Source organism: Dama dama, chromosome 21 (assembly GCF_033118175.1).
Source record: "Dama dama isolate Ldn47 chromosome 21, ASM3311817v1, whole genome shotgun sequence".
Classification (NCBI taxonomy): domain Eukaryota; kingdom Metazoa; phylum Chordata; class Mammalia; order Artiodactyla; family Cervidae; genus Dama; species Dama dama.
Window position 1 is genome coordinate 34,140,581 of NC_083701.1, and position 144,179 is coordinate 34,284,759.

Here is a 144,179-nt window from a genome sequence, read left to right on the forward strand (position 1 = left end):
TTCATTCTGTGAACACTGAATAGTGAAATACACAATGTCCTCAATAGCATTAAAAAAAAAAAAAAAAAAACAGGTAGGGATTTTATATGTGTGGATCTTACACTGACTTTGAGAAATAAAACCCCACAACATAAAACTAAATTCTGTTCATGTGAGTAAAGAATCATATGGGTCAATGGGAAAAATTATATTCCTTGGTCCTTTTCAGGAATTCTGGTTCAATAAATCTGGTTAGGGACCACAAATTTGCTTATTTGTAATAAGTTGTTGTTGTTCAGTCCCTAAGTTGTGTCTAACTCTTTGTGACCCCATGGACTGCAGCACACCAGGCTTCCCTGTGCTTCACTATCTCCTGGAGTTTGCTCAAACTCATGTCCATTGAGTCGATGATGCCATCCAACCATCTCATCCTCTGTTGCCCCTTTCTCCTCCTGTAGTACCCCAGCTGATAGTGATGAAAGTGGTTCAAGACCATTTTTTTGCATCAAGAGAATGGATGGTTAAAAATATTCCTTAAAGTTTTGGGTTTACATATAAAATCTTGAGATACGCCATTTGTGATTGACACGTTCACCATTTTTGAAAACTGAAGCAGGAGAAAGAAGCAGGATTAATCCACTTCCACAAAGTAGGCTGGGAATAATTCTGTGGTATAAAACCAGAGAGCTTCTTTCAGTGAAAAATTTTCTTCAACCCTTGGGAAAATTGTAAAAGCATGGGCTGCATCATATGCCATTAGAATAGATGTCAGTCTCACTGAAAGGAAGAAATGGATAATAGGATTGACATTCTATTATCACAGGTGATGATTTAGCAGTCTCGACCTCCCATTTCCTCCCCTCCATTATCCTATAAGGCAATTTTAATCAATGTTTACATTATTGCCTATGTAAAATTGAAGAGTCAGATAGTGTTTCATACTTATTTCCTTCCTAGCATCACTTTTGTTTTCTGGAATCAATAATTGTCTCATTTCCATTCTGCCCCACCCCCCCCAGTATAGTTTTCTAATAACTGATTGTTGCTTCAGTTGCTCAACTAGACCTGTCGTCTGATCACCAGCAGTTCTTTTTTCCCCAAAGCCCCAAGCATCCCAGGTAACATTTCATTTCCCATACCCCTCCCTGCTCCCATCTCTCTGAAGCCTTCATTTCCTCTTGCTTCAATCTACAGGCTTTGGGGACACTTTTGTCTTAGAATTTACTTTTTTTTTTTTTTGTGGGGGGAGGGGCACAGCACTGCTTGTGGGATCTTAGTTCCTAGACCAGGGATTGAATCCAGAGCTCTTGGCAGTGAGAGAGCATAGTCTTAACCACTGGACCTCCAGGGAATTCCCTTAGAACTCACTTTTGACATTTTTCTGTGTGGGATTTGCTATTTCAACTGTGGGCTTTCCTTTTCCTTGTTTTCCTGAAATGCATTATCCAGCAACTCCCCGAAGAGAGGTTCATGGCAGACATACTTCTTGAGTCCTTACCTGTGCACATAGTTGATGGTTGGTTAAAACTTCTAGGACACAAAAAATTTCTCCCTCGGGTATTCGAAGGCATCATGTCCTAAAATCCATTGTTACATTGAAGAAGCCTGTGCCATTTAGATTCATGCTTCCTTCTAAGTGAGTCTGACCCCCTAATCCTACCAACATACCCCATAGCCTAAAGATTTGAAAGGCTTCTCCTTGATTTCATTCCTATACCCAGACCCTCAACTACCTGTAAGTTCTCTTGGAAGGTAACCACTGTTACTGTTTTTTTTTTTTTTTTTTAAATTTGGGGGTATTTTCCAAGAGACACTGTCTGCGTACACAAGTAAATACACTTATATAGGCCCCTCCTTCACTTTCCACTTCAATTTTATTTTTAAATTTTTTTGGAGAATAGTCGTTTTACCATGTTGTGTTGGTTTCTGCCAAACAGCAAAGTGAATCGGCCACAGGTGTACATATATCCCCTCTTTTTTGGATAGCCTTCTCATTTAGGTCACCACAGAGCATTGAGTAGAGGTCCCTGTGCTACCTAGGAGTTCCTCATTAGTTATCTATTTTAAACACATATCAGTAGTATATAAATATCAATCCCAATTTCCCAATCCCTCCCTCCTTGCCCCCTGGCTACCTATACCTTTGATCTCTAGAACTGTGTCTTGTCTTCTGCTTTGTAAATAAGATCAAGTATACTATTTTCCTAGATTGCACATACGTGCATTACAGTGAACAGGTACAATGTTTTTCTGACTTACTTCACTCCGTGACAATCTTTAGGTTTATCCACGAGTATGGTACTGGCATCGCATTCTCTGCTTTAATTTCCAGATGTTTCAAAAGGCCCAGCATCAATGTGGGCTGGAACTAAGACTTTCACAATCAATATTTCAAACATTGAACTTTTTTCCTCCTACCAAACCCAAGTATTTTAAGCTCCCTGCAAAATGGGAAAGATGAATGAATTTTCCTGCACCAATAATGGCCAGGAACTGGTAGCAAGATCCAAGGAGATGCACTGTGCTGGTGGGTGAGAGAGACTGGCAGGGAATGGGGTGCAGAAGTCCAGCACTTGTAGAGTTAAGAAAAATCCACACTTAAATGTTTTCTCATTTTCTCCAGGATTCTAGCCTCTCTGCTACTAGTCAGCTTTACTTTTATATTTTTACATTGGGGTATAGTTGATATACAATGTTGTGTTAGTTTCCAGTGTACAACAACGTGATTCAGTCATATATATATCCTTTTTCAAATGAGTTTTCCATATAGGTTATTAAGTTTACTTTTTTTTGAAGTGACAACCTGGATATATGAAGATACTCACAAATAACTTAAAAATACTCAAAAGATCCCCCAGAAGCACTCAGGAATGATTCAGGTTTCAGAGAATTAGCCCAGTCATTCCATCAGCTACTGCAGAGCTATAATTTATTTATTATCTATTGATATTTTACACACACTGGACAGAAGGAAAAGCTATTCAGGAAGGAATTGATACTGGTCAAGAATCCTTTTCACCCTTTTCTCCATCTGAGGACAGCCCTCGTCCTCTCTGGCCACAGGGGTGGCATGTGACCAGAGCTGGGCCAAATACAGAACTTCTTGCTTCCTTGACCATGGGGACTGGCTTAACAAATGGGCAATGAGCCAGTGTAAGTCATTGAGTCCTTCCCCTAGGAGCTTCCAAACTAAAGCTGGAAGAACCAGCTTTCCTGGCTGGTGAAGAGCTCACAGCTGCCCATAACCATGTCCTGCACCACGTGAAGAAGCCAGTCTGTTGTGCAGGCTTGGACTCAAAACAACAAGAAAAGGTCAGAGAGGTGTCTGGGGTTGAGTTGATAGGATCCAATTCTTCACAAGCCTGTTCACAAGCCTGACTTCACCTTCATCCATCTCAGGTTGGTTACATTTGCCAACCAACTTCCTTTTTTGCTTTCACTAGTCTTGTCACCTGCAATAGAATATATTTATCTATTTAGCCCCAGCTCTATATACCTAAGTGCTTACGAGGAGTCTCCCTCTGGATGTCCCCTGGTACTTTAGACTCACACCTGCAGTACAATGCATCGTTCCTCCCATCCTCCCTATATCTACCCCATTTCCTGTATTCTATCTTCCTGGTTATCAACTCAGCCACTGGCCAGCTGCCCAAGTCAGAAACCTGCAGCTCCACTGGGTTTCTTCCTTTCCACCTGATCCCCATCCCTCAGGACCTAACAGGTCTCTAAGTTCTTTTACTCTTCACAAATATTTCTCCTATCTGTTCCTCTGTCTTCTACTACATTTGAGACTCCTTTGGTCTATTTCTCCTTTCCCCGTGGTGCTGAAAAGGCCATCTCAGAATGCTTACTCTGTGTATTGTCTCTGATGAATGGGGTATGCTTCTAATAAAATTTCCTGGGACCTGTCTAGTCCCAGGTGATTGGTCTCGAGAATTTTACCCTAAGGTCTGGTCAATAACATGTAAAGATGGCAGGAGAGTTTTCAAGAAGAGATATGGAAGATTAATTACATCAATCAGGTCGTCTTCTACGAGGCGATCCGAATCTGAGACACCTAGAGGGCTCCTCAGTGGTTCCAAACAAAAGTTGAACATTTACAGAGAAAGGAGAGAAGTGATGAGAAGAATGTAGAAACTCTTTAAGAAACTATACTGAATAGAAGGTAAAGTAATTGACTGGAGTGATAGAAACAAGAAGAGCAAAATTACCATCATGTTTTGGGGCAAACTCTCTGGTGGGGAAGCAACAAAATATGTCCTGGCCCCGACCACCACCTGCTTTTCAATTGCTAAGTTGTGTATACTCTAGCCTGTGTGGCTGAAGGACAGCACACTGGTTCCTATGAGTTTGTGTTCCCATGAGATGCTTTGTATCCTTATGACCTCAACCCATGAACACTATACAGTGTAGTGTAGTCATATAAATTAATTCCCCAACCATGTGATGTTTTGCTCTCTGTTAATGTGCTTACATTATTTCTTCCAACTAGAACAATCTTCTCATGTCCCAAAGTGTTAGTTGCTCAGTCGTGTCTGACTCTATGGGACCACATGGACTGTAGCGCACCAGGCTCCTCTGTCCATGGGATTCTCCAGGCAAGAACACTGGAGTGGGTTGCCATTTCCTTCTCCAATGCATGAAAGTGAAAGTGAAAGTGAAGTCGCTCAGTCGTGTCCAACTCTTTGCGACCCCATGGACTGCAGCCCACCAGGCTCCTCTGTCCATGGGATTTTCCAGGCAAGAGTACTGGGACATATATACACTACCATGTGTAAAACAGCTCCTGGGAAACTGCTATAGCACAGGAGGCTCAGCTCTGTGTTGACCTGGGGGGGGTGGGGGAGGCTCCAGGGGAGGGAATATATGCTTAGTTATAGCTGATCCACTTGTACAGCAGAAACTTAACACACCATTGTAAAGCAATTATACTCCAATTAAACAAAAAAACTCCAAGGGGATAAAAAGAAAGAAGAAAAAAAAAAAAACTTGTTTATAGACTGGGTCAGTAACCAAGTTTAATAACCTTCCATTATCAGTCCTCTTTCACTAGATTCACTTGCAGCCTCAAGTGTGCTCTGGTACCTTAGAGAAAGACAATGGTTCCATGGCTTCGTGTATGTGATCCTTTCAATTTGGAAAGCCCTTCTCATCCCTGCCCCCTAACTCATTGTGGTTTTAATTTGCATCTTCCTCATGATTAGTGATGTTGAATCTTTTCATGTGCTTATTGGCCATTTGTATATCTTCTCGGGATAAATGTCTTATTAAGTCCTTTGCTCATTTTGGGTTGTTAGTCGTTGAATTCCCAGTTATTTTGTAATATGGAATGGTTTCAGGAACACAACAGATCTCCAGAGTTTAGAATGATATGAAAATGCTAGAGGCTTTGGGAAAAAGGTGCTTCCCTGGTGGCTCAGCTGGTAAAGAATCTGCCAGCAATGCGGGAGACCTGGGTTTGACACTTGGGTTGGGAAGATCCCCTGGAGAAGGGAACGGCTACCCACTTTAGTATTCTAGCCTGGAGAAACCCATGGGTGGACACAACTGAGCGACTTTCACTTTCACTTTGGGAAAAGGGGCAGGAAGAGATGAGATTGTCAAAAAAAAAAAAAAGGTTTTAAAGAATTTTTTAAAAGTTTTAGAAAAGAGAAAAGGAAGTAGACTTTTAGGATTCTGAGCTCATTTTTGTACTGTTATTTAACAACCTTATGGGTTAAATAAGTGGTGGTGGTTGACCTTAGAACCTAACCACTATTTAAAAACACTACTTATATAAATGCTCTTATAATATTCTAATCTTAAAAAACTTTGGTATGTAATTCATATATATTTTGATGATGGTCGTGGTTTAGTCACTAAGTTGTGTCTTGCAACCCCATGGACTGTAGCCATCTAGGCTCCTCTGTCCATGGGGTTTCCCAGGCAAGGATACCTCAGTAAGTTGCCATTTCCTTCTTCAGGGGATCTTCCCAACCCAGGGATCGAACCTGGGTCTCCTGAACTGCAGGTGGATTCTTTACCAACTGAGCCACTATATACTAAAACCTAAATTAGTAAAGCATATTGGTTGTACTAATGGATTACAGAAATAATTATTTACATACAATGACTTTAATTGGGAATTTAATGCTTTTCTATTACCAAACATTGATTTACATGAATCACTTGTAGGATGCCATTATAAGAAAATATATATGATACAGAAGAACAGAGCTGATATTTAATCATGATATGATTGACAGAAACATGAAAACAAGCCTCTAATCTACAGAAATAGACAAAGGTTGTAGAAAAGGAAGGATGACACAGACATCTGTGCTGTTAACTGAAGCAGCTGGGAAAAAAAATGTATTACTGACCACTGGCCATAGATAAATAATCTCCAAGAATAATATCCAGTTTAAATGACATAAAATTTATTATTTTAAAAGAAACCGTTACTTTGTTTATTGAAAATGGATAAACTATTGGATTTCTGCATTTTTGGTAAAATGTTATAAGAGCTTGGTTAGATAAATAGCTAATATTGTAGGTGCAAATTGTGGTTTACACATTTTAGAATAGGTATAATGTTATTTAAAAGTATATCTAGGGTTATTTTCAGTGTTCCACAGGCTATTCTCTGTAAATTATTCATAGTTAACAGAACATCTCATTCTCCAAAATCAAAACAACACAATCTTTCATTAAGCTGAAACTAAAGATGAGCTTTCCATTTCTTCTCAGGATCTGTGTTGCTAACTGTGGAAAGAAAATTACAGAGTAAACATTTAACAACAGACAAGCAAAATCACTGGATTTTAAGTTCTCTTGTAACTAGAAAGAGCATTAATTCCTCAAAAAATTTTGTTGCTCAATATAAAGTTGGGGTTTCTCTTGCGGCAGGGGTGGGGGATTACAAATAAAAACGTTGCTAAAACTTCTACACAGGAGACAACATTGCACCTCTTGTTTTTTAAGCAGTAAACTTCTAAGATTATTAAGTTGACAAGTCAACACCAGTGAACAATTACAGAATTACTGCTTTAGTATCTTCACGTTTACTACCTTTACTACCACAAAACCTTTGGCTATTCCCAAATCTACATGTAAAGTTCTTTGTGGTCACTCTGGCAAAGGCGAAGTTCTCTTCCCGCTATATTCGGGTGGGTGAGGACCGGAGCTCCCACGCAAGGCCCTCACTCCTGTGGGAGCTTTTGTTCTAATTTGTCGTTCCCTGGCTTTTCGCTACTGACCCTTCCTAATGACTGTCTCCCCCACTCACAGTGACATTCAAGGGAGAACTCTGGTGGGTGGTGTTTTTCCTCAAAGGAAACTAGTTCATTTGTTAACGAATATTTTCAGTGCCCAAAATAAAAAAAATTTGGAAGAATACTTACATATTTTTCCTTCTTTTTCTAATTTTTTCAAATGCAGCAAGACGTTATGTTGGGCCATTTTATGTAAATGCTCGGGAGTATCCTAAAGGAAAGATGAGAGTACAGTATTTTTTAATTTTTAATTAATTTATTTCTGGCCACACCACCCAGTGTGCAGGACCTCAGTTCCGAACTCTCGCCCTCTGCAGTAGAAGCAGAGTCCTTACCTCCCAGGGAAGTCCCTACAACATCTCTTTTTCAAAAAATAACAGTGTTAATCTTTTTGAAACTTTTAAAGAAAAAAGACAAAAGAAGACAGTCTTTTTTGTTGTTGAGAGGTACTTTTCGAAAAAAATTTTTAACTGTAGGATAGCTTTACAAAATTTTGTGGTTTTTTGTCATATGTCAAGAATCAGCCATAGGTACACCCATGTCCCCTCCCTCCCAGACCACGCTCTCATCTCCCTTTCCACTCCACCCTTCAGCCTGTCACAGAGTCCCTGAGTCAGATAGTAAATTCCCACTGGCTATCTGTTTTACACATGGTATTGTAAATTTCTGTATTACTCTCTCCCTACATCTCCCCTTCTTCCTCCTCTCCTCCCACTTTGTCCATAGGTCTGTTCTCTATGTCTCATTCTCCACTGCTGCCCTGAAAATAAATTCACCAGTGCTGTCTCTTCAGATTCCATATATATGTCAGCATATGATATTTATATTTCTCTTTTTGACTTACTTCACTCTGTATAATGGGCTCTAGTTTTGTCCACCTCATTAGAACAGATTCAAATGCATCCCTTTTTATGGCTGAGTAGTATTCCATTGTATATATGTACCACAGCTTCTTTATCCATTCATCTGTCGATGGACATCTAGGTTGCTCCCATGTTCTAGCTACTGTAAATAGTGCTGCCATAAACATTGGGGTACATGTGTCCTTTTCAATTTTGACTTCCTCGGGGTATATGTATAGGAGTGAGATTGCTGGGTCATATAGTGATTTTATTCCTAGCTTTTTAAGGAGTCTCCATACCGTCAGGAAGACAGTTTTAACTCTACGTTTTTATATAGTAATAACCAAAACTATTGCATCCTATATATGTCTCACTTTGGGTCACTATTAGAAGTATATTTTACAGATAAACTAGACCGTAAGCTCCATTAACGCAGTAGTATAATTTATTCACTACTACCCAGTGCTTAGCAAAATGGCATACAGTGGGAACTGAGTATAAGTGAATGAATAAACATAAAAATTATTTAGATAGTTTTGATGATGCTACAGACAGTTGGTCCTATGGTTTACTTATTAGGTGACATGGTAATATCTTTACATATTTTTATTAAAAGTATATATGTTTTGACCTTAAAACTTACAATTTTTCCTTTACTTTTGCTAAGCTAGTAATGTAATATTGACAACTGTTACCTGAATGGTAAACAAAATAAATATTCCTTTTATTCCTTTTCCATATGTATTTTTATTTTATTGAGGCATACTTGATATACAGTATTCAGTTCAGTCGCTCAGTTGTGTCTGACTCTTTGTGATCCCATGGACTGCTGCATGCCAGGCCTCCTCTGTCCAATATTATGTAATTACAATATGGTGATTCATAATTTTTAAAGGATGTACTCCATTTATGTGTGCATGTGTGTTCAGGTGCTCAGTTGTGTCGGACTCTTTGTGACCCCATGGACTGTAGCCAACCAGGCTCCTCTGTCCATGGGATTTTCCAGGCAAGAATATTGGAGTGGGTTGCCATTTCCTCCTCCAGGGAATCTTCCCAACCCAGGGATCAAACCCATGTCTCCTGCATTGCAGGTGGATTCTTTTACCACTGAGCCACCAGGATATACCATTTAGAGTTATTATAAAATACTGGCTTTATTTCCCTGTGTTATATCACATACCAGTTTACACCTCTTAATCCCTGCCCTTTTATTGCCCCTCCCCCTTCCTGCTTCCCATTGGTAACTACTAATTTGTTCTCTATAGCTGTGAGCCTGTTTCCATTTTGTTATAACTCACTAGCTTGTTGCATTGTTTAGATTCCACATTACAAGAGATAACATACACTTACTTGTCACATACACTATTTGTCTCTTTTATTCTTTAAATAAGAATTTTTTCAAAGTCAAGCTTCTTGACTTAATTGACTATCTCCATTTCTCAGGTCCCTGAAAATGTTTTGTTAAGGTCATCATATTACATTTTAATGATTCTTTTAAGTCCTCATTTTACCGGAAATCAGCAGGCGAGTCTCTCCTTTTGGAAGAGCTCTTTTCTTTTCCCTTCCCTAGGTTATCCTACCTCTCATCATTTTGTCTTCATTCTGGATATTCTTCCCGGGATTTCTCTTTAACACTGATGTCTACAATGAATTGTATCACTGACTCTCTTTTTACTCAATCAACTTGCCATTGCATTAAAGAGTCCCAAGTAAAAACCTCCAAATCCAACTCTTCTTGAAGCTCCAGCACCATGTATTATTATATCCACCAGCATGATTTCTAAGTCTAATTATGCAATCCCCCTGGACTGAGATCTGTGGTGGTCATTCTCAGTTTATAGGCTGAAGCCCACATTTTTTGGCATGGCAACCAAGGACTTCCTCTGACCCACCATGCCTGTCTTTCCTGCCTCATATCCTGGGACCCCCTCCCTACCCACCTGCAATATGCATTCTGTGCTCCAATAATACACATTCTTTTTGGGGGTTTTTGAACACATAAAAGGCTTTTATGACCCCCAGTGTTTGAACACATCTTTCCTTCTATCTAGAATGACTTCCCTTCTCCTGTGTCTGGCCTGGGAAATGCTTACTCCTTCCTCAAGATCCGATTCAATGATTAAGTTTCCGAAGCCGTTCCAAACAAGTCTTATCTTCACCAGGTAGGACTGACTTCTCTTTCCTTTGTGCCTCCAATGTGCTGTGTATGGGCCTTCGAGGGAAGCTTGGTGTTACAGAAAAACACAAGGTTTGAGCATCTGACTTCTGACATTTGAGTATGTGACATCGGCGAGTTTTGTGCCTTTGGAAAAGTTACTTAGCTCACACTTATAAAGTCAGTTTTTAAATCTATTAAGTTGGAATAATAGTATCTTTATGTAGTGAAAACTTGGGGTACTGGAAATTAAGTACCCCAAAATACAAGTGTAATGTGAAGCATGTAGTACTGTGTCTAACTCATAACATGCTCAAAAAAATGGGAGCTATTATGAACATGTCTGTCTGCTAAACCGCAAGTTCTTTGAGGGCAGAGATCTGGAGTTATCTTACTATCTCTGCAGTCATCTTAGTATCTCTGCACCTAGTCCAGGGGCACACAAAAACTTCAGTAAATGTTCGTAGAAAGAATAAATGTCTCCACAATATTTAATGCTGTTCTATATGTGACAGGTGCTGTACACATATGCACAGTGAACACATCCCTGAACACACCTCTGAATGCAGAACCGGCATTTCTGAGGCAGGCACACTCACTGGCTGCCTCACCTGTGAGGGTTATCAGAGAGTTCTGCAGTCTGTACTTGGGTTAGAAAATACTACCCATGTTTCAGTGCATAATCTGGAATGGCTAAACTCTAGGAAGTGAACTCTTTCACAGAATTTAAATATTTACATTTCCCCTTTGCTCCTGGCACTTTTTATCTTCAGTCCTTTGAATTATTCATCCCTCCCTTTAAACACAAGGCACATTGAGTGTGATTTGACTGGTTTTTGATAATTTAGACCTATGGGACATTGGGACATTGTTGTCATTCAATCGCTAAGTTGGATCCGACTCTTTCTGACCCCATAGACCGCAGCACGCCAGGCTTCTGTCCTTCACTATCTCCTGGAGCTTGCTCAAACTCATGTCAAACTCAGTGATGCCACCCAACCATCTCATCCTCTGCCGCCACCTTCTCCTTCTGCCCTCAGTCCTTCCCAGCATCAGGGTCTTTTCCAATGAGTCAGCTCTTCACATCAGGTGGCTGAAGTATTGGAGCTTCAGCCTCACTGTCAGTCCTTCCAATGAATATTCAGGGACTGACTGGTTTGATGGGACATTAAAGACCTTTACTAAATGAAACTCACTCAGGTTCCTTTTCAAGCTCATCTTTAGTTACACTCTCATGTATCTTATGGCTGTATAAGTTATGGTAGTGGGAGTCTTAAAACCCAGATAATCTTATTACATTCTTAACTCCTAAGCTACACTGCCTACATCAGTTATCTAACACACGTTTGCTGAGAAACTGAATCCTATGGATGGATTGCCACACGCTGCTGTCAAACAAGGATGTGCTCAGAGGCCACTGTGTGAGGGGCTCTTTCTCTACTAAATGACTCTTCTCACGCTCTTCTCTGAGGCCTTTCTCCTTTTAATCCATTGGGCTTCCCTTGTGGCTCAGCTGGTAAAGAATTTGCCTGCAATGTGGGAGACCTGGGTTCGATCCCTGGGTTGGGAAGATCCCCTGGAGAAGGGAAAGGCTACTCACTCCAGTATTCTGGCCTGTATTCCATGGACTATAGTCCATGGGGTTGCAAAGAGTCAGACATGACTGAGCGACTTTCACCTTCATAGGCACTGCTACTAATTCTCACTGCTATTAGCCAGGATCTGTCTCCAGTAGATCACCCCTTCTCACTCACTGCCAAGTAGGACACTAGACAATCAAGATGGTCAGAGTAATACATTATTGTTGTTAGCTGCTCAGTAGTGTCCGACTCCCTGCGATTCCATGGACTGTAGCCTGATCATGGAATTTTCCAGGCAAGAATACTGGAGTTGGTTGCCATTCCCTTCTCCAAGTAAAACATAAATCATAACAAAGCCTCATCACCAGGCTATTGGCAATGATATCCTACAGAATGAAGTATAAAAGGCTTAATAATGGCTCAAAAGGGTTATTCTGTGGGCCAGTGTTTATTAAACTTCTATGTTCTAGAAACTAGAGATCTGATGATCTCAAATCTGTACAAGTGACTAATATTACTTAAAAAATTAACAGACTCATTCTGCTCTAAGATGCGATGAGTTTACCACATAAATAGTCTAATGAATAGATTCTTCTATTAAAATTGTGTCTATGTACAAATAAGATAAATAAAAATTACCTTGTAAATACTTTTTACAAGTTCCATTGCTGTGAATGACTTTTCAAAGTTCTCATGAAATACTGTAAGAATCTGCTGTTCTCGGATGTTTCTGTGAGAAATGTATTGTAGAATTTTAGCTTCAGCATTATGGATGACTGGGCCATGTCCTGAATCAGAATAATTATAAAAATTATTTCAACCAAATAAAAAATTTTAAGTACAACTGAAGTTAATTCACTCTACTTAAAAAATATTTCATACAGTGTACTGGAAAGGCATACTAAATATGCAAGTGAGAATTATTTGGAAAATTATTTGGAAAATTATACAGGAAAAATTACCTGTATAGGTAATAAAGAGATTTAAAAATTACATACCAAGCTAAAAACTATTAGAGAATTATGTCAAAATCTATATAAAACATTACAGTGTTTATTAGAAAAAAGAAAAGTAACAATTAACAGATAACAATAAAATTAAGAATAAAAATAGTAACCACAACAGTAACAATAGGTAATATTAACAGTGTTCATCATTTGCCAGTTGTTGTTCAGTCGCTGTGTCCGACTCTTTGCAATCTCATGGACTGTAGCATGTCAGGATCCTCTGACCTCCACTATCTCCCAGAGTTTGCTCACATTCTGCTTCAATCAGTGATGCCACCCAACCATCTCATCCTGTGCTGCTCCCTTCTACTTTTACCCTCAATCTTTCCCAGCATCAGGGTCTTTTCTAATGAGTCAGCTCTTTCCAACAGGTGGCCAAAGTGTTGGAACTTCAGCTTGAGCAACAGTCCTTCAATGAATATTCAGGGTTGATTTCCTTTAGGATTGACTGGTTTGATCTCCTTGCTGTCCAAGGGACTCTCAAGAGTTGTCTCCAACACCACAGTTCAAAAGCATCAGTTCTTCATAGCGCTCAGCGTTCTTTATGGTCCAACTCTCACATCTTTACATGACTACTGGAAAAACCATAGCTTTAACTATACAGACCTTGGTTGGTGAAATGAAGTCTCTGCTTTTTAATATGCTGTCTAGATTTGTCATAGCTTTCTTTCAAGGAGCAAGTGTTTTTCAATTTCATGGCTGCAGTCACTGTCCACAGTGATTTTGGAGCCCAAGAATATAAAAAGTCTGTCACTGCTTCCATTGTTTCCCCAATATTTGCCATGAAGTGATGCGACCGGATACCGTGATCTTAGTCTTTTTTCTTAATGTTGAGTTTATTTGCCAGATACTGCTCTAAATGCTTGATACACTTTATTCTTACATAAATCCCATGAAGTACATATGCTTATTCTCCCCTTTGAACAGCAGAAACTGAGGCATGGGAAGGGTAAATAACCTGCCTGCAGTTACATAGCTAAGTGGAGCTGGGATTCTGACTCAGGTGCTTTTAACCACTCTGTGTTCTTAACCGCTATGCTTATCAAAGATTGAAAAGATACTGACTACCATTTGCTAGCTGTATGGCTGTGAAAGTCCCTGAATCTCGGAGCTTATTTCTTCAGTTGCCTGCTTCACTGGGTTTTTGTGAAGACAACTCTGTGCAGGTCCCTACACTGTACCTGGCAGGTTGGGCGGCAGGCTTTAACACGTGGTAGCTACGGCTATGGAATACCATTGACACATGGGCTCCTGCTGCACCGATAAGCCAGTTCACTGAATTCACTGAAGCCAACACTCCAAGAACCTGTACCAGGCACCCTCTCATTAGCTTCGCTCCAGTGTGACTGATTCAAATGTCTTCTCTCTTCTCTTTCGAAACAGTTGTCAGCCTCTGCTTCTTTGATGTCTTAACATTAATCCAAATGCCTAGTCCCACCAAACGTATGTTTCCCACCCCTCGGCAGTGGGAACTCATGAGAGAATATGAAGGTATTGAAGACATTGAATTTACAGATCTTTTCATGGCTCTCTGGCTAGGAACAAGTTAAAGGACTTAAGAGAGTCAGTAATTGAGTCTCTTTTCCCTCCTGGGGCCTTCTGTTGGGTTCTGTATCTTTCTTAGGTTTTAGGAGGGAGGGGAGATTCATACTGTAGAGCAGGGCAGTGATAGCTGATATACTACTAACAGTTGTTTTTTTTTTTTTTCCTGAGGAACTGAAATAAATGTACAGTTTCACAGTTAATATGGAAAATTTTGATTTCCATGCATGCATGCTTGTTACTTCAGTTGTGTCCTTCTCTTTGCAACCCTATGGACTATAGCCTGCCAGGTTCCCCTGTCCATGGGATTTTCCAGACAAGAACACTGGAGAGGGTTGCCATTTCCTTTTCCAGGGGATCTTCCTGACCCAGGGACCAAACCCACATCTCTTAGTCTCCTGTATTGGCAGGCGGGTTCTTTACCACAAGTGCCATCTGGGAAGCCCCATTGATTTCCATAGTGTGAGTTAAAAAAACTAAAGCTCAGAGGTCAAATGTTACTTGGTTACATGGTTAAAATGCAGTCCACAATAGAAATCAAGTTAACAAAACTAAAGATAGCTCATGAAATGAAAACATTTTCTGGTCCCAATAAGTTTATTTCCTTTGTTTAAGAGCTCTATTAACAGCTCGGTAGATGTTAAGAAATAACCCTATCTTTAAAAAAATTATTAATAGAACTCTCAGTCTTCTTTTTAATTGCATTGCTAGACCAGACTTAGGGGTGTAATTTAGAAAGAAGCAGTTTATATGTATCTCTTCAAGGCTGAAGACACACACAGACAAACCAAAAGAAAATCTTTCTCATCATTTGAAACAAATGGTTTGCTAGGTTAAAAGAATGACCCACCTGGATATATAACTTCAGCTTTGATTTTTAATAACTCTTTCAGGGAGTTCATATAATCATAGAGGTCTTCAAATATGGTTGTTCCTTCCCCTAAGATGCAATCTCCAGAAAACAGAGCATTTTCTTCTTCTAAGACTAGAGCCATATGATCATCAGTGTGGCCAGGTGTGTATATAACTCTAGTTCAAAGAAGAAATAGTAACAGTTGGAACTCGTATGCTTAGAAGAAATTTTGAGACATAAATTATTCTCTCCTTCTTTATGGACAAGACACAAATAAATGATGTCAACACATTTTCCAGAAAGAGTGGAGTCTTAACCACTGGACTGCCAGGAAATCCTCTACATGAAGGTTTATGTCCATACCAATAGTAAACCAGTTAAAGAACGAAGTCTAAATAATTTGTTCTGCAGAGTACTTGATTGCTCAGCCACACACAGGCAACCCTCTCTAGTAGTCATTTGTTTCTGTTATCACTCCTGTACTCTGAATTACTGCAGATTTCACATTGTTTTCTTGTTTACCGTTCTACCTCACAAGGTTATGAACTCTGAAAGGCAGGACTCCTGTCTTATTCTCATCTTTATATTCCCAGTGCTTAGCACTAGTAGCTAATATCAATATATTGCTTTCCATGTGCCAGGCACTGACTTCAGGAATTTACAAGCATTATACTTAATCCTTCCTACTAGTAACGGGGTGGGTATTATTAACCACTCTGTTTTCTATTTTAGATAATGAAATCACAGGAGATAGCAAAAAATGTCTGGTGGAATAAGATTTAAATTATCTTTTACTTAGCTTGAGAGGTTAATTAGCCTTACCTCTTTTTAAAATATAACTTTATTTTTTGGCTGAGAAAACAGAGCTCTGTTTTGGTTTTATTTTAAAAAAATGAATTTATTTTTTCAGCCACTCAGTGCAGCATGAGGGAACTTAGTTCCCTGACCAGGGATCAAACCCATGCCCTCTGCAGTGGAAGCATGGAGTCTTAACTACTGGACTGCCAAGGAAGTCCTTCTCTTTGCCTATTCTAAATAGTATTGCATTTTATGTGCCTGGAACACTTTAAATAATTTTTCTCAATAATGGATTTTTTGGGGGGGAAGATAGGGCAGATATAATTGCATATTTGTATTTACTGTATAGGAATTGAGAGTGTGTTTCTGTTTAAGACTGGATTGAACACCTGTATCTCTTATTTTCCTCCTAAAACATCAATAAAATTACCATAAAGGGATATGTGAAAAATGGCATAAACCCACAGGAGTGAGGAGAATGGCCCATATCATTAGAATTCTAGAAGCTAAAAGAAGACACAGAGTGAGAAATGACTTATTAGATGAAAGAAAAAATGACATTTATGCTGGCAGAGGTGAAAGCTGAGACCCAACCAGATTCACACTGCTGAAGTCACCAGTCTCTGGACGTGGGACGCCAGGATCTAGAAGTGGAGGGTGAAGCGGGGAGCAGAGGCTAAAGGAAGAAGACGTTGGTAAACATCAGATCACCAGACATCTGAAGAAAGCCTTTCAAACTGAGGAGAGTGAATAAAAACAAGCAAACTAATTTGCAGGCCACAAATTAGAGGAAGAAAACTTCCAACAAAAACGAAAACACACACAAACCTCCCCTCCACAGCCATAAAGAAAAACAGCCCCGCTAATGTCCTAGGAGAAATAAGAAGTTGCAACGATGAAGCAAGAAAGAATAGTACGAACAGAGCATTTAGGGGGCAAAAAGATATCCTGAAAGCTAAAAATGTGAGAAGAGAAAGGGAAAAATAGGAGTAGGAGATAAAGCTGATAAAAACCTCCCAGAAAGTACAGCAAAAAGGCAAAAAAGATAGAAAATAGGAGAAAAAAAATAAAGTTAGTGGATGAGTCTAAGCGTTCTAACAAAATAGGAGGGATTTTAATAAATGAAACAGGACAAAACATATTAGAGAAAACATCAGTGAACAACTTCAGGAAAATTATGAGAACTGAAGGACACATGTTTCCAGACTGAAAAGGCCTCTCAAGGATCCAGCATTATAAACTTCCTCCAAGGTATACCACTGGGAATTTCCAGAACATAGTGAAGAAGGGAAAAAACAAACAAACAAACAAACAAACAGGTGGTCAAAAAAGTTCAGCAATCTGAAAGGTTTCAGATTTCTCAATCTCAATGCTGTATTAACTAGAAGGCAATGAAAACTTGCATATGAAACCAAGAAGGAAAAAAGGTTTTCGACCTGGAATTTACAAACAGTGCACTTTAAATCAAGTTGGATTAAACAAAGACATTTTTAGATATGAAAGGTCTTAAAAATGCACTTTCTCAGAAAGCTATTGGAGATGGGCTCCACCAAAACAGGAGTATCAAGAAAATTATGGGGTATAGGGGACAGGTGATCCAAGCCTGGAGGGAGGCAAGGGGAAGCCCCGGGTGAGCACGAAGGGATTTCTGGGAGGATCACAGAGTCAGCCTGGAAGAGACCCGTCCAGGACAGCAAGTTAGGAGGCTCTGAGGGAGGTTCATCCAGAACACGGAAGCGTGAGAACCCCAGATACATTTAAACACTGAGAGAACATTTATGTAACTGGAGTTGAATTAATGATATGTATATAGAAAATTATTCAAGTAACAAAACAATTATTAACTGCAGGAAAGCAGGAAAGGAAAATGAAACACAGTTTACTACATGGTTCAGCTGTAAATAGTATCTATAGTCCTAGTAAGGTTAACACTGAATACTGAGCTAACCAAAATTATGACCCCAGAAGACTGGGAGACAGGAATGGAGCCCATAAATAAGAGAAGTGGGAAAACCAACTCTGATTTTTTGCAGAGTGGGAAATTAAGTAAAAAAAACACAACTAAATGGGAAAGTCAAGATGCAGCAAAGGATCAAACAGTCCTTCAAGATTTGTTACTGTTACCTACAAGATTTGTTATTTGTTACTGCTCCACCCTCTTTCATTTTTTCTCCCTAGAGGTATCCATTTTCACCCCTTTTGCTAATTATGTATGTCATGTGCCTGAATTTTTTTTTGTGTGTGTGTCTGTCTGGCCCCTAAAAGCTGTACTACCGAAGGTAATTCTGCATTCCTCTCTGCTTCAAGACCTTCAAAAGCCTACCTAATGATCTAATAAACATATTTCCAAGTTTGGTTTTTAGATTCTAGCAAGTTATGATGAGTAAACCTTCTTCTGGGTTTCCTAGATGGTGCTAGTGGTAAAGAATCTGCCTGTCAATGCAGGAGACATGAGACTTGGGTTCGATCCCTGAGTCAGGAAGATCCCCTAAAGGAGGGCAAGGCAACCCACTTCAGTATTCTTGCCTGGAGAATCCCATGGACAGAGGAGCCTGGTGGGCTACGGTCCATAGGTTTGCAAAGAGTTGGACATGACTGAAGTGACTGAGCATGCACAGGCAGGTAAACCTTCTTTTAATAAAACAAATTAGATTACATTACTTTTTAAAGTCTGAAGTGAAATGAAGTGAAGTCGCTCAGTCGTGTCCGATTCTTTGCAACCCCATGGACTCTAGCCTACCAGGATCCTTCATCCATAGGATTTTCCAGGCTAATCTCGAATTAAAAAGAGAATCTATAAAAAGCAGACAAATAAGCTTAAATTATATGTCTTATTTAAGCTTAACTCACAGGACCATATGACTAGTAAGCAACAATGAAGCTTCACTAACAAGATGTCTAACTGTTAGCAACTAAAGGCTCGGTATTTTTATGGACTAACTCTAATAAACATTTAAAAGTCAGATAGTTTCACTATAATCTACACCAGAGCATAGGTAAAGAAGGAAAACTTACAACTGTCAAACCTGATAAGGCTGCACAAAAAGAAAACTAACTACCCAATCTCATTAATGAATATATTATAAAAATCTTAACCAAAATATTAGGTTGACCAAAAAGTTCGTTTGGGTTTTCCCCATAAGCTGCTATGGAAAAACTTGAATGACGTTTTTGGTCAACCCAATATTAACAAATAGAATGCAAAACCAAAATTTAAAAATAACATAGTGATCAAATAAAGTTTATCAAAAATGCAAGGGTGTTTCAATATTATATGATCCCTGAAAACAATAATAAAAAATCTATGGAGAAAACTAGTAAGACCACTGCCCTAGACATTGCAAAGATGACAAAATTCAAATTGTAACTGTATTTAAGAAAACTGACACAACTCTAATGGCATTAATGATAATTAATAATAATTAGATGTCAACAAAGGAGTCCAAAATGCAGTACTTGGATGCAATCTCAAAAATGACAAAATGATCTCTGTTGTTTCCAAGGCAAACCATTCAATATCACAGTAATCCAAGTCTATACCCCGACTAGTAATGCTGAAGAAGCTGAAGCTGAAAGGTTCTATGAAGACCTACGAGACCTTCTAAGACTAACACCCAAAAAAGATGTCTCTTAATTATAGGAGACTGGAATGCAAAAGAGGAAGTCAAGAGATACCTGTAGTAACAGGCAAGTTTGGCCTTAGAGTACAAAATGAAGCAGGTCAAAGGCTAACAGAGTTCTGCCAAGAGAACAGTGAACTGGTCATAGCAAACACCCTCCTCCAACAACACAAGAGACAGCTCTACACATGGAAATCACCAGATGGTCAATGCCGAAATCAGACTGATTATATTCTTTGCAGCCAAAAGACAGAGAAGCTCTATACAGTCAGCAAAAATAAGACCAGGAGCTGATTGTGGCTCAGATCATGAACTCCTTATTGCCAAATTCAGACTTAAATTGAAGAAAGTAGGGAAAACCATAGAACATTCATGTATGACCTAAGTGAAATCCCTTTTGATTATACAGTGGAAGTGACAAATAGATTGAAGGGATTAGATCTGATAAAAGTGCCTGAAGAACTATGGATGGAGGTTCCTGACATTGTACAGGAGGCAGTCATCAAGACCATCCCCAAAGAAAAAAAATGCAAAAAGCAAAAACAGTTGTCTGAGGAGGCCTTACAAACAGCTGAGAAAAGAAGAGAAGCTAAAAGCAAAGGAGAAAAGGAGAGATATACCCATTTAAATGCAGAGTTCCAAAGAATAGCAAGGAGATAAGAAAGCCTTCCTCAGTGATCAATGCAAAGAAATAAAGGAAAACAACAGAATGGGAAAGACTAGAGATCTCTTCAAGAAAATGAGAGATACCAAGGGAACATTTCATGCAAAGATGGGCACAATAAAGAACAGAAATGGTATGGACCTAACAGAAGCAGAATATATTAAGAAGAGGTGGCAAGAATACACAGAAGAACTATACAAACAAATTGTCATGACCCAGATAATCATGATGGTGTGATCACTCACCTAGAGCCAGACATCCTGGAATGTGAAATCAAGTGGGCCTTGGGAAGCATCACTGAGTACAAAGCTAGCAGAGGTGATGGAATTCCAGTTGAGCTATTTATTTCAAATCCTAAAAGATGATGCTGTTAAAATGCTGCACTCAATATGCCAGCAAATCTAGAAAACTCAGCAGTGGCCACAAGACTGGAAAAGGTCAGTTTTCATTCCAAACCGAAAGAAAGGCAATGCCAAAGAATGTTCAAAATATTGCACAATTGCACTCATCTCACACGCTAGCAAAGTAATGCTCAAAATTCTCTAAGCCAGGCTTCAACAGTATGTGAACCCCGAACTTCCAGATGGTCAAGCTGGATTTAGAAAAAAGCAGAGGAACCAGAAATCAAATTGCCAACATCTGCTGGATCATCAAAAAAGCAAGAGAGTTCCAGAAAAACATCTACTTTTGCTTTATTGACTACGCCAAAGCCTTTAACTGTGTGGATCACAACAAACTGTGGAAAATTCTTAAAGAGATGAGAATACCAGACCACCTGACCAGCCTCCTGAGAAACCTATATGCAGGTCAGGAAGCAACAGTTAGAACTGGACATGAAACAACAGACTGGCTTCAAATAGGGAAATGAGTATGTCAAGGCTGTATATTGTCACCCTGCTTATTTAACTTACATGCAGAATACATCATGAGAAATGCCGGGCTGGATGAAGCACAAGCTGGAATCAAGACTGCTGGGAGAAATATCAATTACCTCAGATATGCAGATGACACCACCCTTACGGCAGAAAAGTGAAGAGGAACTAAAGAGCCTCTTGATAAAAGTGAAAGAGGAGAGTGAAAAAGTTGGCTTAAAACTCAACATTCAGAAAACTAAGATCATGGCATCTGGTCCCATCACTTCATGGGAAATAGATGGGGAGACAGTGGAAACAGTGAGAGACTTTTTTGGGCTCTGAAATCACTCTGAAATCCAGATGGTGACTGCAGCCATGAAATTAAAAGATAATTGCTCCTTGGAGGAAAAGCTATGACCAACCTAGACAGCATATTAAAAAGCAGACACATTACTTTACCAAAAAGGTCCATCTAGTCAAAGCCATGGTTTTTCCAGTAGTCATGTATGGATGTGAGAGTTGGACTGTAAAGAAAGTTGAGCGTGGAAGAATTGATGCTTTTGAACTGTGGTGTTGGAGAAGACTCTTGAGAGTCCTTTGGACTGCTAAGAGATCCAACCAGTCCATCCCAAAGGAAATCAGTCCTGAATATTCATTGGAAGGGCTGATGCTGAAGCTGAAACTCCAATACTCTGGCCACCTGATGTGAAGAACCGACTCACTGGAAAAGACCCTGATGCTGGGAAAGATTGAGGGCCGGAGGAGAAGGGGACAACAGAGGATGAGATGGTTGAATGGCATCACTGACTCGATGGACATGAGTTTGAGTAAGCTCTGGGAGTTGGTGATGGACACGGGAGTCTGATGTGTTGCAGTCCATGGGGTTGCAAAGAGTTGGACACAACTGAGCGACTGGACTGAGATGATATCACTCTAATGGCTGAAAATGAGGAGGAACAAAGAGTCTTGATGAGAGTGAAAGAGGAGAGTGAAAAAGCTGGCTTAAAACTCAACATTCAAAAAACTAAGATTATGGCATCCAGTCCCATCACTTCATGGCTAATGATGGGGAAAAGTGGAAATAGTGGCAGATTTTATTTCCTTGGGCTCCAAAATCACTGTGGACAGTGACCACAGCTATGAAATTGAAAGACACTTGCTCCCTGGAAGAAAAGCCATGACAAATCCAGACAGTGTATTAAAAAGAAGAGACAGCACTTTGCCAACAAAGGTCCATACAGTCAAAGCTATAGTTTTTCCGGTAGTCCTGTACGGATATGAGAGTTGAACCATAAAGAAGGCTCACTGCTGTGAAGAATTGATAGTTTTGAACTGTGGTGCTGGGGAAGACTCTTGAGAGTCCCTTAGACAGTAAGGAGATCAAATCAGTCAATCCTAAAGGAAATCAATCCTGAATATTCATTAGAAGGACTGATGCTGAAGCTGAAAGCTCCAATATTTTGGCAACTTGACGTGCAGAGTCAACTCATCGGAAAAGACCTTGAGACTGAGAAAGATTGAAGGTAGAAGGAGAAGGGGGAGACAGAGGGTGAGATGGTTGGGTGGCATCACTGACTCAATGCACATGAGTTGAGCAAACTGTAGGAGATAGTGAAAGACAAGGAAGCCTGGCGTGCTACAGTCCATGGGGCTGCAAAGAGTCAGACATGCCTTAGCCACTGAACAACAAGAAAACATAAATGAGTATAACTTAGAAGGATTTCTCCCTTATGAAAAAAAAAACAAAAAACAAATCCTTATAAAAATTCTGCTAAAAGTGTAATAGATAAAAGGTACAAGAACATAAGCTACTAGTGTAATGGGAGCAATTACTTTTGAGAGGCATTAAGAACTGACATTAAGAACTATTATGCTTTTATGGTTTCTAAGTGTATGCTTTATATATTGCAAACAATTACAATTTTATAGTTGCACCAATGTCAAGTTATTAAAGAGATGTTAGAAATCATATCTGGTCTGATTAAACCTGCTGCAACCTGTTAGTGAAAGTATTCATGTTATATGAAAATGATTTTAGTAGGTATATTTCTAGCAACTATAAAAATATGTGAAGACAGTCTACAGAATGGGAAAACATTTGCAAACCATATATCTGATAAGGAGTTAATATCCAAAATACATAAGGAACCCATACAACTCAGCAGCAAAAAAATCCAATTAAAAAAATGACCCAGCTCTTTTGTCTAGGCTGCCAACATGCCATCTAGACTAAGGAAGACCTGGAAACTTAGGGGTCATGTGAGCCACGGCCACGGCCGCATCGGCAAACACCGGAAGTACCTGGGAGGCCGAGGTAATGCTGGTGGCATGCATCATCACAGGATCAACTTCCACAAATATCACCCAGGATACTTTGGGAAAGTTGGTATGAGGCATTACCACTTAAAAAGGGACCAGAGTTTCTGCCCGACTGTCAACCTTGATAAATTGTGGACCTTAGTTAGTGAGCAGACACGAGTAAACGCTGCCAAGAACAAGACAGGGGCTGCTCCTATCATTGATGTGGTGCGATCAGGTTACCACAAAGTTCTGGGGAAAGGAAAGCTCCCAAAGCAGCCTGTCATCGTGAAGGCCAAATTCTTCAGCAGAAGAGCTGAGGAGAAGATTAAGGGTGTAGGTGGGGCTTGTGTCCTGGTGGCTTGAAGCCACATGCTGGGAAATTCATTAAATGTTAAGTGCTTTTCAAAAAAAAAAAAAAAAAAAATGACCCAAAACTTGAATAGACATTTTTCCAAAGAAGATAGATGAAAGATCAACAGGGACATGAAAAAGTGTTCAACATTATTAGTCATTGGGGAAATCCAGATTAAAACCAAAATAAGATGTTACCTCATGCCTGTCAGAATGGCCATCATCAACATATAAGAGATACGAAGTGCTGCTATGTGTGTGGAGAAAAGGAAACGCTTGTGCATTATTGGCAGGACTGTAAATTGATACAGCCACTACAGGAAACAATATGGAGAACTCTCAAAAAATTAAAAATAGAACTACATATCACCAGCAATTCCACTCCCAGGAACAGATCCTCAGGAAATGAAAACACTAACTTCAAAAAATATCTGTAGCCCAATGTTCACAGCAGTGTTATTTACAATAGCCAAAACATGGAAACAATCTAAGTGGCCACTGATGTATGAATGGATAAAAAAGTTGTGAGACACACACACGCATACACACACAATGCAGTATTATTCAGCCATAACAAATTAGGAAATCCTACCATTTGGGACAACATAGATGGACCTTGAAGGCATTATGCTAAGTAAAATAAGTCAGACAGAGAAAGACAAATACTACATGATCTCACTTATAAGTGGAATCTTAAAAAACAAAACAAAAAACAAAACCCCACCAAACTCATAGGAAAAGAGATCAGGCGTGCAGTTACCAGAGGTGGAGGGTAAGGGGAGGGAGAAATGGAGGAAAGGTAGTTAAAGGTACAAATTTCCAATTATAAGATAAGTACAAGTCATACAATGTACAACAAGATGACTAACCACTGCTGTATGATCTGTAAAAAAGCTGTTAGGAGAATAAATCCTGAGTTCTCATCACAAGGAGAAAACTGTTCTTTTTTTCTTTTTATTCTTTTTTCATTTCTTTTTATCTATGTGAGATGATGGATGTTAGCTGAACCATAATACATGTAAATCAAACCACTATGGAAAAAATACTGTCGGTGTGTATCATATCTTATGGACAATCCTATGAACAATCACAATAAAATGAATTTATGAACAGACCCACTGTTTTTTTTTTTTTAAATTGAGAAAGATTCATTTGGAAAACCATTCTTTTCAGAGTCTGCAAATTGCCTTTTCTGTCAAAGTGCTTGCAATTCCTCCTCCACCTGCTGGGTTGAGGGAGGTGAGCATGGTGACCTTGAAAGCAAGGACTGAGGGTAATGGAATCACAAGATGGAAGGAGCTTGAAACCTCACTTGCAGGAGGGCCCCTCACTAATCACTACCCCCTTTTGAACTTTCTGTGACTGAGAAGTAAACTTCTTCTATGTTTTAGCCATTACTCATTTCTGGGTTGGTTGACCACAGCAACTAGAATTAACTAATATTAATTAGTGAAGGTAAGGAGTTGATACCTGAGGTACTTCCATACAAAAAAACTTAAAATTTAATATGTGCTATGACAAAACAATAAAGGTTATAGGAAAGTTAGTGGAAGGAGCAATGAATTTTGCCCAGAAAGGGTTCTTAAACTAAGTAATGGGTGGATTAGGTTTGAAGAATGAACAGATACGAATCTGTCAGGGAGACAAGTTGAAGGGAAGGGGCGATGCCTGATACAGGGGATGGAGGAGCCAAGGCACGGATGCACAGAATGTCCTTGTAACTGTGCCTATGAGGGCAGTGATGAGAGCAAAGACCAGGAACCTGCGGGGCCAGACTGTGACACACAGGGGAACAAACATTATCTTGTGTGCAGGGAGCGCTATTCTATGTTCCAGGTGACACAGGGTACGAAGCGTAGATTAGAAAGCAGGGAGTCTGCAGACAGGAAGACTGAGTAAGAGGTAGTGGTTGTGCACATGGAGAAAAAGAGGCTGCACTGCCAAATATTTCTGAGGTTAAAAACTAACCTGATTAAATGTAGCAGGCGAGGGTGGGGAGGGGAGAAGGGGGAACGATAAGAGTGAAGAGGAGTCAGCTTCTATCTTAGGAGAAAAAAAAATCTATAAAGTACTATGAAAAGTAACTTCTGAAGTTGGAAAGCAAGTACAGTTTGTGGGGGAGAGAAAACCAGAATTAGTTTGGCTTTAAAGCTGAGTCTGAAATACCCTTTTGAATCCCTCAGACAGGTCTCAGGAGAGATGAGTCTGGCTTGAAATGTGTTTACTTTAGGGATGGGTCAGCCTTTGGAAGTGAGAGCATGAAAGAGCCCTGAATTTACCTAATGGGAAGATCCCTAAATCACTCTAGCAGGAAGCTACTCCATTTTTAAAAATTTAAATTTGATTTATTAAAAAAGGTCCTCAATTAATTCAAATAAACAATTTTAGAAAGGTATATACAGTGAAAAGTCTTTTCCTCTGCTTATCAAGCAACCTGTTTTCTCTTCCTAGAGCACATCTGTATCCTTCCTGAAATATCTTCACTCAGACAAGCAATGTGACGAAATCTCCCTTCTACTGCTATTATAACACATAGATGTAGATCCCCATCTTGCCTTCCCCAGCTCAAGGACATTGACTTACCTTAGCGTGGCACCTTCAGTCTTAATTATATCTCCATCTTTCACATAAACATACTGTTGCTCTCCATTGCCTATAATTTCTTTTCTCTCAGGATTCCGTGGGAGTTTTTTAATGCAATAGGTAGTGTCTAGTCACAAAACATGTAAAATATATGAAGTCACATTTTAAGTGCTAATTCAGCCTTTTACAAGAGCAGAGCCACAAACACTTGAGAGTGGCTGCAAAGTATATTAACAGTAACAGGCAACAGAAATTGGGATGAATTACAGCAGCATACCTCTGAGATGGTAACTATTTTTTCCCACCTTAACAAAGAGATTGTTATTCTATCATGCCCTTCCAGGTCTACATAAAAGCCTCTGTGTTTTTCTAGTCACTCTTATTTTTATACAAAATTTGGAAATAGCACTTCACAGTCTCAGCTTTGAGATCAAGATGGGTATTGAATACTGTATAGCACAAGGAACTCTACTCAAAGCTCTGTAATAACCTATATGGGAAAAGAATCTGAAAAAGAATACATATATGTATATATATATTTATGTCTGTCTGTCAGTCTATAAGATCCCCTATCTATCTATCTATCAGATCCCCTGGAGAAGGAAATGGCAACCCACTCCAGTATTCTTGCCTGAAGAATCCCATGGACAGAGGAGCCTGGAGCGGGAGGCTACAGTCCATTGGGTTACAAAGTGTGGGACACTGCATAACTGAATTACTCTGTTGTACACCTGAAACTAGCACAACACTAAATCAACTATACTCTGATATATAAAAAAAAAAGTGGGTGTTTAAGGAGCAGCAGTACAGAACCCAGGAACTTTCTTCTATCTAAGTGCCTGCTGCTGCTGCTGCTAAGTCGCTTCAGTTGTGTCTGACTCTGTGCGACCTTATAGACGGCAGCCCACCAGGCTCCTCTGTCCACAGGATTCTCTAGGCAAGAATACTGGAGTGGGTTGCCGTTTCCTTCTCCAATCTAAGGGCCTAACATAAGTAGAAGAAATATGGCATCATGGCAGAACTTAATAATAAAAGGATGAGAGCATAAGGTTCCTTCTGTGAATGCTGAAAGGAAGCCCCAAACCCAGGGCTGAGATATGAAAACATTAAAATCAATGTAAACCATAGTACCCTCCCTGACACAAAGACAATCAATTACTTAACCAATCAACAGCTGAGTGGGCAATCATATAATCAGTATATCAAGTATAGTGAATACAAGCACCATGATCCCAAAGTGCTTAAAAACTGTCATAGTTGGGGAAATAAAAACACAAACAGGCAATAATTAGAGGACTATACTCAGGCCTATTTCATGGATATACTAAATGAACAATGCAGCTAACAAAAGCAACAAGTATTTAGAGAAAGAAGTGACAGTTAGGAAGGGGTTAACAGACACGATAGAACTTGATGTGTGACTTACAGGTGAGCAGGATGGGAAAAGGTTCAGAGAAAGACTTGTGGGGAACAGTGTTAGTAAAGGCATAGAAACAAGGATGAACTCTGTGCATGTGCCAAACGTGACGCTGCCTACTTGTCTAAAGCAAAACACTGGCTGGGAAATGTGGAGGGAAAGTGGGGTAACCAAGATGAGCTCAGATCATGGCGGGCCCTAAAGTGCCCTTCACAGAACAGAAGGATTCAAGCTTCACTGTATGTGGCTACTGTACACTCGTTAGTAATAAAACGAAATAGTGTTAAAGGTAGTGAGTATGATGGCTGGAGGTGGGGAGACTGCAGGGGGAGAGATCAGAAAGACTGGGGGCGGGGTGACTGCAACAAACCAGCTGAAAGATAGTGAGCATCAGGGTTAGGGTGGTGGAAATATGGAAGGAGAAAAAAACATTCTGAGGAAAACTGACAAAGGATAGAAATCTGGCTGGTAGGGAGGAGACAGAAATATCCTGAATATAATAAAAAGAAAATAAAACAACAGCAACTAGACCTTCTCTCTTCTCAGCTCCAAACTATATTACTTTGTATCTTAAGAGGCAGAAGCAAAAAATACTATGTTATGCTGGGAACTGACATTATACAATAAGGCTGTCCTCATTCTAGAGTGAGATAATGAGGGTTTTTTGTTTTTATTTTGTAATCTACACAATTTTGCCTTTCAGTGAAGCAGTGGAGATATTATATATCTAGTTATGAGATCTTTGGCAGACGACCCTTCCAAAAACCTCACAACTGTCTCAAAATTATAAAACAAACGTCATATGACAAAATAAGTCTGTATCATAAAATTATGTGCAAATTTGAAAACACATATCCTATTCACAACAGCAATCTATACAGTCAAGATGAAGAAGGGCATGCTTAAAGCAATCATATTATTATTGAGATGGAATTCACATACTATAAACTCGACCCTTCTGAAATGTGCAACTCACTATTGTTGTTAGGTTTGTTTGTTTTTTTTAAAAGTATATTCAAAGAACTATACACCATAAGCACTATAAAATTTTAGAACATTTTCAAATCCTCATACTCAATGGTATTTACTCCTTATTCTTTCCTTTTTCCTGCTCTTGGCAACAACTTATCTACTTTCTGTCTCCATCATATAATTATTTAAACAGGAAGAAACCCTCAGTCATTTGTTAAGGTTTATGGATTATAACAACATTGTTGATGCTAATTATTTAAGCTGATACAAACGTGATATTGCTCATGTATAATACTTTCTAATAAAAACATTCTAATTGAAAAGCAGGAAGCAACTGTTTGACTCCTAGGACTTGGATGTTAAACACATGGCAAAGGCCCAACTTCAGCTGCAAAATAATAATTATCAGATAACAAAATATATTTTATAAGATATACCCCAAACCAAACCAAACCAAACCACTCAAGACGGCCCGAGGCCATCTAGTTCTCATGTCTGGTAAAATTCTGGTTCTCTGTAAGCCACTGCTGCTGCTGCTAAGTTGCTTCAGTCATGTCCGACTCTGTGCGACCCCACAGACGGCAGCCCACCAGGCTCCCCCATCCCTGGGATTCTCTAGGCAAGAATACTGGAGTGGGTTGCCATTTCCTTCTCCAAGGCATGAAAGTGAAAACTGAAAGTGAAGTTGCTCAGTCATGTCCGACTCTTAGCGACCCCATGGACTGCAGCATACCAGGCTCCTCCGTCCATGGGATTTTCTAGACAAGAGTACTGGAGTGGGGTGCCATTGCCTTCTCCCTGTAAGCCACTAGAAGTTCCCAAATCACATACTGATTGCATTTTAAATTTTGTGAGCAGGTTGCTTAAGAGGCAGTCTTCCCTGGTGGCTGAGATGGTAAAGAATCTGCCAAGAATGTGAGAGACCCAGGTTCAATCCCTGGGGTGGGAAGATCTCCTGGGGTAGGGCATGGCAACCCATTCCAATATTCTTGCCTGGAGAATCCCCATGGACAGAGGAGCCTGGTGGGCTGCAGTCCATGGGGTCGTAGAGTCGGACATGACTGAGCGATTAACTTACCTTACCACAAAAATCTTGTAAAAGGCATTCATAATTTTGGTGTGTCCTGTTAGAAACATAGGTTGCTAGCACTGTAAAGTAGTTGAAAATATTCTGCCATACTAACAGCTAAACAAAATTATAAAAAAATTTAAACTAATAATTAAAATATGGAACAAAAAAAGTGAAATGGAACAAAAATGATAGTGATTAACGATTGAGAGAATGAAGAAATATATGGAACTTTGGGGAGGGGACCCTGAAAGTTACTTCTGAACAATTTTAGTGCTGAGCAACTCAAGGTCTGCATGTAGCTGGTCTAGTTTCCACAGAGTTCAGAAAGAAACACAAGCCACGTCTCAAATAAGCACTAAAGGTTTGTGGCTATAAAGCTGTGTCAAATTTCTCCTTTTAAATCAACATAATAGTTAATTTATTAAATAAATATTCTGTAGGGAACTCAAACCTGTTTTCATGTTTAATTTGAAGAAAGTGGGTCAGATGGCCATTAATAGGTGAATGGATACACACAGATGGTGGTATATTCCTACCATGAGTTACTATTTGGCAATAAGAGAGGGACAAACTACTGATGCATGAAACACAGGTGAATCTCAGAAACAAGATGTGGTGTGAGAGAAGCCAAAGAGTGGTTCTGTATTCTTCCATTATAGGAAACTTCAGAACACAGACAAAACTAACCTATGGTGAAATGAAGCAGATGTGTGGCTGTTGAGGGTGGAGGGGACGTCACCACAAAGGGCCATTGGCAGATTTCTTTTTGGGGTGGTGGGAGAATTATCTTGATTAGAGTGGTCACATCAGTGTTTGCCACTTCAAATGGGTACATTTTATGTACGTGAATTCAAGCTCAATAAAGCTGATTCATGAAGGAGGAAAAGGGGGCCATAAGTATTTTTAATTCACCACCCTGACTGTCACATTAAAAGAACTGACCAGAGCTAATTAAGGGTCCTCAGTATAGTTTTTTAATTTGCAAAATTTAATGATGGACAAGAGAAAGAAAGGCAAAGACAGGTCAGACTGAGAAAGAATAATTTCCTGCGGTGGACAGTCCCCTTGGATTGGAAGAAAGGAAGTGAGAAGGTAAAATGGTCAGGTTAGACAGGTTTTCACAACCAGCAGCCTGGTGATATTGGTGCTGGGCCTGAGAATATCTTGGTGTCCCAATTAGTCTCAAGGCCTAAAAAGATAGTAATACAAATAATACTAGTTGAATGCTACATGCATCCCTTGTGGGAATGAACTTTCTCAGCTTCCTTCTTTCTAGTGCCTTGGACAGGCCAAGCACAGTCCTGTTCCAGTATCTCTGGCCCTGCAATGCCCTTAGCCAGTAAGCCCTGCTCTCAGATACTGTATGGCTCACTGCCTCTCCCTCCACCCTGGATATCTCTGCCACCGCCCTCCTCTGCTTTACCCTTTCTCCCCTTGCTTTCATGTCATCGCTTTACTTTTCTTTGTAGTACCTGTCACCAACTGATCTATGATTCATTTACCATTTACCTTCCTTGTGAGAATAAAGCTCCATGTTTCGTTCACTGCTAGGTTCCTTGTGTCAAGAACAGTACCTGCATATAGCAGTGTTTGGTAAAGGAATGGATGGATGGATGAAACTGTGTGATGGTGGGATGAGGGAATGAGAAAGATGGTGAAGCGTCAGTACTTAAGAGGTTTCAAGGACAGAGAATTACCAATATGACACCCCTTTCCCAGTAGTTCAGTTTATCGTGGTGATTGCCTTATGCTCTGGAAGACATATGGATAAGAACACACCCACCTCACAGTACTCAGGCCACGTGATCGGCACAGTGCCGGGCACACAGTGAACATTCAACAGTAGCTGCTTAGTATTTAATCTGAAATAGTAAGTGTCACATAAACTAAAACTGACCTTTGTTACTGGGCAATGGGAAAAAATACCAGGAAAAAAGAGATCAGAGGTGGAAAATAGGACTTTTCTTTCCTCCTTTGTTAAAACGGGCTAGTTTTCAAGTTATAGTAGTTTCTGAAAGTACCATTTAATTATGGGATATTCAGGAAATGGTTTACTAGCTTACTTAGTTCTGTTAACTGAATTAAATGATCCTGAAAACACAGTTTTCTTCAATGAGCTTAACGAATATTTTCTGTTTACCATTATTGATGCTTTTACAAATATCTCCTATGCCTCCAGTATGATCACGGTGCCAATGGGTCACTATGATTTCCTGGATGGCTGTGTTAAATTCTGTCAGAGCCTGCTTTAAACAGCTGATATATTCTGGGATTGATGGTTCTCCAGTGTCGATGAGGATCCTCCTGAAAATTAAATGGAAGATAATCACACAATGAGAACACATAGTATCAATATATTTCTCACACAGATAATTTACAGTACTTGTAAGAAACTGCACAAATTGTCTTGCTTCCAAAGTGCTTGAAAACCAGATGCACATAAGCTTAACTATAATCATCTCACCTTAAGAAGATTCTTTGAAAAAACTTAAAGCTAAATGTTGAGTCTCAACAAGGAATAGCAATGATATTGAACACTTACACAGCATATAAAAGAAATAAAAATAAGGCATAGTTTCAAGGATCTTACATGTTTTTACAACTGTATGCCTTGTAACAAACTCTGAAGGTAAGCTTTTCATTATTATATCCAGAAATTAAGTGACTGGCCCAAGGTTACTTTGCAAAGAAATGGCAGAACCAACATTCAAGCCCAGGTATTCTGGTGCCAGAATATGCATTTTTATTCACTCTGCTCTCGAGATTTTTTACAGCATCCTCAAATGTTGAGCAATAGGGAAGAAGCTGATTCAGTGGTTTCCCTAAGGAAATCTAGTCTTCACTATATACAAAATCAAGTACTGGGGTTTCCGTATGTGAAAGTGAGGGCAGCAGGGGAGCAAGGGGTGGGGGTAGGGGTACGTTTGAGCTGTTTCCCTCCTTCACTCAGACAACCTACTTTTTCTGCTCGTGGCTCTGAATCCTCCTCCTGCTGTTTGCTCTTCCTCCCTGTTTTATCAACCTGAATATTCACTGGAAGGACTGATGCTGAAGCTCCAGTACTTTGGCACCTGATGCAAAGAGCGGACTCACTAGAAAAGACCCTGAAGCTGGGAAAGATTGAGGGCAGAAGGGGGCCACAGATGATATGGTTGGATGGCATCATCAACTCAAGGGACATGAGTGTGAGCAAACTCTGGGAAGGTGGTGAAGGAGAGGGAAGCCTGGCGTGCTGTAGTCCACAAGGTCGCAAACAGTCAGACACGACTGAGCGACGGAACACCACTGTTTCATGGGGGCAACAGTCTTTCTCTCTCAAGTTCTTTTGAAGAAATAATAGTGACATTTTCCTCCTCCAGAACCAATTCACCAACTTCTCATGCTGTTTCACAGGAATCCATCCCAAGTTGAGACTGGGGGAGAGAGGATTCGTCTTGATGAAAAGTCTCAGTTATTCATTTGTGCATTAATTCCTCAATAACTGTTTACAAACCATCTACTATGTGCTATGCTTTTCTGTTTTTTACTTTTTTTTAACATAAAAAATGTGCTATGCTTGTCTTGCAAGGCAAAAACCCATCTTGCCCTGGAAAAACAACCTGTTTATATGTTAATGACATCTCTTCTGTGACTTCTCATGTTGACTGAATTGCCACACTGGAAACTTCCCTTGACAGTGATGACTGGATTAAAACCTTTAATTATACTATCCTAGACTTACTCTTTGGAGAAGGCAATGGCAACCCATTCCAGTACTCTTGCCTGGAAAATCCCATGGACAGAGGAGTCTGGTAGGCTGCGGTTCATGGGGTCGCAAGGAGTCGGACACTGAGTGACGTCACTTTCACTTTTCACTTTCACACAGTGGAGAAGGAAATGGCAACCCACTCCAGTGTTCCTCCCTGGAGAATCTCAGGGATGGGGGAGCCTGGTGGGCTACCGTCTATGGGATCACACAGAGTCGGACACGACTGAAGTGACTTAGCAGCAGCAGCAGACTTACTCTTTGGAGAAGGCAATGGCAACCCACTCCAGTACTCTTGCCTGGAAAATCCCATGGACGGAGGAGCCTGGTAGGCTGCAGTCCATGGGGTTGCAAGGAGTCTGACATGACTGAGCGACGTCACTTTCACTTTTCACTTTTATGCATTGGAGAAGGAAATGGCAACCCACTCCAGTGTTCCTCCCTGGGGAATCTCAGGGATGGGGGAGCCTGGTGGGCTGCCGTCTATGGGGTCGCACAGAGTTGGACATGACTGAAGCAACTTAGCAGCAGCAGCAGCAGCAGCAGCAGACTTACTCTTCACTGGTCGCATCAAATATTATATATTCATTTTGGGAGCTATCTGATGATTTATGGTATCTACAAGTCTCTAAGCCAACTATTGTTACGGGTGTTTTTTTTTGCCAAGTTCATAGGACTCCCTTAATATACTACCTGAAACACTGCAGGCACTTAGGCACTTTTCTACTACGAATGAATGAAAGTTTTCTTTTTTCTCTTTTAATCAAATCCCATTTAAAACAGTAAGAAATACTATGTCTCCAAAAATTAAAAAAAAATACCAGAAGTGTTGTATTAAAGCACAAATGAATCAAGACTAAGTTGTATTAACACTTTACAAACAGGATCTCATTTTATTAAGCATACTGCAAGGAAAAAAGGAAGTTTCACTTTTCACCTACATATAACAATGTCTCTTGAAACGTCACTCTGAAGTTCCTCCCACCAAGGACTAGCGCCTGTTTCCTTATCCTTTGAGTAGGGATGTACACTGGGTTTTCCTATGGCCAATGGACTGACATGAAAGTGATGTCTTGCCATTTATAAGCCCTCGCCTCTAGGTCTTTACATACTTCCTCTCATTCCACTGGAACCCTGCAATCAGCCAGTGAATACGATAGACTAGCCTGCTGCAGGGTAAGTTACCAAAACACAAAAATAAAAACCATACACTACTACTTTGGCTACATGGGCAAGAATGGATTGAACAGGGACCCAAAGTAGATGCAGAGAGGCCAGTGAGAGACTATTTTAAAAGCCAAAGCAAGAGTTGTACTGGCCTGGATAGGTTAACAGCAGTGGAAATGTTGAGATCTTTATAATGGCTTGGATATCTGTGTGCAGGAAGCAAAGAAAAGTGGTCAAGGAGGGTACTTAAGTACTTACCTTGATTATATATGGGGATGGTTCTGTTTACTAAGACTCAGACTACTGGAAGAAGACAGGAAGTTTCGAGTGGCTTTGAGGTATCCAATTAGAGATATAAAAAAGCAGTTGGCTACCCTTGTCTGAAGATGAAACCTGGATTTGTCTACACTGGAGCTATAAATTCAGGAGTTATTAATGAATACAAGTGAAGCCCAGGAAGTAGTCAAAATCCCCTGGGTAGAGAATACAACAATGAGAACAGAAGAAAGAGTAGGACTGTCTCCTGAGGAACTCAAAAGCTTAAAATATCTGGTAAAGAGGATGATTCTATAAAGGAGATTGCTAGAGTAGAGTAGCTAGAGAGGTGAGAGCAAGCCAGAAGGCCGTGTCAGTCAATCAGGGAGTGGGCCACAGCTTCAGAAGATACTGAAGTTCAAATAAGATGGGAATGGTAAAATGCCACTGGGTTTAGTGATATAGGAGCCACCAGTGATCTCAGTGGAATAGATGGATATCACGTATCAGAATCACCTGGACCCAATTACTATTCATTTCTAGCCACCTAATATTTACTTTATATAGCAAAGCAGCAACACCTGCACATTAACTTATCACGGCTCAGCTGCATGGGCTCAACATCATCTCTCTCGCTCGCATCTGTGAGTGATTCCACTGGCCATTCATAGTCTAAGCAGTTCGACATCAAAGACGGTGAATCTGTTCTTCCCTCAATCAGCTTCAGGTTCTTCACGTCTTTTAGCACCAGCACTTTGCCATGCTGAGTGTGATTCTAGTGTTTAAAGATACAGTATAGATTTTTTATACAACATTGTCCCCAACCCCTGCCAACTTCTTCATCTCATTTTTAAACAGAGCCAGCCATCTGTTTCATCGCTGGAGGAAAAACAGGCTGTGTTGAACTTATTGAGAGATAGTACACTGATCTCCTATGTTGTGTTCTCCTGAGAGATTTCCCAGGATAATTTTGACTATAGGCAATTTTCATCTTATATACTGACTTTAGAACTCATTTAAGATGATACACTGAAAAGCGAAGAGCATACCTATGGACTTCCTGGGGTGAGTGAGTCTAAGCCAACCCTGACTCTATGCTACATATGAGGTATTTTTTTTTCCTGCTTAATTTTCTGTTCGCCAAGACCCTGGAGGCAGCTTAAAGCTCTGACTCTGCGTCATTTGTCTCAGACTCAACTTTTCACTTTCTGCTAGATGGTCAATACTTCCATATTCTCCAAGTTGCTGCTTCTAAAATTGTGATTTACCAGAAAAAGGCAAATACAGTGGATACTTCAAATGAAAACCTAATAAACTATACTTATTAAACTGTTTAGTAATCAACTATATTTTACTAATTGTAACACGTCTAGTTCATGGCAAATAGATGGGGAAACAATGAAAACAGTGAGAGACTTTATTATTTTGGGCTCCAACATCACTGCAGACGCTGGCTGCAGCCATGAAGTTAAAAGATACTTGCTCCTTGGAGGAAATGCTATGACCAAAGGAGACAGCACGTTAAAAACCAGAAACATTACTTTGCCAACAAAGGTCAGTCTAGTCAAAGCTATGGTTCTTCCAGTAGTCATGTAAGGATGTGAGAGTTGGACCACAAAGAAAGCTAGGCACCAAAGAATTTATTTCAACTGTGGTGTTGGAGAACGCTCTTGAGAGTCCCTGAGACAGCAAGGCGATCAAACCAGTCAATCCTAAAGGAAACCAACCTTGAATACTCATTGGAAGGACTGATGCTGAAACTCCAATACTTTGGCTACCTGATTCAAAGAACCGACTCATTGGAAAAGACCCTGATGTTGGGAAAGATTGAAGGCGGGAGGAGAAGGGGATGACAGAGGATGAGATGGTTGGATGGGATCACTGGCACGATGGACATGAGTTTGAGCACGCTTCCAGAGTTGGTGGTGGACAGGGAAGCCTGGCGTGCTGCAGTCCACGGGTCACAAAGAGTCGGCCAGGACTGAGTGACTAAATTTAACTGATGAACACGTTCAGACTGAATAATTAAATTCTGGGCTCAAGGTAAACTGTATCTTATTTTCAATTTATCTAGAGTAAGGACTACACAAAGATTGCTCAATGCACTTGTGTGTGTGTGTGTGTGTGTGTGTGTGTGTGTGGTGACTCAGTCTTGTCCGACTCTTTGTGACCCCATGGAGTGCAGCTTACCAGGCTCCTCCGTCCATGGGATTTTCCAGGCAAGAGTACTGGAGTGGGTTGCCATTTCCTTCTCCAGGGGATCGTCCCGACCCAGGGATCGAACCCAGGTCTTCTGCATTGCAAGCAAATGACATGTCCCTGTTTCTGCATGATAACACTAAAACAGAATGCGTTGAACAAGATAAAAATCTTGGAAATACAGACAGGTTATTCCATTCGCAGAATAATTTAAAAGTTAAAAATATTTAAAATAAGGCCACACAACAGTAACAAGAAACAAAGTTAGTTAGCTCTTCTTTCCCCAAGCTAGCTAGCGTTTTCCCATACTCGAGCAATTTGAAGCAAGGAAATCCCGCTCTCTGCTATCGAGTTAAGAAAAAGGCCTCAATACAACCACTCGCTTTTGTGAACGGAAGTCAAGCTCAGAGCCAAAAACCAGTGAAACTCAGGTGAGGAAAGTAAACGCGTTCCCGGATTCTTAACTCCAGGCGATCCTAGAGTCTCAACAGCTTAAACACTCTGACTTTCAAAATCAAAGTAAATTGGGTTTCGAAAACAGGAAACGTGTCCATTTTTCCTTAGCCATTTCTAAGTTAAGACAGTTGACTACCCCGGGAGGAAGTTATTTAGGGGCGGGGGTGTCCGAATCGGGGTGGGCTGGGGCAGGACCCTACGGTGCAGGCTGCGGGCGCACAGCCTCTCCGCCCGCCGCGAGCAGTCCCCGCAGCCCCAGCTCCGTGCGTCCCGCGGGCCGGTGTGTATGATGGCGAGCGTGGAGAAACGTTTACCTGGGGCCGGTCCCCACCAGGTAGGTGTTGGTGCCCTGCAGGGTCATGGGACCCGGGTTACAGCCCAGGACGCGAATCACCCGACTGGACAGCCGTTCTATGCGCTGCAAGGTGGCAGCCATCTCCTCTACCGCTCGCCGCCGCAGAGAAGGCAGGACCGCCCAATCCTGGAACCAGCAACAAGGCCGGGGGCGGCGCCGGCGGTCACCTGACGCCGCGCGAGTGGAGTGGGGCGTGGATCCGTAGCGGTGCCGGGGGCGGGGACAGAGGTCACGTGGTGCAGCACGAGCGAAGTGGGCGGGTCGGGGAAATCAGCCCTGGTACCGTGGGCGGGGCCGGAGATCTCGTGTTGACGCGCGAGCCCAGCGGGTGGGGGAGTCGCTGATGTGAGGTGAGGCGGGGCCAGCGGCACGTGACTCTGGCCGAGTTTCGTGAGCTGCAGCGCGAGGTTGTTCGCTGGCGCGAGGCGCGGGGCGGCCTGAGGCGAGACTGGACTCCGGCCCTTGCGTGCTGCCGCGTGTCACAGAGTGTGGTGGTTTCGCAGGAGTTTGATTTCAGGCAGGCGAGTTTGTTCGACTGCAAGACACATTTTAACCAGGGAAGTCTTGTGATGGAGCAAGGGGCAGGCAGGTTTCGGGTTAGTTACAGAGCACGGAATCCCGGGAAGGGTAGCTAGCCGGGTTTTCAGGCGAGGGTTGGGGTGAGTGTGTGAGGAGGAACTGGTTTATCGTTTATATATAAATATATAAATAGCAGTAAGGGAGGTTTATTTAGCACTTAACTGCTGTGCCGAGTGCGTTTTACAAACACTACTATCTCATTTAATCTTCACAATGGGAAGAGGAAGGCAATATTTTTATGACCATTTTAACAGGCGCAAAACGGAGGTTTGGAGACTTGCCCCGACCTTGTACCGACACACGACGCCACTCCTGCAGCGGGTTCGAGGAGCCCCGCTTCCTTTTATGCCACTTGCGGTACCCCACCCACCCCAAGACTAGGGGGGCCGCGAGCGCATTTGTTGGGGTTGTGCTTGTGGTGGGAGGTTGTGTCCAAGACATAGAGGACTTCTTTTTCTTTGTAAGGAGTCCTTTTCTAATCTGCTGAGCAGTTAACTACCCCAGTGTTAACTAACCCTCCCCATATTAAAAAAATAAAAATAAAAAAATTCCAGTTACTGTTTTCCTAAAAGGAAATGCACAGATCCCATGATCAGTTTCATTCCCTTACGGGTATGTAACCACCCTAAAAGATGTGGAACACATGTGATATCCTAGCCCATGCCTTTTTCAAAAGAAATGATAAATTGACACATTAGGTGGCTAGTGGTTCTAAAATTTAGGCATTTTTAAAGATAATTATTTTTAATTGGAGGATAGTTGTTTTATAATATTATGTTGGTTTCTGCCATACATTAACATGAATGCCTCATAGGTACATACGTGCCCCCTCCCTCTCGAATGCCCCTCCTACCCCGTCCCACCCGTCTAGGTTGTAGGGCATGCATTTTTAACATCCTTTTTGGCAGGTATTTCTGGAGAAAGGACTGTTGCTTTGTATGCAGTATTTATATTACAAATCGGGAGTTTAATATTTCAGATCTCTTGAAAACACACCTGGATTATGTGTGGCAAATTCTTTCCCTGTGTCTTCAAGATGTACTTTTAATAGCAAAATGTTTCAAAAACCTTCATTGAAACAACCATGTGAATTATCCCCTTTGCAATGGGAAGGCAAGCGACAGGTCCTTTAAACACTGCTTGGAGTAATCATCAAATTCCCTGTATCAAGTATTTTCAACTCGACAATATTTATTTGTCTGCTATCAGTTCTTCCAGCAAGAAGCTGGCTTCCCATTTTAAAACCTCTCTACTGGAAAGTCAGCAAACCTTTGAGAAGAGAGTGGAACTATTTTCGTGGTCTCCACTTACTTATTCCTTTTTTTTCTTTCCCTCATTAATTAGAATTTTCCTTGTACCTTCCATCTCAATTTCATTTAGTTCCTTGCCAGGGTCTTCATTTGGTAGATAAAGAAATGGGCCCAACAAATAATGTAAAAGTTAAGTGACTTGAGTCGAGTCATGGAAGGAGACGTTAGACACTAGCAGAAGAGCAGAACAGAGTGTAGGTGATGAACTTGGTTTAGAGGCGTTTAAGTTGAGGTCATTGTGAGATATCCCCATAAAGAAATCCACAAATAGTTAGATGTATGGCTTGAGCTAGGAAGAAAGAGGCTGCAGATTCAAAACTGAGTCTTTGTGAATATCAATGTAACTTGAAGTTTTAAGTTCCCAAGAAAGATGACCAATGATTTTTACGTTCTGTTCAGTTATATTTACAATAATTGATCAACTACCTCTAACATGTATTGTTGTTGATGTGTGGAAATGTGCGTAAAAATAAATAGGATAGCTTTATAGAGGCTTATAACTAAAAAGGAGATGTACATGATATTTTAGAGCGTATTCAGGTGAATCCTATAGAAGTATAGTGAAAGTGATGAGATTGCAAGAAGGAAGGAGAGAAATAAGGATGATCTGAGAAAACTTAACAGTAGTGGATGTAAGCTGATTCTTAAAGGATTGATATAACTTTTATCAGGTAGCTGGAGGAAGAAGGGCTTTCTGGACAGTAAATAACCTTGAGCAAAGGCTTGGAAATAAGAACTGTAATGTTTATTTTGGTAACAGAAACTAGCGATCATATGTTCTTGGAGCATAGGGTTTGAGAAGGTATAAAGTTTGAAAAATTAGGTAGGTAGGACTCCATTAATAATACGTTGTAAATTCTTTATTAGAGTATTTCAAATTCAGGAATCTCTCCCTTTCAAACATGAATTGTCCACTTAGATATGCTGTGAGGCAAATTGTATTTTTAAAAAATTAATAATATAGTAAAAGCTTGTAAACTCATCAGTCTGTAAAAGGAGCCATGTAATTCCTTCCCCCAAGGTGATAGTTAAAAAAAAAAAAAAGGATGTACTATGGTCACAATGATATAGACTCTTATCACTGGATTAGAATATCGCACACATGACTAACAGGTGATTTCAGTTTCATTTTGGGTTGGATCTTAAAGGTTTACACACTCCTTAATAATGCTTATTTTCCGTGAGGAAGAAAAAAAAAATTCCCAGGATGAAGGTTTTCCAGAAGGAACTTTGAATTAAAGAAGGCTTTTTATATATGACAAGTAAGTCTATATATTATGTGTATTAAATTTGATTGACAGGTGAACATTTGCTAGTTTGTACTTCTTCAGCTATCTTCTTTATTGCAAAGAAAGGAAGAGAGCTGTACAGTGGGCAAAGTTTATATATTTTGGCTGGCAGCCAGATAGTCACACAGGTGGGTTGACCTCTGAATGAGAAACTGGATTGAAACACCTATTAAGTCAGTCAGTGTTCCGAATTCTCTAAGTGAAGTGAAATTTTGTAGATTGGCATTATTCCTGATAAGGTGGTATTGGAACAGTGATCAGTTGTAGGGGTAAAGATGAATATCCTTCATACAAGTTATCCGACCAAGTGGTTATTGAAGGAAGTGCAGGCCCTTTTTTATGAGAGCTGCTATATTTATTAAGTACTTTGCTGTGTAGTTTTCTTTCCAGTTGGCGTTATGTTCTGCTTCACTAAATTGGGAATTTAAAAGTTGCCAGATCAGATTAGTTTATTGAGTCTAATGTTCTGCCAATAATGCAATTTCTAAGTTTCTTAGAAATTATTTTTTCCCATCTTGTAAATCTTCGTTCAAAATGGCTAGAGTTTTCCTTTTCCATGCCAGGTAAAGAAAGCTATATTTGTGGGGAGAGTGATTAAGAATTGTGCACAAGGAGGTCTACCTCATTTTCTTGCACTTCACTTTATTGTACTTCTCAGATGTTGTGGTTTTTACAAATTGAACGTTTTGGCAACCTGCATGGAGCAAGTCTACCAGTGCCATTTTCCCAAAAGCATTTGATCTCTTTGTGTTACTGTGTTCGATTTTGGTAATTCTCACAGTGCTTCAAACTTTTTTTTTTATTATTGTTATGTTTGTTATGGTGATCAGTGATCTTTTACGACTGCAAAAGGATTTTGTCTCGCTGAAGGCTGAGATCATGGTTAGAAGTTTTTTAGCAATGAAGAATTTTAAAATTTAAGTATATGCAGTTTTTAGACATATTTGCACACTTAATAGACTACAGTATAGCTTAAACATAACTTTTATATGCACAGGGAAACCAAAAACTGTGTGACTCACTTCATTGTGATATTTGCTATGTTGTGGTGGTCTGGAACTGAACTCATAGTGTCTCCAAGGCATGCCTGTACGTTAAAATCAGTTTACTCATTAGAGATAACACACGCAAATACCAACATCTCTAAGCCTCAGTTTATGATCTATAAAATGGGGCCAATGATAATCTTCTTACAGGAATTTGTGAGAATTAAAGTTTGTAAAACATTTCACACATAGTAAATACTCAGCAGTGGTGGCTACTATTCTTACTATCTATTCTTTATGTGGAAATATTTTTTTTTCCTCAATAGAAAGCTTAGGAAATTGCAGTTTTTTTAGATGCTGTTAAACAGGACTTGGATACACATTAAACACATCCAATATAATCTTGTTAAGAAATCCGACAACATTTTGGGGAATTTTGTTCCACATACTCAAAATCTAGTACATTAGACTTCTGAACTTGCTGTTCCTTCCACCTGGCAAGCTTTTTCATATGATAGCAGTATGGCTAATTTCTTTACTCAGATGCTATCTTCTCAGTGAGGCCTGCTCTGACCATTCTAATTAAAATTACAACCTGTGATGCACCTGCCTCTACTCCAACTCCTGATTTCCCTTAACATGCTCTGTTCTTTCTGTATCACTTACCACCTTCTAATATGATGTCTAATTTTACTTATTTTTATTGTTATTTGATTATCTTTCTGTGCTAGGATGTAAGTTCCACAATGGCAGGGATTTTTGTTTCTTTTACACATGATATATCTCAAGAGCTTAAAATAGCACATTGTAGGTTTAATTAAATATTTAATTAAGCAGAACTTTTTGATGAAATCTCATCCTGCTAAACTCCATGCTTAAACTGATGTGACGTCTTTCATTTAAGATAAGAAACCCACTGCAGGGAAATTCATGCCCTATTAGGTTGGAAATACTCAGACTTAAAAAAAATTTTTTTCCATCCTGTTGGCCACAACATTCTTGGTAGGAAAAGTAGCAATAATGAGCATTTTTTTTAACTGAAAGAAGAGTGAATTATCTTTTAATATTATTCCAAAAACTTTTAAAGAAAATACTTACAAGTGCTGAAATGAAAGGAACACTGCTAAGTATTAGATTTTTTTTAAGTAACATATTCCCCTCCTAATTTTTAAAGTAATAAATATTCTTTATAGAATACATAGGATGTTAGTCTACTCAGGCTGCCTTAACAGAATCCCACAGATTGGTGGATTAAACAATAGAAAATAATTTTTCCCACAGTCTGGAGACTGGAAGTCCAACACTGAGGTGCCAGCAGGGTTGGTTTCTGTTGAGGCCTCTTTCTTTGGCTTGCAGATGGCTCTTCTTGCTGTGTCCTTTCTCATAAGGACACCACTCCTATTGGGTTAGGGACCTGTCCTTGTGACTTCTTTTAACCTTATTATCTCCATAAAGGCCTGTCTCTAGGAACAGTCACTTTGAGGGTTAGTATGTCAACGTATGAATTTTGAGGTTCCTACTCATAAATATAGAAAAGGATGAAGGAAAAAAATCATCTATAATACCATTAATTCCCCAGATAAAACTACTGTTAATGTTTTTTGCTATTTCTCCAGTCCTATTTCCTTTACATTTTCAAAGCTTTGAGATTATAACAGTATTTTTTCCACTTAACATTCTTTAAAGTGAAGTCAAAGACTGCAAACTCAGATGCTTATAGGTATCAGGCAGACAGGCAAAGTAATAATGGTAACTAACAGTTTTTAAGCCCTTACTGTACCATGTAGTTTTCTAGAGGCTTGTATGTATTATATATATTACCTTTCTTAACCTTAACAACAACCCTCTGAAATATATACCATTATTATCTCCATATTTCAGATGAAGAAAATAAGGGATAGGGAGGTAAAAAGAACATATTTAAGGATACACAGCTATTAGATAGCTGCATGGGCACTGAGACCTCACTGTTGAAATGACTGAAGTGGGGTGACTGGCTGCTGTGGTGAACCTGAGAGAGCCTTTGGCATCTAGGGTGGGTACCCACTGCTTATGAAGAAATGACAGTCTACTGTAGCAGATCTTTGAGTTCTTTGATAGCAGTGAAAACTCTGGATTTTTATATGAAATCTTGGCAATTCATTAGTACAATTAAAGAAATCCCTGTTGAGTTGAACAGATGTCATCTTCAGATTGCATTCATGTTTATAAAATAGGCTTCATAATAGTAATATCTACTTTTTAAGTTTGATGTAAGAATTATATGAGGACATTTTATTTGCAACATATAGGTCGATGCCTGGCATGTAATAACTTATTAATAAAGTATTTTCCCCAGTCATCAAAATTCTTTATAAGTATCATTTACTACTGTTTTTAAGAAATTATAAAACACATTAGTGCATATCTGTTGTAAAAAACTCAAACAATATGAAAAAATATTTAAAAGATTGAAATTGCGTCTGCTTCCCACTCAACTCCTTTTCCCTCTCCATGTATAATAAAAAAGCATATACTGCAACATGTTATATTTATCCTTCTGGTACTTGCTTTTTTCATTTAATATATCTTGGAGACTTTCTGAAATCAGTTTATACGAAGCTACTTCATTCTTTTTAAAGGTTGCATGGTATATTCTTTAGTGTGAATGTACCATAATTTATTGAATTAGACTTCTCAATTGTCATTTGGGTTGTTTTCAGTTTTTGCTGTTTTAAAAATGTTTCTTGCAAAGAGCATATACCTTTGTGCATGTTTGTAGATATTTCCCTAGGCTTGATTCTTAGATGTAATTGCTGTATCAAAGCACATTAAGAATTTTCACAACTGCTGGACCTTTGTTAAATATATTTTTAGTAGCTTTGTAATATTCCACTTTATGAATCTATAATTATTTAATTCTTTTTGTTGACACATTAAATTATTTCCAATTTTTTGCCACTATATATAGTCCTTTAGTAAATATATTTGTGAGTAGGTTATGTTTTTTAAAAAGCAAATAGTCTGAGAGGAAGTTGTCAACTATTAAGTATATTTCTAACACTTTACTTTCCCAAAGCTATATATTGTAATAAATGTATTTAGTGGTAATATATTATTTTTAGAAAAAGTAGTGCTTTGATAAAGTCATGGCCTAGGATTTAGGCCATGTTAGAATGGTTCTAGGATGTTAGAACCAAGATTTTTGGAATTTTTTATGTTTTATTTTAGGTGTTATCATCTGTAATGAAGATCACTGTGAAACAAGATTGAATAAAGCCTAGTAACAACTGGACTAGAGGTTGAGAAAAGAAAGTTAAAATTAGTCACTTTGGTTTTAGTGTTCCAATTTCATAATGTTTAATTTTTTAAATATTTAGGGAGTGGAAATTAAAATTCAGTGCTACACCACAGAATGCACTAATATTTGTTTTTTTCTTTTTGTATGAGAGGAGGAGGTAAATAACCAAGAGATATAGTGATTCATAATGAAATATACTAAGTTGAATTTTATGATGTCAGTCCTTGGCATTATGATCTATGTAACTGATTTAATTATGGACATCTGGGTGTCTGTCAGATTTTTTCATGAAAGACAGTATGTTTTTGGTGTTTTAACAGTAAGCTTTATGCTCTTTGGAACACTTGTGGTCCAGTGTTTTAGTTATTCTTGGTTCAAGGCTGATTTCAAGGAAGCAGGCCAAGAAAGTCATCATTGTTTGCTTCTACTTCATTGCTTGCAAGGAGGAGTTTTTACAAGGTGAGCATATACTTTTGATCTTTAATACTGTTATTCTCTGATTCAGACAGAAGCTACTTTCTGTATCTGGTTAGTGAAAGGTACAAAGTTTCTCTGTTTGCATGTAGGACAAAGGTTACTTGCTTCTCACTAGCAATGCTTGCATGAGTCATTGTACTGTCAGAATTTTCCAGGTTCATTAATAGAATGTTTTAATTTACCTAATTAAGTTGCTTTTTCTAATATCACATTTTTATGAGAAAGAAAAGGACTCACTTCTATGTCTTACGAATCTTTTCTCCTCTATATTTTAAAACTGATTATATAAATACAGCCTATCACTTGCAACTCTGATAGAGCACTTACTTTTTAAGTAACTTGTACTATTGATTTAATGAGATGAAATTTTTACTGCAATAGTGCAGTAGTCATGTGGTTAGCTAGGTACAGAATCACTCAGAACTAAAGACAAACTTAAAAAATCATGTTGTTTAAAACCTATTTTATGGTTAAAGAAAGTAGAATCTAAATGAGCCCCGAGAATTCTATGATTATCCATATATCTAATTTCACATGACCTTTTCTTTCATTATCTTCGATTTAATTCTGTTCAAAACAATATATATATTAAAGGTAAGGAGTAGAATTAAAGACAAATATTAAGAGGATAATGTACTATTTTGTTACAGTTAGGTTTTGAATTTGAACTATTTTAATAGTCATCTTTCCTGAGAAAGATTTTAGTGGTAGTAGAATTCTAGGTAAATAGTTATTTTCTCTCTGTATGTTATATTCTCTCATCTTTTTGTTTCCATTGTCATTATTGAGTAGTTAGATGTCAGTCTTGCTATTGTTCTTTAAAAGGGTTTTTCTTTCCCTCTGGTTGCTCTTATGATTTTTCTCCTTATATTTGGGTTTCTACAGTTTATGATATATCCATATGAAGAATTTATTTTTATTTCTTTCACTTGGGATTTGCTTGCTGTCTTGATTCTGTGAATTATTAGCTTCCATGAGTTCTGTACAATTCTCAGCCATTATCTTTTCTAACATTTTCTTTACTGTATTTCTGTCTCTTTTCCTTCTGTACTCCAAACAAACTTAAGATAGATTTTCTTGCTATATCCAACATGATTGTTACTGTTAGATTGTTTATTTGAGATCTTTCTTGTTTGCTAAGATAAGTCTGTATTACTATAAACTTCCCTCATAGAACAGCTTTTGCTGTGTCCCATAGATTTAGTGTCATTGTGTTTTCATATTCATTTGTCTTCATGTGTTTTTTTATTTCCTCTTTGATTTTGTTAGTGACCCATTGATTGTCTAGTAGCATATTATTTTTGTTTTTTATGCGTTCTTGTAATTGATTTCTAGTCTTATGCCATTGTGATCAGAACAGATGCTTGATATGATTTCAAATTCTTAAATTCATTGAGACTTGTTTTGTGGCTTGTAATGTGATCTATCCTGGAGACTGTTCCATGTGCACTTGAAAAGAGTGTGTATCTTGCTGCTTTTGGATGGAATGGTCAGTATATAATCTATTAAGTCCATCTGGTTCAGTGTCATTTAAGACCAGTGTTTTCTTACTGATTTTCTATCTGGATCTTACATCTCTCCCCTGATCTCAAGGTCTCCTACTATGTCAGTTTCTCTCTTTATGTCTGTCAATATTTGCTTTATGTATTTAGATGCTCCTATGTTGTGTTTTTATATATTTACAATTGTTATATCTTCTTCTTTGATTGATCCCCTTATCATTATGTAAGTCCTTTTTTGTCTCTTGTTACAGTCTTTGTTTTAAAGTCTGTCTTGCCTGATATAAGTATTACTACCCCAGCTTTCTTGTGATTTCCACTTGTGTGTAATACTTTTCCCCATACTTTGTCTTTCAGTCTATATGTCTTTAGCTCTGAAGTGAGTCTTGGTAGGTAGCATATACAGGTCTTGTTTTTGTGTCCATTCAGCTACTCTGTGTCTTTTGACTGGAGCTTTCAGTCGATTTACATTGAAAGTAATTATTGTTAGATATGTCTTATTGCGATTTTGTTAACTGTTTTGCAGTTCTTTGTTTTCTTCTTCTTTTGCACTCTTCCTTTGTAATTTGACAACTGTCTTTAGTGTTATGTTTGGGTTTCTTTCCCTTCTTTTGTGTATCTGTTATAGATATTTGTTTTATTATTACCATCTGAAAGTGTAGTTGCTCAGTCGTGTCTGACTCTTCGTGACCCCATAGACTGTAGCCCACCAGGCTCCACCATCCATGGTATTTTTCCAGGCAAGAGTACTGGAGTGGGTTGCCATTTCCTTCTCCAGGGGATCTTCCCGACCCAGGATCGAACCCCAGTCTGCTGCATTGCAGGCAGACGCTTTTACTGCCTGAGCCACCAGGGAAGTCAACAATCTGATTATCATACTGATATGTGATTATTTTTAGTTGATGATGTTTTAAGTTCTAACAGTTTGTAACAACCATGCACTTTTGCTTCCCACCACCCATATTTACTGTTTTTGATTTCATATTTTATATCTTTTTGTTTTGTGTGTTCCTTGGATACTTACTATGGATATAGGTGATTTTACTCCTTTTGTCTTTTAACCTTCCTGTTAGCTTTATGAGTGGATGATTTACTACCTCTACTGTATATTTGCCTTTACCAGTGAGATTCTTCTTTCATAATTTTCATATTTCTAGTGGTGGTCTCTTTTCCACTTAGAGAAGCTTCCTTAACATTTTTTTATAAAGCTGGTTCTAAACTCTTTTAGCTTTTGCTTGTCTGTAAAATTTTATCTCTCTCCTTCAAATATGAATGATATCCTTGCTGAGTAGAGTATTCTTGCTTATAGGTTTTTTTTCTTTCATCATTTTGACTATATGGTGCCACTCCCTTCTGGTCTGTAGAATTTCTATGAAAAAGGCAGCTGATAGTTTTACGGGAATTCCCTTGTACATGCAATGGAGATTCTACATTCTTACTGATTTTTATGCTTAGTAATTAGAGATGTTGGAATAAGTAGATAGTCATTTGGAGAAAATAAATAAACTATAAGTGGACCTTCACACAAAGGTCATACTTAGCTTATGCTTTAGCATGGTATGTGATCTTGAAAAGAAGTTTAGCCTGTTCTGTAATGAAGGTGAAATCTTTAGAAATACATTGGTAGAAACATAGAGATGGGTACACTATTGGGAGAGTTTTAAAATGTTGCAGTTTATGTCTTCAGTTCCTCAGTCTTTTATATGACAGGTCATGGGCTCTAACTCCTCCTAATCAGAAGAATATCTGAAAGCATAAACTGGAAGAGCTTTGTTTCCAGAGAGACACTAAGCATCACCCACCTGCAACCCCCAACACCAAACCCAAACCACATGGACAAGGAAACAGCTTTTCCCCCATTTGCCATTTAAATGGATAGACCACAGATTGTAGAAATTGACTAGAATGGAAATAAGAGGAAGTTATAACCAGTATATGCAACATAAGAACAGTAAAAGTTTTGTTTCACTTTGGAGTTGGGATAATTTAAGGTTGCATATTATAGAGTATACAGCTAGGTAAAATACCAGACACCAGGATAAATTTCAAATGACTCTAATATTTAATATAAGAAATGTACTATTAGAAAACATAGGAAAATTCCTTTATAGCCTTGAAATGGAGAGCCTTTCTAACCATAACTCAAAATCCCCAAGCTATAAAGATTATAGATTTGACAATAAAAATTGCACACAATAAATAAAAACAAAAATATCCCAACAAACAAAAGCAAAGCAAAAAGGAAAACAGTTTTCATAGGGGAAAATATTTGTAATTTTTAATAGAAAAAGACCTAGTCTTTTAATATTTCATGAGCTTCTGAAGTCAAAGAGAAAAAGGTCATCCTCCCAGTTGAAAAATGGGAAAAAGAATGAGGATATTTTAGAGAAGAGGAAATACAAATGGCTCTTAAGTTGTCTGAAGGATAGTATACCACATTCATAATTTAAAAACTGCCAATTAAAACTTCACTGAGATACTTTACCTACCAGATTGGTGAAAATCCAAGTGATAATACACTCTCATGGTAAGGTATGGGAAAACAGGTATTCTCATACTTTGTTGATGGGAGTATGGATTGGTACAATCCACGTGAAGGACAGTTTGAGCATATTTCAGGTGCACATACCTTTAGGTCAGAGTTCCTCTTCTGGGGATTTATCATACCTGCATACGTGTAAAATGACATATGCATAGCTTTTCAGTTGTATTGTTTATAACAGCAAAATACTGGAAGCAATTGAAATGTCTGTTGGTAGAGTTTATAGTATATCTATGCTATGTCATACTACAATAACTATTACAAAGAATGATAAAGTACTTTATATACTGAAATGGCAAAATCTCCAGGATGTACTTTTAAGTGAAAAGACATGGTGCAGACAACAGGCATGATATAATACAGTCTATTTTTAAAAGGTGGTGAAAAGGCATATTTACATGTGTTAGTATATGCATAAAGAAACTCTAGAAAGGGTATACATGAAACTAGTAACCATGAATTCTTATGGTCATGGGGAAGGGTGAAAACTGGCTAGTTAGGTCATAGGAGTGGGGTAGAGTATTTTCAAAAAGTTAGTAACTTCTTTTTTGATTTTTGATTTATGTGAATATTTTGCCTAATAGTTAACATAGAAGAAAAAGAAAAACTGAATTAGGTTTCCTATTACTGTTAAAGGCAGTGCCAAAGAATACTTGAACTACTGCACAATTGCACTCATCTCACAGGCTAGTAAAGTAATGCTCAAAATTCTCCAAGCCAGGCTTCAGCAATACGTGAACTGTGAACTTCCAGATGTTCAAGCTGGTTTTAGAAAAGGCAGAGGAACCAGAGATCAAATTCCCAACATCCGCTGGATCATCGAAAAAGCAAGAGAGTTCCAGAAAAACATCTACTTCTGCTTTATTGACTATGCCAAAGCGTTTGACTGCGTGGATCACAATAAACTGGAAAATTCTGAAAGAGATGGGAATACCAGACCACCTGACCTGCCTCTTGAGAAACCTGTATGCGGGTCAGGAAGCAACAGTTAGAACTGGACATGGAACAACAGACTAGTTCCAAATGGGAAAAGGAGTACATCAAGGTTGTATATTGACACCCTGCTTATTTAACTTATATGGAGAATGCATCATGAGAAACGCTGGGCTGGAAGAAGCACAAGCTGGAATCAAGATTGCTGGGAGAAATATCAATAACCTCAGATATGCAGATGACACCACCCTTATGGTAGAAAGTGAAGAGGGACTAAAAAGCCTCTTGATGAAAGTGAAAGAAGAGAGTGAAGAAGTTGGCTTAAAGCTCATTCAGAAAACTAAGGTCATGGCATCTGGTCCCGTCACTTCATGGCAAATAGATGGAGAGACAGTGGAAGCAGTGTCAGACTTTATTGTTTTGGCTCCAGAATCACTGCAGATGGTGACTGCAGCCATGAAATTAAAGGACATTTATTTCTTGGAAGGAAAGTTATGACCAACCTAGACAGCATATTTAAAAGCAGAGACATTACTTTGCCAACAGAGGCCCATCTATTCAAGGCTATGGTTTTTCCAGTAGTTATGTGTGGATGTGAGAGTTGGACTATAAAGAAAGCTGAGTGCTGAAGAATTGATGCTTTTGAACTGTGGTGTTGGAGAAGACTCTTGAGAGTCCCTTGGACTGCAAGAAGATCCAACCAGTCCATCCTAAAGGAGATCAGTCCTGGGTGTTCATTGGAAGGACTGATGCTGAAGCTGAAACTCCAATACTTTGGCCACCTCAAGTGAAGAGTTGACTCATTGGAAAAGACCCTAATGCTGGGAGCGATTCGGGGCAGGAGGAGAAGGGGACGACAGAGGATGAGATGGCTGGATGGCATCACTGACTCTATGGACATGGGTTTGGGTAGACTCCGGGAGTTGGTGATGGACATGGAGGCCTGGGGTGCTGTAATTCATGGGATCGCAAAGAGTCGGACACGACTGAGTGACTGAACTCACTCATTACTGTTAAACAGATACTTGATAAATAAACATTTTTCTCTTTTTGTCTGTCTTTTTCTTTGTGTTTTCTTGGTGCAGGAAGTGACCCAATGCAGACATGAATAGTGAGAAATAAGGAAAAATTAAAGCGGTTCTTAAAAGTGGCCAAATTATCCAAGGATTTGTCTAAACTAAGTATGCAAAAACATGAAATATACTAAACTACAGATTCATTTCCCTACAGAATAGATAAATTGAGTTTGTGTTGGTAGATGAAAGACAAGGAATGTCAACATGAATTATTTATTCGGTATAAGTGTCTTGCTACTAAGTGTGTTCTTATTGCTTAGTGGTCTGTGGGGTAGAACGATTTATTTTTCAGACTATAAATTATATGACACTTTTGTATTTCTATTTTATGTATGACTTGTGATAATACCTTTTTCTTTGCCAAAGGAGACTTTTTTCTTTGATGGATATATGAAAAGAATTTGTTTTATTTGCAATATGGAAGTTATTAATCCTCTTTTTAAATAGCTGGTTAAAAAGTTCAAATTGTGTGAAACAGAATACAGTGGGAGAAGAGTTTCAATTCCTCCACAGGTCCCTAGGCCCTTCTTTAAGGAATTTCTTAAAGTGTGAAAGTGAAAGTTGCTCAGTCGTGTCCAACTCTGTGATCCCATAGACTCTAGAGATCATGGAATTCTCCAGGCCAGAATACTGGAATGGGTAGCCTTTCCCTTCTCCAAGGGATCTTCCCAACCCAGGGATTGAACCCAGGTCTCCCACATCACAGGCGGATTCTTTACCAGCTGAGCCACAAGGGAAGCACAAGAATGCTTGAGTGGGTAGCCCATCCCTTCTCTAGCGGATCTTCCTGACCCAGGAATCAAATTAGGGTCTCCTGCATTGCAGGAAGATTCTTTAGCAACTGAGCTATCAGGGAAGCCCGAAGTTTCTTAAATGGGCATTAAATAGTTGAACATTTTTTCCTTACCCATTCTTCTATTTAAAGCTCTTTAGATAGAGGTCATCTGGTAATGTTCAAGTTCCTAGGGTACAATATATATATGAAACTTGAGAGTCTGGGCCCTTCAATCCCTAAATATGTGGGGATTTTCCTAGATATGTTATTGTTGTTGATTTCTCATTCAGTTTTATTTTGATCAGAAAACATAATTTGTGTGATTACAGTCTTCTTTAATTAACTGACTTATTTCGTTTCCCAGCACATAGTCTAACTTGGTGAATATTCCATTTGAAATGGAATATTCCATTTGAAAAGAATTTGTAACTTGCCTTTGTTGAGTGTCCAGCTCTTTGAGATCCCATGGGCTGTAGCCCACCAGGCTCCTCTGTCCATGGGATTTCCCAGGCAAGAATACTGGAGCAGGTTGCCATTTCCTTCTCCAGGGGATCTTCCTGACCAAGAACTTGAACACTTCTTCACTGCGTGCGGATTCTTGACCACTGTGAGCCACCTGGGAAGCCCCTGGTTGAGCATAGTGGTCTATAAATATAAATTAGGGCAGTATGTTGATAATGTCATTAAAGTCATTTATATTCTCACTGATTTTTTTTCTTTTCGCCTACCTTTTCTTTCGTTTACTGACAGATGAGTGTTAAAATGCTCTAAGACTGTGGATTTATCTTTTTCTCCTCCTACTTCTGACAGTTTTTGCTTCATGTGTCTTAAAACTCTGTTATTAGGTACATTCAGATGTGTTCTGGAAAAATTGATTCATATCATCATGAATGAATGATGAATGCTCTTTGATTTGAAATCTATTTTGTCTGGCATACTAATATAGCCATACTAACTATTTTTTCTGATTGCCCTTCAAACTGTCTGTATCTTTATGTATAAAGAGTGAAAGTGAAGTTGCTCAGTTGTGTTCGACTCTGCCACCCCCTGGAGCCTACCAGGCTCCTCAGTCTATGGAATTTTCCAGGTGAGAATACTGGAGTGGGTTGCCATTTCCTTTTCCAGGGGATCTTCTCAACCAAGGGATCCAACTTGGGTCTCTCACATTGCAGGCAGACGCTTTTTTACCATCTGAGCCACCAGGGAAGCTCAAGATGTATAAAGAAAGTCTCTTCCAAATCACAGAGAGTTGAATCCTAATGTTTTTTTCCAGCTTGACAGTCTTTATTAATTGAAGTATTTAATCTATTTCCATTTCATATATTATTGCAATTATTGATATAGTTGTTTTCTTGGCCTACATATTTCTTTTCATGTTTTCTGTTTGTGTTCATTGAGCTTTATGTTGTTTTTAATCAACTTTGGAAAATATTTTTGGCCAGTATGTTGTTAAGTTTTATTTTTTTCCTGTCCCATTTTGTTTCTTTTGTGACTTCAATTACACCTGTGTTATGAGGTTCTGTTAGTTTTTTCCTAATTTTTTCTGTGTGTGTTTGCTAATTGCAATATCTGGGTCATCTGTGGGTATGTTTCTGTTAACTGATATGTTTCTATTACCTGGTTTTCCCCTTTAGCATAAGTTACATTTACTCTTAATTTGTATTAAGAGTGAATTTTTTTTACTCAAGTAAAAATTTTACTCAAGTAATTTTTTTTTATTGTGTAATGGGCATTGTGATTGATACCTTGTAGTGACTGTAATTTCTATTGTCTTCCATTGAAGAGAAAGCAAATAGCTAAATTATTGGCAAATTACCTTGATGTATTACAGAGACTTGGTTTAAGCTTTATTAGGGAAGGTCTGTTTTGCTTTTGTCCTTAGTCCTAGGGAAAGTCTCACAGACCCAAAATATAGTCTCTATTTCTAAAACATGGCCTTTTGGGGTTTCAATGGGATGCCTGAAGTATTTACCAAGCTCCTTGAATTTGGTGGATTGTAAACTCCATACTCTTCCTTATGGTAGATAGCTGCTGAAATCTCTGCCCAGGTCCCATTTAGCCATTGTTCCTCAGTTCCTTGGAGTCTCACCCTACATATATATAGTAAGGGTTTGACCGAGGATTTAAGAAGAGTATATGCAGATTTGGGGTTTCTTTTACTCTGTGGCTCCCTCTTTTCTGAGGTCCCTCTTAATTTCTAACCACTCTGGCAGATTCAACCTCAGTCCTCTGACACTTTGAGCCAATAATAATTTGACTTTCTGCTTGAACTGTGTCTGCTTTGTACTGTTTGGACTGTGGGATGCTTTTAGAGGAAAAGCCACATGTGCTTCTCCTGTAGTATCGTTCCCTTCTCTCAAGGGTTAAGTGACCTCATGCTTCTTCCTACTTTTGGTTGCTCTTTAGTGCCTTGTTATCTTTATAATTTATCATTGTCATCAGTAGGAGGGTGAGCTTGATGCAAAGGAATCCATCATTACTAGAAGCTGTTGCCTCTTTATCTCAAATAAAATAATACATTATGATAAAATATGCTAAGAAAGCTCCTTCTGTTTATTTTTCTTTGGCCTCTTCATCATTTATCCCATAAAACTGAAACAATATCCTGTTGATTAAAAAATTATATTCATACTCCCCTTTGCATGAAATTATCCTTAGATAAGCAGAACTTTGTATACATTTGCCACTAAGTGCTACAGATTTAGAAAATATTCCTCCCTAAAGTCCCTGGAAATATTAATGTGCACATCTGTGAACAGCCCCATCTGTTTTTTTGTTTAACAGGCATCGACATAGCATTTAACATGTGCCAGTTACTGGTCTAAGCATTTTACATGTATTAGTTCCTTTAATCCTTATATCAACCCAATGAGGTAGGTATGATGATTACTCCCTTTTTCAAATGAGCAACCTGAAACATCACTAAGAAGTATTGGAGCAAGAATTTGAATCCAAGCATCCTGAGTTTTTTAGAGTCATTACGCTTAATCACTGTACTCTGCTAGCTCTCCCACTCTGTGCTACCTATATTAATTTGCTCTGAGCATGTACCAATAATGTTTGTGTGTTTTTCAAGTTTTTCAGTTAGTGGTATCTATCCTCTTGCTTTAAAAGGATAGATACCTTTAAAAACAGGAACCACATACTGTATTGCTTATTAGTCTTACATAATATACACACGGGAACTCCTTACTGTGCCGTGTCCGACTCTTTGTGACCCCATGGACTATTGCCTACCAGGCTCCTCTGTCCATGGGATTTTCAGGAAAGAGTACTGGAGTGGGTTGCCATTTCCTTCTCCAGGGGATCTTCCCGACCCAGGGCTTGAACCTGGGTCTCTAGCATTGCAGATAGATGCTTTACCGTCTGAGCCACCAGGAAGCCCCCCTTATTGTGCCAGATACCCAGAAAAAACTCAAACACAAATTATCTTACGAATCTCGCCTGTAAATCCTGGACAGTGTTAATCATTTTTTCCTGTGCTTTTACAATGTAGCAATAGTATTTATATTTCTGTTGAGTGGTTATTTCTTCTGCCTCATTTTGCAGTTAGCAGTTCATAGGCTTGATCTTCCTACTGGGCTGTAAGGTCATTGAAGGTGGAGGTCATGTCTTCATCATTTTTGTAGACCCTGTGCTCTGGCATCTAGTCCACATGGAATATAATGGACTATGTTATCCTAAAACTATTATGGTAAAAATATACTTCTATTTGCTAGGTGAAGAATCTTTGCATATTCATATATGTATACATCATGTTTACAATCAGAATATCTTATGTATTTCAACTTTTCAAAGCCTTTTCATATCTACTGTCTCTTTATGGAAAAATTGTCATGAGTTTTTCATTTGTTCATTCCTTCAGTAAATATTTTCTGAGAGCCTGCTATGTCCCAGGACTGTCCTAGTTGCTTAGGATATGGCAATGAACAAAACAAAGTCCCTGCTTTCATGCAGATCTCATTCTTGTGAGAAGGTACAAATAAAAATATATAATGTGTCAAGTGGTAATAAAGAAAAATAATAGGATAAAGAGAATATGATGGTGTGATCTGGAAAGGTATCAGTAAGGATGTGGCATTTGAATAGAGACCTGAATGAAGTTAAGGAGAAAGCATGTAAAATCTCTGGGGTTTAGAAGAGTTCCAGGAAGAGGCAATAGCAAAGACCAAGGCCTTTAAGTTGGAAAAAAACAGCACAAATAGTACCCTGGAAGTGTGGGAGACTTGAAAGGGAAAGGCAGTGTTATAGTGTGTGTGGGAGTCAGATTACAGGGGGCCTTGTAAGATGGGGTAAAAACTTTGTGTTTTATTCTAAGTATGATGGAAAGCATTAGAATATTTTGACTGGAGGGATAGCATCTAAATTATGGTTAACAGGTTCAACCTAGATGCTGTATAGGGAGCAAGAGTAGAATCAGAGATACCAGTTATGAGGCTATTGAAGTAATTCAGGCCAGAGACATTGGCTGCTTAAACTAGGTTGGAGGCAGTGGAAGTGATAAGATGTGTTTAGATTTGGAAATATTTGGAGTTTGAACTAAGAACCAAGAGAACCCACTGGGGAATTTTTATAGGGTGTTAGAAAAAGAAAGAAATTGGAAATTATTCCCACATTTTGTTTTGAGCAACATGATGAATATTAGTGCCATTTTTACTGAAATGGGAAACATTGACAGAGCAGGTTGAAGCAGGATGTATATCACTATTGTAACTTTATATATGAGGAAATTGAGGTATAAATAAAGAATTTTGATAAACTTTGGGCTATAATCCTAATTGTCTTATTGCTAGCCTCGGATATTTTAAAAATAATTGTTTCAATTATTTTTGTCATTAATTTTACTTGAATGATGATAACTCATGTTCATTTAAAAATTCCTTGTAAAGAAGAGCCTGAGCAAGGATGTTTTAGGAGTCTTTGAAATTTTATATATTTTTCAGGATGCTGATGGTCACAGAGACTAATACTTTGTATTTATGGAGTACAGATGACCCTTGAATAACATGGGTTTGAACTGTGTGGATTCACTTATATGCAGATCTTTTCAGTAGTAAATATTACAGTACTACCCAGTCTGAGGTTGGTTGAATCCATGGATGTGGAACTGAGGACTCAGGGCCAACTACCAACTAGTGATTATGCATGAATTTTTCAACTGCACAGAGGGTTGGTGTCCCTAGCCCCCATGTTGTTCAAGGGTCAAGTAATTATTTGCTAGATTAAATTGAAAGAATATTCAGTCTTATCTTCAACCTTGACATATTCATAAGGGCATGTATTAATATCTGTCTTATAATTAAGATAAATTGCATGAAGTGGACGTTGCAGTTTGTCTTTCAGAAAGTAGTGGTTAGGACTAGGAATCATAAGATAAAAGTTTGGACTCTAGGTCTGCTCCTGACACTTTGTGTATCTTTCAGCATATCATTCTAGTTCTCAGTCTTACTTTTCCTGACTGTTAATTGGGAATAATACCGACTCATGTCTCATAATTATTTTGAAGATGAAATAAGATCATGTATGCTTAATAGTGCTAGCACGCACTGACACATCAAACATCCAATAAAAATTGTGGAGTCTTGAATCTCAATACAACTACTGTGAAATGTTTACAAAATTGCAGCAGATAAAAGTTTGTGGGAAAATTCTATTCTTAAACACATATTGTTTTTTTCAAAATTATTATGTATATGAACACACATGAAGAATCTATTACTGAAGATAAATGTTCATGTTTACTTTACAGGTATTGGTTTGCCTTGAAACAAGGTTATCAAGTGGCTTTCAAGTATGGCAGCAAAACTGAAAACTTCGTGGAAAAACAGATTAATGATAGGGTGACAGATTTGAGCATGCTAAGGCTGTTTGAGACCTACCTGGAAGGTTGTCCACAACTTGCTCTTCAGCTCTACATCTTTCTGGAACATGGTCAAGCAAATTTCACTCAGTGTAGGTCTTTCTTAATTCCTTGTGTTAGATGGATGCCACTGATATCTTACGTCAACTGTGTAACTCTTTGGCAGGTTTTATGTTTATTTTTATCATTTTTTAAAGAGTAATTTGTTATTTTTGAAAAGAAGTGCATAGTTCAAATATCAAAAAGTATTTAAAGGTGTACTGTCTCTCTCCTCTTCTTCCTATTCCTTCTTTTTGCCTACAAATGAAACTATTGTCAGCTTTTTAATGATTGTTTCAGAAAAATTTTTTTTCAGAGCTTATATTTATTCTTTTTCTTTTATAGAAATGGTAACATGAAAACTATCTTTGTTTTTTTTTTTTCACTTAATGTATGTCTTGGAGATCTGAACATATTGGTACAGAAAGAGTGCCCACATTTTATTTTTATTATCTGCATAGTTTTATAAATTATAGATGTATCCTGAATTATCTGACAAGCTTCTTTATGTTAATTTAGGTTGTTTCTAATATTTTACTGTTGGAAAAAAATTCTGCTGTGAATAATCTTATGCATGCATCCTTTTGCATGTGTGAAGTTTATCCATAGGGTAAATTCCTAGAATTAGAATCATTGTGTAAATGTGCACCTGCTACAAAACTAATGTTTGCTTTGCAAATTGGTCAACATGTTGCTTTTTTATAGCAGATTTTCTCATGGTTAAATGGCACATTTTAAAAGGACAGTTTGGTATTTCTATTAAAAAATATTTTAATAGGTGTTTATTTTGAGATGTTAAAAACTACCTATTTGATAAAAATAGTTGCTCTTTTCATTAGTGATGAGAGTTCCATGTGGTCTTGGATTCACCTCAGAGTAGTAGCAGATTGTCCTCTCCCTTGGAGTTCTCTCTATGCTAGATTTTCTTGTTAGATGAGTTAATTCCCCTAAACAGTCTTCTCTGTTCCCAATTTCCCGTAAACCTCTAGATGTAGTCCTTTCTAATATTTTCATATTTGTTAGTGTAACACTGAAATGAGCCTACAGCATATGAGATCTCTTTTTCCTTGTGATGCCCAGAATAGTTGTATATTATATAGTCCCTGAAGCTAAAGATCAACATTTAGAGCTTACAACCTGTGCTTTGGTAGATCTGCTGATGTTAACTGTGGCTGCTTCTGTGTGCTGGGATCACGAATGATTTTACTTATTTCATCTTCTTTATATTTTTCTGAATTTCAAAATTTTTATAGTAACCATGTTTTGATAATCAGGAAGAATAATTCAAAATGTAAAAAAAAAAAATCAATTTGTGTATAGAACAACTTCAGAAAACTGAACATATTCTTTTATCTTTGTTCCTCCCTGAAATCATGCTAAAGAGGAAAGTAAAGGAGTGAAAACAATAAGACTCATAAGGATGAAGAGAATGCAGAGTAGAACAGCAGACTAGAAATATCAGTAAATATTTAGAAGATGGAAAGCAGATGGAAAACTTGGGTTATTCAAATCAGTTCCACCACCACCAAAAGGCTAAATTATTTGAATCAATTCTCCTCCTGAAATTATCTGAAACAATTGGGTATATAGTTTCAAAATTCTTCATAAAATCTTAAAATAGTCTGATGTAACAGGCCAAAATATGCATGAAAGTGGGAGTGGAGCAGGGTTGAGTAGGACTGTGAAGGCATTTACCCCTGAGGAGTTTTACAGAAACTTATACACAGCAGATTCAGCTTTGATAGCTTCCCAGAGTCTGGAGGACTGGAGACAAAACTCAGGGTCCTCACAAGGGAGGGATATCTAGTAGAAAATCCTACTTGTAAAGCTGATGTGCCAGAAGGCACCTTCCCCCTCCTCAGGATAAAAGTGAAGCTACCTACCTCTAAATGAAAATTGACTGCATAAACAAAAATAGTACTATGTGGCTAAGGAAAAGAATGAAAATACAAGACAGAAATAAATACAAGACAGGTGGAAGATGAATGGAGTTAAACTGTCTTAAATGCCTTGTACAGTTCAGGAGAAAGGTAAAACAGAAATGAATCTGGGCTTTTTAAGGTGTAAAATTAAACAATTAGACCCTATTTTTTTTTTTAAGAATATATTATTAGGAAGACAAAATTAGATATTATGTTAGTCTGCTTGGGCTGCAGTAACAATACCACAGACTGGGCAGCTTAACCAACAGAAATATATTTTCTCATAGTTCTGGAGACTGGAAATATGAGATCAAGGGGCCCAGTTGGGTTGGTTTCTGGTGAGGACTCTTTGGGTTGCAGATGGCCACCTTTTTGCTGTGTCCTTACATGTCTTTCCTCTATGTATGGAGAAAAAGTGAGATCTCTGGTATCTCTTTGTCTTCTTACAAGGATACCAGTCCTGTTAGATTCAGGCTCCACCTTTATGATCTTGCTGAACCTTAATTATCTCTCTAAAGGGCCTATCTCAGTGTAATCACATTGGGGGTTAGGGCTTTAACATATGAATTTTGGAAAAATATAATTCAGGCCATAAAAGGTATGAAAATAAGCATTTTTTAAAATATAAAAAATAAGTAATAGCAAATTACAGGGATAAGAAATCTGACCAATACCACAAATTTCACAAGAGAAAGAAAAGTGGTATCTTTTTCTTATTTTAATGCTCTTTAATACAAATTTTTAGTATCTGACTGGCTTTTGATTTGATGATTTCATACTTTCTGTAGAAAAGAAAAATTCAACCTTTTTTGTAGCATAGTTAATAGAAATTTTATCTTTTAATTTAGAAAAGTTTCTTTCAACTTCACAGATTATTGATAATGTTATATGTATATTTTTGGATTATTGTCACATTTGAAACAAACTCTACCAATTTATTCAATAATGTGGTTTAAGATCAGGGTATATCAAGATTTTTTTTTGATGAAGTAACTGATTTTAAATACTGTTTGAATTGACAACACTAATTTATTGTTGATGTCTAATTTAGTAAATTGTGGGAGTCTTGTTTTTTTTCACTGATGTCAATAATGTCGAATCAGAAGAAGTTAAAAAGAATTTGTATAGATGTAATTGGGCAGAGTCATTCCATACTGAGAGAAATGCATAAACAAAGACGTGGTTTGGCAAAGACAAGGAAATTCAGTTTGGATAAAGTGTAATGTACAGATTAGATTAGAAAAATGGGCAGAAAAAGTATATGGGAAACAGGTAGGTAAGCAGGAAATGGAAAATAATATCAAACAAATAGTGTCAGGTGGATAAGGATAAATCATCATGCCTTAATGTTAAGGAATCAAAGACCTGTTCATGGCAGGGTAGTGAAGCGTTCCCTGGTAGCTCGGAGGTTAAAGCGTCTGCCCGCAATGCGGGAGATCTGGGTTGGATCCCTGGGTCGGGAAGATCCCCTGGAGAAGGAAATGGCAACCCACTCCAGTATTCTTGCCTGGAGAATCCCGTGGACAGAGGAGCCTGGTGGGCTATAGTCCATGGGGTCGCAAAGAGTCGGACACAACTGACCGACTTTGCTTCACTTCTTCAAGATAAGGCAAACTGCTTGAAAATCCTAGATCTGTTACTTACTCATCATAATTATCCAAGCAAATCTTATAAACAAATCTTCCTAAACCTAAACTCTTCTCAACTCAATTTCTCTTTAGCTAGAGCCCCAAAATGATGACAGTTGCTTCAGTACACTTAGGGGAAAATGTGGAAGAGGGAAAGTAGGAGTAGAAACAGGGAATTTAAGCAATTACAATGAAAACATCTAATTTTTCCAAATTTTATAAAAGTATATGACAAAGTGAACACATTGCCAGGGCTTTGCCAGGCTTGGAAGGAGTCTGGGCAGGCATGGGTCCCTGAAATTTAAGCTTCATTACCTCCATGATAAATCTTCCTGTGAGGTAGAAATTTTGATTAAACTTTAATCTGTTTAGTATACATGTTGTAATTTCTTGGGAAGCCTTCAAAGAATAAAAGCAGCATATCTCTGAAGGACATGTGTTACTAGATTGAAAAGTTGATAAAATGGTCCACACCAAGCCCATCATTATAACATTTCAGAGACTTAAAGATTTTAGAAGATTTGAAAGAAAGTAAAGATTGTTTAAGTATAGAGAAAGGGAATAACTTTGATATCCTTAAGTGTAACACTTGAGATTAGAATTTAAAAGATAAATGACTTCACAGTTTCCTTGGAAAAAATTTTTAAACTTTGAATTCTATTTCTGTTGAAACTGTATATCAAATATGGAGGGTAGAATAAAGACATTTAGAGACATTCATGCTTAAAAGTTCAGCTTAGGTGCAGCTTTTCTCAGAAATGTCTGGAGGTTGTTTGATCCAACCATGAGAATGAAGCAAGAAAGAAATAATGGGAAACAAAATCAACAGTGAAGAAAGGTAAAGGCAAGTTCTGGGAAGACAGAAAGCAAACCTTGACAACAGCTACCTTTGACCAGAAAGGTCATATTATTATTTTTCAAAAAGCTAATAGATGTATCTGGGGAGTTTAATTAATTTGAAGAGTTTGCTAAAAAAATATTTATGAGTCATGAAATAATAAGCAAAGTAAGGAACAATGAAATGTTTTAAAAATATTGCATTGTATACTTGAAAGTTGTCATGTTGACCCACCAAAAATATCATGGGGGGATGAGGTATTAATTAACCTCATTGTGGTCATCATTTTGTATATATATGTGTATCAAATCATCACATTGTAAACTTGCGTATATATTGATAATATCTCAGTAAAGCTGAGGGATTTTTTAAAATTAATAAAATGCTTCAACAAAAAAAGTTTTTAAAAGGAAAAGAAATATAAGCAGAAGGTAGTAATTTGGCCTAGCAGCTTTTAAATCAATAAGCAGTGTCTAAAGTAGATAAATTAAAAAAAATAGCACAGTGTGTGTTTTATTTAGAAATAGGGCAATAATGTCAGAAGAAAAGCTAAAAGTTGATAGTGGTTTTTTTCTGAGGGTCCCTACTGAGAAGTGAGAAGGGGCAGAGCAAGCTACTGCTTTTTTTTCTTATAAGTTCTATGGCATTTATTGATGTTTAAAAACGAAGTATATGTCCTGGATTTGGTAGAAATTAAAACCAGTTATAAAAAAGACATCACTGAAGGGCAGTTTAGGGGAAATGATGTTTTAATTCATATTTTTGAATTAAAGAAGAAAGAAAAGTCCAACTAATTAGTGGAGTCCACAGAATGCTATATGCTAAAACCAGGAGAGTGGACAAAGTCATTTATAATCCTCTTCAATAGATAGATCTGTCTTAAATCTGCCTTTCTTTCTTAATATATTGACCTTCAATGAGCTTAAATGGGAATGATGAGCATTCTGTATTCTACTCTAAATTACTTCCAATTACCTACTATCTTTGCTTTCAGTTTTATGTCCCCAACTTTTACGGTGGGATAATGACATGTCTTTCCAAAGTAGTAATTAACTTTTCTGTTATTTGATGGGATAAAAAATAGGCTAAAGATGTAAAACCTATAGAAATTTATAAGTTTTAGATCGTATTTGTTCATTTGATCTATCATCTTAAAGACATGGGAAACTGAGCTGTTAATAGCTCATACTTAGGTTAAAATTTCTATTTAACCTCCTTCCCTGTCTTTCTGCTGTTTTCTTTCTTGGATGCCATTTCTCAGTGAATTAGGTTTATGCCCAAGGCCAAAGTCAAAAAGATTGGAAAAGCTAGGACTATAACTAGTCTCTTAGAAAACTTCCATAGTATGCAGTTTGCATTGTACCAGGTGCTCAAGAAGATTTGTCCAGTGAATTTATTCACATTCTGGTATAGTGGTTAAGTATACCAACTTTGGAATCGGGCAGATTTCAATTCAGATCTCACCTCTCTGCAACTTGCTGGCTGTGTGATTTGGGTCAAGTAATACATATATTCTCTAAGCCTCAATTCCCTCATATGTAGTACAGAAATATTAATATCTATTTCAAATGATTAAATGAGATGAGTATATAAAGTGCCTGACTTGTGTTTGTGGCTGTGTGTATACAGATAAAACATGTATGGTGTATAATAATATTGCTATTATTATTTCTATAACTACATCCTTAAAAATTTTTTGTTTTGTAGATGCAGCCATTGTGGTCTCTTGCTGTGCTGTTTCTTGGTCGACTGTTGATTATCAAGTAGCTTTAAGAAAATCCTTACCTGATAAAAACCTCTTTAATGGACCCTGTCCCAAGCTTGTATATCTCTTTTACAAGTTGTTTACATTATTATCTTGGATGTTGAGTGTTGTGCTTCTTTTATTCTTAAATGTTAAGATTGCTTTCCTTCTGTTGTCATTTCTTTGGCTTTTAGGTATATTTTGGGCATTTAAAGAACAAACTGATTTTTGTGTTTCCACAAGTATGGAAATCCTATACAGGATTGTTGTTGGATTCATTCTTATCTTTACATTTTTTAATATTAAGGGACAAAATACCAAATGCCCAATGTCTTGTTATTATATTGTAAGGGTATTGGTCACATTGGGGATATTGATTGTGTTCTGGTTTGACCCACTCTCTATTTTTAATGCAGACTATTTTATACCTGTCAGCATTACTATAGTTCTTTCTCTTCTCCTTGGAATTATTTTTCTTCTTGTTTATTACGGGACTTTGCACCCAAACACAAGTGAAGAGACTAAACTGGATGAAGTTGATGGAAAACCAGCTCAAAGAGATTGTAGAATGAAGTATTTCCTCATGGAATAAGCTATTCACTTAAGAGATATGTTTCCTTATTTTTTATTTCATTGGTTAGTAAAGAAAAAGTTTGTGTATGTGTGTGTTTCTTATTTTTGCCTATCTTAATTTGATACCAGTTCTAGTACATTAATTATGAATGTTAGAGAGTATAATAATATTTTTATTATTTAATTTCTCTATTGCCTTGTAAAGTTGCCATCTTGAGCCTGAACTGAAAGAAAGGGTCTAATTCTCATAATTAGAAGGTAGAATTGAATTGCCTCCAACTTTTCCCTCATTGTTTCTGAGCTAAAACTGGTGTTTGTCATCTTTCCTCTATTTTCTTGATCCAGTTATATATATATATATATATATATATATATATGTATGTATGTATATCTTTTTTTTTCAGTGAGTTGGAGACCGATTGAGAAGAGGAAAAGGAAAAGGAGGGAAGAGGAAGAAAACAAAAATAAATGAATCATTTAACCCATCTTAACCATTTTTAAGAATATAGTTCAGTAGTGTTAACTATATTCACTTTGTTGTGCTGCTCTATTAACATTTTTATCTTGCAGAACTGAGACACTACTTCCATTGAACAATTTCCCATTCCTCTCTTTCTCCCTGGCAAACACAATTATATTTTCTATTTCTATGAAGTTGGCTATTGTAGATATTGCGTATGAATGGAATCATGAAGTATTTGTCTTAATCATGAAGTGACTGCTTATTTCACTTAGCATAATATCCTCATGGTTCATCTATACTGTAGTGTGTGAGAAGACTTCCTTCTTTTTAAAGGATGAAAAATATTCCATGGTATATACATATATGCCACATTTTCCTTATTTATACTTCATTGTGTTGCTTCTACCTCTTGGCTAATTTTGAATTGTTTCCTGGATACTATGAGTATCTTTAGATCCTCTTGATTGTTTCTTAGAGGAGTATTTTTTTTTTCTTTCAGAAACTTAAACTCTGAGCTCTAAAGAGTCTTTATTTGGTTAGCCTTCAATGTACTCCTTGGAGTCTGCCCCTCACGTATATATAGTTCAGTCAGTCAGAGATTTGGGAAGAGTTAATACATGAAATGAGGCTTACTGTATGTTGGCTGACTCCTTTTTACGACTTTCACTGTCACTTTTCAGTTTCTGTGGTCACTCCATACTCTGTCCTCGGGGACTTTAAGCCAGTAAGACCGCAGCTTTTCTATCTCGGTTTGTATACACAGTGTGCCGACTGGGGTCTACCTTCACTCAGTGCCGTTCCTTCTTCACAACGTTGACTGCCTTCCTGTGTCTGCCTACTTTTTTTCCAGGTAGTTTTTTTTTTTTCATGTTTTATCCAGAGTTTATAGTGGGCTTTTTTTGAGAAAGAGTTTAAGCAGTAAGAGTTATACCCATCTTTTTATTAATCAGTACCATTTTTAAGTCTTTCTGTAATGTTTGCATTTTTTTCTGAGATTTGCTCAAACATAATGTATAAGTTCCTTTTGTTTAACATTTAAGTCTGTCTTATCCTTATTTATTTGACCCTCACAAAAAACTGGTCAATATATTTATTGTTATCACTACCCTTTAGCTGGGAAAAGCAAGCCTCATAGAATTTAAGTAACTTGCCAAATTTCACACAGATCCAATCTCATACTTTTGACCTCAAGTCTAGTTTGCTTTCATTCTATTCTTTATCTGATAAATAGATGAACTGACCCATCAACAGCCTAGAGCTATAATAAATTACACATGATTTGTAAAAACTATTATTAAATTATTTATTTGCCAACAAAACAATTTTTTAAAAGTTTGATCCCAATATTTTCTCTCTCTAGTTTGGGATGGGACTAAAGCTGTGTCACTGATTGAATAATTTGACTAACAGTACATGTAATGGAAAGAGGCAATTTATGTAATGGAAAAAATGGGTAGAAAATAATGTACATCGACTGGATATTGCATTCCCCACACCAACCTGGATTGAATATTCATTGCATTCAACACATATTTTATGATTGATTTTATAGCAAATAAATGGGTTTATATATATAAATAAAAAACTGACCTGGATCCTGGTCAGATGTTTTGGCTAGTTAGCAAGCTCTTAAAATGAACTTTTAATATCTAATTATTTTACCTTTATTCATTTTATCTGATTTTCTATATCATTCAGCCATAGATTTATAGCACTTTTAAATCCCCCCTCAATTTAGTGTAAGCTTTTTCTAGATTATTCTGCACATATGAAGGGCTTTTGAAAATTTAGAAAAATCATAGGAATAATTATGAACAATACTTATAAAAGAGCACTCATGCACTGTCCTAGTCAGAGTTCTGCAGAGAAACAGAACCAGTAGGGTAGATATGGAGACATGTAACGGGGGATTTCTTGTAAGAATTGGCTCACGTGGTTGTGGAGGCCGAAAAGCCCCACCATCAGCCATGTACAAGCTGGAGAACCATGAAGGCCTGTGGTGTAATTCTGTCCAAATCTGAAGGCCTAAGAATCGTGGGGCTGATGGTTTAAGTGCTGATCTGGGTCCAAACGCTTGAGACACAGGAGTCCTAATGACTGAAGACAAGTGGAGATGGATATTATAGCTGGACCAGAGAGAGTGAATTTCTCATTCTTCTGACTTTTGTTCTATTTAGGCCCTCGACTAGCTGCATGATACCCACCCATGCTGGGGAAGCCATTTGCTTTACTCAGTTCATCAAATGCTAATTTCTTCGAGAAACACCCTCACAGACTCCCAGGATGTCTTACTAGCCATCTGGCACACTTAGCCCAGTTAAATTAAACCATAAAATTAACCCTCACACACACCTTTATACTTTCACATTTACTGCAACTACAGGTAGAATGCTTCCCTTAGACTGCCTGCTGCTGCTGCTAAGTCGCTTCACTCGTGTCCGACTCTGTGCGACCCCATAGATGGCAGCCCACCAGGCTCCCCCGTCCCTGGGATTCTCCAGGCAAGAACACTGGAGTGGATTGCCATTTCCTTCTCCAATGCATGAAAGTGAAAAGTGAAAGTGAAGTCACTCAGTCCTGTCTGACTTTTAGCGACCCCATGGACTGCAGCCTACCAGGCTTCTCCACCCATGGGATTTTCCAGGCAAGAGTTCTGGAGTGGGGTGCTATTGCCTTCTCCTTAGACTGCCTAGTCGTTCTCAAACTTTAGTGTGCATCAGAATCACCTGGAGGGGTCACTAAAATATACTGCTGGGCACCATCCACAGAGTTTCTTTTTAGTAGATCTTAGGTGGGTTTTGAACTCTGTATGTCTAGGAAGTTCTGGATATGGTTGGTGCTGCTGGTCTGCCCCCTCAGCTTTGAGAACTGTTGCTGACTTCTGAGGGCTAATACCACTGTTAATAACTAGTTTTAACATAGCCACTAGAGGGCAGTGGAACCATAGAGAAATTAGGTGTGCAATAGATTCCCTGGTTTATGCTATCAGCTACAGTTTTGCCATAGGCTGTAAGAAAACCAAAGCCAAACATTAATTTCCTATACAGTATCATGAGGCTCATTCTCAACTGTAATAAAAATAAAAGCTTGTCTTTGTGGTTGTGAGGGTCATAGAGATACAGTGCAGTTCTAACTCTGGGTGATGCTTGTATTGTAATCACAATAAATTAAAAACTGGACTTTTCTAAGTGGGCTTTTGCATGTATATCTAGTAGTATTGGGGGTTAACATGAACAATTTGTGGTTTCCCAGAGAGGTGGCATTTCGATAATAGGTTTAATTACGAAGATAATTCTACACTTAAATAGTATTTATTGTTTTGATACATGTACTTTTTATTTTGTGAAAGTGAGACCTAAGTACTTTTAAAAGTATTAAACCTGGTATACACTAAACTCAAAGAACATAAAGATTCACAGACTATCAGGAATTTGTAATTCTTTTCTCCCAGATGTATTGTTTGATAGTACAAAAGGACTAGAGAAAAATCAAAAGATATAGTTTGCAGGGTCCTTGTTATATTGTCTTTTACTTTGAAAGCCCAAAGGCCTGAATTTGATTTCTTGCCTTCTCATTATTACCTGGATGACCTTGATGATTTAATCTCTCTAAGTCTCAATTTCTATATATGTAGAGAGAGAATTACATAATACAGCTATCTCTCTGGGTTGCTGAGAAAAATCAGCGATATACTATTTGTGATAGTGTTGTATATATTGCAGCTATCTTTGAAATTTTCTATTTTTGACATACTTCCACCAACATGCAGTATATTTTGAACTTGGTTTTGATGTCATTGGAGAAGGACATGGCAACCCACTCCAGTACTCTTGCCTGGAAAATCCCACAGATGGAGGAGCCTGGTAGGCTACAGTCCATGGGGTCGCGCAGAGTCGGACATGACTTAGTGACTTCACTTTCACTTTTCACTTTCATGCATTGGAGAAGGAAATGGCAACCCACTCCAGTGTTCTTGCCTGGAGAATCCCAGGGACAGAGGAGCCTGGTGGGCTGCCGTCTATGGGGTCGCACGCACAGAATCGGACACAACTGAAGTGACTTAGCAGCAGCAGCAGCTGATGTCATTATTATACCATATTGTAAAATTGCTCCTGGGCTTCCCTGGTGGCCCAGTGGTGAAGAATCTGCCTGCCAATGCAGAAGATGTGGGTTCGGTTTCTGGGTGGTGAAGATCCTCTGGAGAAGGAAATGGCAACCCACTCTAGTATTATTTTTTAAATTATGAAAGTGTGCTAACACATTTACAGGAAACTTGGAAAATACAGAACAAAGTTACATATGGTTCTACTATATATTGCAATGATTTTCTTAAGTAGATAAGATTTTTAGTTGGAGTTTTATATCAAACTCTCAAAAATTAATAGAGTGAATAGACAGAAAAGTAGAAGGATATAGTAGACCTGAAAAGCACTATGAACCAATTCAATGTGATTAAGATTGATAACAATTTTCACACAACAGCAGGATACAAATTCTATTCAAGTTCCCATAGACTATAAGCCAGAAGACACTGGAACATATCCAGAGACGTAAATTTCATGGTCTAAAGGTATTGAAATCATATAGTCTCTTCTCTCATCACTGTGGAATTATGTTAGAAATCAATATCAAAAGATATTTGAAAGTAACCTACATTTTTTCAAATGCAGTGTGACATTTACCAAGAGAGATCTTTGACTTAGCCATTGAAAGCCTCAATAAAGTTGACTGAAAAAACAGAGGGTGATTGCAGAGAAGGAAGCATTTAAATGAGAGACTAGTATCAGAATGAGAAACTAATATCAAGTATACTTAGAAAACCCAATATATTTGGAAATTAAATGTTTACTTTTAAATGATGGGTATATCTTAGAAGTCATAAGGAAAATTAGAAAATATTTGTAACAATAAAAATGAAAAGACTGTATCAGAATTTGTTGTATGCAGTTGATGCAGCTGTGTGCTGCCCAGTGCAGCTAAATACAGTCTCACTCTAGTATTCTTTCCTTGGAAATCCCATGGACAGAGGAGCCTGGCAGGCTGTAGTCTTATGTTCTTCTGGACAACAGAACACCTTTGCTATGATTGCTTTAAGATTAAACACAAGTTTTACCTATTGTGTTTGTGTCTAGCAGTATGCACGCTAACTAGACTATAAGCTTGTGATTGTATTTCTGTGCCCCTCAGAGGTCTTTGTATAGCATGTTTGGGAGTTTCCAATAGCAACAGAGTACTGTTACTTTTTGTGAACCCCTGGAAAAGTGAATATATCTCATTCCATAGACTACTAGGAAAGTCATCTGATTCCTGTTTGGAGCATGAATCAGTCCATCAGTTTGAGGGCTGTGTGTTCAATTCAGTGGCAGGATAAGGCTTAGTAAATACCTGTTTCTTAACTGATTAATCACCACTCCAAAGCGTGATTTGTGTTTTTTGGTGGTCTATGGATGAAAAGCACTTTTTAAAAAATCTGTGGAAATATTACTGTTGTAGTCTGTGTTTTTTTTTTAAACAGCTTTATTGAGATATATAAGTCATATACAATTCACCTACTAAAAGTGTACAATTCAGTGTTTTTTAGTGTATTTACAGACATGTTTAGTGTATTTACAGATATGTTTGGGACTTCCTGGGTGGCTCAGATGGTGAAGCATCTGCCTACAATGCGGGAGACCTGGGTTCGATCCCTGGGTCAGGAAGATCCTCTGGAGAAGGAAATGGCACCCCATTCCAGTACCCTTGCCTGGAAAATCCCATGTACAGAGGAGCATGGCGGGCTACAGTCCAAGGGGTCGCAAAGAGTCGGACACAACTGAGTGACTTCACTTTCACTTTCACAGGCATGTTCAACCATTACCACAGTCAATTTTAGAACATAGGGGTCACAAAAAAGTCAGATACAACTTAGCAATACAGCAGCAGCAACAACAACAACATCTTCTTTGGGGAAATGTCTATTTATATCTTTGCTCATTTTTTAGATTGGGTCATTTGTCATCTTATTATTGACTTGTGAGGGTTCTTCATATACTATAGATTCAAGTCTCTTAATCAAATACTTGATTTGAAAATATTTACTCTCATTCTTTGATGATGTTTTATGAAGCACAAAAGTTTTGAACTTAATAACATGTAATTTATCAATTTTTCCTTTTGTTACTTATATTTTTGGTGTCATACCTAAGAATCCTTTGCCAAATCCAAGGTCATGAATATTTGCCCTTATGTTTTCTCCTAAGAATTTTATAGTTTTTGTTCTTTATGTCTTTAATCCATTTGAGTTATTTTTTGTACGTTATGTGACAGAAGAATCCAGTGTTATTCTTTTGCATGTGGCTATCCATTTGTCCCAGCACCATTTATTAAGAACTCTTCTTTCCCCATTGACTGGTCTTTGCACCCTTGTTGAAAATTGTTTGGCCAAAGAGCTATTGAATTATTTCTGGATTCTAAATTTTATTCTGTTGGTCTGTATGTCTGTCCTTGCACCACACTATTGTGATGGCTGTTTCTTTGTTGCTGTTGCTAAGTTTTAAAATCAGGAAGTATGAATCTTTCTAGTTATTTCTTCTTTTTCAGGGTTGTTTTGGCTGTTCTAAATCTTTGCAGTTCCATATGAATTTTAGAATTGGCTTGTCAATTTCTACAAAGAACTCAGTTGGGATTCTGATAGGGATTGTTTTGAATCTGTAGTTTAGTTTGGTTAGTATTGCCATCTTAACAGTGTCTTCCCGTCCTTAAATGTGGGATGTTTTCCATTTATTTAGGTATTTAATTTCTTTCAATAGTGTTTTATAGTTTTCAGAGTATGAATTTTATACTTCTTTTGTAATTTACTCCTAGATATTTCTTTGTGATGCCAGTGGGGTGAATTGTTTTCTTGACTTCATTTTAGATTGTTCATTGCCAGTGTATGGAAGCACAACTGATTTTTGTGTATTGATCTGAAATCCTGCATCTTTGTTAAATTCATTTATTAGTTCTAATAGCTTTTTAGAGGTACCTTAGGATTTTCTATATACCAGAGCGTGCTCATCTACAAATAGAGATAGTTTTACTCCTTCAAATTTGGGTGCCTTTTCTTTTTCTGTGCTTAGTCCCCTTGGCTAGAACTTCCGGTACAGTGTTGAATAGAAGTAGTGAGAGCAGACATCCTTGTCTTGCTCCTCATTTTAGGGGTTAAAAGTTCAGTCTTTCACTGAACTTATGATGTTATGTTATGATGTTATGTTAACTTTAATTATGATGTTAGCTGTGTGTTTTTCATAGATGCTCTTTATCAGATTGAAGGAGTTCCCTTCTATGCCTGGTTTGTTTAATATTTTTATCATAAGGGGGGGTGACATAATTTTTGTCAAATTTTTTTTGAGAAGATTATGTGGTTGAGATGGTTATTTGATTTTTGGTTTTTGATCTATTGATATGATTTACTATATTAATTGATTTCAGATGATAAACCTATCTTTAATCTTTGAAAATAAATCCTGCTTGGATTTTCAGTCATGGATCATGGATCTTCTGTCTCTTCTCCTTCTGGTATTGCCTTTATCTGTATGTTGGCATGCTTAAGGATTTCTCACATTTCTCTGAGGCTCTGTTTATTTTTCTTTATTTCTCCGCTCTGTACTTTAGCTTACATAATCTCCATCAATCTGTCTTCAAATTTACTAGTTCTTTCTTCTACCAGTTCCAATCTATTATTGATCCCTTCTAGCAAATTTTTTTTATTTGTTATTGTACTTTTAACTCCAGAATTCCATTTGATTCTTTTTACTGATATTCTCTATTTACTGCAACATTGTTGGTATTCTTTTCTTCTTTAAATTTGATTTTCTTTAGTTTTGTGAATATATTTATAATGGTTATTTTGAAAATTTTTATGTTGAATCAGGCATCTGGTTGCTCTCATAGGAAGTTTCTTTTGCCTACTTTTATCTTTTTTTGAGTGTTAGTCATAATTTCCTGTTTCTTTGCATGCCTCATAATTTTATTGGTAATTAGACACTTTAGGCAATATATTGTAGCAACTCTGGGCACTGGTCACCTCATTCTGGGGCTTTTTATTGCTGTTTGCTTGTTTAGTGATTGCTGGATTATTTTAGTGAAGTTTATCCTCTGTCACCCTCTAACCGCAGTATTAAGTCTCTGTTGCTTCTAGGAACAAATTTAGGTTTTCCCAGTCATGTTGGGGTGACAGCAGCACTTGTAGAATTTTTTCCACTCTGGCCCTGACCACACTCAACTGTTAAAACTCTGTTAAGTGTTGGGTGGTTGCTCTATTAAAAAAAATAAATGTCCTGGGGCATAAATTCTTCTACAAATGAATCCCATCAAATTATGGCTTTTTGGACAGAATAGTTTTTGAAATCAGTTTTTGATATTTGTTCTGACCCCAGGAAGACTCCTCCCAGCTGTCTTAGTCCCCAGTTGTCTCCCACAAATTAAATTTGCCAGCCTACAGTCTAGGTTTTTTTCTTCATCACACACACAATCTCCTTCTAGTTGCCTTTCGCCACATTCTCCACTTTTCTTGAGAGTGCTCTTAGGTTAAATTTCTCCAAGTTGTGTTGCAAATGAAGTCAGTTTCTGTGGGAAGAGATCAGGAACTACTTGTTTTATGACTGCTTCTTCCCTCAGGTAAAATCTCTGACCCTGGACTCTGGAGCTGGGGGTGGGGACAATGGCAAGCTTCTCTCTGTGTGATACCCCCATTATAGAAGCCTCAGTTCCACAAGTAGGATTTGGGTGAAAGTAGGGAGCCCCAACTCTTGCCTGCACTTGCCTAAGAGCTGGTGCAAGATGGGAAACACTGAAGTCTTGCGAAGTCTCAGGAAGAAGTCCTTAAGAGGGAGCCCCATATTCCTGGCTGCAGGAGACCTTGAGTGGAGTGTCTGCCTCATTGAGCTGGGTGTGGAGTAGGGAGAGTGGTCTTGATTCAGATAACACAGACTCTCACCTTTCTTACAGAAAGTTTCTTAGGTGTTTTTGGAATAGATGTTTCTCCATTTGTTGTTTGCACTTACTATCATTTCCAGAAGTTTTACTTGCTTTTTAATAATTCTCAATTTCACTAGGGAGTGATTCAGCGGAGCTCTTCTTGCTGACACGGCACTATTCATAGCAGTGTGTTGTTCTTGACAACTGTCCACTGACCTGACATTAAGAAGATTCATACAACTCAAGCCAGTAAGAAAAATCTCTTGATTCCTTGTGAGATTTCAAGGCCCTTCAGACACCCATGTAAACATAACTCTTCTTTGAATGGAGTTGCTCAGATAATTTGAATCCAGGATGCTCTAGGAGACACAGCTCCCAGTTCAGTTCTTTCTAAACACTTTTCTGTGATACAGAAATCTGTATGCAGGTCAGGAAGCAATAGTTAGAACTGGACATGGAACAGCAGACTGGTTCCAAATAGGAAAAGGAATACATCAAGGCTGTATATTGTCACCCTGCTTATTTAACTTATATGTAGAGTACGTCATGAGAAATGCTGGGCTGGAGGAAGCACAAGCTGGAATCAAGATTGCCAGGAGAAATATCAATAACCTCAGATATTCAGATGACACCAGTCTTATGGCAAAAAGTGAAGAAGAACTAAAGAGCCTCTTGATAAAAGTGAAAGAGGAGAGTGAAAAAGTTGGCTTAAAGCTGAAGATTCAGAAAACAAAGATCATGGCATCTGGTCCCATCACTTCATGGCAAATAGATGGGGAACAGTGGAAACAGTGGCTGACTTTATTTTTTTGGGCTCCAAAATCACTGCAGATGGTGCTTGCAGCCATGAAATTAAAAGACGCTTGCTCCTTGGAAGGAAAGTTATGACCAACCTAGACAGCATATTAAAAAGAAGAGACATTACTCTGTCAACAAAGGTCCGTCTAGTCAAAGCTATGGTTTTTCCAGTGGTCATGTATGGATGTGAGAGTTGGACTGTGAAGAAAGCTGAGTGCTGAAGAATTGATCCTTTTGAACTGTGGTGTTGGAGAAGACTCTTGAGAGTCCCTTGGACTGCAAGGAGATCCAACCAGTCCATCCTAAAGGAGATCAGTCCTGGGTGTTCATTGGAAGGACTGATGTTGAAGCTGAAACTCCAATACATTGGCCACCTGATGTGAAGAGCTGACTCATTTGAAAAGACCCCATGCTAGGAGAGATTGAGGGCAGGAGGAGAAGGGGACGACAGAGGATGAGATGGTTGGATGGCATCACCAGCTCAATGGACATGGGTTTGGGTGGACTCTGGGAGCTGGTGATGGACAGGGAGGCCTGGCGTGCTGCGGTTCATGGGGTCTCAGAGAGTCGGATACAACTGAGCGACTGAACTGTGGTACAGTGGTAACATGTTTTTATCTTTAACAAATCAGTTCAGGTCAGTCGCTTAGTTGTTTCTGACTCTTTTTGACCCCATGGACTGCAGCACTCCAGGATTCCCTGTCCGTCACCAACTCCCGGAGCTTACTCAAACTCATGTTCATCGAGTCAGTGATGCCAACCAACCTTCTCATCCTCTGTTGTCCCCTTCTCCTCCTGCCATCAATCTTTCCCAGAATCAAGATCTTTTCTAATGAGTCAGTTCTTTGCATTAGGTGGCCAAAGTATTGGAGCTTCAGCTTCAGCATCAGTCCTTCCAATGAATATTCAGGACTTTCACAAATAGCTATATTTAGACAGTGTCCTTTTAAAGTCAGTCTTAATGACAAAATTTCTTGGGTTTAAGATTAGGGTAACTCAACAGTTAGCATTTTGAGTTGTCACTCACCCATTTGTTTATATTATGAGTAATAGCCAAGCAAGCAGGCATGGGCAGTGCAGTTCAAGATTAATAGCAGGACACTGCATGTGTGGCCTTACCCTATTGGCACTTCACGTGGAGCTGCCTGGCTGGTGGAGAGGCAAATCCCTGATGTGCTGGCCTGTGTTACTTGTGATTGTTAGTGATGGATTATACAGAGGTCTGTCTAGCAGTTTGTGACAGGCAGAGATCCCCGAGTTTCTATTGCTGGGTAGTGATGTGTAAACAAAAAGGACAGAAGCCCCCTTGTAACTGTACCATATAGGAAAATATAATATTTCTATTTCTATTGTAGTATATACTGAAATGTCTTAAATCACATGTTATCATTAGAGGAAAAGATACTTTGCCTACATGGAAAGCAAAACTGTCAGCTATGGACTTATACAACAAGGAAAGATTAAAAGAAATAGTTTCAACAAATTTGGCAATATTGATAAGAGATGGAATTCTTCAGTTCAGTCGCTCAGTCATATCTGACTCTTTGCGACCCCATGAATTGCAGCACGCCAGTCCTCCCTGTCCATCACAAACTCCCAGAGTTTACTCAAACTCATGCCCATCGAGTCGGTGATGCCATCCAGCCGTCTCATCCTCTGTCATCCCCTTCTCCTCCTGCCCCCAAGCCCTCTATGCATCAGGGTCTTTTCCAATGAATCAACTCTTCGTATGAGGTGGCCAAAGTACTGGAGTTTCAGCTTCAGCATCAGTCCTTCCAATGAACACCCAGGACTGATTTCCTTTAGGATGGACAGGTTGAATCTCCTTGCAGTCCAAGGGACTCTCAAGAGTCTTCTCCAACACCATAGTTCAAAAGCATCAATTTTTCGGCGCTCAGCTTTCTTCACCGTCCAACTCTCACATCCATACATGACCACTGGAAAAACCATAGCCTTGACCAGACGGACCTTTGTTGGCAAAGTAATGTCTCTGCTTTTTAATATGCTATCCAGGTTGGTCATAACTTTTATGCAAATCACTGAGATCTGATTTTTCTACATCTTTCACTGGGATTAGAAAATCAAACGTCAAGAAAATTTCCCACTCTTGACTATAATATGCAAATGCCTGCTTTAATTAAATACTTCATCCCCCCCCCCCTTTCTGTGATTAGTACATTTGGGCTATACAAGTACTTCCAAAAGTCTTTAGAGTTAAAAGTCTTTCCAATTTTCGGCTAAAATGGGTTTGTTATTCTGCCATAATTGTCTTGCCAACTGTTTTCTTTTTGATAATGAAAAAGATAAACCTTTTTCATGGCATTTTTCATCCACCTCAGGTTCATGCAATATACAGCTAAATGTGCTGTGGTCTAGGTACACTAAACATTGTTAATAGGATTCATTTCTTCAGGAAATATAATAACAGCTATTTTAAAAAGGGAGTAAAGGACAAGGAAGAGAAGGAAAAAAAGAAAAAGGAATCACTCTTCTAAGGACATAGTTTGGTCACGGGATGTATGCAGATGAGTTTTTTTCCCTTTTTATCGTGAGGAGTGTTTGAAAATCATCTATCTGACAGTCCATACATCATTCTTGACCATATCATTTTAATCCAATAGTAAATAGAAAACAAATGCTTTTTTTTTCCTTGAAGGTATGATCATGACATCTTGCAAAAACATTTTTGTTAAGTTAAAGGTAATAAGCTCTATTTTTCCTTCTGTCATTGTGTCAGGAGGGACAGCATTCCAAGGAGTTGTTTTAATTACCCTATCTGTATGCACTGTGACATCTGGTGGCATTGGTGAGCTCACCTGATGGACCACAAAGAACTCTGATTTATGAACCCATAATTGGTTTTCCAGTAAACATTTGTCAAAATAATGTAGTAGTTCAAACCAAAGCCTTCTTTATTTATTCATATAAAAGAGCACTTAACTTCCAACAACGAATTGCCTATCATCAAAAACACTCTATAAATGAATCAAATTTATGAAGACATGTTTCTAGAGAGTGACTGCTCAGAGACTACAGCTTATTTTAACTCTTTAGAGGACTTAGTATTCTAACTTGCTGGTTTTTACCACATTCCTTCATATTTTTAAGTTCAAATAAAATATACTTCAGTGTTTACTCGTCAAGGTACTTGTTACAAAATGAATCTAGTGACTTAAAGATTTATTCAATTATGAATCTTTAGCAGGTATCATTTTATAGCTATCTCAAATTCTGTTATGACAACATGTTTTTTCTTACTCAATTTACTTCTAAGTAAGAACAAAACATTCATTGCCCTCATATTAGTTTGTCAATTGCTAAGGTTTCTGATAAAGATCAATGAACTTATTTTAAATTTTACTTGTTTACTCTTTGACAGATTAGTCTTTGTTTCCATTGGAGTTTCATGTCAATAAGTAAGATATGTAATTTACACAGCATATATGTCTTGTATCCTTTACTTTATAGAGTACATTATTACCTTATGAAGCATTGTTTTATTATTTAACAGTCACTATCTTCTTTTTTATTGTGGCATAATATAGACAACAAAATTTACCATTTTAACCAGTTTTAAATATACAATTTAGTGGCATTAAATACTTTACAATGTTGTACAATCATAATCAGTATCTACTTCCAGAACATTCTCATTTTCTCAAACAGAAACTCTGTACCCATTAAACAATAGCTCTTCATTCCTTTCTCCCCTCCAGTCAGTCCTGATAATGTTTATTCTATTTTGTTTATGAATTTGAATAGTCTAGGTACCTCATATGGTTGAATCATATGTTTTTACTCTTGTGTCTGGATTATTTCACTTGTAATATTTTCAAGGTTCACCTATCATATTGTAGCATATATCTGAATTTTATTCCTTTTTTGTGGCTGAATAATACCCCATCATATGTATACACCACATCTTATTTATACATTTCACCTGTCAGTGGACACTTGAATTGTTTCCATTTTTTGGCTATTGGGACTTATGCTACTGTGAACATTCATGTACATTTATCTATTTGAGTCACTATTTTCAGTTTTTTTAGAGTGGAATTGCTGAATCATATGATAATTCTACGTTTAACGTTTTGAGGAACCTTACTCTCCCCTTTAAAAAATTTATTAAAAGTGTCATTCCTTATGCTAAATATTAGAGTCATCTTCAGTCATGATATTATTTGAAAACATTAGTGTATAAACAGGTTAAGTCAGCTGTTCACATTAGTAAGTATTTAAGCAAACAACATTGATGGGGAGGGGCTTCCCAGATGATGCCAGTGGTAAAGAACCCACCTGCCAATACAGGTTAGATGTAAGATACATGGGTTCGATCCCTGAGTTGGCAAGATTTCTTGGAGAAGGCAATGGCAACCCACTCTAGGATTCTTGCCTGGAGAATCCCCTGAACAGAGGAGCCTGGTGGGCTACAGTCCATGGGGTCACACAGAGTTAGATACGACTGAAGTGACTTAGCATGCACACAAGCATGATGGTGTTCCAAGTAGAGTTCTAGCCACTGAGATCACAAAGATAGATAAGGTCTCTGATCTGAAGGGATCCTTATAGTCCTCAAATCTTAAGAAAATTCAGTCACTAGCAATAGTCTCAAGTCTGCTGTAAAATTTGATGAGCTTTATTTATTTGAGTTATGAAGCAGAAATAAGTTTTCATGCTCTTTTTAAAGAAAATATAGAGGCACTATTGAAATTTTGAACCAAATGTGGTAGAGTTTTGGTAAAGAAAGGTTGATCCTGAATTATTTTGTGATTGGAGGACGTGAAAATGGATTTACATGAAGGAATCTCAGCCTGGGGTTTGTATGAAAGAGATTAGTGAGTGAAAATGATTAGACATAAGGTAAACTAAAGGATTCCCTTTAGTATATACTCTGCCTATAATTTGGGGGAAAGCTTAATACATATTGGGGTGGAACATGGTCCACCACTACTTCTGAAGAATGGTGATTAATTTTGAAAAGTGTTCTGAGGCAGTGGTCTTGTTCACTTATAGCTGGTCATGGGACCTTCTGGGCCTTTGCAAGATAGAGCAGGGATCATCCAGCTGAAGTTCTTTAAGAACCTATGAATATCCTCTCAGTTTGTGCTCTGCTCCTTTTTAGCATTTCTAGAGGTTTGGACTTGAGGTCAGAATCACCTTTGTAGGCTTCACCTGAAATAGAATTTGAGAGTTCATGACTGACTGCTCTGGCCCTTGGGAAGTCCCAGTACGGTTTTCCTTCTGTTTATAATAAATAATTTTCATCAACAGTGCATGTATTCAATTTACAGGTGTTTGAACTTTTTAGCCTACATGGAAATTTCAGATTAAAAAGCAGATCTTAAAAAAAAATAAAAAGCAGATCTAGAACTTATTGAAAAAAAAATTATTTTTTCCTGCCATCTTATAGTAGATAAAAGTCCAGTGAGCTGTCTCTGACTCCTGTTTGAAGCACACATGCAAACTGTGGTGGTGCTTCACCTTAAATTCGGCTTTGAGTATATTGGGGAAGGGAACTTACACCCTGGCCTTGTGTTGATCTTGAATATACACTGGCTGATAATTGATGAACTGGATTTAGTGGACACCAATTCTGGGTAATATATTGGCATTTGCTTCTGAAGTCTGCAATGGATACAATTCCTGCTGTAAGTTTAGGCTCAGCTTGGTCAGGACCTTGTGGTTCATCCCATATGGCATGGCTTTACCTCACCTCTCACTGACGCTGCATTGGTCTCAAGTCTCTGCCGTGAGCTGCCAAGAACACTATCTCCTTTATCCTCTTCTGTGGGTCTCTTTGTTCCTCAGCATAGAAAGCCCCACCGTGACTGCTATCCTGTTAACTTCTTTCCTAAGGAACCTGTGGAAACCTTTGGGTTTACTCCACCAGATGAGAGATTAGGAATGATAATTAGGCATCTTTTTTTTTTTTTTTTTTTAATTAGGCCTCTTTCTGACTATCTTTTTCTGCCTTCTGTACTCTGTTGGGGATGTATTACTTTTTTACTCTGTATTAGCATAGTGTTGCCTTGCATAGTGGTTTTGTTCCTGAGACCCAAGGGGTAAAGAGCCCCTTTGCCTTCAATGTTCCTTTTATCTTACCTAATAGTCCACCCTGCATCCCCCCACTTCAGCCTGGAAATTGTGGGTAGGAAATACTTTTCTTTTGCTGCTTCCCTTCTCTTCTGTCTTCCTTCCTCTTCCCAAAAGCCACCTGCAAAGGAAGAAATAGGCTTTCACACTTCTCATTGTCTTATCTGTACTTTTCTTATGTAAAAATCTCTGATCAAGTCAGCCAGGTCTGCCTCTTCACCCATAAAGGAATCTTAAAAATCTTTTTTCTCTCACACAAAGCCTGACTTTAAAGACTGTTTCCTAACCTTGTTGACTTGAAAACTCTATTTGGTGGCTCTAGTGATTATATACTTTTATTTCTCTTTATATTGATGCTGCAGCAATTCTAACCTCTTTATCCCACTCCCCAAGGAAGACAGATACTTTATGATATCTAAATGGTATGCAGAAGAGGAAAGCCTGGTAATATACTTCAAAAAATGTTACGTATGCTATCTATGAATCAAGTGGCTGTTTTAGTTCATCTGTCCTGCATGTGACATTAGCCTATAAGAAACAGAATGGGAAAGACTAGAGATCTCTTCAAGAAAATTAGAGATACCAAGGGAACACTTCATGCAAAAATGGGCTCAATAAAGGACAGAAATAGTATGGACCTAACAGAAGCAGAAGATATTAAGAAGAGGTGGCAAGAATACACAGAAGAACTGTACAAAAAAGATCTTCATGACCCAGATAATCACAATGGTGTGATCACTCACCTAAAGCCAGACATCCTGGAATGTGAAGTCAAGTGGGCCTTAGAAAGCATCACTACAAACAAAGCTAGTGGATGTGATGGAATTCCAGTTGAGCTATTTCAAATCCTGAAAGATGATGCTGTGAAAGTGCTGCACTCAATATGCCAGCAAATTTGGAAAACTCAGCAGTGGCCACAGGACTGGAAAAGGTCAGTTTTCATTCGAATTCCAAAGAAAGGCAATCCCAAAGAATGCTCAAACTACTGCACAATTGCACTCATCTCACACGCTAGTAAAGTAATGCTCAAAATTCTCCAAGCCAGGCTTCAGCAATACATGAACCGAGAACTTCCAGATGTTCAAGCTGGTTTTAGAAAAGGCAGAGGAACCAGAGATCAAATTGCCAATATCCGCTGGATCATCGAAAAAGCAAGAGAGTTCCAGAAAAGCATCTTCTTCTGCTTTATTGACTACGCCAAAGCCTTCGACTGTTTGGATCACAATAAACTGGAAAATTCTTCAAGAGATGGGAATACCAGATCACCTGACCTGCCTCTTGAGAAACCTGTATGCAGGTCAGGAAGCAACAGTTAGAACTGGACATGGAACGACAGACTAGTTCAAAGTAGGAAAAGGAGTACGTCAAGGCTGTATATTGTCACCCTGATTATTTAACTTATATGCAAAGTACATCATGAGAAATGCTGGGCTGGAAGAAGCACAAGCTGGAATCAAGATTGCCAGGAGAAATATCAGCAACCTCAGATATGCAGATGACACCACCCTTATGGTAGAAAGTGAAGAGGAGCTAAAAAGCCTCTTGATGAAAGAGAAAGAGGAGAGTGAAAAAGTTGGCTTAAAGCTCAAGATTCAGAAAACAAAGATCATGGCATCTGGTCCCATCACCTCATGGGAAATAGATGGGGAGACAGTGGAAACAGTGTCAGACTTTATTTTTTGGGGCTCCAATATCACTGCAGATGGTGACTGCAGCCATGAAATTAAAAGACGTTTACTCCTTGGAAGGAAAGTTATGACCAACCTTACATAGCATATTAAAAAGCAGAGACATTACTTTGCCAACAAAGGTCCGTCTGGTCAAGGCTATGGTTTTTCCAGTGGTCATGTATGGATGTGAGTTGGACAGTGAAGAAAGCTGAGCACCGAAAAATTGATGCTTTTGAACTGTGGTGTTGGAGAAGACTCTTGAGAGTCCCTTAGACTGCAAGGAGATCCAACCTGTCCATCCTAAAGGAGATCAGTCCTGGTGTTCATTGGAGGGACTGATGCTGAAGCTGAAACTCCAATACTTTGGCTACCTCATGTGAAGAGTTGATTCATTGGAAAAGACCCTGCTGTTGGGAGGGATTGGGGGCAGGAGGAGAAGGGGACAACAGAGGATGAGATGGCTGGATGGCATCACCGACTCGATGGACATGAGTCTGAGTAAACTCTGGGAGTTTGTGATGGACAGGGAGGCTGGGCATGCTGTGATTCATGAGGTCGCAGAAAGTCGGACACGACTGAGCGACTGAACTGAACTGAAAGATAGGATTAGACTAGCTGCAAAGAATATGTGGCCTGGGTTGATTGATATGTAGGCTGGTAGTACCTAAAATGTCCTTTGACTGTATCCACTAATGATAGTTTATACATCGACCTTCAGATCATCTGTTCTCACTTGTCAAACCCTATTTCCTAACATTTGGATAAAGCAAATGGCTCAATCCTGCTGTAGCATGAATCTTTCAAGACCTGGCAAAAAAAAATTTTTTTGAATATTGGCAGATCTTAGGCAAGATAACTTATTAAAAATTAAAAAAAATTGATTTATTAAAAAAAGCCAAGAAAATACATAGGTTTTAGGTAAACAAAGTAAAATATACAAAATAAAGTTGTTTCACCTGCCTGGTGTAATGCTGAACACTTACAATTAGACTTTATTTAAGATGGTCCAGCTAAGCACCAAAATTATACATGGCAATCTAATGCTGTAATACCATGAGAATGTCTTTTTTTGCATCATTACTATATGTTTTCTCTACCAGACTATAAGCAACTTGAGAGGAAGACTGTGTCTTATTCACTTTGTTAATCCCAGGCTCTAAAGTGATAATTGGAACATTGTAAATAATAACACCTATTTGCTGTCTGTCTGGATCTTTGCTGATCTCTGAACAAAAGACTTGTGAACAAGAACAAAAAGGCAATTATATATCTCTTTTTAGTGTTACGTGCTTGGGACAATACTCCATGACAGGGGGGAACCTAATAATTTGAGTTTTAACTTGTATTGACCCCGAAATGAATTTGAATGGCCCAACTTAATACTAGGCAGAGCTTCTGGTGAAAACCAGATTTCTTGGCAATCTAACCTAGTTTATAATATTGTGAAATGCCTTTGTTATCACAGCCTTCACAAGCTAACAAGCTGGGAATTCTAACTTTCATGAACTGATAGGAGTGTAAAAACACACAAGGTTTCATTTGATATACTACAAGTACTCTTGATTGTGATGTCTTCTGGTCATAATATCATACTGAAATACCATGGCAACTTAAAAAAATATTTATACAAGTGTTAAAAAAATAAAATTAAAAAACCTTGTGAGATGAACAGCAAAAATCAGCCCTTTGATTTTTAATTTATGGTTTGCTAGTCTTTGCCTTTTAGGATTTGAAAATATTTCAGTTTTTCCCATTTATAGACAGGTATGAAGTAAGGGGAATACTTTGGTATTGAAAGTTTAAAGAATTTTAATGCCAAGAATAAAGCATTGTTGGTTCCAAATGAATAAGTGTTTTGAGAATTGTTATTGTTTTATATAAAAAAGTTATTTGTGCATGTAAGAGAAACACAGTTTTGTGATAATCTATTACATTGTCATTGTGCTATAACAGAAATCTTGTTACTTTGTAAAAAGCCCCAATATTATGATTACTGAGTGCTCAGAAATGTTCATTGAGTGGTTATAAACAGATCTGATCAATGAGGTAAGCAGTTCATAAATGTCTTTGAGGGATTTTTAGTTTGGGTTGTCCAACTGAAAGGAGTATTATTTGGCATGTCTATGGATATAATGGTATGCTAGGCAGCAGATCTGTGGCCTAATTTAGCCAGAGAATGTACATTAACAAATTGACTCTGTCAATGATGGATTATGCCTGAAAGAAGTTAACTGAATGCAATCTACTGGCCATGGTCATAGAGCAACACAGGTTTTTTTCTTCTTCCCATCAGGCTGACTTTTCTCTTGGCTCAGCAATTAACAAGCTCCACATGCAAAATTGGATGATCCTGGTCGTTGTAAAGCAGCCTCAATGTGTGCGTTTGGGGAAAGGGAAGAAACACTTAGATTAAATTTTGTGTGTTAATCTTTTGGAATGTGTGTGGATCAGACTCTGGGAAGGAGATGGATTGCTTCATGGTGAAATGTTGGCATACCATTTCTAGCTTCCATTTGTCAGCTAAAAAGGGGAAGTGTTCTGGGTCAAAAACAGTGATTTATTTGCTACTTAAAAAGAAAATGAATGGACAAAAATGAGTGTGTCATTGTAATATTTGGACTTAAAGGCCAGCATGAAGTCAAGCCACTTAATTAGACCTTAAGCCAGTTGGTTGCAGTTAACTCTTCATTTTTTATAATTTTTGTTAGGTTTAGTAAGAAGGCAGAGTATGTTAGTACTCTGTTAGTATGGGGTCACCTTTATGTAGAATAAAAATATGGAGATTTAAAATTTAAAGCAGTGGTTCAGTAGAAATGACTCCATACCATTCTTTGGGCACTCTTTTAATCATACTTTTCAATTTTTCTTTGCATCACTCAGAGGTTGGACACATGTCACCTTCAATAGCACATCTCTTCTTTGAGGTTCTACCTCTAATTTCATGCTTGATTGAAGTTCTCAATTGATGATATACCAGCTTTCTATATTAAAATTGTCAATAAATCCTTATATTTCTAAGAAAAATAGCATTTGGATTGAATAACCAATCCATTTACTACTTATCAGGCTAGAATATGCTTCAGTAACAAAGAATGCCCAAATTTCAGTGACTTAACAATACAGAAATTTAACTCTCACACTACGTGTCCACAAATAATGAGCAGAATCTCTGACAGAGCTTCTGTCTGGACAGATGCTTTCATGATTACTTGGAAAAGGGAACATGTTAAATCATGTCCTGGCTCTTAAAGCTTTCACTTCATAGCCATTCACATTTTATTGACCCCAGTGAAAGTGTTAGTCACTCAGTCATGTTCCACTCTTTGCCACCCCATGGTTTGTAGCCCACCAGGCTCCTATGTCCATGGAATTCTCCAGGCAAGAATACTGGAGTGGGTTGCCATTCCCTTCTCGGGGATCTTCCCAACCCAGGGATTAAACCCAGGTCTCTTGCATTGCAGGCAGATTCTTTACCATCTGAGCTACCAGGGAAGCCAAAGCGTATCATATGCCTACCCCGAAGTCTCAGAGATTTTCTCCTATGTTTTCTTCTAGGAGATCTGTAATTTGCATTTAGGTTTGTGAGCCATTTTGGATTATTTTGGTCTGTGGTATGAGGTAAGGATTGAATTTTCTTTCTTTCCAGATGGCTTTCCAGTTGTTCCAGAACAATTTGTTGAAAAGACTGTCCTTTCTCTATATAGTTATCATAGCACCTTTGTAAATAACAAATTGACTGTATATGTCTATCCGTAGCCAGCAAATAGTGTTTTGATTACTGTATCTGTAAGTCTGAAATAGGTAGTATTAAGTCCTGTAACTTTGTTCTATATCAATATTGTTTTCACTGTTTTAGGTCCTTTCAGTTCAGTTCAGTTCAGTCGCTCAGTCATGTCTGACTTTTTGTGACTTCATGACCCACAACACACCAGGCCTCCCTGTCTATCATCAACTGCCGGAGTCTATCCAAACCCATGTCCATTAAATATTGTAATTAACTTGTCAGCCTTTACAAAGAAAGGATAGAGTTTTGATTAGGGTTGCTTATTTTTTTCCCCCTAACTTTTTCTTTTGTATTGGGGTGTGGTCAATTATCAACGTTGTGACCGTTTCAGATGAACAGTGAAGGGACTCAGCCACACGTATACATGTATCCATTCTCTTCCAAAGTTCCCTCCCATGATTAGGATTGCTTTGAATCTTTGGGCCAATTTAGGATGAGAAGATTTACTTCTTAACCCAGTTGAGTTTTCAGTATTTCCTTATCTGTATAGATCTTTAATTTTTTCCTCAACAATATTTTCTAATTTTCAGTGTGTATATCCTATTAAATTTATCCCTAAATATTTTATTTTTCATGATAATGAAAATGGAATTATTCTCTAAATTTCATCTTCTAGTTTCATGCTAAGATATATAAATACAACAGATTGGTATATATTGGCCTTGCATCCTGTAAGCTTTCTAAATTCACTTATTAAATTTTAGTAGCTTTTTGATATGTATTGGTGTCTCCTATGTATATAATAATTTCTTTTTCATGGTAAGATAGTTTACCTCTTCTTTTTCAAGTCGTATTCCTTTTATTTATTTTCTTTCATTATTTCACGAGTAGGACCTCAACAGTGTTGAACAGAAGTTGTCAGAGCAGATACATGCCTTGTTTCTGATCTTTGAGGGGAAAATATTATCTTCACTATTAAGCATGATGTTAGCTGTGGGTTTTTTAGTAACTATAAATCTTTAGTAGATGCTTTTTTATCAAGTTGAGGAAGTTTTCTAGCCCCAGTTTTCTGAGATTTAAAAGTTAAGATAGGTATTAAAGTTTCTTAAGTATTTTTTATGCATTGATTTGAGATGCTCAGATGTCTTTTCTCCTTCATTTTTCTAATATGATGAATTGCACTGATTTATTTTCAGTTTATTTTATTTATCAATTAAATAAATCAATTGATATATTTTATCAATCTTGTATTCTCAGGAAAACCCTATTTGGTCATAATGTATAACACTTTTATGTATTGCTGGATTTAATTTGCTTATATTTTATTAAGATTTTTTTCTTCTATGTACATGAGGCATATTTGTCTTAAAATTTCTTGCCAATGTCTTTGCCTTTTATTGTTATTGGGGAAAGACTTGTCTCATAAAATCAGTCTGTCTCATAAAATAGGGGTGAGGTCCCTCCTTCTCTGTTTTCTAAGAATTCTATCTACAGAACTAATATTATTCCTTTCTTGAGTATTTGAAATAATTCACCAGTGAAGCTATCTGGGACTGGAGTTTTGTTTATGAGAAGAGTTTATTCTGATTTATTTTCTGTAATTGATAGGATGGCTATTCAGATGTTCTGTTTTTTCTAAAATCAGCTTTGGTAATTTGTATCTTTAAGGAGTTTGTCTATTTCATCTAATCAAAACTATGTTGCAAAAATTGTTTTACGCTAGTATCTTCTTTCAAGTATCTGTCTAATCAAAACTATTTTGCAAAAATTGCAAAAATTTACAATAGTATCTTCTTTTAAGTATCAGTAGGATCTTAGTGATTTTCCTTCTTTCAATCCTAGTATTAGTAATTGAACTTTCTTTTTTTTTAAACCAGAGATTCCTTTAAGTTTTGTCAGACTTCTGAAAAAACTGGCTTATATTTCATTGAAGGAAGAGAGGGATGGATGGATGAGATGCAGGGTATTTTTAGAATAGTAAAACTGTTATATATGAAACTGTAATAATGGATACATTTCATTATGCATTTGTTAAAACCCATAGAACTTGTACAACACAAAACAGTAAACTCATCTTCCTTCCCCTAGAACTCTTGGCAATCATTGATATTTTTACTATCCCTTTTAAAAAATGTCATGTAGTTGATCCAGGGTACAATCAAGGCTTATGCAGTACATTTTCTCATTATGTCTCTTTAGCCTGTTTAAGTCAGAACAGAACTTTTGCTTTCCTCCACCACCACCCCACCATGACATTGACAGAAGAGTTGCAGAAGAGTCTGAGTTACAGATGTAGAAAACAAACTGGTAGTTGCTAGTTGGGAGGAGGGGGAGAGGCAATACAGGGGTTGGGGAGAAGGAGGTACAAACTAGTGGGTGTGAGATAGGCTACAAGGAGGAATAGTAAAAAATGGGAATGTAGCAAATAACTTATAATAACTGTAAATAGAGTGTAATCTTTAAAAATTGTACAAAAAAAAAAATAAGGGAATCTCAAAAAGAAAAAAGTCCTAGAAGAAAGCATAGGCAGTATACTCTTTAACATTAATCTAAGCAGTTTTTTTGTTTTTTGGTGGGGGGGGGTGATTTGTATTCTCAGGCAATGGGAACAAAAGTGAAAATAAGCAAATTGGACCTATTCACAATAGCCAGAACATGGAAGCAACCGAAATGTCCATCCACAGATGAATAAAGAATGTAGTATATATATATGTGTGTGTGTGTGTGTGTGTGTATATGTGTATATATATATATGATGAAATATTAGTCATAAAAATGAATGAAATTGTGTCATTTGTAGTGATCTGGATGGACCTAGAGTCTGTCATACAGAGTGAAGTAAGTCAGGGAAAACCATATATTAACATATATATGGAATCTAAAAAAAAATAGTACAGATGAACCTATTTGAAGGGCAGGAATACAGATGCAGATGTAGAGAACGTACATGTGGACATAGGATGGGGAAGGAGAGGATGGGACAAACTGATAGAATAGCACTGACATATATACACTATGGTGTATAAAGCAGATAGCAAGTGAGAAGGTGCTGTATAACATAGGGAGCTCAGCTGAGTGCTCTGTGATGACCTAAAGGGGTGGGATGGGGGTAGATGGGAGGGAGGCTCAAGAGTGAGGGGTTATGTATATATATATAGCTGAATCACACTGATGTATGGCAAAAGCCAACACAACATTGTAAAGCAATAATACTCCAAAGCGAACAAATAAAATCTTCTCAAAACAAAAAAGCTTTTACACAGTAAAGGAAACTGTCAACAAAATGAAAAGGGAACTTACTGAATGGGAGAAACTATTTGCAAATGATATGACTGGAAAAGGATTTAATTCCAAAATATATGAAGAACTCATACAACTTGAAAAAAACAAAAAACCCAATTAAAAAATTAGCAGAGGACATGGATAGGCATTTTCCCAAAGAAGACATACAGATAACCAGTAGGCACACGTAAAGATACTCAGCATTATTAATCATTAGGAAAATGCAACTCAAAACCACAGTGAGATACCTCATATGAAGACACTATGGAAAACAGTATAGAGGTTCCTCAAAACTTTAAAAATAGAACTACCATTCATCACAGCAATTCCACCCCTGGGTAATTATCTGAAGAAAATGAAGACACTAATTTGCACCCCAATGCACCCCAATGTTCACAGCAGCATTATTTACAATAGCCAAAATATGGAAGCAATGTAAGAGTTTGTTGACAAGTGAGTGAATAAATAGGATGTGGCACATATATACAATGGAATATTACTTAAAAGATTATATCATAATACTTAATATATAATAGAAGATTAAAATAATATATAATATTGTATAAAAATGAAATCTCAGCCATTTGTGACAACATTTATGGACATGGAGGGTATTATGCTTAGTGAAATAAGTCAGATTGAGAAGACAAGTATGTTTTCACTCGTGTGAAATTTAAAAAACGAACAAATATAACAAATCAGAAATGGACTCATAAAGAAAGAACTAGTTGTTAACCACATAGGAAGGTGTGAGGGGAGGGGGAAATGGAAGGGGATTAAGAGGTACAAATACCAGTTATAAAAGAAGTTGCTGGGTTATAATATACAGCACAAGGAATATAGTATAACAACTGTATGGTGTGTAATCTGTAACCGTTTTGAGTCACTATGTTGTACACCTGATAATAATAGTGTAGTAAGTCAAGTATATCTAAAAAATTGTCTTTTTTCATTCATCATAATCCTATAAGACTTATCCAGGCATCAGTAATTTATTATTTTTAATGCTGAGTAGCATTTTATTGTATGGGTATACCACACTTTACATTGCTGGACATTTGACTTGTGTTCAGTTTTTGACTTTTCAAATAAAGCTGTTTTGAACATTTGTGTACAAGTCTTTGTATAAACATATATTTCCTTTCCCTTGAGTAAATCCCAATGAGTGAAATGGCTGGCTATATGTATTTAACATTTTAAGAAACTGACAAACTATTTTCTAAAATGATTATATCATTTTATATTTCTACCAGCAGTGCACGAGATTTTCAGTTGTTTCATATCTTTGCCAACACTTGGTATGTTTATTTTGTTAATATTAAACATTCTAATTGTTGTACAGTGATCTCTCATTATGATTTAAATTTGTGTTTTATTAATGATTCATAATGATAATCATCTTTTGATATGCTTATTTGTCATCTGTATATTTTGTTTGGTGATGGGCCTGTTCAAACCTTTTGTCTACTTGTGCTGAATTTTGAGAGTTCTTTTTGTATTCTGAATACAAGTCCCTTATCAGGTCTGTACTTTGTAAAGCTTTCTTCTCAGTCAGTGACTTGTTTTGTTATTCTCTTAACAGGGTCTTTTTGAAGAGTAGAAGTTTTAAATTTTGTTGAAGTCCAGTTAATCAATTTATTCTTTTATGGATCATACTTTTTGTTTCATATCTAAGAAATTTTAGCCTAATCCAGGGGTCAGCAAACTATATAACCTATAGTGCAAATATGGGCTGCTGATTGTTTTACATGATCTGTGGTCAAGAATTTTTTAATAGAAATTTTTGTTGAGATAAGTATAAGTTCATGTGAAATTATAGCAAACAATAAAGAGGCATTCATATAAAGTTTCTCTAATTTCTCCCAGTGGTAGAAGTTTGCAAAACTGTATAGTTTAATATCACAACCAAGTTATTGACACAATCCACAAACCTTATTCAAATTTCTGCAGTCTTTCTTTTACTCATTTGTGTGGGTAGATATTTTAACATTTTTAAATGGTTGGAAATGAACCATTTCCAAACCAAAAGTGTATTATTTCTCAATATATGAGTATTATATGAAATTCACATGTCAGTGTCCAAAGTAAAGTTTCACTGGAACATTTATTCCTTTATGTATTATCTGTGACTCTATGATAACAGAATGGGGTAGTTGTAACAGAAGCTATATATGATAATCCCATTACCTTCCACTGTTGCTCAATGCACTATAAATTGCTGTGATGCTGTTATAATGCTGTTGACAGCATTTTGTGTATCACGTATCACTGTACCATGACATTATATTTACTTTTTCATCACCAGGGCAGTCCTGTCATGTCACATCAAGAAGAGAAAACTAGACTTTAAATATCATGCTTCTAAGGCACAGTAGAGTTTAACCATTTAAATTAACAATTTGTTAACAAATTAGGTGGTGAAGTATTTATTTATTGTGGAATGACTCAACAGCTATGCTGAAAGAATGTAATATATGTACATTGATATTACCAGACTATTCATTACGATATTCCCAACACATAGGACAGAACAGTCAGGAAAAATTAGAAATTTTCAATGAAATATCTCATCATGGTAAATTTTTTTTTCCAAAAATAAAAAGTGAGGCTGCAACCAAAACAAGCTTTCAAGTGGTCCACTTGTTAGCCAAGCAAGGATTTCTGATGGCGAATTAATTAAATCTTGTTTGCAGTGACTGAAGAAGAAATGTGTCGAGGGAGAACATTTAAGATTATTAGTTGTTGGGCAAAAATGATTCCTCAAAGAGCTGAAGACATTAGGAGGGACATCAGTAGTCAGTTTAAAATGAAGGCAAATGATTTCAAGTGCATTTCCTTGGCTCTTGATCAATTGAAAAATGTTATTGATATTCATTAACTGTTACTGTTCATTCAAAGATTCAGGGCTTCCTTGGTGGCTCAGCAGTAAAAAATGTGCCTGCAATGCAGAAGATGCAGGGGATGCAAGTTTGATCTCTGGATCAGGATCTTCCTCCCTGGGAGGAGGGCATGGCAACCACTCCAGTATTCTTGCCTGAAAAATCCCATGGACAGAGGAGCCTGGCAGGCTACAGTCCAAGGGGTTTCAGAGTCAGACATGTCTGAAGCGACTGAGCACAGCATTCAAAGAATCAATACAAAGTGATAAAGTATTAACCCAATGAAAAGTCAGCATGGAACTACTACAGGTGAGAATATTTTCAAATAAGTTATGAAAACATTAATACAACCTGAAAGGTGGTATTTGCTAAAATATGTTACATCTGTTAGTGGTAAAAATGTGAATGAAGCAAGAAAGATTTGGTTGAACAAGTGAACGTAACTTTTGAAAATAAAACTTGTTTAAAGCCTTTGGTTATTTAGTGGTTCTTTGCAGGAAATAATAATATTTGAATCTGTTATTTGCTTTTGAAACAGTAGTTTTAAGAGTAGACTTCACTCATTCTCATAGGCTTCAATTGTGAGTTCTGTGAATTTTTATCAAAAACAGAAGCAGAATATCCTAGCTTGCCCTTCCAGACAGCAGTTCAGTGATTTAGCAATGGTAGTGTTCCATTGTGATTTTCTTGAATTAAGGACTAAGACTGAAATTTTTCTGAAAGCAAAGAACCTCTTTGAATTGTTACTGTTTAAGATGGAATGGCTTTGGAAATTAGCTTTTGCTGCAATTTAACAGTTAATGTGCTTACTCCAAAATTACAAGGAAAACAGTGCATACATGAGTAAAGTATAATGAGGCAAAGTCATTTTGATTTTTGTTTCTTGAATCTCAAGTAATGTCAGCCTTCTTTATACAGTTCCTATACTGTCCAGTGTTAAAACAAGAAATGAGACCTTCATTCCTATGCAGATTTGTAGTAGGTATCTTTTCCAGAAGTATTTTTAAGACTATAATGCAAAGGCAAGAGAAATTCCATATTTCAAAATCCATTTAATTTAGTGCAAGTAACCTTCACTTAGAAGTAATCTGCAGTGTAATGACATGCTGAAAGAAAAATACAAAGAAAAGAATCTAGCAGAATTATGTAAATGCCTCCCAAGTGATGAATATTCTTAATTAAAATCATATGATTATGGATTGCTATCAGTATCTGGTAATACCCATCTATGTGAAAGACATTTCCAAATATAAAAATGTGTAAAATCTCTTGTGTGTGCTCAGTAGCTCAGTCGTGTCCAACTTTTTGCAACCCCATGGAACCCACCAGGCTCCTCTGTCCATGGAATTCTCCAGGCAGGAACACTATAGTGTGTTGCCATTTCCTGTGCCAGGGGATCTTCCCAACCCAGGGGTCGAGCCCTTTCCTCTTGTGCTGCCTGCATGGTAGGTGGATTCTTTACCACTGAGCTACCAGGGAAGACTGTATAATAAAATATCATTATAGATTAGCATTAAAATACGTTCCTTTCCAATTTATTTTTTACATTAATTTTTTATATTGAGATTGAACTCACGTATCATAAAATTCATCATTTTAAAGTGTATACTTCCGTAGTTTTTAGTATTTTCACAAGGTTGTACATTTACTGTTTCAGAAAGTTTACATCAGCACCAAAAGCCCATGCCCATTTTGTTGTTCTTGTTCAGTCGCTAAGTCATGTCCTACTCTTTGTGACCCCATGGGCTGTGGCACACACCAGGCCCCTCTGTCCTCCAATGTCTCCCAGAGTTTGTGCAAGTTCATGACCATTGAGTTGGTGATGCTATCTAACCATACCCACTAGTAGTCCCTAATTCCCCCTTCCTCTAGCTGCTATTTACTTTCCTCTCTCTATGGATTTGCTTATTCTGAACATTTAATATAAATGAAATTGTTTATCTGGCCATTTGTCTGGCTTCTTTCCCTTAGCATGTGTTTTCAAGGCTCAGCCAGTTGTAACAAGTTTCAGTACTTGTCATTTTTATAGTGAATTCCTTTATATGGATACTCCACATTTGTTTATCCACTTACTAACTGATACAAATTTGAATAATTGGTAGAAATTGATTGAAAGTTTCTACTGTTTTTGCTATTGTGAATAATGCTCCTATGAGCATTCATGTACAAAATTTTGTTTGAACACATATTTTCAATTATCTTGAGTATATACCTAGTTGTGGAATTGCTGATTGTCATGGGTTGAATTGTATCCCTCCTCACAAAGGCCATGTTGTGGTTCTAACCTTTGGTGTCTTTGCGATGACCTTATCTGGAAATACGTTTTTTTTGCAGATTTAATAAAATTAAGATGTTGGGTTAAGGTGGACTCTAATCCTATGATAGATGTCCTTATAAGGGGAGTGCCAAAGAATCAACACTTTGGAATTGTAGTGCTGGAGAAGACTCTTGAGAGTCCCTTGGACAGAATGGAGATCAAACCAGTCACTCCTAAAGGAAATCACCCTGGATATTCATTGGAAGGACTGATGCTGAAGCTGAAGCTCCAAACCTTTGGCCACCTGATGCGAAGAGCTGACTCATTGGAAAAGACCCTGATGCTGGGAAAGATTGAGGGCAAGAGAAGAAGAGGTTGACAGAGGATGAGATGGTTGGATGGCATCACTGACTCGATGGACATGAGTTTGAGCAAACCCTGGGAGATGGTGAAAGACAAGGAAACCTGGTGTGCAGCAGTCCATGGGGTTGCAAAGAGTTGGACACAACTTAGCAACTGAACAACAATAAGAAGAGGGGAATTAGGACATACAGAGACAGACATACATAAAGGGAAGTCAGAAACAGAAACTGGAGTGATGTACCAACAAGCCCAGTAATGCTAAAGATACTGATAACCACTGGAAGCTAGAAGCAGCAAGGGGGAATCTTCCCTAGAATCTTTAGAGAGAGCATGGTCTGAAATCACAGCCTGATTTTGGATTTCTAACTTTAGGATCTGTGAAAGAATAAATTTCTATGGTTTTAAGTCATTCAGTTTATATTAATTTGTTGTGGAACCCCTGGAGGATTAATACACTGGGTCATATGATAACTCTATGTCTAACATTTTTAGGAAATGTTAAACTGATTCAGCAGTAGCTGTGCCATTTTACAATCCCACTAACAGGATATGAGGACTCCAGTTTCTCTACATCCTCACCAACGTTTTTTTTTTTTTTTTTTTTTTTTTTATGGACGTCATCCCAGTGAGAGTGGCAGCTGGTGGTTTTAATTTGCATTTCCCTAGTGATCAGTGATTCTTAATGATCTTTTCAAGTACTTGTTGGCTACTTGTGTATCTTCTTTGGAAAAATATCTATTGAAATTCTTTGCCCATTTTAAATTGTGTTGAGGTATAAGTGTTCTTTGAACAACCTGGATATTAGGTCCTAATCAGATATATAATTTGCAATATTTTCTCCCATTCTGTGTATTGTATCTTCACTTTTGATGTACAAAAGTTTTATGTTTTGATGGAGTCAGTGTAACAATTTTTTCTTTGATGTTATTTTTGTTTTTATGTATGAGAAAAAACATGCCTAATGCAAGCTCATGATGATTTACACCTATGTTAGAGTTTTATAGTTTCAGCTCTTATGTTTAGGTTTTTTGATTAATTTTAAGTTAATATTTGTGTATGGTGTGAAGTATGGATCTGAATTCATTCTTCTGCATGTGGATATGCAGCTGTCTCAGCACCATTTGTTGAAAAAGTTATGTTTTCCTCATTGAATGTTCTTACATCCTCATCTAAAACAATTTGACTATAGATGAATAGATTTACTTCTTTTTTTAAATTGAAGTATAGTTGATTTACAATGTTATGTTAGTTTTAGGTGTACAACAAAGTGGTTCAGTTATACATACACACATCTATCTATTCTTTTTCAGATTCTTTTCCATTACAGGTAATTACAAGATATTGAATATAGTTCCCTGTGCTATAGGTCCTTGTTTACCTCTTTTATACATAGTAGTGTGTATACCTCAGTCCCAGTCTCCCAATTTTCCTCCCTCCCCAAAATTTCTTCTCAAATTAATTTTGGTAGTGTCTTTTAATGAAATCTTTCACTTTTTACAACTTATTGACCTACAACTGTTCATTATATTCTCTTATAATCCTTTATAGTTTTGAATGGTTAATAGTAATGTTTCCCCTTTCATTCATAGTTTTAATATTTGAATCTTCTTTTTTCCTTTTTTAAACACCTGTCAATATTGTTTATCTTTTCATGAAACCAATTTTACATTTCAACTTTAGAATCCCTATTTGATTGCTTCTTGTTATTTGGATTTTTTTTATTGATAAGCCTCTATTCAATGAAACATCATTTTAATATTTTATTTCTTTAGGCATGATCTCCATATTCCTTGAATATTTTCAGCATAACTGATTAAGTCTGTCTAGTTTGTCCAGTACTAACTTCCTCAGGGACAGTGTATATTGACAACTTAACCCTGAGTTTGTATAATTCTTTCTTATTATTTACATGTCTTGTAATTTTTTGTTGAAAACTGGACATGTCAAATAATGTAGTGTAACACTCTGAAAATTAGATTCTGCTCCACCTTTAGGATTTGATATAACTACCACTTGATGAAGCAATTTTTTGTTTAGCAGCTTTTCTGAGAACTAATTTTGATAAATTTGTATCTTTTTTGTGTGTGTGTGCCCACTAAAGTCTCCACTGGTTAGCTTTGTGGTCAGGCAACCCATCACTTCATGGGAAATAGATGGGGAAACAGTGGAAGCAGTGTCAGACTTTATTTTTCTGGGCTCCAAAATCAACCAACTTAGCATATTAAAAAGCAGACAAAGGTCTGTCTAGTCAAGGCTATGGTTTTTCCAGTGGTCATGTATGGATGTGAGAGTTGGACGGTGAAGAAAGCTGAGCGCCGAAAAATTGATGCTTTTGAAGTATGGTGTTGGAGAAGACTCTTGAGAGCCCCTTGGACTGCAAGGAGATCCAACCAGTCCATCCTAAAGGAGATCAGTCCTGGGTGTTCATTGGAAGGACTGATGCTGAAGCTGAAACTCCAGTATTTTGGCCACCTCATGTGAAAAGCTGACTCATTAGAAAAGACCCTGATGCTGGGAAAGATTGGGGGCAGGAGGAGAAGGGGACGACAGAGGATGAGATGGTTGGATGGCATCACTGACTCGATGGACATGAGTTGAGTAAAATCCAAATAACTGTGATGGACAGGGAGGCCTGGCTTGCTGTGGTTCATGGGGTCGCAAAGAGTTGGACTTGATTGAGCAACTGAACTGAACAGTCATGGGTACTCATATGGCCTTATGCAGTCTCAGGAATATGTCAGATCTTTTTTATAGCCCATATGGACATCTCAAGCATCAGGTTTTCCTTTTAAAGCTTTTGGTTAGTCTGTTGTTTGCCCTGTCATTTATTGCCTCAGGCATGTAAGATGTTAAATATTTGACAAATAATCCTGTTTAGTTCTGGACCAGTTCAAGTGAGATTAATTGCAGTCATCCTTTGGTCTCTGCAGGGGTTGTTTCCAGTAGCTGCTGCAGATACCAAAATCTAGGGATGCTCAATTCCCATAGTAAGTCCTCTGTATCTGTGAATTCAAATGAATGGGGAGAGTAGTGTATGTATTGAAATATATCCATGTAGAAAAGTGAAGAAGAACTGAAGAGCCTCTTGATGAAAGTGAAAGAGGAGAGTGAAAAAGTTGGCTTAAAGCTCAACATTCAGAAAACTAAGATCATGGCATCCAGTCCCATCACTTCATGACAAATAGATGGGGAAACAGTGGAAACAGTGGCTGACTTTATTTTTCTGGGCTCCAAAATCACTGCAGATGGTGCTTGCAGCCATGAAATTAAAAGACGCTTGCTCCTTGGAAGGAAAGTTATGACCAACCTAGACAGCATGTTAAAAAGCATTACGTTGCCAACAAAGGTCCGCCTAGTCAAGGCTATGGTTTTTCCAGTGGTTATGTATGGATGTGAGAATTGGACTGTGAAGAAAGCTGAGCACAGAAGAATTGATGCTTTTGAACTGTGGTGTTGGAGAAGACTCTTGAGAGTCCCTTGGACTGCAAGGAGATTCAACCAGTCCATCCTAAAGGAGATCAGGCCTGGGTATTCACTGGAGGGACTGATGCTGAAGCTGAAACTCCAATACGTTGGCCACCTGATGAGAACAGCTGACTCATTGGAAAAGACCCCATGCTAGGAGAGATTGAGGGCAGGAGGAGAAGGGGACAATGGAGGATGAGATGGTTGGATGGCATCACCGACTCAATGGACATGGGTTTGGGTGGATTCCGGGAGTTGGTGATGGACAGGGAGGCCTGGCGTTCTGCAGTTCATGGGATCACAAAGAGTTGGACACAACTGAGCGACTGAACTGAACTGAGAAGTGGATCTGCGCAGTTCAAACCCATGTTTAAGGGTCAAATATAAATGCAAACATTTTGAATGGAGAGTTATCAGACAGGTCAAATAATAATTCTTTGGGAATGAAATCTGTTCTGCTCTCACTGGGCATGTGAGCTGTGAATTTTTTCAAGACTGCTGCTTTTCTGGGTATGGGACTTGTACAAATTAAATCTTAATTTTTCACTGAGATTTAGCTGTTTTTCTTGATTAAATGTTTCCTGGATTACTGCAGCCTTTGATTAATTTCCAGAGTTATGAAAAAGTTTATTTTGACAATTTTTACCATTTTTTTTTTTTTTTTTTTTTTTTTGCTGCTTTAATGGAGGAGCAAACTTTTGGAGGTATTTACTCTGCCAGTTTTCCTGATGTTACACTGTAATCAATTTTGATATTAGAAAATACTAACTTTGGCCTCCAACTAAGTGAAATATTGCCCTCCTCAAAGAATTCCTTTGTTCATATTCTTGTCAATATTGTGGGCCTTTATTATAAATAAGTTTCACTTTGTTATTTGGTTCCACTAAATTTGTGGAAATTTTTTTCTTTCTTGTTATGTAAGTACCTCTAGAATATACTCATTTTTTCTTCTTGGTCCAGTGCTTAAAATATTTGCTCTCTGGCCCTGTATAGGGAAAAATTTTCTGATCTCTGTTCTAATACAAGATCCACAGATTTTCTCCTATGTTTCCTTGAGAAATTTTATAGTTTTAGGTTTTAAATTTAGGTCTATGATCTATTTTGAGTTAATTATTGTATACACTGTAAAGTATGGATCCAAATACATTTTTTCTATATCAATATGCAATCATTTTATTACAATTTGTTGGAAAGGCTGCCTTTCTCCAGTACTTTCCCTTTGCATGTTTGTCAAAAATCAGTTGTCTGTACATATGTGGGTTTAATTCTGGATTTTTACTCTTTTCCATTGATCTGTCTTGTCTTTATACCAATACCATGCCTGTTTTGATTACTATAGATTCATATTAATTCTTGAAATCAAGGAGTATAGGTTCTTCAACTTTGTTATCACTTTTTTCAGAATTGTTTGGATATTACAGATCTTTCACATTTTTATACACAATTAAGAATTAGCTTTTCAATTTCTACATGAAAGTCTTGCTGAGATTTTGATTGGGATTGTGTTCAGTTTACAGGTCAATTGAGAAGAATTGACATCTTAACAAAATTGGACTTCTGGACCTATGAACAAGGCATATCTCTTCATTTATTTAGATCTTCTCTATTCTCTCAGAAACATATTGCTTCTAATTCCAGGGCCTTAGAATTTAAGAACTACACATACTAGAGTGATAAGTGGGAGCATATGAGCTCTGACCTGTAGGCCAGGTTACCTGCTTTTACATTCTAGCTTCACTATTTATTAGCTATGTGATCCTGGGGAACTCACTGACCCCACTTTGTTTCAGTTTACTATTTATAAAATGGAGGAGTCGTGGTGTGATAGTACTTACTCATAGGACTAGTATTAATTTATATATATATTGTTTAGAACACTTTCTGGCACAGTACTATGCAAAGATTAGCTTTTGAATGCTCTCATAAGGAACTCTTATATACATAATTTAACTAAAACTTTTACTGAGGGATGAGTATGCCTAAAACTTTCTTACTGTATTCTTGTGTGCATGTGTGCTCAGTTGCTTGTACTGTTCAATTCTTTGTGACCCTGTGGGTTATAGCACACCAGGCTCCTCTGTCCATGGGGTTCTCCAGGCAAGAATAGTGGAGTGAGTTGCCATGCCCTCCTCGAGGGGATCTTACAGACCTAGGGATTGAACCCACGTCTTCTGCCATCTCCTGCATTGTGGGTAGATTCTTTACCGCTGAGCCACAGGGGAAGCCCTCTTATTGTATGCTAAGTAAGTTGCTTCAGTCATGTCCGACACTTTGCGACCAGTCTGTAGCCTGCCAGGCTCCTCTGCCCGTGGGATTCTCCAGACAAGAGTACTGGAATGGGTTGCCATTTCCTTCTCCATCTTATTGTATAGGGGCAAGTAAAAATGAAAGATATATAGCAAGTGGCAATAACTGCAAAAATGTTTTCTGGTCAGCGCAATCTTTGAATTCATAGGGTGGTAATGAGGCTAAGTGGCAGTAAAGTCCTTTGAGGCTTGTAAATATAAACAGTTTTACAATAATAATAGTTTACATTTGTAAAGAGCTTTTAACTACTTTCATGTGTATTATTTGAGCAAATGATGACCGTGAATGGCTTTTTTCCCCTGTGACTGGCTTTTAAGCTATTATATAACAGAAGAGAAACTCTAGATTGCTAGCCAAAAAATATAAGCTAGACTATTTCTCGTTTTGATTTTAAAAATAAGTACACACAAACTTCCCTGGTGGTCCAGTGGTTAAGAATCTGCCTTGCATTGCAAGGGGCACAGGTTTGATTCCTGGTTGGGGAACTAAGATCCCATATGCTGTAGAGCAGCCAGTTCCATGCACCACAACTCCTGAGCCCGAGTGCCAATGTAACACAGCAAAGATCTTGTGTGCGGCCACTAGGACCCCACGTAGCCAAATAAATAAATAATAAAATAAGCACACAAAAATCCTTAAATTTAATGAGTGCTTTGTATAACTTTAATGAGTGTATAACTTTGTATAACTTTAATGAGTGCTTCCCTCATAGCTCAGTTGGTGAAGAATCTGCCTGCAATGCAGGAGACCCTGGTTCAATCCCTGGGCTGGGAAGATCCGCTGGAGAAGGGAAAGGCTACCCACTCTAGTATTCTGGCCTGGAGAATTCCATGGAGACTATAGTCCATGGGCTTGCAAAGAGTCAGACAGGACTGAGTGACTTTCGCTTCACTTGTACATAACAATAGACTATGATTTATAATATATGTAGCATAGTGGTTAAGAGTACAAGACTCTGAAGCCTGACTCTTTGGGTTCAGATATCTGCTCTTCCCTTTCTAGATGTATATGTATGGACAAGTTACTTAACTTCTTCATGACTTGGTTTCTTCATCTGAAAGTAAGGATAAATAATAGTACTAACTTATATGATGGTTAAATGAATGAACATATATAAGATATGTTTATGCTCTTAGTTACACACTGCTGTTTATTAGTAGTAGTAGTAGCAACCATAGTAGCATTTTGTTGTTATCGCTATTTTTAAAATTTATTTATTTTAAATTCGAGGATAATTGCTTTGCAACATTGCATTACTGTTATTTTTTATTTTACTTTAAAAATTTATTGGAGTCTAGCTGATATACAATGTTGTGTTAGTTTCAGTGTACAGCAAAGAGAATCAGTTATGCATATACATATATCTAATCTTTTTAAGATTCTTTTCCCATCTAGGCCATTACAGAGTAACAAGTAGAGTTTCCTATGCTATACAGTAGGTCTTTATTAGTTAACTATTTTATATATACTTTACATATAAAGTAGTGTATATATGTCAATCCCAAACTTACAATTTATGTCTGTTTTTTTTTTGAAGGAAATTGCTCACATAATTTATTCCAAGTCAAGTAGAAAAAACATTTTCTCCGTAATTTACATCCTGTTTACTACACATGATATTAAGTTGACTATATCACATCTAGAAAGCTATATACATTGTCTAATGATGTATCTAGTTTCTTCTCAGACATTTGGTATAAGAAAAAGCAAAGTATACTTTGGCTAACTTTTTATTGCCCAGGGGCAAGGCAAGTCTTAAATATATATGCTATTAAACACATGCATCAAGTATAGATGCATGATGGCCTTGATGCAGAAGAAACTAGTCCTTAAATGTCTTTTAAATATAGTATGTATGTTACTTTTTAAATAATTTTTTGACTCAACTCTATCCCCACTGGGCACAGATTCTTGCTCTTTCAGTTGTATTGGATCATATGAAGTTGTAGTTTTTGTAAGTGAGAAATGTTTGAATATCAGAAATTTCAAAATGTTCAGCCCCATACATAATAACATGTAACACTGTAGGACAGCTACAGTTATACAGAGGTGTGTGTGTGTGTGTGTGTGTGTGTGTGTGTGTGTGTGTAAAAGGTGGGAGGGAGGACATGGAGATTTGTGAGCATTTATACCCCTTGGCATACCCCAGCTAAAAACCTCTATTCTAGCCTGTGGTTTTAGACACTCAAAATCAAACACAATTGCCCTACTGGGCTTTCCTACTTCCACATTAATACAGAAAATAACATTTTTTAAATTATAAAATTAATGCTTGCTTCTTACAGAAAACATAGATAATTCTCAAAAAGGAAAAGAAAATCATTTATGGTCCTATCCATCAAGATAACTGCAACTAACCCTTTGGTATATATACATCCAAACTGCATTATTATCATAGGGTTTACTTTCTTAAAATATGTGGGATCACACTATATGTTTTCTTTGTAGTATGTTTTTTATTCAAGTTTAAACATTTGGAAGAAAATAAATTTTGGTCTTCTGAGGTTCTCAGCTCCATAGGTTTACTAATTATATGGCCAAAGGCAAGTTTTATTACCTTTTTATGCCTCAGTTTCCACAATCTGCAAAATAAGGTGATCATTAAAATAAATTAAGTAATATTGTGAATGTAAAGTCTTAGCATACACCTGGCATAACATACACCTGGAATATTGCTGTTATTGTTAGATAAAAATTGGGAAGTAATGTAGAAATATAAGGTATAGTAAAGGCAGGTGGTAGATACATTTTCCATGGATAACAAACAGGACCAAGGAATTGCAAAACATACTTTTCTCTCTAAAACATGAGAGTTTTACCTTAAATGGGAAAAGAATTTGAAAAAGAATAGATACTTGCATATGTATAACCAAATCACTTTGCTATACACCTGAAACTAACACAATGTTATTTAATCAACTATACTCCAATATAAAGTAAAAATTTAAAATAAAAATAAATTGGAGTGCTCGCTTCGGCAGCACATATACTAAAATTGGAATGATATAGAGAAGATTAGCATGGCCCCTGCGCAAGGATGACACGCAAATTCATGAAGCGTTCCATATTTTTAAAAAGAATTTAGAATAATGATAATAAAAATGATCCAAAATCTTGAAAACAAAATGGAGTTACAGATAAATAGCCCGGAAACAAAGATTGAAAAGATACAAGAAATGTTTAATAAAGACCTAGAAGAAATAAAAAAGAGTCAATTAAAAATGAATAATGCAATGAATGAGATCAAAAACACTTTGGAGGGAACCAAGAGTAGAATAACGGAGGCAGAAGATAGGATAAGTGAGGTAGAAGATAAAATGGTGGAAATAAATGAAGCAGAGAGGAAAAAAGAAAAAAGGATCAAATGAAATGAGGACAACCTCAGGGACCTCTGGGACACTGTGAAACGCCCCAACATTCGAATCATAGGAGTTCCAGAAGAAGAAGACAAAAAGAAAGGCCATGAGAAAATACTTGAGGAGATAATAGCTGAAAACTTCCCTAAAATGGGGAAGGAAATAGCCACCCAAGTCCAAGAAACCCAGAGAGTCCCAAACAGGATAAACCCAAGGCGAAACACCCCAAGACACATATTAATCAAATTAACAAAGATCAAACACAAAGAACAAATATTAAAAGCAGCAAGGGAAAAACAACAAATAACACACAAAGGGATTCCCATAAGGATAACAGCTGATCTATCAATAGAAACCCTCCAGGCCAGAAGGGAATGGCAGGACGTACTGAAAGTAATGAAAGAGAATAACCTACAACCTAGATTACTGTACCCAGCAAGGATCTCATCAGATATGAAGGAGAATTCAAAAGCTTTACAGATAAGCAAAAGCTGAGAGAATTCAGCACCACCAAACCAGCTCTTCAACAAATGCTAAAGGATCTTCTCTAGACAGGAAATGCAGAAAGGTTGTATAAACATGAACCCAAAACAACAAAGTAAATGGCAACGGGACCACACCTATTAATAATTACCCTAAATGTAAATGGGTTGAATGCCCCAACCAAAAGACAAAGATTGGCTGAATGGATACAAAAACAAGACCCCTATATATGCTGTCTACAAGAGACCCACCTCAAAGCAAGAGACACATACAGACTAAAAGTGAAGGGCTGGAAAAAAATATTTCACGCAAACAGAGACCAAAAGAAAGCAGGAGTCGCAATACTCATATCAGATAAAATAGACTTTCAAATAAAGGATGTGAAAAGAGACAAAGAAGGACACTACATAATGATCAAAGGATCAATCGAAGAAGAAGATATAACAATTATAAATATATATGCACCCAACATAGGAGCACTGCAATATGTACGGCAAACACTAACGAGTATGAAAGAGGAAATTAATAGTAACACAATAATAGTGGGAGACTTTAATACCCCACTCACAACTATGGATAGATCAACTAAACAGAAAATTAACAAGGAAACACAAACCTTGAATGACACAATGTACCAGCTAGACCTAATTGATATCTATAGGACATTTCACCCCAAAACAATCAACTTCACCTTTTTCTCAAGTGCACACGGAACCTTCTCCAGAATAGATCACATCCTGGGCCATAAATCTGGTCTTGGAAAATTCAAAAAAATTGAAATCATTCCAGTCATCTTTTCTGACCACAGTGCAGTAAGATTAGATCTCAATTACAGGAAAAAAATTGTTAAAACTTCAAACATATGGAGGCGAAATAACACGCTTCTGAACAACCAACAAATCATAGAAGAAATCAAAAAAGAAATCAAAATATGCATAGAAATGAATGAAAATGAAAACATAACAACCCAAAACCTATGGGACACTGTAAAAGCAGTGCTAAGGGGCAGGTTCATAGCATTACAGGCTTACATCAAGAAACAAGAAAAAAGCCAAATAAATAACCTAACTCTACACCTAAAGCAATTAGAGAAGGAAGAAATGAAGAACCCCAGGGTTAGTAGAAGGAAAGAAATCTTAAAAATTAGGGCAGAAATAAATGCAAAAGAAACTAAAGAGACCATAGCAAAAATCAACAAAGCTAAAAGCTGGTTTTTTGAAAAAATAAACAAAATTGACAAACCATTAGCAAGACTCATTAAGAAACAAAGAGAGAAGAACCAAATTAACAAAATTAGAAATGAAAATGGAGAGATCACAACAGACAACACTGAAATACAAAGGATCATAAGAGACTACTATCAGCAGCTCTATGCCAATAAAATGGACAACTTGGATGAAATGGACAAATTCTTAGAAAAGTATAACTTTCCAAAACTGAACCAGGAAGAAATAGAAGATCTTAACAGACCCATCACCAGCAAGGAAATCGAAACTGTAATCAAAAATCTTCCAGCAAACAAAAGCCCAGGACCTGATGGCTTCACAGCTGAATTCTACCAAAAATTTAGAGAAGAGCTAACACCTATCTTACTCAAACTCTTCCAGAAAATTGCAGATGAAGGTAAGCTTCCAAACTCATTCTATGAGGCCACCATCACCCTAATTCCAAAACCAGACAAAGATGCCACAAGAAAAGAAAACTACAGGCCAATATCACTGATGAACATAGATGCAAAAATCCTTAACAAAATTCTAGCAAACAGAATCCAACAACATATTAAAAAAATCATACACCATGACCAAGTGGGCTTTATCCCAGGAATGCAAGGATTCTTTAATATCTGCAAATCAATCAATGTAATACACCACATTAACAAACTGAAAGATAAAAACCATATGATTATCTCAATAGATGCAGATAAAGCCTTTGACAAAATTCAACACTCATTTATGATTAAAACTCTCCAGAAAGCAGGAATGGAAGGAACATACCTCAACATAATAAAAGCTATGTATGACAAACCCACAGCAAGCTTCACCCTCAATGGTGAAAAATTGAAAGCATTTCCCCTAAAATCAGGAACAAGACAAGGGTGCCCACTCTCACCACTACTATTCAACATAGTGTTGGAAGTTTTGGCCACAGCAATCAAAGCAGAAAAAGAAGTAAAAGGAATCCAGATAGGAAAAGAAGTGAAACTCTCGCTGTTTGCAGATGACATGATCCTCTACATAGAAAACCCTAAAGACTCTACCAGAAAATTACTAGAGCTAATCAATGAATATAGTAAAGTTGCAGGATATAAAATTAACACACAGAAATCCCTTGCATTCCTATATACTAACAATGAAAAAACAGAAAGAGAAATTAAGGAAACAATACCATTCACCATTGCAACAAAAAGAATAAAATACTTAGGAGTATATCTACCTAAAGAAACAAAAGACCTATACATAGAAAACTATAAAACACTGATGAAAGAAATCAAAGAGGACACAAACAGATGGAGAAACATACCGTGTTCATGGCTTGGAAGAATCAATATTGTCAAAATGGCTATTCTACCCAAAGCAATCTATAGATTCAATGCAATCCCTGTCAAGCTACCAATGGTATTTTTCACAGAACTAGACCAAAGAATTTCACAATTTGTATGGAAATACAAAAAACCTCGAATAGCCAAAGTAATCTTGAGAAAGAAGAATGGAACTGGAGGAATCAACCTGCCTGACTTCAGACTCTACTACAAAGCCACAGTCATCAAGACAGTATGGTACTGGCACAAAGACAGAAATATAGATCAATGGAACAGAATAGAAAGCCCAGAGATAAATCCACGGACCTATGGACACCTTATCTTTGACAAAGGAGGCAAGGATATACAATGGAAAAAAGACAACCTCTTTAACAAGTGGTGCTGGGAAAACTGGTCAACCACTTGTAAAAGAATGAAACTAGAACACTTTCTAACACCATACACAAAGGTAAACTCAAAATGGATTAAAGATCTAAATGTCAGACCAGAAACTATAAAACTCCTAGAGGAGAACATAGGCAAACACTGTCCGACATAAATCACAGCAAGATCCTCTATGACCCACCTCCCAGAATATTGGAAATAAAAGCAAAAATAAACAAATGGGACCTAATGAAACCTAAAAGCTTTTGCACAACAAAGGAAACTATAAGTAAGGTGAAAAGACAGCCGTCAGATTGGGAGAAAATAATAGCAAATGAAGAAACAGACAAAGGATTAATCTCAAAAATATACAAGCAACTCCTGCAGCTCAATTCCAGAAAAATAAATGACCCAATCAAAAAATGGGCCAAAGAACTAAACAGACGTTTCTCCAAAGAAGACATACAGATGGCTAACAAACACATGAAAAGATGCTCAACATCACTCATTATTAGAGAAATGCAAATCAAAACCACAATGAGGTACCATTACACGCCAGTCAGGATGGCTGCTATCCAAAAGTCTACAAGCAATAAATGCTGGAGAGGGTGTGGAGAAAAGGGAACCCTCTTACACTGTTGGTGGGAATGCAAACTAGTACAGCCACTATGGAAAACAGCTGTGGAGATTTCTTAAAAAACTGGAAATAGAACTGCCATATGACCCAGCAATCCCACTTCTGGGCATACACACTGAGGAAACCAGATCTGAAAGAGACACGTGCACCCCAATGTTCATCGCAGCACTGTTTATAATAGCCAGGACATGGAAGCAACCTAGATGCCCATCAGCAGATGAATGGATAAGGAAGCTGTGGTACATATACACCATGGAATATTACTCAGCCATTAAAAAGAATTCATTTGAACCAGTCCTAATGAGATGGATGAAGCTGGAGCCCCTTATACAGAGTGAAGTAAGCCAGAAAGATAAAGAACATTACAGCATACTAACACATATATATGGAATTTAGAAAGATGGTAACGATAACCCTATATGCAAAACAGAAAAAGAGACACAGAAATACAGAACAGACTTTTAAACTTTGTGGGAGAATGTGAGGGTGGGATATTTCAAAAGAACAGCCTCTATACTATCTATGGTGAAACAGATCACCAGCCCAGGTGGGATGCATGAGACAAGTGCTCTGGCCTGGTGCACTGGGAAGACCCAGAGGAATCGGGTGGAGAGGGAGGTGGGAGGGGGGATCGGGATGGGGAATACGTGTAAATCCATGGCTGATTCATATCAATGTATGACAAAACCCACTGAAATGCTGTGAAGTAATTAGCCTCCAACTAATAAAAAAAAAAAAAAAAGAAAAGAAAAAAAAAGAAATTGGAAACATTAAAAATCAATAAAAATACTTCACTTAAAAATGAAATATATAAGAAAAGTTTTTATATAGTAACTGAACCTAACATGCCTGGCAAATAATACCAATGTAAAAGCTAAATCCATTGGTTAATCAAATAATAGGCGTTAGTTATTTCATTTTGTGCAGAGAAAGTGAGATAGATACTCCTTTAAAAATGTTTGGTGAAGGAAAAGTATAGGAGCAGAGTCTGTTGGGGCACTCTTGATAGGAATTGAAATGTTGATGTGAGGTCTGTACCAGGCCATCACGATTGTGAGGGAGGCTAAGTGAGGAAAGAGGGGCGTGGATGGGACAGATCTTGTTCAAGATATTAATATCAATAGATTCAGAGGCTTTGGTTTCTCCCAGAGGATGGAAGCAAATCTGGTTCTATGCAAGGATCTCTTCTGTATATTCCAATCCCAGGGCAGATATTTGGGTAGTGGAGAGGTGTTTATGATAGAAAGGTGGAGGGTTGATAGATATCCACTCTAGAAGCCAGTTGGTCTTAAAAAACATGAAGAATTTCTAAGAGAATAATAATGACTGATATTTACTGAGTGCTTTGTAAAACTCACCATTCTAACTCATTAGAATATGCTTAAGAAGTATTAATTTATTTAATCTTCACTTCAGTCCTATAAGGTAGCTATTATTGTTGTCCTTATTTTCAGAAGAAATTAAGTGCATATAGGTTAATCCACTTGCCCAAAGTCACATGTTAAGCTTAAAAACTTGTAGAAACCATGTAGTTTGGTTCCAGAGTCACACTCCAAACCACTGTGCACACTGCCTTTCAAGAGTTTGAGGGGTCATCTGAAGGAGGTTATGGGGAAGGTATGTTTCAATATGGTTTCAGGATTATGAATTTGAGGGTGATGGTTATGGCAGACTCTACTAGTTGCCCAGCCTGTTATCAATTCTTCTTTTCTTCCTCAGTAATAGAGAGCCATTATTAACTGAGCATATTTCTGCCCAGATGTAGAACACAGAACAAAATAAAAAATATTTAACTTGAAAAAAAATTGTTACCTTGAAGCTAGATGTGGCCATGTTGACCAACTTCTAAGCCAAATAAATACAAGTGGAAGTCTTGTATGAGACTTAAAAGAGTCATTAAAAGGGAGGAGGTATGCTGTTAGTGTCTTTCTCTCTTTTTCTTACTGATCTCTTGAAATACATGTGATGGTTGTAGTTCCAGCAGATATCTTGCATCATGAGGTGACCTTGAAAATGGAAGGAATGTGTTAAGGTTGGCAGAGTGACACTGTGGAACCCTAGAGCAGCTACAGGACTGCTACTTCTGCGCTTCATTTACAAGAGAGAGAAATACATTTTAATTTTGTTTAAGGAACGTTATCTTGGTGTTTTATGTTAGATGTAGTTGAATCTAATCTTGAAAGACACAGGAGGGAATAATATTGATAAGGCACAAATCCACTATTACAGGGTGTTTCTGAGCCGGATCAAATGAATTAACCTCTACTTGGCCTTCAGTCCTCTCTACCCCTTGACAGCTTTTCTTACATTAATTGACTTCTAAGTGTTAGGGTTCCTCAGGTCTTGGTTTTAGGTCCCCTTCTCTTCTCTGGATATTTTCTTCCTAGGTCATATCTATTTACATGCCTTTATATACTCTGTTGGTGATTTTCAAGTTTATGTCTTCAGCATAGACTCTTCTTAGATATCTATCTATCTATACATGTATATCTGCCTATTGGATTTTTCACAGGAATTTCAAAGTTAATATGCCTCAAATGGATTTTTAATCCCCATCCCCACCTTGCCATTCTGGCTGATACCTGTTCTTCCTTTGTTTTCTCCTAAGTAAATGCGCCATCATTCAAGCCAGAAACCCAGGAGTCATTGGTGATTTGTCCCTCCCCCTCAACCTCACCATCTTCCTTCAATCCAACAGTAAGACTCTCAAAGTCTTATTTCCAAAGTATATCTTGAATGTGTTTACATTTTTCCATCTTCGCTTCCATTATTTCAGCCCATACACTATCATTTCTTGCACAAACTACAATAATGGCATCAGACTGGTGTTTTTCTTTTTGTTTCATCTCCTTGTAATTCATTTCCACATACAATGAGGAGGGCAAATGGCCTTTTAAAACTGTAAATAGGTTTATGTTGCCCCTTAAAATACTTGACTGGCTTCCCATTGTAGTTATAAATAAAATTGAAAGTGTCATGGATTACGAGGCCTTACATGTTTTATGATACCTTTCTAATCTCAGTGTTCTGTTTGCTTATTATACGCAATCTACTGTGGTCTCCTCTCAGGTCTTTAGATGCTGTTCTCTTTTATGCTTTAGCACTTTTGCTCAGGGCATCTGCTTGGAATGCTTTTTAATATAACTTTTACGTGATTATCTCTATTTCAGCTTAAATCTGCAGCAAGTCCTTCCCTGGTCAACCTAAAAATCATTCCCCATCCAGCTACTGTTACTTTCTACTATAATGTCTTATTTATTTATTTTTCTTTTGGAGTACCTTTCTTATATTATAATTACATTCTTCTAATTTAACAAATTGCCTGTTTATTGACTGTCTCTTACTTAGACTATAACCTTCATGAATGAGGAGATTATGACTTATTTATTGTGATAAAGCAGCATTTAAACTACAACTATTTCCCACCATGTAACTAATATCTGGCACTGTTTATTAAATGAGTGATAAAATGAATCTACCTAAAGATTCTCAGAGATTCTGGAGAAATCTGTGAAATCTGGGGGGTAAATGGCCACATGTATTGGAGGCATTAGACATTTGTGCTGGGTCATGCAAAATGCATTTGATTGTCTGGGACTTCTGTTTGCATTAAATTGCTATATGCAAATGTAACTGGGGGTTGAGTGGTCTTAGAGACTGCGCCATTTGACATACCTCTGCTAAGTCATTACTAGAGAATTGGTCTACACACTGGCCTATTGACTGTGTGGTTGCAGTTTGGCAAGGCCAAGGCCATGGCTGGCCATCTGTGTCTTAGGTCCTTCTTTCGGTCTGGAATGGTGAGACAAAAACACTCCTGTCTTTCTGAAGCTGATGAAGAACAGACTTCTTCCCTGGAATGGGGCCGAACGGTAATGTGCCTCTAAGGACTGCACTGAGTAAACCTTTAGAGCAAGGTACAGTCAAAACTGATTAAAATCACACTATTTCATAACACTGCTTACAGGCAAAGACATATACCAGGAAGCTGTGAAGAAAGAGAGCTGGCTGTCCAATCAATAGCAGCTTGAATCTGTTCTCTCACCCCTTGAGCTGTTTGTTCAGCACTGCATGGAAACAGATTTCCTGGTTCGTTTGTCTATTATACATTTAGCTTCCCCCTACCCCATGTCTGACTTATTGATAAGATTCCGGTAGACGTCTAAGAGTTTCCCACCTCAAGATTAAAAGTTGAGATAACGCTCTTGTTTCCCTGTTGCTTCCTTGAAATGAAATGTTTAGGGGTATTTTAGGAAAATTGAAAAACAGAATCAAACCTCTGAGAAGTCTTTAGTATGTTACTAACACATAAAGAATTGCCATTCTTTCTTTGAGAAAGTGGACTATATTTCCAAGAAGCTGTTCACTAGTGTTCTAATATTCAATCTTTTCTGAGTGGTGATGGAAAGAGTGTTGTTCCTGGAATTCAAAGAAGGGTTCAAATTATGACTCTGTCACTTAACAATTTGAGGACTTTAGGAAAGTCACTTAACATCTCTGAGCCTCAATTTCCTTAAGTAAAATGGAAATAACAGCTGCTCTACCTAACTCACAGACTTGTTTTAAGAATCAAAATAATGGATGTGAAGGTACTTTGTATCCTGTAAAGCTCTTTGCAAATGTAAAGTACCATTGTCCTTGCCAAGACTTTTTTTCTCTCCTTTCCTTAAAGAAAATGTTGACTTTCTCCAACCACTAGTTAATCATTCCTCTAAGGCCATACTTTTTTTTCTTCCAGGCGGAACAGGTGTCAGGCTCTATGATGAGATTTGGAGAAATGTGGAGAAGAAACCCTAGAGTCTTGCAGGTGACCTGCCAGCCTTCAAAGAAAGGAAAGTTGGCTCATATAAAAACCTTTTCCTTGTCATATCTCTTTTACCAAGGCCCCTAAGGAAATACAAATTCTGATAGAAAGCATATACTTGGGAGAATATTGTTAGTATATAATTATTAAAGGGGGATTATAAATGCACCCATTTAGTAGACTTAATCCATTACTTCATTATAAAGGAAAACATATATCAACCTGATTAAAAATCAGTTTATTGTACTGCATAACAGTTTTACTATTTTTCCAAACAACAGTATTTTGATTAAAAGCAATCATTTTCCTTCTCTAAATTTCATCAGGACAGTTTTAATAGTTTAATAGTTTAATGTACTTTTATTTTCACTGTCCTAGAAGGTCTTGTCAAAATTATTTCACATAGTTTGGGAAGAACGGGAATATTTGTGACCATGAGTAATACAAGTAGAAGAGAAAGACTCTTTTCTTTATATTTGAATCTGCTAACTTCCCCCAAACTATTACACTATGTGTATTTGCCTCAAAACTTAGGAATATACTCTAGTGATTATATTTTTTGTAATGAGTAATTTAGTATATTAAATAATATAATAATTCATACTAAGAGGAGAAATGAGGAATAGATTAAAATTCTGGCAGCAGGAATAACCACTTTAACTTAATAACTGCCCAGGACAGTGAAATGAACACTTTCAGTACTTAGTTGTTGGTTCTGAGTAGTAAGTTTAGCTTTAGTAGCAAACATGAATTCTTTTCTTCCATCCCTACCCCCACCCCACCCAGATTTAAGGTTTTATCTATTCTTAAAATGTAAACAGAGCAGACACCTTACCCACAGCCCCAGCACACACACACACAGTGAGAAGGCCAAGTTCCTAAAAAAAAAAACTCTTTGGTAGGAAAATTCACCCTTTAAAAATATATTACCAGGTAAATTGAATTAGAAAGATTAAAGTTTTTAGTACATGAAATAAGGAGAATAGTCAGTGTATTTCAACCCTTTGACATGAATAATAATGGATACTTTACCATTAATTTCCATTAATCATTGCTTGCTGCTAGAACATTTTCAGGATCTCTATCTGCTAGTTTCAATGAGAGATTAAAAAATGTCCAATTTACCTTATGGGGATAATATATATACTAAGGGTCTATTTCTTTTGTGTCTAATGTTCTGTCTGGATCCTTTTGGACTTTGTGATCCAGAGTTGCTGACTCCAATTTCCCAGACAGTTGTCTCAGAAATGCAGCAAAGTTAGGGATCTGACATTTATCAAACTTTGGGTAGCCTTTATTTTACATATTTGGCCTAACTAAATAGATATTTCCTAAACTATGAATTAAATTGAAAATTCAATACCTTGGTTCTAATCACTGCAATTTGCATGAAAACACACCACCAGCTCATATGTGTGTCTCCCTCTGTCCTTACCAAGTGAAGTTGCTCAGTCGTGTCCGACTCTTTGCCACCCCATGGACTATAGCCTGCCAGGCTCCTCCATGCATGGGATTTTCCAGGCCAGAATACTGGAGTGGGTTGCCATTTCCTTCTCCAGGACATCTTCCCAACCCAGAGATCGAACCCAGGTCTCCCACATTACAGGCAGACTCTTCATCATCTGAGCCACCAGGGAAGCCCTCCTTACCAAAGTAGAGTGCAATTCCAAAACTGAAGGGTACTTTTCCTTAGCTTCCTTTATCCCTGGAGAAGGGCCCAATGCAAAATGTTCTACAGTTTCTCTGCCAACCACTCTATTTTTCTATTCCCAATCACTAGTTCCTTCTTTTTCTACTTATCACTAATAGAAATGACTTATAATTTGAATACTCAGGAACTCAAATTGGTTGCTAAAATGTATATATATATGAGACTAGAATTTCTTTTAAGAAAAGATTGTTGCTGGGAAAAGATTCTTGTGCATGGGTGAAAATATTTTCATTTAGTATTTAAAGATGTTTGCCTATCTCAGTGAGGTAGTTTATGAGTCTGTCCCATGAGAGAAGTTTTGGATGAGGATGGGGTGGTGGTAGGGGATGGGGAAGAAAGGTTGAGTCCTTGAAGTACATGGGGAGTTGGAAGTATAAAGGAGTTGGGGTGATGCTGAAGGAAGAATACTACAGATGCTGAAGATAAACTTTGTCCATCTCACTGTTAGGGGAAACACACTCACTGAAACCACCCACCCTGGCCAGGCACCATAGTAACCATTTGCATGAGTTATTGTACCACACAAGGAACATGGAACTAACAAGCCACCACCAACCAGAAGAGTTCACAAAAGGTCAAAAGGAGATGCCACTGTCCTAGCACCTCCCAGAATCCTTCTCACTGGTATCTATGTTGGCTGAGTAATGTGTATGCCACCTGGAAGGACCCTGAGTCAGATTGAGTAGCCAAAGACAACCCAGAAACTAATTCTATCACCATAAATCCAGACACTGTGAGCCACTTGGCAGAGCCCTTCTCCTTGTTTCCCTTACCTTCCTGCTCTCTGTTTGGGCCCTCCTTCCCAATAAAGTCTCTTGCTTTGTCAGCACACGTGTCTCTTTGCACAAGTCATTACAGAGTGTTAGACAAGAGCCCCCTTTTGAGTCCTGGAAGGAGGCCCCTTCCTGCAACATTACTACTTTCCCTAAAGTAGAAATAAGGTCTCCATTCTCTAAGAACTTGAATTTATGTTTCTATAGCAAGAATTTATTGCAGTGGAATTGTGAATTACTAAGACATTATGTAATTCACAATTCCACTGCAATAAATTCTTGCTATAGAAACTGAAATTCAAGTTCTTAGAGAGATCCAAGATTGCTGGGAGAAATATCAATAACCTCAGATATGCATATGACACCACCCTTATGGCAGAGAGTGAAGAGGAACTGAAAAGCCTCTTGATGAAAGTGAAAGAGGAGAGTGAAAAAAGTTGGCTTAAAGCTCAAGATTCAGAAAACAAAGATCATGGCATCTGGTCCCACCTCATGGGAAATAGATGGGGAGACAGTGGAAACAGTGTCAGACTTTATTTTTTTTGGGCTCCAAAATCACTGCGGATGGTGACTGCAGCCATGAAATTAAAGACGCTTACTCCTTGGAAGGAAAGTTATGACCAACCTAGATAGCATATTAAAAAGCAGAGACATTACTTTGCCAACAAAGGTCCATCTGGTCAAGGCTATGGTTTTTCCAGTGGTCATGTATGGATGTGAGAGTTGGACTGTGAAGAAAGCTGAGGGCCTAAAAATTGATGCTTTTGAACTGTGGTGTTGGAGAAGACTCTTGAGAGTCCCTTGGACTGCAAGGAGATCCAGCCAGTCCATCCTAAAGGAGATCAGTCCTGGGTGTTCATTGGAGGGACTGATGCTGAAGCTGAAACTCCAATACTTTGGCCACCTCATGCAAAGAGTTGACTCATTAGAAAAGACCCTGATGCTGGAAGGGACTGGGGGCAGGAGAAGGGGACGACAGAAGATGAGATGGCTGGATGGCATCACCGACTCGATGGGCATGGGTTTGGGTGAACTCCAGGAGTTTGTGATGGACAGGGAGGCCTGGCATGCTGCGATTCATGGGGTCACAAAGAGTCGGACATGACTGAGCGACTGAACTGAACTGAACTGAACTGAAGACATATTATCAAAATGATTTGTAGCCTTTTGAGAATTTTTCTAGTGAAAAAAGTTAGAGCACAGTATTTTTTAGGGGTAGATTGGATTAACTATAATACTGCAGAGAACATAGGGAAAGTGAGGTATATAACTGTGACTCTGAGATAGTGACTAAGGAAATACAAAAGATCATTTTCATTTAGGAAAAAATAGACCATTTTCATCCATGATATCTTTTAGAGAAGGAATATCTGAATACTTGGTTAACTTCATCCTTCATTATTACCTCTTTTAATAGCATGGTATCTGGCACACAGTAAGTAGACAAGACTTATATGTTATCTTTAGTACAACTATAAGCACAAGATTATTATTTTCAGTCCAGAATCTAGAGAAGTTAAGGCCTGTGTCTGCTTCTCACTCTTTTTTTGGTTAGGTTTTAAAACTCTGTTCTTAGCTCTCTGTTTCCTAGCTTGATAATCTTATTTTCAAGTTTTTTGTTAGCATTGTGTTCTTTTGTTAGGGCTGCCATAACAAAATACCACAAACTGAGTGGTTTAAACAACAGAAATTTACTTTCTCACAACTCTAGAGGCTAGAAATCCATGATTCAAGTGTTGGCATATTTGGTTTCTTCTGAAGCTTGTCTCCTTGACTTACAGATGGCTGCCTTCTGGCTGTGTCCTCATATGATCCTCTCCTGGTGTGTATGTGTATTTTCTGTGTCTTAATCTTTCCTTCTTATAAGGATACTAGTCATATTGGAATTAGAATCCACTGCTATGATCTCATTTTACCTTAACTACCTCTATAAAGAATCTATCTTCAAATACAGGTTTGGGGTATTGGGGATGAATACTTTAATACATGAATTTGGGGAGGAATTAATTCAGTCCATAACAACCACCTTGAGCAATGCCTTTTACTGCTTCGGAAGTTCAAATAGGACTCCTCAAAATAGGCCTGTGTAAAAGACCAAGACAAGGACTATGAAGATTTGTTAAGATGATCATATCCTCTTGCCAACTACATACCAAGGACCAAAAGAAATTGAGCACCAAGTCTAAATAATGTTATATATTCTCATTCTCTTACTCTTTCTCATTCTATATAGGAGCCATGGGCAAGCATTTACTCCTTAGAATACTAGGAAGACCAAAAAAATGTGTTAGGTGAATATCTATGATTACATGAAGAGAGGTATTTTATAGTCTTCTTGAGTTGTGGTGTGTGGTCTTAGATTTTGGTGGACTTGATTTAAATGAAAGAAGCACTTCTTGAGAGATGTAACTCTTAGGTACAAGGACTCATTAGAGCAACAAGTACTAACTAGTATTAACAGAGATGTTAATCATAGTCACTGAGGTCCTGCAAGATTTCAGTCCTTTCTCAACCCTCAAAAGAAGGTTAAAATATTCAGTATACATGGCTTCAGTGGCAAGAGGATTTAATTTTGAGTTGAATCAAGTTCCACATTCATCATGGTTCTCTGAGTTCTTTGTGTGGCTCTCTGAAACACGGAGATCTGATCTTTGAGGTTTTTCTAGAAGTTCTCTTTCCTTTGTTTGAGTTATTTGGTGAATGATAAATTGTTAATCTATAGCTCTTCCCCTGTTTCCCTCCCACCTTGCCCTTATCCATTACTGATCATATCCTCAGGCATTTCCCCTGCTGGAGTTCTCAGCTGGACTTTGTTCATTTTCTTATCCTTACTTCATTGAGTGGCCTGCTCAGATATCTTGAAAATTTGTTAGCTTGCATTCTTCTCTGAATGCAAGGAGATTTATTTCCTCCTTTTATGTCTTGCCTCAAAGTTTTCCTGAAATAGAATGTTTTAAACTCATAATTCTGTCACAGAATCCTGAAAAGTTAGATAACTTTGGAAAAATTAAGGTTCTAGTAAAAAGGAGCTTCTCTTAAAGATTGACTCACTAGTTCTGTCTTCAGCTCCTGAAAATACCAAATTTCTATAGTTCTTTCATGGGACCACCCCAAAGAGCTTCTTTTGTACAAGATTCAGTCACTTTTGTATCTTCTAAACCAATTGCACAGCCATGTCTGTGAATGTCATTGCTGTCCTCTAGAATTTTAATAGATAAGCCATGGGGAAATCTACTAGACACCCGGAAACTTAAGGATCCTTTGAAAATTGATTATTCATTTGTGGGATCTATGGACACGCTCTGTTAACTATCCACTTCCTTCCTCTTTCCTCCTCCCCTGCAATGACCATGCTGGAAAATGGAATTTTAAAAGAGATTTAAGAATGAATTATACTTCCTTCAGAAAGGTCCGGTTTATTCTATTGCATATGTGTGTGTGTGTGTGTATGTATATATATACATATATATATATGATTTATTTTGTAACTGATTTTTAAATTATGGGATATAGTAGAATAAATAATTTAGGAAAAATTAGACCTCAAAATAGCTAAATATATGTTGATAAAAGTACATTTCTATTATACTTATTTTGGGTCTTTGTTTTCTAAGGGAAGCCTGTATTAGCTGTGTTTAGGACTCAGGCATTTGTATAGTGAATTCTCAGTTGTTAAATTTTACTCTCATTTCCCAAGTTTTGACTGGGTCTTGAGTCAAAACTGAGTGTGGACTATAGAAATCATGAGATGAAATTTGAACTAACTAGATTTTGTGTAGTGTCAGAAACTTTGTAAAAGGTTTTTTGTCTGTCATCTATCATCAGCAAAATTAAACATTGACTTCTTTTGATTTTTCTACTATTTTTTTCATTGTTGAGCATTCTTCATCCAATGACATATTAGATAACATAAATTTTGCCTTGTTTTGGATAGAAGACAGCAGTAGAGCTTAATTTAAGTCAGACAAACTGGCTTTAATGGTTCTTTTATTTAAATTATGAGAAATTTAGAGGCGTGGAAACTTTCCTTCTACCAGTATTAAGTCTTTTATATTGATTTATGTTATTTAAGAATTATAATAGTTCAGGCTGGTTGATTTTGCAGGCTTTCCATTGCTCATATGTAGATCTTTTTCTGCTACAACTAATTTGAAAAACTCTTCAGGTAACATTGCTGTTCTAGTCTCAAATGATGTGTCAGTAGAAATGGAACTTAGCTATTTGATATGTTGACATAAGTAAAGGATTAGCTTCTTTTAAAATAAAAATGTTCATGTTATAACATTAAAAATGAATAAATTTGTAGTGATATAGACATATACTATTCTAAGTGTAGTTTAAGAATAAAAATAATTCCTTGAAGCTATTTTTCCAGACCATTTTAAAAAAGGTTGACAAGTAAAACACAATGTGGGCCACAGACTCATAATATGTAGCTTCTCTAATGGTGCCTCAACTCTTAAAATTTGTTGGACATAAAAGCAGTGCTAATTTAATTAGTAACTGTGATTGAGTAAATCTGCTGTAAAAATGGACTGTGTTCTGGTTTTTAACATGATACCATAAAAGTCATTTGAGAACTGCCTCTGTGGAACATTAAAATCTCTTTGATGGAATATTTATTCCATGATTAAAAACTATATATATACATACATATACACACATATATGTATATATGTGTATATGTATGACTTGTGTTTTTTATTTGCATGAATAGCTGTAAAATTTACTTCTTAGAAACTGATAAGTAGAAAAGAAATATAGTATGACACAAACAAACATCAGTCAAATCTGGATGCGAATGTGGTTACCCAAAATTAAGATCCAACATTATCCAATGCTCTTTTTAACTTCCACTCCGACTTTCTCCAGACATATGTAGAGAGAAGAGAATTAATATCTAAGAGACTACTGACTGTAAGCATTTTACATATGGTACCTCATTTAATTAGAAGAGTTAATCTGTTAGCTATATTGTGAGATTTTGAAACTATTCCCCAGGCCTTCTGTTAGGCTGTAGTGTATTTTCATATGTCACTTTAGCAATCAAAGATACTTCTTTTAAAGCCAAGAAGTTCATTCCTTGGCCTCCACATACACTGTAATTAGACCTTTTGCAAAATGCCAAAAATCTATGACAGTTCAAGCAAAGTCCAGAGAAATGTCAGCACTCCTTATTAATGTATTTGTTGAAAAAAAGGAGTTCATGTTCAAATTGTTAATATGTATGAAAATATGCCAAGAGAGGCAAGGTTTTAAGCAGGTAAAATAAAAATTTCTTAATTCAGAGTTAATCTGGAATTTAAACTGAACCTTTCATTTTTATCACAGTACATACTTATTAAAATGTCAAATTCTATGACCCCATTTTAATATTTTTTATAATCCAGTGAATATCTTATTTATAAATAAAAATCACCTTATGCTTTTATAAGGCTTTTTGTATAAGAATTTTGTTATTGTTCATAACAATGTCATAAAATATGAGTGCAGGCATCATATAAGGACAGTTTATAATATGTAAGATGGGAGCAATTGCCTAAACAAGTTAGGATTTGTTTCAACCTGACCATTTGGCAATTTTTTTTTTAGTTGTGTGGCAAGTTTTGAAAGAATTGATCAAGTTTGGTATGATTTTTAAGGATTTCATACAGCACACTTTTTGTGTTGTGGTGAAGTCTTCCATCCTCAAAGAAGATGGAGATTAATGGAAAGATTTTTATGAATAAAAAAGTAAATTCCAAGTAGAGTTGGATTTTAGATGCATGATTTAACTGTAAAACCAGCAATTTATATATCCCTTAGTTCACAATTATGCAAATGCATGATTGGTCTCCCTTCTGTAGCTTTAGTATATGTGAGAAAGAGGACAGCAGTGGGGATACTATATGGAGATTGGAACAAGAGCTTTCAAGGTTTGGACAGGGGCTTTGGGTTGACCACCTAAACATTTGATTTAATACATAGGAAGGACTTGTGGGGAATGGGAATAGTGGTTAGATGAATGGTCTATAACAACCATCATGGTTACGTTATCTCTAATGATGTTATCCATTGGGTCACTAAAGAGTCCTGAGAATAAAGACCAAGTTCCCATTCTAAGATCTTTACATACATCAATTTTTCCATCTCTACTTGTTGCTTCTCCACAATTTTTAGTTGTCTCCTTTTAGAAGAATTAAACTGTTTTCATTGCCAATGAAGTTCAATCTGTTTCTATATGAGAAGGATAAATTCTCCTATTGAAGACCACCATAGCTTTTACCAATATATGGTATATATGACATTTCTTTGGCACTTATCACAAATTCTGGTGTAGTGGTTTATCTTTGAAATAAAAAGAGTGGAATTTATTTTCCAAGCATGAACTAAATCCTAGCTCTTCTATTTACCAGATGTGTGACCTTTTGTAAATTACTTAATCTTTCTTTGCCTCCATGTCTTTATTTGGGATAAAGAAAATAATAGGACTTCTGTACAGATTAAACAGGAAAATACAAGTAAGGCACTTTAGACAATGAGCACTAATTAAATGTTGGCTACAGCTATTATTGTTGTTGATCTTGCATACTTTATTGGATACTTTAATTTCCATGCATTTCTGTGGGGTCCTTTGGGCCGATCTCTGGGTTAGAAAGTAGTTCTTTTGGACCAAGGAGTTGAGTATTTTTTTAAACTTTTTGATATGTATTATTAAACTGTTTTTTCAAAAGATTCTACTAGTTTATGTTCCCAAAGGACTTGTGAAAATTTCTATTTCACCTGTACCAAGATACCATTATTATAATTTTGAAGTTTTGCTAGTACTCAAACATGATACCACATTATGCTTTTAATTTTAATTTCCTTGATGATTAAATAGATCAATCTTAAAATGAGTTTATTTGTAAAAGTTCCTTGTCCTGTTTTTCTTTGCAATCTTATTGTTTTGCTCATCTAGTTTTACGAGACCTTTAAGGATATTAGCTTTTGTCACATTTGTTGTAAATATTCATTCCTTTTAGTTTTATATTTCATATGTATGGAAATTTTGTTTATATAGTGAAATCTGTTGATATTTTCCCTTGTAATTTCTTCCACTGAAAAGCTCCCATTCTTTTTTTCAGGCTAAGTCCTGATTAGAGTAGTACAGAGAATTGTTTGCTCATCAGTTTCAAGGACTTGGAGTTATTTATTTGTGTGAGCTTGAAAAGTCACTTACTTTTACTGTAATTAAAACATCACCAATTATCATAGCAAAACTTTCCTACTAAATATAAATTTATATTTATATAAACCAACTAGATACCCATTGTCTGTTGATATTGCACATTATAGTTTACAGAACACTTCTAACATGCATTCTATAATTTTATTTCACTCCTTACAACATCTTTACAGAAGAAGATGGATATTATTATATTTCCAAATCTCAGAAAGGGTTGAATTTTCTAAGGTTATGCACCTAATAAACAGCAGAATTTGGACTTGAGTAATATACCAAGTAACTTTTTAAGGACCTAACTTCTTTGGATTTTAAAATTCCAAATTCTTGCTGTTTCAGATACCTGCTAGAAAAGGGGAAAGGAAACATTTGTTGAGCTTATATTTATATTTGAGCCTCTACATTATTCTTTAATTTCTTTTACATTTCCCTTTAGCAGAAACTATATCATTTCCTATTAGTAAATACTTCTTTTCATTAATCTCATCTGCATGTTATAAACCCTTAAATCATCTTTCGGTAGGGATGCATTTTTACTTCTTAGCAATCAGTGCTGATTTTTTTGCCAAATTAGACTTCTTTCCTTTTCCTTCCAAAGAAAAAACCTATGTTTGGCTCTCATAAACTTTTAGACTCAGGATGCTTTACATAATCATTATCTCCTTTAATTTTCAAAATAATATATATGGTTGATATTATTAGGTTTTCCATTTTACTGGTAACAGACTTAAACAGATTACCTGACTTGCTTGAGGCCTCACACTCAGTAAATATCCATACTTTAAAGCCAGGTATTTCCCTACTGCATCCTGCCACCTCCTTGGCAGGAATGACTGAAATTCTTTTCACCTGTTATGATCCCAGAAGCACTTTTTCTTATGTGTCTGAGCAGCTGTAAATGCACTTCTTGGTTCCCATCCCATAAACCTAATTCCATCTCAGGGTCATTCTGCACAGCTTGACTTACACATAAAAATTAACTTTTAAGAGGTTTACTTTAGCTTGATAGCCATCTATTCACTGATCTAGAAAGCAGGTATCCTGAATGCAATTTCCTTTCTATAAATGAATACATTGCTCCACTCTTCTGTGAGCTCATTCTTATAGAGTATCACATTTGCATTATTGTTCCAGACTAGATGAGGGCATACTGACCTATAGTTCTCAAACCCTCTTGGTCTTCAAATTTCCACAAACAACTGAGCCTGGGCATTCCGAGGACCCAGACATTGAATTTTTTTTCTCTTTTGGAGGAAAAGTAAAAAAAAAGAGAAATAGAAAATACTTGGCAAAAATAGGCACAAATTGATCTTGGAGTGGAAAAAAAGATTTGCAGAAAAAGATTAAAAGGGCTGAATTCCCACAACACGGACGGAAGATGACTGAAGGGAAAAGTCTTTACTTACAGAGATTATATTAAAAAGGAATTCTGCTGAGAAAGTTTAGTTGTAGCAGAATGTTTAATACAAAGTGTGTGTGTGTATATATATATATATATATATATATATGTATATTTGAACTTGGAATGCTGTGTGATCACTAAATTATTCTTATTAATATTACTAGCTAACTCTTAAGTCAGTTTTCCTGTGTGCTCGACAGTGAATGCATTTAGCTCTCAAAACAGCCTTGTGAGTAAGGTACACTTTTATCTGTGCTTTATAAGGATTTAGAGAGGTTAATAACTTGCTCAAGTTCATAGGACTGGTAAGTTGTAGAAATATTGAACAAATGCTTAATGGCACTTACCATGCTCTGTAATTATTTATATGCTAACTATCTGTCTCCTTCACTAGAAAATAAGTCCCATGAAAGTGAAAAGTAAAAGTGCTAGTTGCTCAGTCATGTCCAGCTCTGCAACCCCATGCACTGTAGCCCACCAGGCTCCTCTGTCCATGGAATTCCCCAGGCAAGAATACTGGAGTGGGTAGCCATTCCTTCTCTACGGGATCATCTTGACCCAGGGATTGAACCCAGGTCTCCTGCATTGCAGGCAGATTCTTTACCATCTGAGCCACCAGGGAAACCCATGTCCCATGAGGGGAAGCCAATGTCTATCTTTTCACTGCTTCTCAAAGCAATTTAAACATAAGAGAAAAATCATATAATACTTAAGACATGCAAAATATTGAAAAAATAATTCAATGGCTATTCATAGACTTGCCACTAGATTAAAGATAAGACATATCACCAAATGACAGTTGAAACGCTCTGCATAGCTCCCCCAAATGCACTTACTTCCCCAAAGTAACCGCATATTTCTCTTTTAAAAAATAACACATATTTCTAAGCAATATAGAGTATCATTTTCCATTTAAAAATTTTGAACCTTTATAAAAATGTTCATATGCATATATATTTTTTAAAATTTTACTTGTTTATTTATTTTTGGCTGTGCTGGGTCTTCATTACTGGGTGGGCTTTTTCTCTAATTGTGGCGAGCAGGGGCTACTCTCTAGTTGCAGTGTACAGGCTTCTCATTGCCATAGCTTCTCTTGTTGCAGAGCATGAACTCTAGGTGCGTGGGCTTCAGTAAGCTGCCACACATGGGCTCAGTAACGGCGGCTCCCTGACTAGAGCACAGGGAGCTAATTCTGGCACAGGGGCTTAGTTGCTCCATGGCATGTGGGATCTTCCTAGATCGGGGATCCAACCAGTGTCTCCTGCATTGGCAGGTGGATTCTTTACCACTGAGCCACCAAGGAAGCCCCATATGTATATATTATTTTGTAACTTACTGTTATGTTTGTGAGATTCAACTAGGTTGATAAATGACACTTTAGTTCATTCATTTTCACTGTTACACTCTATTCTATTGTCATAACTATACCAGTATTTATCCTTTCTCTGCTGGTGGACATTTAAGTTTGTTCCATTTATTTTAATATAGTCCAAAGTCATCTTAGCTTTTCAATAACCAACTCACACTGCTAATTTTTACATGTACTATCACTAATCTATGATTTTCCTATCTGGTTTCAGTTCATTTTCTGAAAAATTTTAATGTAAGACCTTGTATTTTGCCCAATTTATTTCGCATGTAGATTTTTGAGGTGGATTTTTCACTTAAAAATTGATCTTGTTAAATCTAACTTCATATAATTATTCAGCTTGTTAATTTTTCTTTTGGATTGTAGTTGGATCACCTCATATTTTAACTAGCCTACCATCTTCATGTTATTCACACATTTGATAAGTGATCCTTCTATATAGTCACTTAAGCTATTGATAAGAATTATGTTGGGTAGGATAGGAACTGTTACACAATGAAGCAGAATCTACAATTAACCATGGAGTTGTTTTCACTTGCCACAGATCAAAGCAAGACTGGTGAGTTTATTGTTTAGATCTCTATTTGAGAAGGTAAAACATATGCTACTTTAAACCACCATAGATTTAAAAAAGATCCTGGGATTGAATATGCTAATCTGGATTCTTTCCCAAGTAGGATCCTTGAGTTGGATTAGTTGATCAGATGCTTGAGTGAGAATCCAAGGAGACAGAGTCAAGGAAAGTCACGCTGGTGTTTTTCATCTTAGAGCTAATCCTAATATGATCACATCATTTTGTTTTTTTTCTTTTTTATGTGTTTCTGTGGTTTGAATTTAAGGTTCTTACATCTGTCGACCACAAGGAGGCGCTTATGGTCTAATCATGGAGAGGTTTGCTTCTTCATGCTGGGAGGGGCAACTCAGAAGATGCTTTCTTAGAAAAGGGGACATAGCTTGGAAAATTATAAAAAATGATATTCATATAAGAACATTTAAATGTGTAATCTAATCTTTATTTTCAAAAGTAAAAGAAATGGGGCAATTATTTGTGATTAAAATAAAACTACTTCCATTAAGAAAAAAGTGTTTTCTTTTTTGGGCTTCTTTGGTGGCTCAGTTGGTAAAGAATCTGCCTGCAATGTGGGAGATCTGGGTTTAATCCCTGGGTTTGGAAGATCCACTGGAGAAGAAATGGCTACCCACTCCGGTGTTCTGTCCTGGAGAATTCCATGGACTGTTTTCTTTTTCAACTAGTTAGATATGTGGAACAGATCAGCTGGCTTATTCATCAATTCTTCACCCAGAACCATAGGCTTTAGAGTGAACAGGAATCTCTGATCACCTGGTTCACTCCTGTGCCTTTAGGTATTTGGGTATTAGAGTTTTAAGAAATATAATATGGGCTCAATAGTCATTCCCTGATGGCTCAGATGGTAAAGAATTCTCCTGGAAGGCAGGAGACCTGGTTGATCCCTGGTTTGGGAAGATCCCCTGGAGAAGGGAATGGCTACCCACTCCAGTATTCTTGCCTGGAGAATTCCATGGGCAGAGAAGCCTGGCAGGCTACAGTTCATGGGGTCGCAAAGAGTCAGACACGACTGACTGTCACTTTCACTTTCAAAAATCATGTGTTGAATAAATGAATGAATAAACGACCATTCATTAATGTAGGCCAGGTAGGTTAATTAAGTTGACCAAAGAAGTAGTCAGCCAATGGGATAAGGATTTAGGAAAAGGAGAGCTATCACACCAAACCCCAGGTTTCTAATTCCTCAGATTATACTTCATATACAAAATCATGTTGTCCCCTCTGCATTTACTGCTTAAGTATAGTTTAAATGTAAGATAACAAACTATTTTCAGCCACATTCAAAGACGCAGTAGTCTGCTTTGGGGATAGTGATTTTTCAGCCATTATCCATATATAAATGGAGGCTGACACAATCCACATGTTTTGGGATGTCATTGAAATTCCTGCATTAGATGTCACTTTAAAATGGCTGCCCTCAATGATTCTTTTCACTTCCAATATTTTAGTTTATGTAATTCTATTTTATTCATTAAAGAAAACATTTTATTGTGGATAATTTTAAACACAGAGAAAAGTAGAAAGAATTTTACAGTGAATACCTATATTATCTACCATACAGATTTTATCATTAACATTTTGCTACCATTGTCCTATAACATATCTATCCATTTCTCTGTCTTGCTTTCTGGTGCATTTCAAAGTAAATTGTTGACATCAGTATGCTCAACATGTATAATTTATAAGTAGAGTTCAACATTTGTTTCATTCTTTTAGGTAAAATTTTCACCAAAAAATTTAGAAATATTTAAAAAAACTTTCTATTTTGTATTAGGATATAGCCAATTAATAAACAATGTTGTGATAGTTTCAGGTGAACAGGGAAGGGACTCAGCCACACATATACGTGTATGCATTCTCCCCCAAACCCCACTCTTATCCAGGCTGCCACATAGCATTGAGCAAAATTCCATGTGCTATACAGTAGGTCCTTGTTGGTTATTCCTTTTAAATATGACAATGTGTTGATGTCCATCCCAGACTCCCTAAATATCCCTTGTCCCCAACCTTCCCATGGGAACCATAAATTTGTTATTTAAGTCTGTGAGTCTGTTTCTGTTTTGTAAGTTCATTTGTAGAATTTCTCTTTAGATTCCACATGTAAGGGATGTCATATAATATTTCTCCTTCTCTGTCTGCCTGACTTCACGCAGTCTGACACTCTCTAGGTCCATCCATGTTGCTGCAAATGGCATTATTTCATTCTTTTTAATGGCTGAGTAATATACCGTTGTATATATGTACCACATCTTCTTTATCCATTCTTCTGTCAACGAACACTTGGGTTTCTTCCATGTCTTGGCTATTGTAAATAGTGCTGCAGTGAACATTGGGGTGAAGGTATCCTTTTGGATCAAGTTGTTCTTGATATATGCCCAGGAGTGAAATTACTGGATCATATGGTAGTTCTATTTTTAGTTTTTTAAAAGAACCTCCATACTGTTCTCCATAGTGGCTATACCAATTTACATTCCCACCCAGTGTGGGATGGTTCCCTTCTCTGCATACCCTCTCCAGCATTTATTGTTTATAGATTTTTTGATGATAGCCATTCTGGCTGGGATGAAGTGATATCTCATTGTAGTTTTGATTTGCAAAAAATGCAGAAATCTTAAGTGAATATTTGCTGAATTTTGACAAATGAATACACTTGTGTAACATAAACTCCTTTCAGATATAGAACATTATCATCACTATATGGTAGAGTGACCCTCATGTCACATCCCAGAAAATCCTTGTCTCCCACCCAGAGGTAACCAAGGTAACTGCTGTACCTTTTTTAAAGATTAGTTTTCTAGTCATAAACTTCATATAAACAAAATTACACTATGTACTTTTTGTGACTGGCTTCTTTTGCTCAATATACTATTTTTGAAATTCATCAGTCTTGTTGCCTGTGTCAATAGTTTGTTCCTTTTATTTCTGGCTGGTATTTCACTGTATAAATACACCACCAGTTGTTTTTTTTTTTAAATCCATTCTCCTATTGATGGATACTTGGTTTTTTCCCAGCTTTTAGTTATTACAAATAAAGTTACTATAAACTTTTTTTTTGTACCAATAGTTTTACTCGGAACAAACACTTACTGAATACTTAGTATCAGTCATTCTGCTAAATGCATTCCCATCATTGTTGGATTTCACAGTCTCCTGACAACCTGCCAGATAGTTACAATTATCCCTACATTACAAATGAGAACACTGAGGTTCAGGGACATTAAGTAATTGGCTCAAATTAATACATTCAGTGAACAAAACCAAAACAAAACTGGGAGTCAAAAGCAGTCACATCTTTCCTTGAAGCCCATGTGACCTCAAAGATAGAGTGTTCTTTCTCTGATACTTAATTTGTCCTGGTCACAAAGTTAGGAGTAGTTCAGTTCAGTTCAGTCACTCAGTCATGTCCGAATCTTTGTGACCCCATGAACCGCAGCACGCCAGGCCTCTCTGTCCATCACCAACTCCTGGAGTCCACCCAAACCCATGAGATGGCCATCCAGCCATCTCATCCTGTCGTCCCCTTCTCCTGCCCTCAGTCTTTTCCAGCATCAGGGTCTTTTCAAATGAGCTCTTCACATCAGGTGACCAAAGTATTAGAGTTTCAGCTTCAACATCAGTCCTTCCAATGAACACCCAGGACTGATCTCCTTTAGGATGGACTGGTTGGATCTTCTTGCAGTCCAAAGGACTCTCAAGAGTCTTCTCCAACACCACAGTTCAAAAGCATCAATTCTTCAGTGCTCAGCTTTCTTTATAGTCCAACTCTCACATCCATACATGACCACTGGAAAAACCATAGTTAGGAGTAGAGTGAAGTTTATAACTCTAGGTTGGGCTGTTCTTTTTGCTACATCCTGCTGCTGCTGCTGTGTGGTTTTAGTTTGTCTCTTCGTTATGCCCTCTCCAAAGGTAGAGAAAACAGGTCAAGGGTTTGCTCTTTATGAGACATTTTCAAATCCTTGTGATTGTGACCTTGTGTACTCCTTGTCGCTAGACTAAATACTGGGATAGCAATTCCTTTCACCTTTGCTTACAGATCATGTTTTTAGCCTCTAATATTTTTGTTTATCCTTTTTAATTGTGACAATATAAAACATATAACATAAAATTGACCAGATTAACTATTTTTAGTGTACAGTTCAATAGTGTTAAGCATATTCACATTGTTGTGAAACAGATCTTCAGAACTTATTCATCCTGCAAAACTGAAGTACTCATTAAATTCTAATTTCCCTGCCCCCAAGCTCCTGGCCACCACCTCTCTATGAATTTGACTATACTTTAGAAGCCTCATATAAGTGGAATCATACAGTATGTTGTAATCGTACAGTATTTGTATTGTATAACATCCTCAAGGTTTATCCATGTTGTAGCATGTAACAGGAGTTTCTCACTTTTAAAGGCCACTTATCTTTTAATTTTTTTCACCTCCTGTTACTTTACATTAAAGAAAAGAGAACAAACTTGTCTATTCTGAGATGCTATTTCCTGATATAGAGATCCTGTGATATTCTCAAAGAGAAGTGTTGCTCTGAAGAATGAAATGTGGGTGAAATAATATGACCTGATTTCATATTTCTTAAATTCAACGACTCGAAGTTATACTGGGCAAATAGAGAAATTTCATGGTCTAAAATCCATATTCTGTGTCCCGAAGGACTGAATTTTGCTTGCATAAGTGTATCTAGAATATAAAGAAGTGTGCTTCCAAAGAATTTCACAAAAAAAGGGAATTTTAATCTTGGTTTTGAAGGCTAAATTTACAGCTTTGTGCTTGGAAGCTAGAATTTCTTTCTCATTTCTTTTTATATACTACTTAGAAATATGTTCCCTGAGAGACTAGTACTCTCAGGAGATTTTAAGACTTGGTCTTTAAGTATGTGCTCAGATAAACCAACGTAGTACATTTATGTCTATTTTTTCCAAGCATGGGAGTTACAATCCCTTTAATGAAATTTTGTTAGTACTTGCTTTATCATGAAGACTATTTTATCTGCAGGATTTTAGTGTACCATTGGACAAAAACTGATATTCCAGTGAAATGTATTTGTCATCTATTTTGTTTCTCTTCTATTTGTTTTTAGAGATACTGTTCCCACCTTCCTCAGGAGAATTTTATATCCATCTAATCAACAGAAAAGACAGTATCTTTCCATGAAAAGAAAACTACCACTTGCTGAATAATTGTGTGTGGTTTGCAGTAAGGCACAGTCCCTAAATTTCAAGGGTCTCTGTCCTTAAAAAGAGAGCCACCAGCAGATGGCAATCCCCCTACGTGGAATCTCCTTCCAGACAAATGGCAAGTACCTAAGTCATTGGATACCCCCAGTGAAGTCACATGCCATTTCAGAGAAACCTGATAGCTTTAACTGGGTAGGAACCCATTTAAAATTATCTCTCAGCTATTATCTCATCTCTTTGTTTCTTCTGACAGTTCTCCCACTCAGAGTTTTGTGTATATCATCCTCAAGGTCAAGAGTGGCTACTACAGTGAGTGCTTTGAATATGGTCCCTAGTTTTGGTATTAGGAGCAGATGTTTTTAACAAGCAACTTATGTGGATAGCTCTCCACAGTCACCTTGATGGGGCTGTTTGCTGTACTTATGACCTCCTGCACTTGGCCAACCCAATGTCTTGGGATGCTAAGTCTTGAGTTACAGGACGTTATAAGCACACCTCATAAGGTCCTGTTAATTCAGTTCATTGGAAAAGACCCTGATGCTGGGAAAGATTGAGGGTGAGAGGAGAAGGGGGCAACAGAGGATGAGATGGTTGGATGGCATCATTGACTCAATGCATGTGAGTTTGAGCAAACTCTGGGAGATAGTGAAGGACAAGGAAGCCCGGCGTGCAGCAGTCCATGGGATCACAAAGAGTCAGACATGACTGAACAACAACAACATGAGCAAAACTTGAAGTGGAGAGTGTTGTTGGTTGTTTTATTTAAATAAGAAATGTGGAGTTTTCTCCTCAAGGAAAGGCTGTGATTTTGAATTTGATTGATTGTTTCACTCTCTCTATGCCCCTCCTTTCCTCTGTGGATTAGTGGTTGGCTTCTACAATAACTCTATAGTCTATTGCTTACAAAAGTCCCCCTGTACCGTAGGTACTATAATCTTCCAGAAACTGGTTGAACTCTGGAAACTCTGTAAGAAATTTGAGGCTTGTGGCTGATACTTCATCTTTATGCATATCTTAAGATTTATTCTCTTTGTAGGAAATTTTCAATGATCTTGTACCTTTTCCTTGATATATATGTATGAAGATGCTTTTGGCTGCAACAGAAAATCCATCTCAAATTAATTTAAAAAATAAGGATAATTGTTATTTTCTATAATAGAAAATGGGGCTTCCCTGGTGGCCCAGTGGTAAAAAAATCTGCTTGCCAATGCAGGAGACATGAATTTGATCCCTGATCCAGGAAGATCTCTTGGAGAAGTAAATGGCAACCCACTCCAGTATTCTTGTCTAGAGAACCCCATGGACAGGGGAGCCTGGTGGGTTACAGTCCATGAGGCTGCAGAGTCGGACATGACTTAGTGATTGAACAACAATAACAGCAGCATAATTTCCTTCTCCAGGGGATCTTCCCAACCCAGGGATCAAACCCGGGTCTCCCACATTGCAGACAGATGCTTTATCCTCTGAGCCACCAGGGAAGCCCCAAGCAGTCTACAGGGTTGGTTAATTCAGTGGATAAACAATGTTATTGGACACTGAGATTCTTCTATATCTCCACGTTGTCATTCTTGACTTTGACTCCATCCTTAGACTTCTTCTTATGATCATAATATGGTTTCTAGCAATTCAGCCTCATCTAGCATCCTTGAACCCACTACTGGCAAGGGGATAGATATCAGTATGCTTGACTGGAATCATTTAGACTGCAATGAAAGCTAAGGAGAAATTCATGATGTTTACTATAGTATCTTGGAACTCATTTGTACCCCAAATCTGTTTTTAAGTTCATTTATAAACCCTTTTAATCTCTGTGAAATTTGAGAAACAAAGTCTTAAAAGAATAGTCATTTCTAATGAAAGATTAATTAAAGCCTTTTACATGAGCAAACATTTTGAATCTAAATTCACAGAATTTTGTGCAGGTCAGCAACTGAAAAATATGTATCATTATGTCTGATCTTTACAAAAGTTATTCAAGGTATTATTTGATTTGTGAAAGCAGACTTTTGCTTTAATAATCTTAAGGTATAAAAGAACAACTTCAAATTTTTTTAAAAAAAGAAAATGTTATCTGTGAATAATATTCTGTAAGTCTGATAAAATCTTACCATTCAGTCTTTATTTTCTGGGCCTTAGTTTCCAACTGTGTAAGAGTAGGACTGGGTGATTTTTCAACTTTTAATAATGATTTAATTAGAAATAAATATTTCTGTTTATTGAAGCATTTATTTTTTATTGAAATATAGTTGGTTTACCGTGTTTCATGTGTACAGCTAAGTGTATATACATATATATATATATATATATATATTCAGATTCTTTTCCATTATAGGTTATTAAGCATTTACTTAATAAAGAAGTACTTCATCAGATTTCCATGAACTTCTTGGTTAATATAAAAATAACAATATGGTTTTACTCTATAACCTATTCAACATTATTTCATTATCTATTTGAGATTTTTAAGGGGGCATCCCAGGTTGTGCAGTGGTAAAAAATCTACCTGCCAATGCAGGAGACACAGGAGACCCAGGTTTTATCCCTGGGTCAGGAAGATTCCCTGGAGAAAGAGATGGCAACCCACACCAGTATTCTTGATTGGAAAATTCCATGGACAGAGGAGCATGGGGGGCTATAGTCCATAGGGTCACAAAGAGTCAGACATGACTGAGTGACTGAGCACACACAAGAAGCAATTTAATTGGTAATAATTTCAAAGTTAAAGAAAAATTGCAAGAACAGCACAAAAATCTCCTATATACTCTTCACCTAGAGACATTCAAGTTTCAGCAATTATCCTTTTGATATCTTCTATAGCATAAGGATCCAGGATCACTACCTGCAACCAGTAGTCACAAACCTCTAAATTCTTTCAGTATCGAACAGTTCCTCAGTCTGCCTTTGATTTTCATATCCTTGACTATTTTCAGGTCACAGATCAGTCACTTTGTAGACTGCCCATCAATTTCAGTTTTTCAAATGTTTCCTGATGGCCAGATTATGCAGTTTTTGACAATAATATTGTAGAAGCGATGATGTGTTTTATCACTGCGTTCCAATTGGATGGCACACAGTGTTGACTTGCCCCCTTGCTGGATGTGTAAACACTGATCACTTGATTGCCATAGTGTCTCCACTGTAAAGTTGTTTTTTGACTTTGTAATTAAGTGTTTTATGTGGAAATTGAAACTATATAAATACCAGGACCTACTGTATAGCACAGGGAACTATACTCAATATTTTGTAAAACCTGTCCAGGAAAAGAGTCTGAAAAAAAAATATATGTATATATAACTGAGTCCTTACTCTGCTATACACCTGAAACCAACACAGCACCATAAATCAACTATACTTCAATAAAATTTAAATGAAAAAGAAACTACATAAATACCTTTTTCTCACCTCACCTTTATCCACTAGTTTTAGGATGCACTGATGTATCATGCTTAACTTAATTATTACCATGATGGTTTCTAAGTGATGTTTTTTCTAATTCCATCATTTTTCTACATTTAATAGTGTCATACTATAAGCAGAGCTTCCATTCTCTGCATTTATTTGTGTCAGTGTAGACTCATCAATTCCTATTTTATTCAGTGGTTTATAATCTGTTATTATCATTATTGCTTGGCACACTGCATGGCATGTGGGATCTTAGTTCTCCGAACAGGGATGGAACCCAGAACCCCTACAGTGGAAGCCTGGAATCTTAACCACTGGATTGCCCCAATAATAATTGTCATTATTATTTTGATGTTCAAATTGACCAGATTTTGCCTAAGGTGCCCCTTCAAGCTAGCTTCTGTGTCTTTTTGACATGTCTTTCCCACTCTTTGGAAGAGAAGTTATGACCAACCTAGACAGCATATTGAAATGCAGAGACATTACTTTGCCAACAAAGGTCCGTCTAGTCAAGGCTATGGTTTTTCCAGTGGTCATGTATGGATGTGAGAGTTGGACTATAAAGAAAGCTGAGTGCAGAAGAATTGATCCTTTTGAACTGTGGTGTTGGAGAAGACTCTTGAGAGTCCCTTGGACTGCAAGGAGATCCAGCCAGTCCATCCTAAAGAAAATCAGTCCTGAAGAATCATTGAAAGGACTGATGTTGAAGCTGAAACTCCAATACTTTGGCCACCTGATGCAAAGAGCTGACTCATTTGAAAAGACCCTGATGTTGGGAAAAATTGAAGGTGGGAGAAGGGGATGACAGAGGATGAGATGGTTGGATGGCATCACTGACTCAATGGACATGAGTTTGAGTAAACTCTGGGAGTTGGTGATGGACAGGGAGGCCTAGTGTCCTGGAGTCCATGGAATCGCAGAGTCAGACATGACTGAGTGACTGAACTGAAGTGAACTAAACTACCTCTTGATGCTGAAATATGTGATTATTTCCTTTGCTGTGCCTAAGCTTCTTAATTTGATGTAGTCTACTTGTGGGGCTTCCCTCATAGTTCAATTGGTAAACAATCTGCCTGCAATGTAGGAGATACCAGTTCAATTCCTGGGTTAGAAAAATCTGCTGCAGAAGGGATAGGCTACCCATGCCAGTGTTCTTGGGCTTCCCTTGTGGCTCAGCTGGTAAAGAATCCACCTGCAATGTGGGAGACTTAGGTTCGATCCCTGGGTTGGGAAGATCCCCTGGAGAAGGAAAAGGCTACCCACTACAGTATTCTGACCTGGAGAATTCAATGGACTGTATAGTCCATGGGGTCACAAAGAGTCAGACACGATTGAGTGACTTTCACTTTAGTCCCTCTTGTTAAGTTTTATTTTTTGTTGCTTTTGCTTTTGGTGTCAAATGCAAAGAATCATTGCTAAGACTCATATCAAGGAGCTTACTGTCTATGTTTTCTTCTAGGAGTTTTATGGTTTCACATCTTACATTCAAATCTTTAATCCATTTTGAGTTACTTTTTGTGTGTGGTATAAGGTAAGGGCCCTGTTTCATTCTTTTGCATGTGATGGTCTAGTTTTCCCAACACTGTTTATTGAAGAAATACACATTCCTGTTTTTTAGACAGTTTATTCTTTATTAATTAGAAATGAATGAACATGCAGAAAAGTACAAAGTCAAAAAGGGGGGAGTTGTCAAATATTTTACATGTTTCATAATTAGCTTACATCATAAGGAGGAACCTCCATTTATTGATATGCTGTTATTCCTGTCCTCCAGATTATTAGGGTATCAACTGGCTCTAGGATTTGATTCAAAACTTAGGAACTCAAACAAATCCATTAGTCATTTAGAAAGACCATACATTTCACAAATAGCACTGGTACATGTTACCTTGTGCTAAGTTAGGGGGCCAGGGGTATATTCATGTTATATATTCTTGTCTGTTGTGTCATAAATTAATTGGCCACATATATGTAGGTTTATTTCTGGGTTGTATATTCTGTTCTATTAATCTTTGTGTGTTACTGTGTGGTTTAAATGGTACAATTTACTAAAGCACTTAGCACAGTGCTCAAAAAATGTTAGCTATGATTATGATACCCAATTGGAGGGATTGATTCTGACCTTCTAACTGCCTTGACTTTCTTCTCTTTTCTTGAATGCCTTTGTTCCACATCATAAATATTTGCTCTAATGCTGAGAAAAATGGATATGTGCAACTCCAAAAAGTTATTGGTTAATAGTATCTGAAAAAAATCTGAGATTTTGGATATTTTAGAGTGATATGATAAATTTAGGATTGTGGAATCTCAGACAGACAACTGTTGAGAGTCAGTATAATGTTTTTAAGGGCAAGGACTCTGGAGCCAAATGGCATGGGTTTCAACCCTAGTTCTTCCACTCCCTAGTGGTGTGGTCTCTGACAATTTACTTAACCTCCCTGTGCATTAGTTTCCTCATCTGTAAAATGGGGTTGATAATAAAAATAATTATTTTGTGAGACAGTTGTGAGAATTCAACAAGTTAAAATGTGTGAATGTACTTAGACTGGTATCAGCACTTAAGAATCTGCCTGCAATACAGGAGACCCGGGTTCAATCCCTGGGTCAGGAAGATCCCCTGGATAAGGGAATGGCTACCCACTGCAGTATTCTTGCCTGGAGAATTCCATGGGCAGAGGAGCCTGGTGGACTACAGTCCATAGAGTTGCAAACAGTTGGACACGACTGAGGAACTATCACTTTCACTTCACTTCACTTCAAGCACTGTATACACATAAGCCATTCAACTACTGACCTGTAGTGGCCTTTCCAGGAGCATGGGAGATATCCTGTGACCACAACCAAACTGGGCTTATGTCCCGTTGTTTAGAGGTCTTTTCCTTTGTTTATAGAAGTTGAATTTTTATAGTACACATATTACATATATATTACAATTACATATGGATGACAACTATATTATGAATATAGTTTTCTTATTTATCCATTATATTGATACAATATGATTGATTGTGGTGTGGGAGAGACCTTTTCTTTTTAGCCTCATAGTCACATATACAAGTGAGATGAGAGTGGAGGCAAAGCAGATCACTGATGGGATTCATCGGAGGATATCTGGATGGTTGAGAAGCAGCAATAGGTGCCTCTACTTTCCTCCACATGACTCAGATGCCTATAGAGCCATGGAGAACCAGGTCAGCTGAATGTTTTGGCTCAACACATCTTGTTTGTAGCACAAAACCTCACATAGTATCTCAAATCACTGGTGCTTTTTTTTCTGCCTCACTGATTCATGTACCTGAGGTTAGAGTTTTGTACTTTAGACTTGAAATCACTAGCAAAAGAGATGTTGTTTTTGAAGGGGTAGTGAAGGGGTATGACAATATTTTGGCATAATACCAGTTTTTTGAAAAATTTGTGTTGTTGTTCCCTGTTTGTTTCCGATAAATTGGACCAGTACAGAGTTAAATGTTGAATATGATTGTTCTTCAAAAACATAGATTGTAATTAATATTGGTTTAGACTTTTCTTAGAGGCAGCATGATGTGATAAAAAAGAACATTTATTCATTAAACAAATATCCATTAAGCTCCTATAAATGCAAGCCAACTGTGCTGGGCAAACAGAAAGCATGTATATACATACACATTGCCTCCCCTACTTGCCAGGTGAAAAGATATTTCTTCTCTTACAATTTCCGTCTGGTGGGGAGACAGATATTAATCTAAGAATCATGTAAATAAAAAATAATTATAACTGGAGGAAAAACATGGTGTAGAGAGAATGTGTACTAGGAGAAATTTATCTACTCAGAGATCTGGGCTTCCCTGGTGACTCAGATGGTGAAGAATCTGCTTGCAGTGCAGGAGACCTAGGTTTGATCCCTGGGTCAGGAAGATCCACTGGAGAAGGAAGGGCAACCCACTCCAGTATTCTTGCCTAGATAATTCCATGGACAGAGGAGCCTGGTGGGTTACAGTTCATGGGGCTGCAATGAGTCAAATATGACTGAACAACTTTCATTTCTTCTTCATTTACTCAGAGGTCATGGAAGGCTTACTGGAGGCAGTGGCATTTGAGGTGAGACCTAAAGGATGAGCAGGAGATAACACTGCGGGGGCATCAGGGAGAGAAGAAAGGTGAATATTCCATTCAGGGGCCTAGTGTATGCCAAGGTCTGTGGCAGGAGGAAGCATGGATTGTCTGAAGAGCAGAAGGAAGGTCAGAGTTACCTGAGTTCAGAGGCAAGAGGAGTATGGTGATGTTGTGAGGCTGTAGAGTGAGGTAGGAGTCAGGGCAGTTGGGCCTCATGGGCCACATTATGTACTTGTGTTATCCCAAGTTGGCTGGAAAAGTGCCTCTCAGCTGTTGAGAGAAGTTTAGGTCATGGCTTATGGTATACAAAAAAAAAAAAAAAAAGAAAAGAAATGCTAAAGAGGCTTATAATTAGGGTTTTCATTTTAATACTCTAAATATATAAAATACAATTTAGTATGAACATGCTGTTCATAAAATAATTAAAGGACTTACAAAAAATTAGTCAAAAAATCAGTAGAAATTGGTAATAGGATACCGATTTTTTTTTTTTTTCCATTTATTTTTATTAGTTGGAGGCTAATTACTTCACAACATTGCAGTGGGTTTTGTCATACGTTGACATGAATCAGCCATGGAGTTACATGTGTTCCCCATCCCAATCCCCCCTCCCACCTCCCTCTCCACCCAATTCCTCTGGGTCTTTCCAGTGCACCAGGCCCGAGCACTTGTCTCATGCATCCCACCTGGGCTGGTGATCTGTTTCCCTATAGATAATATACATGCTGTTCTCTCGAAACATCCCACCCTCGCCTTCTCCCAGAGTCCAAAAGTCTGTTCTGTACATCTGTGTCTCTTTTTCTGTTTTGCGTATAGGGTTATCGTTACCATCTTTCTAAATTCCATATATATGTGTTAGTATGCTGTAATGTTCTTTATCTTTCTGGCTTACTTCACTCTGTATAAGGGGCTCCAGTTTTGTCCATCTCATTAGAACTGATTCAGATGAATTCTTTTTAATGGCTGAGTAATATTCCATGGTGTATATGTACCACAGCTTCCTTATCCATTCATCTGCTGATGGGCATCTAGGTTGCTCCATGTCATGGCTATTATAAACAGTGCTGCGATGAACATTGGGGTGCACGTGTCTCTTTCAGATCTGGTTTCCTCAGTGTGTATGCCCAGAAGTGGGATTGCTGGGTCATATGGCGGTTCTATTTCCAGTTTTTTAAGAAATCTCCACACTGTTTTCCATAGTGGCTGTACTAGTTTGCATTCCCACCAACAGTGTAAGAGGGTTCCCTTTTCTCCACACCCTCTCCAGCATTTATTGCTTGTAGACTTTTGGATAGCAGCCATCCTGACTGGCGTGTAATGGTACCTCATTGTGGTTTTGATTTGCATTTCTCTAATAATGAGTGATGTTGAGCATCTTTTCATGTGTTTGTTAGCCATCTGTATGTCTTCTTTGGAGAAACGTCTGTTTAGTTCTTTGGCCCATTTTTTTGATTGGGTCATTTATTTTTCTGGAATTGAGCTGCAGGAGTTGCTTGTATATTTTTGAGATTAATCCTTTGTCTGTTGCTTCATTTGCTATTATTTTCTCCCAGTCTGAGGGCTGTCTTTTCACCTTGCTTATAGTTTCCTTTCTAGTGCAAAAGCTTTTAAGTTTCATTAGGTCCCATTTGTTTATTTTTGCTTTTATTTCCAATATTCTGGGAGGTGGGTCATAGAGGATCCTACTGTGATTCATGTCGGAGCGTGTTTTGCCTATGTTCTCCTCTAGGAGTTTTATAGTTTCTGGTCTTACATTTAGATCTTTAATCCATTTTGAGTTTACCTTTGTGTATGGTGTTAGAAAGTGTTCTAGTTTCATTCTTTTACAAGTGGCTGACCAGTTTTCCCAGCACCACTTGTTAAAGAGGTTGTCTTTTTTCCATTGTATATCCTTGCCTCCTTTGTCAAAGATAAGGTGTCCATAGGTTCGTGGATTTATCTCTGGGCTTTCTATTCTGTTCCATTGATCTATATTTCTGTCTTTGTGCCAGTACCATACTGTCTTGATGACTGTGGCTTTGTAGTAGAGTCTGAAGTCAGGCAGGTTGATTCCTCCAGTTCCATTCTTCTTTCTCAAGATTACTTTGGCTATTCGAGGTTTTTTGTATTTCCATACAAATTGTGAAATTATTTGTTCTCGTTCTGTGAAAAATACCGTTGGTAGCTTGATAGGGATTGCATTGAATCTATAGATTGCTTTGGGTAGAATAGCCATTTTGACAATATTGATTCTTCCAAGCCATGAACACGGTATGTTTCTCCATCTGTTTGTGTCCTCTTTGATTTCTTTCACCAGTGTTTTATAGTTTTCTATGTATAGGTCTTTTGTTTCTTTAGGTAGATGTACTCCTAAGTATTTTATTCTTTTTGTTGCAATGGTGAATGGTATTGTTTCCTTGATTTCTCTTTCTGTTTTTTCATTGTAAGTATATAGGAATGCAAGGGATTTCTGTGTGTTAATTTTATATCCTGCAACTTTACTATATTCATTGATTAGCTCTAGTAATTTTCTGGTAGAGTCTTTAGGGTTTTCTATGTAGAGGATCATGTCATCTGCAAACAGCGAGAGTTTCACTTCTTTTCCTATCTGGATTCCTTTTACTTCTTTTTCTGCTTTGATTGCTGTGGCCAAAACTTCCAACACTATGTTGAATAGTAGTGGTGAGAGTGGGCTCCCTTGTCTTGTTCCTGATTTTAGGGGAAATGCTTTCAATTTTTCACCATTGAGGGTGAAGCTTGCTGTGGGTTTGTCATACATAGCTTTTATTATGTTGAGGTATGTTCCTTCCATTCCTGCTTTCTGGAGAGTTTTAATCATAAATGAGTGTTGAATTTTGTCAAAGGCTTTATCTGCATCTATTGAGATAATCATATGGTTTTTATCTTTCAGTTTGTTAATATGGTGTATTACATTGATTGATTTGCAGATATTAAAGAATCCTTGCATTCCTGGGATAAAGCCCACTTGGTCATGGTGTATGATTTTTTTAATATGTTGTTGGATTCTGTTTGCTAGAATTTTGTTAAGGATTTTTGCATCTATGTTCATCAGTGATATTGGCCTGTAGTTTTCTTTTCTTGTGGCATCTTTGTCTGGTTTTGGAATTAGGGTGATGGTGGCCTCATAGAATGAGTTTGGAAGTTTACCTTCTTCTGCAATTTTCTGGAAGAGTTTGAGTAAGATAGGTGTTAGCTCTTCTCTAAATTTTTGGTAGAATTCAGCTGTGAAGCCATCAGGTCCTGGGCTTTTGTTTGCTGGAAGATTTCTGATTACAGTTTCGATTTCCTTGCTTGTGATGGGTCTGTTAAGATCTTCTATTTCTTCCTGGTTCAGTTTTGGAAAGTTATACTTTTCCAAGAATTTGTCCATTTCATCCAAGTTGTCCATTTTATTGGCATAGAGCTGCTGATAGTAGTCTCTTATGATCCTTTGTATTTCAGTGTTGTCTGTTGTGATCTCTCCATTTTCATTTCTAATTTTGTTAATTTGGTTCTTCTCTCTTTGTTTCTTAATGAGTCTTGCTAATGGTTTGTCAATTTTGTTTATTTTTTTCAAAAAACCAGCTTTTAGCTTTGTTGATTTTTGCTATGGTCTCTTTAGTTTCTTTTGCATTTATTTCTGCCCTAATTTTTAAGATTTCTTTCCTTCTACTAACCCTGGGGTTCTTCATTTCTTCCTTCTCTAATTGCTTTAGGTGTAGATTTAGGTTATTTATTTGGCTTTTTTCTTGTTTCTTGATGTAAGCCTGTAATGCTATGAACCTGCCCCTTAGCACTGCTTTTACAGTGTCCCATAGGTTTTGGGTTGTTGTGTTTTCATTTTCATTCATTTCTATGCATATTTTGATTTCTTTTTTGATTTCTTCTATGATTTGTTGGTTGTTCAGAAGCGTGTTATTTCGCCTCCATATGTTTGAAGTTTTAACAATTTTTTTCCTGTAATTGAGATCTAATCTTACTGCACTGTGGTCAGAAAAGATGACTGGAATGATTTCAATTTTTTTGAATTTTCCAAGACCAGATTTATGGCCCAGGATGTGATCTATTCTGGAGAAGGTTCCATGTGCACTTGAGCAAAAGGTGAAGTTGATTGTTTTGGGGTGAAATGTCCTATAGATATCAATTAGGTCTAGCTGGTACATTGTGTCATTTAAGGTTTGTGTTTCCTTGTTAATTTTCTGTTTAGTTGATCTATCCATAGTTGTGAGTGGGGTATTAAAGTCTCCCACTATTATTGTGTTACTATTAATTTCCTCTTTCATACTCGTTAGTGTTTGCCGTACATATTGCAGTGCTCCTATGTTGGGTGCATATATATTTGTAATTGTCATATCCTCTTCTTGGATTGATCCTTTGATCATTATGTAGTGTCCTTCTTTGTCTCTTTTCACATCCTTTATTTGAAAGTCTATTTTATCTGATACGAGTATTGCAACTCCTGCTTTCTTTTGTTCTCCGTTTGCATGAAATATTTTTTTCCAGCCCTTCACTTTTAGTCTGTATGTTTCTCTTGTTTTGAGGTGAGTCTCTTGTAGACAGCATATATAGGGGTCTTGTTTTTGTATCCATTCAGCCAATCTTTGTCTTTTGGTTGGAGCATTCAACCCATTTACATTTAAGGTAATTATTGATAGGTGTGGTCCCGTTGCCATTTACTTTGCTGTTT

The 144,179-nt window shown here is 37.4% G+C and overlaps 3 protein-coding genes and 1 non-coding gene across 4 annotated transcripts; 3 read left to right on the forward strand and 1 right to left on the reverse strand.

Moving 5' to 3' along the window:
• Positions 1-6,088: 6,088 nt before the first annotated feature.
• On the reverse strand, positions 6,089-38,160 carry LACTB2 (lactamase beta 2). The gene is made up of 7 exons (XM_061123468.1): positions 37,980-38,160; positions 31,984-32,147; positions 26,383-26,509; positions 15,209-15,387; positions 12,449-12,597; positions 7,362-7,443; positions 6,089-6,723 (listed from the first exon to the last, which is right to left on the reverse strand). The coding sequence occupies exons 1-7, from the start codon at positions 38,099-38,101 to the stop codon at positions 6,680-6,682; spliced, it is 867 nt and encodes a 288-aa protein (XP_060979451.1). The 5' UTR covers positions 38,102-38,160; the 3' UTR covers positions 6,089-6,679.
• Positions 9,426-24,462, forward strand: LOC133042649 (large ribosomal subunit protein uL15-like). Its single transcript, XM_061123469.1, has 2 exons — positions 9,426-10,236; positions 19,513-24,462. Exon 2 carries the CDS (start codon positions 23,365-23,367, stop codon positions 23,809-23,811), a length of 447 nt encoding a protein of 148 aa, XP_060979452.1. The 5' UTR covers positions 9,426-10,236; positions 19,513-23,364; the 3' UTR covers positions 23,812-24,462.
• Positions 38,161-41,031: 2,871 nt separating the features above from the next.
• XKR9 (XK related 9) lies at positions 41,032-65,738 on the forward strand. The gene is made up of 4 exons (XM_061123470.1): positions 41,032-41,171; positions 45,395-45,923; positions 58,516-58,718; positions 64,761-65,738. The coding sequence occupies exons 2-4, from the start codon at positions 45,652-45,654 to the stop codon at positions 65,387-65,389; spliced, it is 1,104 nt and encodes a 367-aa protein (XP_060979453.1). The 5' UTR covers positions 41,032-41,171; positions 45,395-45,651; the 3' UTR covers positions 65,390-65,738.
• Positions 65,739-104,573: 38,835 nt separating this feature from the next.
• Positions 104,574-104,680, forward strand: LOC133042947 (U6 spliceosomal RNA). The gene has a single exon (XR_009689641.1). It is a non-coding gene; the product is annotated as a U6 spliceosomal RNA (small nuclear RNA).
• Positions 104,681-144,179: the final 39,499 nt, after the last annotated feature.

What these genes read in the sequence shown, in the direction of transcription:
- XKR9 (XM_061123470.1), top strand. Translation starts at nt 45,652, where the DNA reads ATGAAATATACTAAGTTGAATTTTATGATGTCAGTCCTTGGCATTATG. An exon ending in CAAGGAGGAGTTTTTACAAG is followed by an intron (nt 45,924 to 58,515) that starts GTGAGCATATAC and finishes TTTACTTTACAG; the next exon opens with GTATTGGTTTGCCTTGAAAC. An exon ending in TCAAGCAAATTTCACTCAGT is followed by an intron (nt 58,719 to 64,760) that starts GTAGGTCTTTCT and finishes TTTGTTTTGTAG; the next exon opens with ATGCAGCCATTGTGGTCTCT.
- LACTB2 (XM_061123468.1), bottom strand. Translation starts at nt 38,101, where the DNA reads ATGGCTGCCACCTTGCAGCGCATAGAACGGCTGTCCAGTCGGGTGATT. An exon ending in TTGTAAAAGCATCAATAATG is followed by an intron (nt 26,510 to 31,983) that starts GTAAACAGAAAA and finishes TTTTGTGACTAG; the next exon opens with ACACTACCTATTGCATTAAA. An exon ending in AGAAAAAGAAGGAAAAATAT is followed by an intron (nt 6,724 to 7,361) that starts GTAAGTATTCTT and finishes TTCTTTCCACAG; the next exon opens with TTAGCAACACAGATCCTGAG.
- LOC133042649 (XM_061123469.1), top strand. Translation starts at nt 23,365, where the DNA reads ATGCCATCTAGACTAAGGAAGACCTGGAAACTTAGGGGTCATGTGAGC.